This window comes from Moschus berezovskii, chromosome 9 (assembly GCF_049115385.1).
Source record: "Moschus berezovskii isolate FMDL1 chromosome 9, NW_MosBer_1.0, whole genome shotgun sequence".
NCBI classification, from domain to species: Eukaryota; Metazoa; Chordata; class Mammalia; order Artiodactyla; family Moschidae; genus Moschus; species Moschus berezovskii.
The window spans coordinates 80,982,893-81,127,071 of NC_142468.1; the positions used below are offsets into that span (position 1 = coordinate 80,982,893).

The 144,179-nt window shown below is 43.3% G+C and overlaps 1 long non-coding RNA gene across 1 annotated transcript; it reads left to right on the forward strand.

Annotated features, from left to right (window-relative positions):
• The first annotated feature begins 21,877 nt into the window (after positions 1–21,877).
• On the forward strand, positions 21,878–119,739 carry LOC148776599 (uncharacterized). The gene is made up of 2 exons (XR_016038363.1): positions 21,878–22,212; positions 119,547–119,739. It is a non-coding gene; the product is annotated as an uncharacterized LOC148776599 (long non-coding RNA).
• Positions 119,740–144,179: the final 24,440 nt, after the last annotated feature.

The following is a 144,179-nucleotide window of genomic DNA, read 5'->3' on the forward strand; positions in this document are numbered from 1 at the left end:
CTGTGAGCCCAAAGTACTGACATTATCAAGATAAATGCAGGAGATAGAGTTGCTATAACTTGTAGTTGTAACTTATATAACTAGTATGGACTTCATGTTTTCATTTTGGAAAGTAAGAAAAAGATAGGATCTAAGATGTGTCATAGGATTTGACCCCACAATGGTAGTGTCATTTATTGGTATGTGCGATTATTGTTTGGGTAGGGACTTCCAATCTATCATGTACCTCTCACACATAAGATGCTTTTCCATGTATAATAAGGATCTGTGTTTCACTAATAGGCTCAGGAGTTGAGGTTACTTTTCTAAGGTCACAGGGCCTATAAATGGCAATGGAATTTGAACACTGTAAGTTTACCTGACTTCCAAGCCTGCACTCTCTTCTCTATATTTGGAATATCTGAAACACAACTGCCCCAATTAAAGGTTACTAGCCATGGATGGAGGAGCCAGGTAGGCTGCAGTCCGTGGGGTCGCTAAGCACGACTGAGTGACTTCACTTTCACTTTTCACTTTCACACATTAGAGAAGGAAACGGCAACCCACTCCAGTGTTCTTGCCTGGAGAATCCCAGGGACGGGGGAGCCTGGTGGGCTTCCATCTATGGGGTCACACAGAGTCGGACACGACTGAAGTGACTTAGCAGCAGCAGCAGCAGCAGCAGCAACAGCCATAAAGCTAGTGTAATCTATCATCTGATCTGGGTTTATTTTGAGAGGAAAGAGTTTTGGCAGTGCTATTAATGATTAAGTCAGGTCAACAGGTGACAACTAAGACTGTCCTTAATAAGCCCAAATGCACCCTGCATAATGGCGAATCACACAGTATCCCCAGCCTTCTTTATTGGTTCCAATATTGGTAGGCTACATTGAGGAATGAACCACTTGTTTGGTTCCATGAATGCTCCCCAGTGCCTTTGACATTCCTTTTTATAAGGGTGTATCACTTGTACTGCAAGGAGATCCAACCAGTCCATTCTAAAGGAGATCAATCCTGGGTGTTCATTGGAAGGACTGATGCTAAAGGTGAAACTGCAATACTTTGACAACCTCATGCGACGAGTTGACTCACTGGAAAAGAGTCTGATGCTGGGAAAGGTTGGGGGCAGGAGGAGAAGGGGACGACAGAGAATGAGATGGCTGGATGGCATCACCAACTCGATGGACATGAGTTTGAGTGATCTCCGGGAGTTGGTGATGGACATTAAGACCTGGCATGCTGTGATTCATGGGGTCGCGGAGAGTCGGACACGACTGAGTGACTGAACTGAACTGAACTGAATCACACAGAACAAGAGCAATTTTCCCTTTACCTTTCTTCCATCTAGACTTTGGGATCCTTGGGGGAGATGATCACTAGACTGTCTCTGCCTCTCAGTGTAACATGGAGCTCGGAACAGTCTTAGTGTTAACTCAGTGGTGATTGAATGAATGGTCCAGTTTGGATTCTCTTGTTCGAAGTGCTCTGGGACGCATCTCTGTGTCTCATGGTGGGGTAGACAGCAGTTTCTTGAAATGCAAACAAAGGCTGATTGTGTTCTTTACTTGGTGATATGAATTTCTCTACATTCATTGTGAGAAATATACCTGCCTTTCATGCTGGTAATTTTCTATTATTTCATTAATATTTTAAATAACAAGATATTAATAGCACATTAACATAATAGCGATATTTGCTTGACACTTTCACATCCATTGGACTTCCCTGGTGGCTCAGATGGTAAAGCGGCTGTCTACAATGTGGGAGACCTGGATTCAATCCCTGGGTTGGGAAGATTCCCTGGAGAAGGAAATGGCAACCCACTCCAATACTCTTGCCTAGAAAATCCCATGGACGGAGGAGCCTGGTGTCCATGGGGTCGCAAAGAGTCAGACACAACTGAGTGACTTCATTTCACTTTCACATCCATTATCTAATGTGACTCTTATAATAGCCCTATGATTGAAAGAACCTGTAATAGGTGTTTATTCCTTTTATCTGGGCAACACCTTTTACTTCTGGAGCCAACATGACCACTTTTAGTAAATCATATCCTGTATCCTCCTATCAGCCTCTAACAAGTGGTGCAAAGGTGAGTTGTCACCTTCCTCTCCCTTGCCTCCCTAGGGCATGACTAGGAGTGGTGATGCAGAGCTAGGCACATGACTCAAACTAGGCGACTTAGAGTTCTCCCCAGGGCAGAGTGCCCTTTTTTCTCTATTAGTGAAGATGGGGAGAAGTGAACCCCAGAGCTTTAGCAGCTACCATTCCAGCTTCTTGGAGAGTTTCAGTTCTAAGAACAAAAAGGCCAAGAGAAGTGTGTGCAGAGAAGTCATGTTAGAGGAAGAGAGAGAGAGCTCTGATAAGGTCTGAGTCCTTGGATCCACATCCTCTGTGTTTCTAGAAATTTGAAAGGCCTAATAAATTCTCTCTTTTGCCTCAACCACATCAAGCTGGGTTTCTGTCACTTGCAACCCCAAAAGTTCTGACTAACTTAAAGTTATATCCCCATTTCATAGACAAGAAAGTTGAATGTCAGAGGGTCTTGGTTGCTTGCTCAAGATAAAATGCCAGATTAGGAATTAGGAATAGAAATAATTATGTTCTTCAGATGCCAAGTTGAGTCTCTCACTAGGCAATACATCCTTCCTCCAAGGGCCTTTTCTATTTGTGGGCTTTCCTACCATCAAAAAAGAATTCCCTTCCCATTGACTTTCTCAAGGTGAACTCTCAGTTTTTGCCTCCCAAGACAACCTCACACCCTCAGATATTTAATAACATATTTTGTTCCTAATCCATTTTTCCTGTTTAATTAAAATTCAACTCAGTTACTCTTTGGTCACTTAGATGAAGTCAAAATGTTTTGAGGCAGTATGAAGTCAATATGGCCTCCTGCCTGGAGATGTCCTGAGAGCTCAGGAGAAACTCAAATTCTAAACCAACTTTGGACTTTATGCTAGACGAGTGATGCCAAAAGAGCCTAGCCATCTGTATCCAAAGGGAGTCCAGACGTTCCTGCCTTCTGAGGGTGTGAGGCTTAGCCATGTGGAGTTCATGATCAAAGGAGCCAAATAAACTTGCAGCTGCTGAATCCTTATCATCTTTTCTCACTGTCCCTTTTCCATGGAGCTACCTGCTCTGTGCCATGGCTTTGATTTTGTTCAAAAACGGCACTGCGTGCACCAGGAAAACAACATTTTTACCCTTGTTTTTGTAAGCTATTTGTTTGTCTCATCATTTGAGCTCTATTAATTGAGAGACACCCAGAAACCTCGGTCAGAAGAGGAATGTAATATTCTCAAAATTCCTTCAGGAATTTTTTACAAAAGGGGAACACTGAGGCTCAGGGAGGCAAAGTTAATGTGAAAATTCTATACTTTCAGTCCAGAAACATTTTTTGCTCTCTAGGCCCATATATTCTCCGGTTTCTTGGACATGGCCACTATCCATTTATCCAGGGGCACCACAAACCAACATTCCCAAAGTGAACTCATCGCTTTTCTCACCCAATCTCTTCCCAGTCTCAGTTCATGATCCATTCATCCACCCATCTGCCTGTTCACTAATCTCGATTCATTCAGTTGTTCAAGTCAGAAACTTGGGTGAATACCAAAAGTGTTAGTGGAGGATTCAGGCTTGCGTTTGACCTTTGCACTCCAAATTCGTTACTGAAACTTCTCTCACTTCTCCATATATCATCTTGGTTTTAATGTAAAATGACAATTTGAATACCGAGTCAAACGTATGACACATTGCATTGCGTTTTTGGTAGCATGGAAAAAAGCATGTGTGTATATTATATATAACATGGTGTTTGACACTTGACCATTTAGTGAATGATTAGTATTATTATCATTACTATTTGCACTACTATTAATGACACTTATACCTGTGCATCTGTAGGTGTACATGCACCAAATACTTTGTATATGTAGATATTTACACATATATACATGCATTATGTGTTCACAAGTTCACATGTATAAATGTGCATATGTGCACGAATATGTGTGTGTGTGAATAATAGATGGACAGGCAAACTGACTAAATGAGATTTTCAGAAGAATATGTCATTCCTTCCCCAGGGAGAGTCCTTGCAGGCTCACATTTGTGTAGAAGTATTTCAGGTGTTATTTAAATATTAAATTCATATATTATTATATCTAACAAGATACCCAATTCCAGGTATTCAAAACAGATATTTAGGTCATGAACGAAATCAGTGTTAGAGTTGGACATGACTTAGCAGCTGAAGCAACTGGGTATTTGAAATTTATTCTGTGCTGTCATTGTGTTAGTGCTTCAGATCACTCACCCATTTAGTCTGTGCAAGGACGCTGAAGAACGAGACTTGGAGTCTCTGCATCACTGGTGGGGGGCACGGTCCCTAGAGGTTAGCCCTCGCTGCAGCTCACATAGCCTGTCTGTGGCTGAGCTGAGGCCCTGGTTCCAGAGCCTGGCTCTTGCTCCCACCCTGTGTCCTCGTATCACCACAAACCAATTGCTATTTACAGACACATCTGCCTTCAGGGTCCTTTTCAATCAGTTGCTGTTGGTAGTTTTCCAGTTCTGGGTCCCCAAGGTCACAATAGCAGTCTCCTGTCTCTTTTTGATCAAGGTCAACTGTTGCTAAGTGATGGATTTTTTCAGGTCTCTGCAAAATGGCATTTGAATAGCCCTTTCCCTCCCAAAGGATCCCAAAATCCCTTCTCAGGTTGCCCTCTCCAGGGGCCCTGCCTTTAGGGCCCAACCACTGTCTGGCAGCTTGACTGACTCTGTGTTTGGGGTCCCACAGAAAGCTAAGAAGGGCAACAACGCTGCTCTTTGAATCCCAGAAATGTGGTGGGGAGAATTCAAAAATGAACCAAGCCAGGTCCATTTCAAGGTACCCAGTATATGCACATTTTCACCTCTGGCTCTTCATGTGAAATGATGGAGAAAGCTGTATTTTCCAGTGCTCCAGTCAGGAGAGAAACACTTTAAAGAGCATTCTCTCGACATTGTGCCTGCAAAGTTGTCTTCTATGTTGGACAGCATTGAAAGTGTTAGCTGCTCAGTCATGTCCGACTCTGCAACCCCATGGACTGTAACCCCCCATTTCCCTCTGTCCATGGGATTCTCCAGACAAGAATACTGGAGTGGATTGACACTGCCTTCTCTAGGGGATCTTCCCGACTCAGGGATCGAACCCTGGTCTCCTGCATTGTAGGCAGATTCTTTACCATCTGAGCCACCAGGGTGGGTCCATTAACTTATTCATTTACTGAATGCCTCCTACTTGAGAAACACTGTTATCAAAGGCTCATGTTTAATCTTCACTACAGCTCTGAGAGAAGCACCATTATTTGTTTTACAGAAGAAGAAACAGATGCAGAAAGGTGAAGCTTCTGGTTTAAGGCCATGCAGTCTGAGAGTCCTGGAGCTGGGTTTTGAATCCACACACTTGACTCCAAAATTGGAGGTTCAACCACTCTGCAAATGGCCTCTGATACCAGCTGGATGAGGAAAGACGATGGGGACAGGGGTGTCGTGGTGACTTGGAATCAAGAAGGGACTTGGGAAGCTCATGTCCAGCAGGGACTTGTGAACACGCATGTTTTCTATGAAATGCAGTGTGATCCTGCCCTAGGGTGCCAGAAATCTTAAGTTAAAAATGTCCCAATAAAAACACTATATGTTTGGTGCAATAGACAGTGTTTTGGGGGGAAGCTGTTGAAGCAACTGAGTCTGTGCTGGAATTGGTTGGGGGTGAGCCTGCCTGTGAGGATGTGGGAGTCAGCAGCCACCTGGGTTACAGGAATGGTGCCAAGCAGGGGTGAAAAGGGCACCATTCAATCCCATTGTACCATCTAACCCACCATTAAGTCTCTTCATTAACAAGGAGCTTGCACGTGGTTGGCTTTCTTAGAGAAGCTTTTCCTAACTAGTTTAAGCTTAGTAGAAAGCCCATGACATTTGGGATTTGAATTCCATTTAAGTGTTGCCAGGAGGAAGGTAAAAAAAACACACACAGAGCGCTGAGCAGCCCTTCAACTCCTACAGCATCAAAGCACTTTAAAAAGATCTCTAAAGAGACTCTGGGGGTTTTGCAAATTTCTCTTACAAAATAGCATTTTTTGCCAGAAATAAGCGAATCAGCAATGCATGAATTAAAATCCTCTTGAAATCCAGATGGATTTTAAGATTGAGGATGCGAAATTTCTTTCCCAAAAGCCAATAAAGTCAGACCATGGGCGGGGGAGGGAGGGTTGAAGGGGACCATCTCTATAGGAAGTCAAAGTATCCATTAGAAATGTTTTTAAATCTCAGGAAATCATGAAATAACAGGCTTCAGAAAGTTTTGCAAACCAGTTGGCCCTTTTTGTTCAATCACTCTGTTTTTATGAAATCCTAGTAGATGACCTTCTTTGTGTAAGTGTGTGTTAGCTGTTCAGTTGTGTCCAACTCTTTGTGACCCCAGGGACTGTAGCCCACCAGGCTCCTCTGTCCATGGAATTCTCCAGGCAAGAATACTTGAGAGGGTACATTTCCTGCTCCAGGGGATCTTCCCAACCCACAGATTAAACTTGGTTCTCCTGTACTGCAGGCAGATTCTTTACCATCTGAGTCACCAGGAAAGCCCAGATGACCTCCTAGGTCATCCAAAATTTTGCCAAGACAGGCCTTGTAACTGCAAGTACAAATCTGCACTCTGATCATTTTTCACTGTGTGAAAAAAATGGCTGCTGACATTATGTACAGCCACTTCTGGTCTGTTTACCAGGGCACGTCTTCACTCAAAGACCTACGGTCTTTGGGATAGAGATGCTACATAATTGGTGTCCTACATAGGTTTGAATAGCACTGGCAAGGTTATTCCAAAATCAATTTTGTAATGCAGCCTCGTGGCTAAAACGCCAGCAGGGTTCCAGAGGTTCAGGCAGCATCCATCCCTGTGAGGGACTGAAAAGCAGCTGCCCTGAGCACTTTGGGGTGAAGATGCTCCCTCCTCTTGCTACCTCTCTGACAACCACCCCAACCTGCTGGGGGGTCCAGGTCTGTGCAGTGGGAATCCTGTTCCCAGGCATGTGTGCAAGGGGGACAGCGTTAGGGCAGAGCCTAATCTCTCTCTTCCAGGTATGTCAGCGAAGGAGAGGTTCCATTTAGGAAAGAGGCATTCAATGAACATGTATCGAACCCAGTTTCTGTTGCCTTTACTTATGCTGTTTTATTTAATCCTCTTAAAATCCTGGAGCAATTTTCTTATGAATATTATCCCCATTTTTGAGTTGAGAAATTTTGGGTTCAAGAATAACCACTTATTTGAGACCCCTGGGTCTTTGGGCTCCGAGGTTCAATACACAATATTCTGCAACACTGCTTCTTGGGGGAAATGTTGTTGTGGGAAAGGGGGAGTGGGTGTTATATAGTTATACTTCCTTGAAGACATAGGTACAAAATCACCATCTCAGTGTGCTAACTAGCCAAAGAAAGCATTTATTGAGTGCTGTGTTCTAGAAATGGTTCCAAGTGTGTAACTCATTTCATTCCCAGAATAGCCCAATGTTTTTACCCCCATTTTACATACAGGGGAGTTTGGGCCCAGAATAGGGAGACTAAGGGACTTATCTAAGGTCAAGGATAGTGAAGTTGCTTAGTCGTGTCCAACTCTTTGCGACGCCATGGACTGTAGCCTACCAGGCTCCTCGGTCCATGGGATTTTCCAGGCAAGAATACTGGAGTGGGTTGCCATTTCCTTCTCCAGGGGATCTTTCCGACCCAGGGATCGAACCCAGGTCTCCCTCATTGTAGGCAGACGCTTTACCATCTGAGCTACCAGGAAAGAGGGGGTTAAAACTAGGATTCAGAGTCAGACAGTAAAGTTCTGGCTGCTTTTTCTCCCTAATTTTGTTAGGAAAAATTTTAAACACAGAGGAAATTTGAAATAATGCTGCATATCTAACCCCTAGATTCTGCAGTTACTAGCATTTTCTACATTTATTTTACTGCATATCTGTTCATTTACCTGCCCATTAGCCCATCTTGTTTTTGATGCATCTCAGAGTATGCCACAGACATCTGTATGCCTCACTCCTGAACACTTCAGCATGGATATCCTTACCTAGAGTTCAGCATTTATTTATGGGGTTGTTTTAAGATAAAATTTACATAGAAATGCCCAACTCTTAATTGTAACTTCCAGTAAAATCCCACAAATGTGTACACCTGTGTTACAGATATAGAGCAAGATGTAGAACACTCCTGTCACCCCAGAATTTTCCTTCACATCCCTGTAGTCAATATCTACCCCACTTGCTCCCAGGAAGCCACTGTTCTCACTTTTTTCATCATAGATATGTTTTCCTTTTTCAGAGCTTTATATAAATGAGATCACCCAGCGTGGATTTTTTTTTTTTTATGGCTGGCTCCTTTCACTTGGCATAATGCTTCCAGATTTTTCCATATTTTGTGCTAACTATAGCTTGGTTTTATCTTGCTGAGTGGTGTCCCATTGTACAAATACATCACTCAGTTTGTTCATTGCTTACTTACGGATACCTGGACTTTCCCCGCCCCTTTGGTGATACAATGACTAGGGATGCTGTGAATATTCATGCACTAGTCTTTCTGTCGACATAGGCTTTCATTTTGGGGTTACAACTCAGGAGTGAACTTGATGGATCAAAGGTAGATTTATGTTTAGTTTTATACAAGACTGTCAGACTGCTTTCCAAAGTGGCTGCATACTTTGTATCCCCAGCAGCAGGGTGTGAGGGTTCCAGCTTGGATGATAAGCAGCTAGCAATCTGCTCTGCTGCCTCTCCAAGTGCAAAGCCAACAAACATTCTCAGTTGAATGAGTTCCTAAAGGTCAGAAAAAATGAATCTGGCTTTAGTAGAGATGATACCTACTGCTTTCAGCTCTTCAACTTATTTTCCCCCAGAATCTTAGGGGCTGCACCAACAAATGCACAGCCAGTGTGTCTGGCACTCTTGCTGGGTGTCTGACACTCGGTAATCTCTTTTGTATATTTCAATATATGAGTTCCATATGACCCTTCCTTCTTGGAGTCAGGAGCTATATTTGCTCCTATCTCACCAATTCAGTGGACATGAACTTGGGAAACTCTGGGAGACGGTGAGGGATAGGGAGGCCAGGAGAGCTGCAGTCCATGGGCTTGAGAAGAGTCAGGTACAACTTGGCGACTTAAGAAAAACATTTCACAGATTAGGAAAGTGAGGCTCGAGGTGGTGAGTAATTCACTTGTGGCCTTCACCAGAGGCAAAGCTGAGGTTTGACCCTAATTCTACCTGACTTCAGTCTGAACATTTTCTACTTCATTCCAAAATCTTCTGCAGCAACGGGGGACAGATTGGAGGGACCTAGGGGCAGTTTAGAGATGAATCTATACGTATTGGGGCCCCAAAGCTCCTGATTCCTGGGCAATCTGTAACAAACAGAAGATAGTTTGGACCAGAGTGATCGATGCAACTTTCCTTGATAACCTTGCTGTTGAGGACTTTGTTCTTAAAGGAAATTTGGAACAATTGCAGATGTAGAGACAGAAAATATTGTACAAGTAGTGACTGATTCTGCAGTGAGCAGTTGCAACCCTGAAACAAAGAAGTGACCATCTTGGGCTTAGGAAACTCAAACAGGGGCTGTCTATCAACCCTAGAGGGGTGGGATGCGAAGGGAGATGGGAGGGAGTTTCAAAAAGAAGGGGAAATATGTATATCTATGGCTGATTCATGTTGAGGTTTGACAGAAAACAGAAGAATTCTGTAAAGCAATTATCCTTCAATAAAAAATCAATTGATTTAAAAAGAGAGAGAGAGAGAGAGATGACCATCTTGACACAGAGTGGTATAGGAACAAATAAGGGGGAAAAAACCAAATACTCAGCATGGGAACCAAAGAAGGGGAAAGTCACGTCTTTAAAGGTAAAAACTGGAAGGCATGTAAAGATCTACCCACAAGGGGCTGATTAAAAACAAAATAACAGTGCATCCACGCTGTGGCAAGGAGTGAGACCCACCTCTGTGAGGTTTTATGCAACAGTGCCCTGTATAGACTTAAAAGGGCTTCCCAGGTGGCTTGGTGGGTAAAGAATCCACCTGCAACGCAGGAGTTGCAGGAGACACGGGTTCGATCCCTGGGTTGGGAAGCTCCACTGGAGAAAGGCGTGACAACCCACTCCAGTATCCTTGTCTGGAGAACCTCATGGACAGAGGTGCCTGGCAGGCTACAGTACAAGGGATTGCACAGAGTCAGACAGGACTGAAGTGACTGAGTATGCACGCATACACTTAAACACGGCACAGTACAGACAAGGTCAGTTATTTTCTGTAGAGTATGAGCTGATTTGCATTGAGAAGAATTATTTTATTCTTACAAAGCACATTTCTAGGAGAATATTTTCTTAACAGTGGTTCCCTCTGGAAGAGAAAAATAAGAGGTGAAGGGCAAGACAGACCTTTCCATGTTTACACTATTCTAAACTCTACAGTTTTAAAAACACTGGCAACGTGTAGAAACAACTGCAAAAGAAGGGTGAGCTGGAAATCTCTGCAGATGACTTCTTTGTCTCAGAGTCCCAGGGGCTATGCCAGCTTCTTCTGCACAGGGCGATGAGGGACCCTCACTCGGGGGTGCTTTCTCTTTAGTGATCATTTCAGGACTGTCTGTGTGCAGAACGAGGCTTTGCACTCCTGCAGGGAGCACCATGTCAGCTCCAGGCTGCAGGAAAAGCACTACTCCTGGGGGGCTGGAATTGTGGTCCCTGACACCCCTGGCTGCATGATCTGGGTTCACAACGCACAGGGTTCGATCGTGCTGAAGCCTGGCCTTCTGGAACATTCTCGGCCACCTTTCTCTGGGAGGGACTGGAGAGAGATGCCCCCTCTGCCTGAGCAGTGGGCCCCGCCCCTCTTTTGGGACAGAGGACTCATGCAGTGACAGCCTCTTATCTTATCACACTCTGCCCCTCGGGAAGGGATGCATCTAAATCCACAGTCAACCTCATCATCCCACAGCTTCAGACCTTCCATGGCTCCCCTGTGCCTACAGGAGTACACAGTGCTTCTCTGCATGCTTTTAAAATGCTAATTCCTGGGCATCCTCCAAATATTTCATTCTCTGAATGTTTTAATTCTTGGACCTAGGGGCCGGAACCAGAATTTGCATTTTTACAAGTGCCACAAGCCGATTTTGATATGAATCTTCTTCAGACCACAAACTGAGAAATATCGAGGAAATGCCAGAACTTTTCTGAATCACATTTAAGGCCCTGTATAATCTCTGAACAACTGTCTCTTCCACACTTGCATGTTCATCTTATACTCCAGTCGTTAGAAATCCCTTGCCTGTCCTCAAACACTAGGCTTTCTTCCCTTCCTTAGCACGTGGCGGCTCCCCTGCCTGGAATGCCTTTCCCCTTGTTTGTTGCTTGGAAAGGGTGTGTTCAGCCCCCAGGCCCGGCCCTAAGGGAGTCTCCTCTCTGGCAGGGCGGACACTCTCTTCCAGCCTCCCTGAGACCCTTCAGTCCTTCTCCTGTGCCGGGAGCCCCCATATGCAGGCATTTTCCTGGGCTGTGAAGATCTTAAGGCAGGTGTGTCTCTGCATCCTCAGGGCTCGTCTCCCCACAGCCGTGCACCAGACTCAGAGGTCCGAGGCCCCAGGAAATGACAGAGACAGGAACCGGGCTGGCAAGCTTCAGCTTCCAAGTGACTGAGTCCCCGGAGAACAGAGGAAAGGGAGCTGGAGGGAAACAGCCAGAAGACATGTCAGGACCCAGAATTCGAGTCCCAGGGGCCAAAAGGAAACTCCTCTGGCCAGGCTTCCCTCCAGACTTGGCCAGAGCCACTGGGACTGCAGTTGGGTCTCAGAAACCCTCTGTGGTTTCCGAGGTCCAGATATCCATTAGAGGTCTCAGTGAGAAGCTTCCTTGTTGATGGAAAACTATCTTGTTTCTCCCATCCCTAAACAGCTCCTTCTTGCCTCCAAGACCCTTCAAGTGTCTCCCACCCGTTTGGTTGCCCCCCCCACTCCCCAAGCCTGAATGTGCCCTCTCCTCCACCCACAGAGCCCGAGTCCCGCCGCATCACCCCTTACGCTCTCCTGCCTTCTGTCCTTGCTTCCTCATCCTAGCTTTTGTCTGAGCTCAGGCTTTCCCCACCTGGAGAGCTCAGGCACCCAGGTTTGTAAAGAAACATTTCTAAGCGGCAGCTGACAACACGCCCCAGGAAGACGACAGACCTCCCACTTGCAGAGTTTTTACCAAACCTTTAAAGGTTGCCGTCTTCTACCCTGCAATCATCCCACAGAAGCTGTCAGGAGCGTCACAGGAAATGAAAACCTGCAGCGAGCACAGTTCGTTGGAAAGAAAGCTGCCAGTCGTCGGTGTGTCCTGGGGATGCTGGGTCCCAAGATGAGCTTCTCGCAAAGAGCAAACTGCCCTGCAGCCTTCTCACCCTCCGTGTTCTTCTTCCTCTCGACCCCCAAGGGGTGCCTGCAAGACTGGAGACAGTTTTGCTTCAAATTTCAGTTCTGCCGCTGTGGGACTCTTTCAAGTCATCTCAACTCTCTGAGCCCAGTTTCCTTGTGTGTAAATTGGGGATGTCATTAACCCCATAAGCTTGTGTTTTATGTGGTATAACAGGCAGAGAGCTGGGCACAGGGGCTGGGGAGGACCAGATATTCAATAAATGATGGTTCCCTTATCACTTTTTCCTGACAGCCCTCCATTTCTCCATCATCTCCTCAGTTAGGAGCAGGCTCCAGGACAAAGGGATACAGAACATACCCTCCATAGACACGGAGAAGGCAATGGCACCCCACTCCAGTACTCTTGCCTGGAAAATCCCATGGATGGAGGAGCCTGGTGGGCTACAGTCCATGGGGTCACAAAGAGTCAGACATGACTGAGCAACTTCATTTTCACTTTTCACTTTCATGTGTTGGAGGAGGAAATGGCAACCCACTCCAGTGTACTTGCCTGGAGAATCCCAGGGATGGGGGAGCCTGGTGGCTACAGTCCATGGGGTTGCACAGACTCAGACACAACTGAAGCGACTTAGCAGCAGCAGTTCTATAGACAAAGGTGCCACTTCTTAGCTGTGTTGTCTTGGGCAAGTTATTTCACTTCCCCATGCCTATTTCTCCATTTGTAACAAGGTGAGAATAATAGTACCTAACATTATGTGTTATTGTGAGATTTCAATGGATTGAGCATAAAATGTGTATAAAGCAAGCTCTCAATTAATATTAGCAGCTACTCTAATTCTTTATCTATTCTAAATTTAGTGAGTGCTTATAGCTTCCTTGGTGGCTTAGCTGGTGAAGAATCCGCGTGCAATGTGGGAGACCCGGGTTTGATTGCAGGGTTGGGAAGATCCCCTGGAGAATGGAAAGGCTACCCACTCCAGTATTCCGGCCTGGTGAATTCCATGGACCATAAAGTCCATGGGGTCGCAAAGAGTCGGACACAACTGAGCGACTTTCACTTCACTATAGCCTGTTGGGGATTTTAGAGGACTTGTAATTAAGGTGGAGAACTTGTGCTTATACATCAGATACCCTTGTCAGAAAGAACTGTTTCCAATACTGTGTGTTCTTTCCCCTAGAAAAATATGAGCATATTTGAATGTGGCTAGCCTGATGCAGCACTGGTAGAATGCTATGTAAGCAAGGGGGGAATAGGGCTTTGCAGAGAAATAGCCCCAGACTTACATCACAAGCTGTGTGACATTGGACAGGAGGCTTCGCCTCTCTAAACCTTGGTTTTCTCATCTGCAAACAGGAATGCTGATAGCTACCTCTCAGAGCTTGTTGATAAAGATACAGAAAAAAAAAAAAAAAGGATGATCCGATCACATTAGCATCCTTCTCACTTCCCAAGCCACCACCTTCTTAGGCTTTTCAAGAATTGTTAGAAAGCACACTGCCTAACCCCAGAGGGCTGGCCAGCTCAGGGGGATGCTGCTTCAGAAAGTTGACCCAAACTGTTCTGGAGTCCCCCTGCAGAAACTTCTGGCCCGGCCCCCACGGCTTCCTCTGTCCTCGAGCTGCTGTATTGCCTCTCAGTTCTGACTCACCAGCAGCATCTAGGGCTTTCTCTTTCCTCGTGGGTGTGGGTGGTTGTTTTGCCTCTAATTTCAGCATCTCATTATCCTGGGACTCCATCACTCAGTCACATAGTGTCAGACCCAGATCACTCAGACATTTCCCACCCTCACAAGCAGGACCCTATCTTCAATGATTCATAGATACCCCTCACCCCATCCAAAGATCACACATCATATGGGCTGGAAGGAGCAGGGTAGAGATAATGATGATGACTAGTCGTGTTACCATGTGCCAGAAACTGCATGCCTATAGCTCTGATTAACTTTTATAACAAGCCGATGATGGAGGCTTTATCATCATTTGACAAGTTGACACTCAGAGAGATGATACCATTTACCCACTAGTGCATGTAGAACAGAGATATGAACCCAGGTTGTCTAAAAAAAATCATGCTCATAACCATTATACTGTATTGCCCTTTGCTGTGCTGAGCTGGCTCTGAAGTGGTCCTCCAGGTAGCTGGGATTGGCATGTCATTGCCAGCCTGTCACTCTGCAGGTCAGGAGAAAACACAGCACATGTGAACACATACACAGACATGCACACACACTTCCAGTGGCGAGATTTCAAACCCTAGGATACTTCCTGTGTTATTAGTATGGCATCTCCAACTGCTTTTTTAAATTAAAATATATGATTTTTATTTTTTTAGAGACGAAAGTGGCAACCCATTCCAGTATTTTTGCTTGGAAAACCTCATGGACAGAGGAGACTGGTAGGCTAAAGTCCATTGGGTTGCAAAGAGTCGGACATGACGACAACAATTTTTATTTTTTACTTAATATTTTTAAACTTTTTAAAATGTTATACAATTTTTAGAGGTTGTACTCCATTCATAATTATTGTAAAACACTGGCTGTACTCCCCGTGTTGTACAATATACCCTTGCAGCTTCTTTTACACATAAGAGTTTGGACCTTTCACCTGCTGCCCCTATATCACTCCTCCCCTCTCTCCTCTGGTAACCACGAGTTTGCCTCTACATCTGTGAGTCTGTTTCATTTTTTTGCCATATTCTCGAGTTTGTCATATTTTTTAGAGTCCACGCATAAGTGATATCACACAGTATTCATCTTTATTTCACTCTTTCCAACTGATTTTGACTTGAAGAAAATCACTCAAGGAAACTTCAAGAATATGGAAAGAAAGAGAATGTGCTGAGAAACCACTATAAAAGCATCTGGGACCCTCTACTTTGGGAGTCAGATGGCCCCAAAACCCCTGTCCTCTGGGCCCCTGAGTCCACATAAAGAAAGGAGCTGAGACTACACTTGCCAGACGCAGAAGGAAGGAAGGGAGGAGGAAAGATGGAGAGGGGACAAGGGAATTGAGGGTGACTTCAGGCCAAGCCCTGGGGGAGGGATGTCCTTTGGGGGTCTTGATTACAAAAATAGCCTCAGTTTTCTCATCTGTAAAGTGGGCACGGGTCTGCATTACTATGAAACACATGTTCATCACACTGCCACCTGCTGGTTGCTTCCTGAGAAAAGGCAAGCACTGGGCATTTGAGAACAGGTTTATCAATCACACTTTTATCTATGAAGAAATGAGTTTTCATGAAATTAAATAATTAGACCCTAGACCCCAGGCTAGCAAATCCCAAAGCCAGATTCAGGTCGGGTGTGCTGCTTGCAGAGCCTATCTTCCTTCCATCAAGCGATGCTTTCTCTCTGTCAGGAAGAATCCCAACGGTCCCAGAGGACATCCCTCCCCCAGGGCTTGGCCTGAAGTCACCCTCACTTCCCTGGTCCCTCTCCGTCTTTCCTCCTCCCTTTCTGCCTTCTGCCTCTGGCAAGTGTAGTCTCAGCTCCTTTCCTTATGTGGATTCAGGGGCCCAGAGGACAGGGGGCTTTTGACCATCTGACTCCCGACGTAGAGGGTCCACTGTCAAGTCCAGGTAAGATGTACATTCAGTGCCAAGAAACACCCTACATTTGGCATGAAATTTCTCTAGGTTTTTTTTACTTGGGATAACCAGCCTGGTGAGTAAGAAAACAAAGGAACCAATCTGCTTACTAAAATGGAGTCTAAATCGTTCTTTGAACTCTTGAATAATTTGAAAAAGACAGGGAGCTCCAGACTAGTTTTGAAAGCATAGCTGACAGTCGGTTTTTTCTCGGTCTCATTTCCTCATATTTCTCCTATATTTGGGATGAGACGAGAGAAAATGGGACTTTCAAGGCTGCGGTGACAGACAGTCGTTTCCCGTGGCCCACACCCCCGCTCTGTGACGGGCATGAAAGAAAAGAAAAAGACCACGTCGCCCAGCCCTCGTCCATGCCTAACTGCGCATGCAGTAATGCTGTTTGTTCCAAGTGCTTGGAAATACAAAAATCCGACTCCCTGCCAGATTTCTAGGGGAGAAATGATGATACTAACAAGCAGTTTTCTCTCTGTTTTGTAAGATGTGGGGGTGCTATGACGTCCACCCTAAGTAACGAAAGTAGTTGGCTCCAGACTGCACAATATCCGTGCTTTTCTGAGGATGCACAACAGTTTTTACTTTGAATGACTGATGAAAATTTTGCACTGATTTCTCTTAAGTTGTCTTGTCTGCTTGGGATCTGAAGACTGATTCTTCCATCCGAAAGCTAGAAAGCCATTGTTTTGCTTTCACACTGAGGAATGGCCTTTCTTCTAAGCCTCCAAACAAGCCTGCATGTCCTCCTTCTCCAGTGTGGCTGCAGAGTGTAAAGCCTCTGCTTGTCTCCCGGGAAGATGGTCGGGAAAGTCTCCCATGCTCGTAACTGGGTTATGGGGTTGGCTCTGCGTTTCGGGGGGCAGCACCACGCTGAGTATCCACCAGGCAGTGTGGATGAGAGCTGATGCTGCCCGTGGGGACCCCGTCCCCTTGGGGCCATATGCGTAAGCAATGATTTAGGATCAAAAGGTTTCCCACATTTGTTGCCATTGCAGCCAGAGAATTCGGGATTGTAGAGCTCACAGGTTTTGCCTTTTGAGGAAACTTAGTGATCATCTCACCCCACTCTGGTACTCTTGCCTGGAAAATCCCACGGACGGAGGAGCCTGGTGGGCTGCGGTCCACAGGGTCGCTAAGAGTCAGACACGACTGAGAGACTTCACTTTCACTTTTCACTTTCACGCATTGGAGAAGGAAATGGCAACCCACTCCAGTGTTCTTGCCTGGAGAATCCCAGGGACGGGGGAGCCTGGTGGGCTTCCGTCTATGGGGTCGCACAGAGTCGGACACGACTGAAGCAACTTAGCAGCAGCACCAGTGATCATCTGGTCCACATGCTCCATTTTACAGGTGAGTCAAGTGAAGCCAGCAAGATGAAGTAACCTGCATTTGGACAGTCAGTTAGTTAGCAACAGAGTCAAGACTCAAATCATGACCTTTTCCTGACCAACTACCTTCTTCTGCGCAGCTTGGAGCTAACAAGTTAATGTTAAAAGCCCTTTGGTGCAGTCAAAGTAGCTTTTAAAACCTAATATCCCAACAAAAAAGAAAAGATAGAAGGAATAAAGGAAGGAAAGGAAAAGAAGAAAGAAAAAAGAAAGGGAGGGAGGAAGAAAAGAGGAGAAGAGGCAGGAAGGAAACAATGTTCTCAGGCCCCCACTGGCCTCAGGAGAGGGCTCAACTCAGCACACAGAACCCAGCTGAATAGAGTTTCCTCTATTCGCGCACTGCTATTTCCAGCCTCTGCATCTTTGCGTGTGCTATTTCTTCTTCTGGGAAATTCCTTTCCTAGGTCACCGATCAGATCCTCTGGGAAGACTTTCTGACCCCACCCAACTCCCCAGCTTTGACAGGTGTGACCATTCCCTTACCAGAGCTTCTCTGAGTACACACTCTATGAGCACCCTGCGGAGCTTGTAAGTTATGTGCATTGAAATCTGCCCTTCAGGCTGGGAGCTTCTCTGAGGCAAGGAGCAGGTTTTGTCATTGCCATCTTCCTAGGGCCTAGTACAGGGTTGGCCACAGAGCGGCTGCTAATGGATGATGATTGGATATACGCATAGTCTCTTAACATTGAATATTTTGCAACAATGGTCCCTTGTTCTGATGATAAAATATTGAAAATTTAGATCAAGTTAGTGGCACAAAGAATTAAAGCCAAAGAGTACCAACTTCCGTTTTCAGCCTCTTTTTCTCATCTAATCATATTTGTTAAATTTAAAAAACAATATGTACTAATCCAGTACCAAAGAACTTTTTCCTGAGTGCAGACTTACCAGGCATAAGCAAATAAATCAACATTTTTCCTGGCGATGCATAATCATCTATTTACCTACTAACTGCCCATTTTCTAAGGAGGCATCTGATTACTCATCTACTTAATTAAAGTATCTTTTTGTTCTAACAGGAGCTCAGTTAGGTGATAATTATTGCTGGCATTCCCCAGCATCTCCAAGATTGAAGAAATGCTGACACATTGCAGAAATCCTCACTAAGTACTATTTCTAAAAGCGATATTGCTAAAAATCAAATAGAATGTGCTAATTGACTAGTACTTGGGCCTGAAAAGGGACTCTTCAAATTCAGACTAAGCCTACACAGGCTAGGAAACAATTATAATGAGAACAATGAATGTTTACACGTACTTGACGACTAGCATCCCTCTTCAGGGTTGGCAAACTGAGGCACAGAGAAGGAAGCAGCCCCCTCACGGTCTCATCCAGGTAGCAGAGAACTGGAGCCGGGGTCTTGCTGGAGTCCCTGCAAAGAAAGAAGATAATGCTTACTGAATGCCTACCAGGTACCAATTTTTTCCTGTACATCATATAATTAAGTCTCACAATAATCCTGTATTGTCTCTGAAATCAAATAATTTTGGTTTTAAATAAAGCATAAATAAAAATGTCTCCCAGGAGAAAGCCTTTGTCCCATTTCCCCCTCTACGTCCGTTGCTCATGCAAGGACATTATGCCTGGAGTAGCAGCAGCCATCTTGGGACCATGAGGCCACAAATCTACTTGCAGAGGATGGTGAAATAGAAAGAATACAATGTGTCTCAGTCACTAAGTCTTTGACCCAAATTTGGAGCTTCAGACTTTTTATTAGGTGAGGTAATTAAGTGACTTTTTAAAAAGTATATATTGGTCAATAATTCTATTAGCTACAAATGAAAGCATTCTTGTCTGATATAAGAGCTTTGAAAGGCTCCTGAGTCCTTCTTGATAGCTCCAGAGTACTCTTTCTCTAAGGTACTCTACACTACCCTATGTGAGCTGAGACAGAGGAGCTTATCACCATCTTGCAGAGAGCGGAGGAGGCCTGTGTCACTCTAGGGCTGTCACACTAGCCCTAGAACATGCAGAGCACTGATGAAACCTTCCACGGGGTGTCAGATGACACTGATGGCTCCTCAGGTCCCACCCATGAGACCTGGGTGATGTGCAAGTTAAGCTCAACTGCTTTCAAACAACACCTTGGATTATACACACAAAAGAAAAGAACTTTATTTTCATGGTCTCACATTAGTGTATACCCACATAAAAATAGTGACTTTATACACACACATACACATACACATAATTCTGAGAAGAACTGAACTTTGGGATATTTTGGGAAAGTCTAGCTAGTTGAAGAAATGCAGTCTATTTATTTTCTATCTTTGATAGAAACAGATGGACATTTTCTGTCTCCTCAGGGTCTCAACAATTGAAGAACGTCATATTTTACTGGCATCAATAGTAAAATAAAATCTTTGGCTGAATGCAACAACAATAGGAAACTATGGTGTAAAAGTAGGAAGAAAACAAACTTCAAAATCTAAACGTGGTCTCCAGTGATGCCAGACTTTACCAACACCTTCTGTCGAAGAAAATTTAAAAACAAAGTTATTTTTTCAACGAAATCTATAGAGCTCTGTTTTCAAAACTGGGAGGCGTGGTGGATTTAATAACACAAAGAACCATATAACTGTCTCCCTCTACTGTTTTCATCAAATGACCTAGGTTCAGAGAGGTTATACGACTTACCTAAGGCTACCCAGCTAAACAGGACACGGCCTGGAGCTCTAGTCAGATCTGATGCCAACAACTATGCTCTATTCATTATGGAAAGCAACAGACCTCGATGCAATGGGAGAAGCCAAAATTCCATGCTCTTGACCATTAAGCCTCACTCTTCATCCAGCCCTACTTGAAGCAGGGAGGTGTCTGAAACCCAAAGTAGACGTTACTTTGCAGAATCACTCCCTCAGTTTAGACATTGACAGGAGCATCTTGGAGAGACATCAGTTTCCCGACGTTTCCCGGCGTTCCCTGGGCTCTCCACCCAGTCAGCAAGGACAGGCCAGGCAGATCCTTGGGGATCAGTGGAGGTACACGTGTGGCTTTGGGGAGCCAAGATAACTCGCTGGACTTCAGTAGAAATCCGTGAGTTTACAGTGTCCAGCTGCTGCAGGCTGCTTCTGGGAGCGTGCTTTGTGTCATGAAGATTATATACCTACAACCACAAATGTACCTACATAGACACGTTAGTTCATGAATCCTCTTGTCTCCTCAAGAGACATTACCTTCATTTATGAAAGACAAAGAAACCAAGACTCAGAGAGGTGGAGCGCCTGCCTGAGGACACACAAGCAATGAAGGAGAGGATTTCTAGCTGTTGGTCCCCAAACAACTTCCACACATTCCATGAGTGAGCTTCAAGTCCTTCCCAGCCTGTGATTAGAACAGACAGGACATCTGGTTATTTTATTATTATCCTTTTCACTTTAGTTCTTGACATCTTCACTGACTTGGGGGACTGGAGTCTTCAAAGTTGTCTCGCTGGCCTTCATTTTTGTTTGAAAAGTTACCATCTCCCTCCTCCCAGTGCCATCCAAACTTAGCAATGATCTGCTCTTAACACTTTCAGCAAGAGGTGACGAGCGGGGACACATCGCACCTACCCCTCCCACATCAGCAGTCAGCAGGCAAACAGTCCCACCGCAGCTCCGCCAGTCGCAAGGATTTGAGAGCTCTTCCTCTCAGGAGCCAATGCCCCTCGGTCTTTTTGCACGCTGACATGTAACATTCTGTAAGCTAACCTGAGTGTTCCATCTCTTCGTGCTCTTCACCATGACTGACACTGTTTCAAAGCAGAAACAGAAATAGTCCTGGTCCTGACATTTAGGCAGCAAGTGGGTGTTGTTTATTGCTGAGCAATTAGGACACAGATTAACATAACATCACTTCTCAACTTGAACATTTCAGAGAGAGTTCTGCAAACCAGTTCCCAAGAGCTCCCTCAGGCCCACCCCACTTCCTATTGTCTTTTTGCTTTTTCCCTCCTCCACACCCATCCACCCACCTGCCTTGAAATATGCTATTTCAAATTTAGAGTTCAAGAAAGTTTGTGTAATCTATGTCATAGAAAGAGATGTCTTTTTATTCCACTGCAGGAGCAGCCCACGAGTACCTGTGCTCTTAATCAAAAAGGCAATTTCACTTTTTGTCCTTGAAAACTGTTTTTTTAAATCTCCCTGCCCTCTTTGGACTCGGAAAAGCTGAGGTCGGGAAATAGGGCTAGACTGTTTATACAGCTTTTCTTGAGTGACATCCCACAGTTTCGAATTTACTGCCCTCTTCTGTGAAGGGCACTTACATCTTAGAAGTTACACTTGCCTTTTCAAGGGAGGAGAGCCTCCTCAGGTTGATCTCTGCAAATAGGTGCTGGATAAGAGGGAGACATCTTTGACAACTTTTGCACGGTGGGTCAGAGGCCCTGCTGGAGGCTGCAATGGGCATTTGTCACCGGTTTTCTGCACCCTGAGGGATCCACCCAATAGTGTAGCGTTCTCCAGAGAGGACAGTCCTCTGGTTAGCACGCGGTGTCCTATCAGGCACTGCCTTCCTCTGCTTGCCTCTAAGTCCCTGTAAACCCAGGACTCTAACCAGGAAGGGTTCATCTTACATTTACACCAGAGCTGCTGCTGTGGCTTTAACCCTCATCTTGCCACTTTCGTAAGCACACATGATGGCCTGCCTCAGGGAGGTAACCTGAGCTGCGCACACGTGAGGGACTGTGAGGAAGTGAAGCTAACACCATCTACCTGAGGCTTGCCACTCCATGGGACTTTTGCGAGGATTCAGTAGTCTTTTTACTTTGTTTCCTCACGTCCCACCCATCTCTGATCCATATAAGAACCTGGCCAGTGGGCTCGATTTTGGAGGGTAAGTTGCTTTGGGAACATTTTTTTCCTCTCAGTTTGGGTTTTTTCTTTATGGGACAATTTGGCTGGGGTATGCTGTTGGAGAGGGGAAGTGCTGGACTCTACCCTGAACCAGTTCATTGGGAACTAGTTCTCGTGGGGCAAGCCCACCCTAGTTGGAATTAGCTCGTTTGATTTGTAGGGTAAATTTATTTACCTGATTTGGGAATAGGCTCAGTTGGAACCAGTTCATTGGGGAGCTGGTTTTTCTGGGGTGGGTAGCCTATCTGAAATTAGCTCATTTGTTTTGTAGAGTAAACTTATTTACCTGATTGTGGGAATCAGTTCATCTGTGCATCGATGCCAAAATTTGTACCATTTTTGTCTGTGTCTTTTGTGTTTTGGTGTTATATATAAAGCTTATAAAAATGGGAAATATTTCATCTATCCCAAAGGAAAGACTTTGGGGGCATGTATTAGATATGTTAAGATCAGAAGAGCAGTGACCTCTGAATGGCTCACAATAAAACAATCTGACAGTCAGAAGTGCTTTACAAAGGCAAGGAACACTCTGATAATGAACAGGTCTGGAGACTCCCTTGGACTAGAGGCGTTGAATTCTAATTTCTTCTACTGGAGCCCCGGGTAACTTTAACAGTGCGGAACAAGTTGATTGATTCTCTAATAAATACTACTCTCCTTTGTAAATTAAACGTTCAAATAACCTTCTCCCCAGAACAGCTTGACATCAGGATCCCACCAGGGCCTTTGTGACCTTGTCCAATCTGGGGAACTTTGACTTCCATCTGGGGGGCTTTGGCTCCAATTAGGGGTGTTCTGCCTGTGAAGGGAAACCCATTTATAAGGCACTTTGGAGAAAGGTCACTGGTTGATGGGACTGGGAAGTCATGTCACTGTAACTTTCCGGCTGGCTAGGTTTGGTTTCTTCTGCTTACTTGGTAGCGCACAGACATCTGGTTCTCACTGCTGCCTCTCAGGCTTCCTCTCAGGTTTTGTCATTTCTTTCTCCTCAAACCCTCTGCGAACAGGCGAGTGGCCGTGGGAGCCGTTGAGGACTCTGGCCAGGGTTACTGTCTGGTGTGTCCCTAAGGCCCGCAGCCCAGTGTGCCCCAGTAGCTGCCACCCAAGCGGGTAAGGGCTCTTCATTCCTCTCCCTCCCTCAAGCTGAGGATCAGGCCAGAGGGATTGCAGGGTGGATTCCTTAGCCCATCTTCCGTACTTTTCCTGCTGCCTTTGCCTCCTTCCCCCTTCGTCCAGATGGATTTGCGGGAGTCTGGGTATTGCCTCTGGGCATTCCTGAGAGGCCTTCTCCTTTAGGCTCCAGGAAGAGGGGTGAGCTTTCCAACATGGGTGGATAGATGTGTCACTCATTGGGGAGGTCACCCAATTCTTCTGGAAAGGAGGGAAAAACACAACTTGGTTTACAAATGTAGTCTTTACAGGTGGTTCCAAAAGTCCTTTCATCACTCCGAAAACCTTCCCTGCTCATCTTATGAAGCTTGTAAATATTAAAGAAAGGGGAAACAGTCATCCGAAAAAGAACTTAGCTGTATCTTTGAGATGCGAATGTCCTCTCTGGTGTCTTTTTAATGCAAAGTTGAAAAGGGCAAAATAATTTAAAAGTTGGCTTGCCAAGGTAATTGAAAGCTGCTTTTCCTACAAATATTAATATTTAGCCATCTAGCCAAGTAAGCCTGACTTGTTTCACCTGTGAGAACCCCAATTTTAATCCAACCTTTTTGTAAACTGCTGGGTTTTTTGTTACTGTACCTGACTCAGCATTGAAACCAAAATAAGGACTGAAGCCTCACTGTGTGTCTGTTTGTGCCTTTTGTTTTTATTTTGAAAAAATCACACTGCCATGGTTAATTTGAGTTTCAGGTTCACATGAACTGTAAAATATTTAATATTAAATTACCCGGTATTACTGGTACCTGGTAGTAATGTTGAAGTTTGTTGATCTAACAATAATAATAGTATAGATAGGTCTTGAGTCATCAAGGTGCTAAATATAATATTAAGTATAATACTTTCATTGTACCTAGGTTTAACATAAATAAGGTACTATATCTGTAACAAATTTGTCAGCCAAAATGTACCTCAATGTGGGAAAAAACTTTAAGAAAACTAAGATATGTGTCTTCAGTAGAAGAATAAAAAAATCGTGAACCCTGCCTCCGTTCACTGTCTCCAGAAGTACCTCCTGTCCTCAGCTGAGGCTGTCACCTAGATTATTGCAGTGGCTTCCTGTGGGGTCTATCAGCTTCCGTTCTTGCTGCCTTCAGAAAGGCAGCCTGAGTGATCCTTTTTAAAATGCTGGAAAAATGATTCCTGGGCTGAAGGCCCTGAGACCACTGACAGTTTCAGCAATTCACTAGGACTCAGGAGTCCATGTGTTGTCATACTCAGGGCTATGAATTGTCACAGGGAAGGATACAAAACACAATTAACAAAGGGAAAAGGTGTGTGCGGTGGAGTCCAGGGGAAGCCAGGCACAAGCTCCCACAGTGGAGTGGCAGGGGACACCTTTAACCCAGCTAGCAGCAGACTGTGACAGCACGTGTAACACGCTGTCCACCAAGGGTGCTCATTAGACTGTGCCCACAGTCTTTACTGGGGCCTATGGTGCCAGCCCCTCTGTGTGTCACAAAGCTAGACTCTAGTCTTCCAGAAGGAAGCACAAACCACATTGTTAGTGTGAACGCTCCAGGCAGAGTGGGCCACTCCTATCAGAGAGCAGTGAGGCCCTCCCCAAGTCAGGTCCCAAATGCCAGCTAGAGGCCCACCTTGTAAACAGGCTCCTTAGGGGCAGCTGCAGGCCTCCAGTACTCACTTCTGCACAGCTCCTCGACTCAAAACCCTGCAGGACACCGCAGCTCACACAGAGTACAAGTCATGGTCTTTAAAGTCACTAAACTCCCCGCCTGGTGGAGCCACCCGTGCCCTCCCTAATCTCACCTCTGACTGCTCAACCCTCCCCTCTGCCCAGGCCACACTGGCCTCCTTGCTGCTCAGGGAACCCAGCAGGCCAGCGTGTTCAACCCAGAAGTGGGGTACTTACTGTTCCTTCTTCCCCAAGGTGTTCCCTCTGCAGCCCGTTTGGGTTCCTCTCTCCCCTTCGATGGCGCGTATGACCCCTTCCCAAGGCCATTCCAGGCTACGGCCCTGTCTCTGACCCTTTCCTTCTTTGTCCTTTCCATTGTCTTCTAACACACTGGAGAGTTTATTTGGCTTATTGTCTGTATGTTCAGTAAGAATGTAAGCCGCAGAACGCTGGGGACTTGTGTGTCTTATTTATTTCCTGTTCCTGGAAAAGGTCTTGTTGAAGCACCTTAACCTAAGCTCACGCCCTTAACCTGGAGCATAAGATACAGCTGCCGTCCGGGGGTTAAGACTTCACCTTCCAACGCAGGGGTGTGGGTTTGATCCCTGGTCAGGGAGCTAGGATCCCATGTGTCTTGCAGTCAAAAAGCCAAAAAATAAAACAGAATGAATATTGTAACAAATTCAATAAAGATTTTTAAAATGGTCCACATTAAACAAAAAAAAATCTTAAAAAAAGAGCAGGGCTGTGGTGTCAGATGGGTTAGAATTTTCACTCCACCATGAAGTAATCTGTATCAACTTCAGTATGGTTCACACCGATCTGACCACAGTTTCTTCATCTGTTAAAGAAGGATATTAATAATATCTGCATCAAGAGTTGCTGTAGGTGTGATGGTCATTAATATGCATAAGCTCTTCCAGAACATGGGAAGTCTTCCATATGTATTAGCTCTTTTATTATTTCCTTTCTTTTATTAAATCATTATCTTTAACATGTTTTATAAAGGTTTCAAACAAAACAAAAGTAGAGAGAATAATAAAATGGATTTCAGTGTATCCAGCAACCGGCTTCAACAATGACCAATTTAGAGCCAATGTGTTTTATCCATTCAGTTCAGTTCAGTTCAGTTCAGTCTCTCAGTCGTGTCCGACTCTTTGCGACCCCATGAATCACAGCACGCCAGGCCTCCCTGTCCATCACCAACTCCCGGAGTTCACTCAAACTCATGGCCATCGAGCTGGTGATGCCATCCAGCCATCTCATTCTCTGTCGTCCCCTTCTCCTCCTGCCCCCAATCCCTCCCAGTGTCAGAGTCTTTTCCAGTGAGTCAACTGTTCGCATGAGGTGGCCAAAGTATTGGAGTTTCAGCTTCAGCATCAGTCCTTCCAATGAATACCCAGGACTGATCTCTCTCTGCCCAATTCCTGCAACCCCTATACCCAGGTTATTGAAGAAACCCCAGATATTATATGTCATTCATAAATATTCCAGTATGCAGCTTTAAAAGATAAAGATTCACTTTTAAAAATATGCACATGCAATAATACCTAACCTAAAAGTGAAAACTAATCCCTAAATATTAACAAAAAATCCAGCTAGTGTTTACATTTCCCCGGTTCTTCACCACCTCTTTCCTAGACTGTTGGGGCAGCACCAGAATGGTCTCCCTGCTGACAGGTTCTCTCTCCAGGGCTCCTACTGCTCTGCTCCACGGAGCGCTTCGTAGATCGTAAAGCCGAGGCTCTCATCCCCATCCCCACTGCAAAGCCTTTGCTAGCTCCCTAGTGCCTGCATTAGAGGGCTTGACACTTTGCTGGCTCTGGCCACCCCCCTTCCTGTGTCTGCTCTTCCTCCACTCCAAACCCCAGCTCCATCAGTGTCTCTCAGGCCACTCTCTTTCCCCTGCGCCTCTGACTCTGCTGTTCCTCCTGCCTGGAACACACTTTTCTTTTTTCTCTCCTGGTACTCTTGTCTTCCACTGTTCTCCCAGGCCAAGTCAGTCACTCCAGCCTCCAGGCCCCCAAGCTCTTGCACCTTGTGAGATGCCCATGGCATCTCTTGTACCTTTCCTGCCTCCTGATGGGCCCCTGTGCTGAGTTCCTCAAAGACCAGAGCTAGTCTTATATCTCTGGGCCTCTAGAGCCTGAGCAGGGATAGAAAGCAGAAAATGAATGAAGGAATGGGTTAACAAATGGAGAATGAACACAAAACTTAGAAAGATGATTATTTTAGAGTTTGCAACTTATCCCTCTCTCTCTCTGGGTCCACACTGCTCATTTATTTATTTTTAATGGAAGGGTAATTGCTTTACAGCATTGCATGGGTTTCTACCAAACATCAACATGAATCAGTCATAGGTTTACCCAGGTCCCCTCCCACTTGAACCCACACTGCTCATTTTTATGTCTAACTTTTTATCACACTGTTTTTCAACTTGTGCAGCTGGCTTACCCTTCTGTTCCCTGGCAGGTCAGAACTTTTTAATCCTGAATAATTCAGTGCAGAGTCTCAGGGGCCAGCCTCAAGCCCTGGTTGACTGCTGCCTGCTCTCTGGCATAAGTCAGACAGGTCCTGGCTCACAGTGATCAATTCCCTGAGACACTGCTGCTCTCTGAAATGACCCCAGGGCAGAAGGGTGGCCTGAGGAATTCCTGGGGTCTAGGAACCTCCAGCGATGATCTGGATGAGAATAGGCTTCTGTGCTAAAAATGCCGTGTTTCAGCTGGGCTGGCCTTCTGTGGACCCAGGGAATCAAGGCATAGCGGGCATGAGAAGTGGGAATGCCTCTTCTACCTTTCACTTCTCTTGATTTGAAAAGAATCAGGAACTGTTACAATGGGTCAAATGCAGCTTCCGTGGGCTGGTGATGTCGAGGGCCACTTGATGTGTATTGGACATTGTGCTGGGAGCTTTACAGATGGCATGTTACCATGTTACCTGTCTGTCCTCACAAAGACACTGGCAGAGGTGTTGTCACTCCTCCCACCCATTTTACAGACAAGGCAGCTAAGACTCTAATAGATCATGAAGTCACAGAGAGTGAATGGAGAACTGGGATTCAACTCTAGGTCGACCCCGAACCCTTTCCAGCAAAGCAAACCTTTCCATGCTATGGGGTCAAGCTCTTAAAGAAAGGTAAAATCAGTTTAGATGGTTTGGAAATAAAATGATTAAAATTTAAAAATGGAACAGATTATACTAGAATAAAGTACAATGAAAAACTAGAGTGCACCCTGGGTGGTATGAACCAATACTATTTCATGAAACTTTATATGTATTTGTAAATATAAGAGAAGGAAATGGCAACCCACTCTAAGGAAATGGCAACCCACTCCAGTGTTCTTGCCTGGAGAATCCCAGGGACAGAAGAGCCTGGTGGTCTGCTGTCTGTGGGGTCGCACAGAGTCAAACACGACTGAAGTGACTTAGCATGCATGCATTGGAGAAGGGAATGGCAAGCCACTCCAGTGTTCTTGCCTGGAGAACCCCAGGGACAGAGGAGCCTGGTGGGCTGCTATCTGTGGGGTTGCACAGAGTCGGACATGACTGAAGCGACTCAGCAGCAGCAGCAGCAGCTAGTATTCTAGCCTGGAAAATCCCATGGACTGAGGAGCCTGGTGGGCTAACAGTTCATGGGGTCACAAAGAGTCAGACACAACTGAGCGACTACATACACACACGCGTGCGCACATATATTTATATGCACTATTTTGCATTACATGCATATACATGTCTACATGACTATGTGTATTGTTCAGTTCAGTTCAGTCGCTCAGTCGTGTCTGACTCTCCATGACCCCATGAATCACAGCACGCCAGGCCTCCCTGTCCATCACCAACTCCCGGAGTTCACTCAAACTCATGTCCACAGAGTCGGTGATGCCATCCAGCCATCTCATTCTCCGTCGTCCCCTTCTCCTCCCGCCCCCAACCTTTCCCAGCATCAGAGTCTTTTCCAGTGAGTCAACTCGTCGCATGAGGTGGCGAAAGTATTGCAGTTACAGCTTTAGCATCAGTCCTTCCAATGATCACCCAGGATTGATCTCCTTTAGAATGGACTGGTTGGATCTTCTTGCAGTCCAAGGGACTCTCAAGAGTCTTCTCCAACACCACAGTTCAAAAGCATCAATTCTTCGGCGATCAGCTTTCTTCACAGTCCAACTCTCACATCCATATATGACCACGGGAAAAACCATAGCCTTGACTAGACGGACCTTTGTTGGCAAAGTAATGTGTCTGCTTTTTAATATACTATCAAGGTTGGTCATAACTTTCCTTCCAAGGAGTAAGCGTCTTTTAATTTCATGGCTGCAATCTGTATTGTGGTATAAAATGCACTGTGGGTAATAGTCAATTTTTGAAAAACACTGCTACAGCTCCCATAGGGCATATTCAGGAGATGAGTTTTCACCTTCCCTTCAAGATTTTACTCCTATTAGTTGCTGTTCCCACTAGAGTTGTCTGCAAACCCAATGTATTTTCTGTCTTTGTTATCTATCTCCATCACTTTTAGTTTGACTTGATTAGTTTCAACTCAGTTCAATTCATATGCAATGCCTTAAACCATATCCAGCATTAGAGTAGCAAAATTTAAGTGCCTGCTTTGGATCAGCCCCTCATGATGCAAAGAAATAAATGTATATTTACTAGCCACAGTGAAATATCTGAAATTCTGTTGTTTTGTCCCCTTGAGTTTCTCTAAGAAGACAGCACATCTCATTATTCTGGAGTTTGCCTTTCTTGGCCATTTTTGTGACCTAATTCAGTATAAAGTTAGAGCACTAGGTTTGGGGGCGAAGAGGTTCACATTCAGAAGCTGTATGTAAGCAGTGCTTCAGGCAGCGCCACTGCACACAGAAAGTCCCCAGAGCAGCACAGGCAAGCAGCCACATTCCTGTATTGTCTAAAGCTTCCTGATCTAGTAAAGCTAGTGTTCTTAAAAGTCTAGGCTTGGGGAAGAACTATGTTAGGTTGTAGCAGGAAAACTTGCGTAGGGCAAGAGTGGGCAGGTGGAGACTTGGGGGCACATTCATAGCCAGAGAGGTGCTCTCAAATGGTCAGCAGGAGTCCTTTTCCCAAAAAGACCTGCTAGACATCCCAAGAAGAAAAGTGCAAAGAAATTGAAGACTAAGCATTCAGCTCTCATCTATTTTCCTATTAGAAGTAAGATTATGAAAGAAAGAATGGCAACCAAGGACACCCTTAAACTCAGAAAACCATGTTACTAATAAGGTGAGGACCCTCATGGGCGGTAGAATCAGAGCTTCAGGGATCCACGACTGCCAGCTCTTGTGTGTGTGATGAGAAAGCATGTTGTGCCCACGGTGAGAGTTAGCATGCACAGTGGGTGGGACTGCCCTGGTGGTTCAGATGGTAAAGAATTGGCCTGCAGTGCAAGAGACCCAGGTTCCATCCCTGGGTCAGGAAGACTCCCTGGAGAAGGGAATGGCTACCCACTCCAGTATTCTTGCCTGAAGATGGTAAAGCCTGCCTACAATGTGGGAGACCCGGGTTCAATCCCTGGGACAGGAAGATCTCCTGGAGAAGGGTATGGCAACCACTCCAGTACTCTTGCCTGGAAAATCCCATGGATGGAGGAGCATAGTAGGCTACAGTCCATGGGGTTGCAAAGAGTCGGCCACGACAGAGCGACTTCACTTTCACTTTCAGGCTTTAGTGTGTTTTTAACCAAGTAATCACTCATGTTGGAGAAGGAAATGGTAACCCACTCTAGTATTCTTGCCTGGAGAATCCCATGGATGGAAAAGCCTGGTAGGCTACGGTCCACGGGGTCGCAAAGAGTCAGACACAACTGAGCGACTGAACGGAATGGAACGGAACGGAATCACTCATGTACCAGTCACTGTGCTAAGTGTTTTTTTCACGTGTAATTGCATCCTGTCATTTTAACTATTATTCCACTTTACAGATGAGAATACAAAGGCCCAGGAAGGTTAAGGTCAAGGTCACATAGCTGGTACTTGCTACAACCAAAGTTCAGATCCAAGTTTGTAGCTCTTCAGAGCATATTTTGGGCACTTGAGTATTGAATATTTAATATATTGTTTGACATTTGTGGCAACCCCGAGGGCTAGACAAGCTAGATATCACTAACTCCATTAGCCCCATTCAGAGCTCAAAATATGGGGAAACCGGGGATGGAGTGTTAGCTCAGCTGTCTGATGCTGCTGCTGCTGCTAAGTCGCTTTAGTCGTGTCTGACTCTGTGTGACCCCATAGACAGCAGCTAAGTGGGCAATATCGCGAAATTCACCTCCCTTTCCTGGGCCCCAGTTTCCCTCCTCCCAGTGGAGCTGGTTGGACCTGGTAGTGTCTAAAGCTTCTTTCAGCTTTAATTTTCCTGGATCCAGGACCTTGTCCAGAGTCTCAGGGCTGATCAAAACCAGGGATAGACCTCAAAACAGTCTCTTGTTCCCCAGGTCTAAGCACCTCTCCCCCTGTTTTCCCACCATGATGAGCTTCTCTCTATATTAAATTTCTCCCTTGGTTTTTCCCCTCCAGTTTTCTAGCTGCCTATGAATTTAAAATACAAAATGAATGTAGGAATCTGGGTAGAAAAATAAAAGAACTCAACCTTAAATCATTGAGATAGAAAAAAAATCTATATTTATCTATAAATCTATCTTGAGTTAGGGAAAGCCTGGAATTTGGTATCAAACTAACTACTCAAACATAACTGGCTTTGGAAATTCATATTCTAAGCATTGTTATTGAACAAATGACTCCACAAATTCCAGTCAGCTCTTCCTTTTTTATTTGCCTATCCTAAATCTCTTAACACATTTCCATCATCCCAGAAGAAATACACATATTTAAATTCTCATCAATCTTACATGTAGGAATTATTATTAATTCCCATTTTACAGATAAGTAAATTGAGGCCAGAGACTTTCCCAGGGACACAACTGATAAAAGGGAGGATTTGGTCCTGAATCCTGGCAGCTGACCACTTAGCATCAACTTTTATTTTTAATTAATTAATTTATTTTAATTGGAGGCTGATTACTTTACAATATTGTAGTGTTTTTTGCCGTATAGCATCAACTTTTGACCACCACTCTCTGCTGCCTGAGAAGTATTCTGAGTTGTCTGTATTTTCCCTCTCAGGAACAGTGGGACTTTCATTGTACCAAAGATGAAATATGTTTCATGTTCCTCTCGTTGTGGGCACCCAGCACACTCAGGGCTCCTGTGGATCTGACTTGAAGGGGTTAACCACTCCTGTACACACCCCTGACTTGAAAGGGTTAGCCTGGTAAAAGCAGAACTCACAATTTGAAATAGGAAAGGGCCTTGCCCTCTGGCATTTCTCCCTCTCAGTCAGTGCTGAACCAGACATGATGGATGCATTTAAATATGAATTCCCCTCTCCAGACGGGGGAGGGAGGGATAAATTAGGGGTTTGGGATTAACAATGAAGCCGGGCAAAGGCTAATAGTTTTGCCAAGAGAATGCACTGGTCATAGCAAACACCCTCTTCCAACAACACAAGAGAAGACTCTACACATGGACATCATCAGATGGTCAACACCGAAATCAGATTGATTATATTCTTTGCAGCCAAAGATGGAGAAGCTCTATATAGTTAGCCAAAACAAGAGCAGGAGCTGACTGTGGCTCAGATCATGAACTCCTTATTGCCAAATTCAGACTTAAATTGAAGAAAGTAGGGCAAACCACTAGACCATTCAGATATGACCTAAATCAAATCCCTTATGATTATACAGTGGAAGTAAGAAATAGATTTAAGGGACTAGATCTGATAGATAGAGTGCCTGATGAACTATGGACGGAGGTTCATCACATTGTACAGGCGACAGGGACCAAGACCATCCCCAAGGAAAAGAAATGCAAAAGAGCAAAATGGCTGTCTGAGGAGGCCTTACAAATAGCTGTGAAAAGAAGAGAAGCAAAAAGCAAAGGAGAAAAGGAAAGATATAAGCATCTGAATGCACAGTTCCAAAGAACAGCAAGGAGAGATAACAAAGCCTTCCTCAGCGATCAATGCAAAGAAATAGAGGAAAACAACAGAATGGGAAAAACAAGAGATCTTTTCAAGAAATTAGAGATATATAAAATAGATAACCAGCAAGGACCTACTGTATGGTACAAGAAATTATATTTAGGATCTTGTAATAATCTACATTAAAAGACTCTTACTCCTTGGAAGGAAAGTTATGACCAACCTAGATAGCATATTAAAAAGCAGAGACATTACTTTGCCAACCAAGGTCCGTCTAGTCAAGGCTATGGTTTTTCCCGTGGTCATGTATGGATGTGAGAGTTGGACTGTGAAGAAAGCTGATCGCCGAAGAATTGATGCTTTTGAACTGTGGTGCTGGAGAAGACTCTTGAGAGTCCCTTGTACTGTAAGGAGATCCAACCAGTCCATCCTAAAGGAGATCAATCCTGGGTGTTCATTGGAAGGACTGATGCTAAAGCTGAAGCTCCAGTACTTTGGCCACCTCATGCGACGAGTTGACTCACTGGAAAAGAGTCTGATGCTGGGAGGGATTGGGGGCAGGAGGAGAAGGGGACGACAGAGAATGAGATGGCTGGATGGCATCACCGACTCGATGGACATGAGTTTGAGTGAACTCCGGGAGTTGGTGATGGACAGGGAGGCCTGGTGTGCTGTGATTCATGGGGTCGCAAAGAGTCGGACACGACTGAGCGACTGAACTGACTGACTGAATAATCTACAAGGGAAAAGAATCTGAAAAAGAATATAAAAACACGTATACATGTACACTATATATACATCCATGCATATATATATATATATATGCACGCATTTGTTTAGTCTCCAAGTTGTGTATGACCCTTCGTGACCCTATGGACTGCAGCACGTCAGGCTTCCCTACCCTTCACTGTCTCCTGGAGTTTGCTCAAATTCGTGTCCATTGAGTCAGTGATGCCATCTAACCATCTCATCCTCTGCTTCCGTCATAAAAGGCATACACAAATATTCATATGTATATAATTGGAGCACTTTGCTGTACATCTGAAACAAACACAACATTATAAACCAGCTAATTTCAATAAAAAAGAAAAAAATACTGATTTTGTTATTTCAATATACTGCTAAAATAAATTAATTTTCTCCTAAAAAAATGTTCATTCTGCTATCTGGTGATGAGATTGAGCTGCTGACTGCCCATGAAATTCTTGCAGCGTGATGGAAGCAGGAGCTGAGGGAGCCCTGGGTTTCCACTCTGCCCTACCTGCCGATAGGGACCAGTACAGGTTCTTACAGAAGCCGTGAGGGACATTTGTTTTCAGCTCGCATACATTTGCTTCAAAGGTGGCAGCTTCTGTGATGCCACGATCAGCCTCTGTCCCTGCCTGAAGTGTGTCACATGCCCATCACGGTTTTCCTCAGGCAGGACTTGTGCTTCCCTGTGGTCTTCCGCTGATGCACTGTGCCTGGGGAGTGATGTGCTCCCTAAGGTTCGGTCAATATGACCCTGCTGATGCCCCCAGCCACTCTCTCCAGCCAACTGTCTCCTCTGTGGTCTAGCACCTAGAGGGCCCCAGAGCCTCAGGTGCCGTCACCCCGCTCCAGGGCTCCCCTGCTTAGTCAGCGAATGCTCAGCCCTCCATCTGGTCGGCAGAGCCAGGAGCCGGATATAGCGTTCCTTCTCCCCTCCCTGTTGTTCGACACTCTGTCACTCAGTGAGGACTCTCCAGGCCATCTGTGCGTGTCTCCCCGATGCTTCTCCACCTCTCGGTCTCCACCACCAAGGTCCAGTTCTGATCTGATCTCCCTGTCACCAAACTTCACTCAAATCCACTCTGTTGATGGCAACCTGTGTGCTCTTTCCACCTGTTAACATGCCACGTTCTTCTCCTGCTAGTGTTCAGTGGCTCCCCAGATGCTTGGACCTGAGCTCCGTGGTTCTGTGCAGCTTGGCCCAGCCTCTCCCTTCTCTCTGCCCAGCTTGCTCGGGGCACCCACCTAGACCTCACATCCCTGCCCTGTCTCTTCTGCAGTCCACACACACGTGGGATTCTGGCCTCTGTGGAGGCTTTGCTTTCTCAAGCCTCCCAGGACCCGTCAAGCTTTCCTGCTTTTGTATGTGGTGCGCCCTTTGCCTGAAAGCCCTGAACTCTCACTTCCTGGCCTGGCAACTCCAGGGGACTTTGATCCTCTTTGCTTTCCATAGACAGGAGCAGTTCCATCTTCTGGGCTCCTTCAGGCTTCCATTAGCCTTGTGTCACTCCGTAGTCAACTTCTGTTTTCTAGCCTGCTTCCTCCACTAGGCATGCTCCCCAATTAATTAATAAGGCTTTGCCTTAGTCATCTGGAGAATCACAGACTGACTCAGCAATGGAACCTGGCCCAGGGAGGCCTTGGGGTGAGGCTCTGTGGAAAAAGCCAGTCCCTAGGACTACACTCCACAAGACCCTGCTTTTCTAATGCCCCAACTTCCTACCAGATGTTTTGTTTTTTCTCTGCAGCTGTGGAGGGGGAGGACAGTAGTGGGGATATATACACTTTGTGAGAATTGTGTGGCAGTTTTATCTGTAGCATGGAGCTAAATGTGGTATTTATATAAAACAAGAAGGAAAACAAGCTGAAATGGTTAGACTAAATGTATGAAGCTACAAGGTTCTCTTAAATGCACTTGTCAAAATAAAGCATAAAATCCTCATGCTAAATATTTAAGGCAGACAAGTTTGAATTAATTTATAGCAAAGCAACTGTGTATATATGATAACTTGGGGGAAATAAATTAATCTCTGATTTGTTTTCCCTAGTTTCTAGAATCAGTTGTGAAAATATCTTCAAATTTCAGGGCTTATATCAGCCTCTTAAAAACAAGATACTTTAAAATAAGGTGCTGGAAAATGAATACTTTTCATATATTGTTAATGAGTGTATAATTTGGAGTAATCTTTCTAGAAGGTGATTTAGTGATTTGTATCAAATATATTAACTTGTAAATACCTTTGATCCAGAAATTTGGCTTCAAAGATCATACCCTAAGGAGGTAATGAGACAATGAATGAAAGGAGAATATAAGGATTTTAATCACACAGAAAAAAAAAACAACTATGAATAAATTTTGTTATTTCAATTCAGTGGGCAAATATGTGTCCATTAAAAATTCTGGGTAAGACAAGCTACATGGATGGTCACACTATAATCTATGAGAAAAGTGGATCATAAAGTAATATTATAGTTTGTTCCCATTTCTGAGAATATAATCAATGTGGTTATGTAGCTATAGATATAAATTGGAAACATATACACCAAAATGTTAATGATCATAATGATGACGACAGAAAAAATAACAAAAACATCTGTCCCTGTCATGGACTGTCGGCCAGGGGCTAGACTAGCACTTCTGCCCATTCGCCTCCAACAAGAGAACATTCTAAGGTAGAAACAGCACAAAGTTTTGCCCAGATCACTTGATCTGAGATAGGGAATAAGCCAAACATGAGCTGGGTACGGTGCAAGTCTTCACCCGGACCATTGTCAAGGTGAAAGGAGGACGTGGTGAGGATCAGATCTAGGGGACTTTGAGTCACTCACACTTGGATTTCAATCCCAGGTCAGTGTGTCATTCTGGTCACTCTGCACTGCCTCAGTGAGTCTCTTTTCTTACCTGAAAACAAGAGATGATAACACACTCCCTTTGTATAGACATCCCAAGGCCTCTGTGCTTTGTTCAGGAATGGGAAAATGACAAAATAGTACAGTGAGACCCATATTATGACCTGTTGAAACTATGGGAGGAATAAGCTCTTTGATCTGGTCTTAAAGCTGGAGAAATCAAAACAGAGGTAAAAGATGGAGAGAACAGAATCTTGGTGGCATCATTTTAACCCTAGAACTAACTTTGTCTGAACCAGTAAAATCTACTCCTGTTTATTTCTGTGAACCAGTAAATTCTCCTTTACTGTTTAAGCCATTTTGAGTTGGATCTGTTACTTGCAGCTAGAAGACTTCTGACTCATCCATAATTTCTCATGGCTACTGGGGGACAGAATCAGCTATAACGTTAGTGCAAAATGAAAATGCAGGGCACATTGGTGAGAAAGTTAATATTTAAGATTTTCAGACTCTGGGAGAAGAGCATTAAACAAAACATGGGACCCTCCTAAGCACAGGGCCCTTTGTAAATATACAGACCTCATAAAACAAACTAACATCTGCATATTGGTTAGGAAATCCCAAGGCATGTAACAAGCATTTGGTAAATGATATGTTTTATCATTATGTCCAGACCAGGAGAACTTATGAGAATCCCTGGAACCAGATTTATGAGGTTACGAACAAGAACTGAGCGGTCTGGGTTGGATTCAAAGAGCAACAAATGGTCCTTTGTTGAGAGAGGAAGAGAGTCTGATTAATAAACTGAAAAGATCATTTCAGCTGCTGTGGAAAGAATGAATTTTGGGTGGGGAGAAGGGAGGGGGAGCATGGAAGCTGGACCAGTTAGGAGGCTGGCATAGTTGTTCAGCTGCTTTGGGCCAAAGAGGAGTTGAAGAGATGAGAAGCAGTGAACAGATTCAGCAGAAGTTGTGATCTTAGTGGGTTAGGAGTGTGTGAAGGGGGAGACTCGGGGGTGGCATCTAGTTTGGGCTGAGCTCTATTCAGGGATGAGCCACACTGGCGTCATGCAAAGGTGGCTCTAGGGTTAAAATGCGGCCACTGGGGCTTTGTCTTCTCCATCTCTGGGGTTTGGTGGTGCTGTTTGGCGAGCAAGACAGAAGGAGGCCTGTCTGCTGTGTGTTTTCACTATGCATATTTCCCTCAACTTTCACAACAGCCCCACATAACGGGGGGCTTTTACCATTTTTAAAAATCGAGGTACAGTTGATCAGTAAGTTGTTAGTTTCAGGTGTACAGCACAGTGATTCGGTTTTGTATCCATATATGTATATTCAGTTATATAATGTATATATATATATATATATATATATTCTTTTTCAGATTCTTTTCCCTTACAGGTTATTGCAAGATGCTGAGTATAGATCCCTGTGCTATACAGTAGGTCCTTGATGTTTATCTATTTTATATATAGCAGTACGTATATGTTAATCCCAAACTTCTCATTTATCCCTCTCTCTTTCCCCTTTGATAACCATATGTTTCTTTTCTATGTTTGTGGGCTTATTGCCACTTTGTATATAAGTTCATCTGTATCAGTTTTAAAGATTCCATATATAAGTGATATCATACAGTGGAATATTACCCATCATTAAAAAGGGTGAAATAATGCCTTTTGCAGCAACTTGGATGGACCTAGACATTATGATACTAAGTGAAGTAAGTCAGAAAAAGACAAATATCTTTCACCATTTTACAAAAGGAAAATGAATAGAAATTTTGTTAGCACAGGTGACAAACGGGACAGCCTGAGAGAGGTTTTGCTGGGTTCCAGAGCCCCCTGGCAACCGTCCAGTGCTACCCAGGGCACGTTGAGCTCTTCCTCTCTTCAGTCACCACCTGGAAAAACGTGGGGCTTTAAGTCAGCGGAGGTTGGAGCAGGAAGGACTCAGGCTGGCTGTTGGCCCACGGAGGATGGGACCCCGGTTTCTGGGGCTCCGCTCTGTAGATTTGGGCAAGTGGCTTTCCTCTCCTTGTGTCAGTTTTCCTTTCTCTTAGTGGGATGTCGACGGCCCTTCCCTCTTTGCATGGTGACTAGATGATTGCATAGGACTGTGGCTGCCAGTGACTCTGGGACCTGCAGGGTGCTGCTCCGATGGTGGCAGATATCAGCATTCTGAGATCCTGCAGATGCTTCTTCTGCTGTTGCCACTTCATGCATCACTGAAACAATGCAGGGTTGGTTGTCATCAGAGGGAGAGCACAGTGTGGTGCTTAAAACAGGATACATGCAATGACAACTGAGCTCAGGGTACAAATTCAGCCACTTCTCAGAGCAGAGAGACAGTTAAGTGCATAGCCCCTAATGATGGCAGGCTGCCTGGATTCAAATTTTGGCTCTGTTGTTTCCCAGTGATAGTCACATAATCTCTTTGTGTCTCAGTTTGCTCATCTGTAAAATGGGTATAGGAACAGTGCCTAGCATAAACCATTATTTTGAGGGTTAAATGAAAAGATGCATATGGAGTGCTTAGTACAGTGCTGGTCACATGACGATGCTTGCACCCTAGTTGCAATGGAAGCTGGAAAAGCTCTTTGGGGAAATGAAAGCATATCTCCACACAAAGAAATGTAGGCAAATGTTAATAGCAGCACTTTCCATAATAGCCCAAACCTTGAAATGACCATCAGCTGGTGATTGGTAAATTAAATGAGATACACTCATAAACAGAATACTATTTACCAGTAAAAAGGCAGATGAATAAACCTCAAAAAGGTTATGCCAAATGAAAGACTCAGCCAAAAAGAACCACAGAGTGTCTGATTTCATTCATGTGGAATGTCCAGAAAAGGGAAATCTGAGACAGCAAGCAGGTCAGTGATTGCCTGGGGCTGGAACAAGAGTGGGGCTTGAACACACATGCTCATGAAATTTCCATTTCTGGAATGATGGAAATTTTCTAAAAATTGGACTGTGGTGAGGGATGAATATCTATGTAAATTTTCTAAAAATCACTGAGCTGTAATTTAAAATGTGTGAGGTTTATGGTTTGTAAATTATATCTCAAGGAAGCTATTTAAAAGTAAATTGGGTTGGGGGGGGCATTCAAGATTCAGACAAGGGAGTTTTCTAACTAAAAAGAGACTTTGAAGGTTCTAGAAAGGCATTAAGAATGGTAAATGCCCACTACCTATATCACCTTTATGACAGTCTCGTGACATTAGTCTCTTCACGCATGAGCGCTGCTACTTCAGGTGTGTCTGACTCTGTGTGACCTAAGGACTATAGCCCTCCAGGCTCCTCTGTCCATGGGATTCTCTAGGCAAGAGTACTGGCGTGAGTGGCCATGCCCTCCTCCAGGGGATCTTTCCGACCCAGGGATCGAACCCCGTGACTTTTATGTCTCCTGCACTGGCAGTTTCTTTACCACTAGCCCCACCTGGTAAGCCCTAGTCTCTTCATACCTCTGGTAAATGAGGAAACTGAGGCCCCAAAAGTAAGCTTTTAAAAAAATAATCTTTTGAAAGAAGATGTTCAAGCAGCCCCCACCAAGAAGCTCATCAGCACATTAATACTTCTTTTTTTAAAAACTGAAGTATAGTTGATTTACAGTGTTATGCTAATTTTTGCTGTACAGCGAAGTGACTCAGTTATACGCATGTAGATTCCTTTTCTTATATTCTTTTCCATTGTGATTTATCCCAGGAGATTGGATATAGTTCTTTTTGCTATATGGTAGGACCCTGATGCTTATCCATTCTAAATTCTCACATTTCTAAAAAGCCCTTTAACTGTCTAAGTCTCAATGCCCTCATCTGATAATGGGAGTCAAAAATTAAGAGAAATAACTGGTTTAAAAAAGAGGGTTGACACAAAGCAGAGGATTAAAATACAAGGCATCATAATCTAAACTCCCTATTTAAAGCTTCTTCATAAACATTTATCTTTAGAAGCTAATATTAGCTCTAAAATTCATTGAAGTTTTTAAAAGCATGGCTATTTATCTTTGAAAGGTACATGGTATCAATTCCAGTGACAGCTTCTCAATGTGAAGGAAAGTTCTGTTGCACCCAAATGAACACAAATGTGCAGTCAGCACCGTGTCAGAATTGGAAGCGATATTTGCCATGTGGGATAAAACACAACACTGAATGAAGTTCAGTAATTACAATCAAATGCACTCTAATCAGAAAGGAGATGATGAAAGGAAACTATCTGTTACCACGGAAGATGTTTCTCGAGAGGCTTACTTTAAGTAAACATTGTACCAGATTCACCTGGTCTTAGTGATTTGATGATTTTTGACGGAGTTGAACAATCACCCAGCTGTGGCCGTGGGACAGATAGCTGCCCCTGCACCGGAGCTGCCCCAGCTGCGCCCTTTATTCTCTCTTTCCTGGAGCTGGGATCCTGCCTTCTCCCTGGACACCCTCTTCACTTGCTCATTAAAACCCTAGAGTCAACACACTAACATGCACACTTAATTAGCTCTTTCCTTTCAGCAGTTCCAACTGTTTTCAGGGTGAAGTCTCAATCGGTCATCAATATTCATGGCCCTTTCTTTGTGCTTTCTGCTGTCATATTAGACTGGCCCTAAATTCCTGATTCACAGCTTCTTAGTTAGGTCTGTTAATCAGCACTTGCTGTGTAACAAGCTTCCCTCAAATCCCAGTGACTCACAGCAACACGTGTGGTCGTGTGCTCTCAGATCTGTGAATTGACTGTGGTTCTGATGACTTCAGATCAACTTGCAAGCAAGTTCCTAGCAAGTGAGTTGGGTTCCGGTCTTTTCCGTGTGTCCCCTTAACTTGGGACCCAGGCTGAAAGAGCAGTGCTTCCTTGGAGCATGCTTTCTCCTGGCAGAACATATTCCTGAACCCAGGTTGGCTGCTTGCCGGGGTTCAGAAGCCAATAATCTGAGAAACAAGTGTCAGGAGGAAGAAAAGATGCTTTGACCAGGAAAGCCGGCAATCTGGGGAGATGGGGAACTTGTGTCCAGGGACCAACTCTGAAGATTCTGCTCAGTCATGACAGTTTTTTAAGGGAAAAATGGGGAGGAATCTCAGTGAATCACAAAGGCAGGAGGTTGGAATCTGGATCATTGTCCTTTGCGTGTGGACTGGCTGACTCTTTCTTCAGATGTTATCTTGCCTGCTGCTGGGAGTAGAGCTACTTTTTTTTTTTTTTAATGTGAGTTCTTTTTATCTAAGAAAAGAATCAACATGTTAGACAAGGCATGGTATGTATTCAGGAGAGCAATATATTCAGGTATGTATTCAAGATCACACGTGTCACTGTGAGTCACTGAGATTTGGGGGAACCTTGTTACACAGCGAATGCTGATTAACAGACCTAACTAAGAAGCTATGAATCATGAATTTAGAGCCCACTCTAATATGATAGCAGAAAGCACACATTGCCTGGTGATCTCATACAGTTAGGTTCTTTTAAGGTCCCAGATGTTCAAGCAGGTTTTAGAAAAGGCAGAGGCACCAGAGATCAAATTGCCAACATCCGCTGGATCATGGAGAAAGCAAGAGAGTTCCAGAAAACCATCTATTTCTGCTTCATTGACTATGCCAAAGCCTTTGACTGTGTGGATCACAATAAACTGTGGAACATTCTGAAAGAGATGGGAATCCCAGACCACCTGACCTGCCTCTTGAGAAACCTGTATGCAGGTCAGGAAGCAATAGTCAGAACTGTACATGGAACAACAGACTGGTTCCAAATAGGAAAAGGAGTACGTCAAGGTTGTATATTGTCACCCTGCTTATTTAACTTATATGCAGAGTACATCATGAGGAACGCTGGGCTGGAAGAAGCACAAGCTGGAATCAAGATTGCTGGGAGAAATATCAATAATCTCAGATATGCAGATGACACCACCCTGATGGCAGAAAGTGAAGAGGAACTCAAAAGCCTCTTGAGGAAAGTGAAAGAGGAGAGTGAAAAGGTTGGCTTGAAGCTCAACATTCAGAAAGCAAAGATCATGGCATCTGGTCCCATCACTTCATGGGAAATTGATGGAAAAACAGTGGAGACAGTGTCAGACTTTATTTTTGGGGGCTCCAAAATCACTGCAGATGCTGACTGCAGCCATGAAATTAAAAGACGCTTACTCCTTGGAAGGAAATTTATAACCAACCTAGATAGCATATTAAAAAGCAGAGACATTACTTTGCCAACCAAGGTCCATCTAGTCAAGGCTAAGGTTTTTCCCGTGGTCATGTATGGATGTGAGAGTTGAACTATGAAGAAGGCTGATCACCAAAGAATTGATGTTTTTGAACTGTGGTGCTGGAGAAGACTCTTGAGCGTCCCTTGTACTGCAAGGAGATCCAACCAGTCCATTCTAGAGGAGATCAATCCTGGGTGTTCATTGGAGGAACTGATGCTAAAGCTGAAACTGCAATACTTTGGCCACCTCATGCAACGAGTTGACTCACTGGAAAAGACTCTGATGCTGGGAAAGGTTGGGGGCAGGAGGAGAAGGGGACGACAGAGAATGAGATGGCTGGATGGCATCACTGACTCTGTGGACATGAGTTTGGGTGAACTCCGGGAGTTGGTGATGGACAGGGAGGCCTGGCGTGCTATGATTCATGTGGTCGCAGAGAGTCGGACATGACTGAGCGACTGAACTGAACTGAACTGAAGGTTACAGTGGAGTAGAAATGGGCAAACAGGAAAGTTGCAAGAAATCTGCTTTCAAGCACAAAAGGCCAAGTGACACTTGTAAGCATACGTCAAGTCTTGCACGGAATGTTGCATATCACATCTGTTCTCAATCTATTGGCTCAGAATCACTCAGCCTACAAAAAGGCCTGCAAAAGACCTGGGTCCTAAATCCTGTTACAGGAAAGAGTGGGAGACCTCGGCCCAGTATTCCAATCTACCACACCAAGGAAAACGAGACTAGCAAATTTACCTCTTTGAACATCAGTTTTCTCATCTTTAAAGTGGGGCTGTTGCAGAGTTAAGATAAGGCAATGAAGGTGAAAGAACCACTTAAGCTATGAAGAATAGCAGAAGTATTTGTTGCTCTTCATACAACAGATACTAGGTCTCATGGTTTTTTTCTCCCCAGCACAATTTCTTCTTGGCAGTGCATACTCTATAAAAGAGTAAAGGAATATTTCCCAAAGTGCTTTAACACCATTACTTTGGCCAGCAATTGTTTTGCTGCCCCCTAAGCTAGTCCCTCTGGAAAAAGAAATGGCAAACCCATTCTAGTATTCTTGCCTGGAGAATCCCACGGACAGAGAAACCTGGTGGCCTCCAGTCCATGGTGTCACAAAGAGTCGGACACAACTGAAGCAACTTAGCATAGCATAAGTTAGTTCCTGGAGAAGGGAATAGCAACCTACTCCAGTATTCTTGCCTGGAGAGCTCCATGGACAGAGGAGCCTGGTGGGCTACAGTCCATGAGGTTGCAAGAGTCTTGGATACAACTGAGTGATTGGACCTGACATGACTTGCACTCACTTTTAGCCTAGTCCTCAGGCTTCCCAGGTGGCTAGTGGTTGAGAACCTGCCTGCCACTAAAGGAAATATAAGAGATGCAGGTTCGATCCCTGAGTCAGGAAGATCCCCTGGAGGAGGGCAAGGTAAACCACTCTAGTATTCTTGCCTGGAGAATCCTATGGACAGAGAAGCTTGGTGGGCTACAGTCCATGGGTTGAAAAGATTTGGACACGGCTGAAGGGAATAAGCATGCACACATGCAATCTAATCCTCTGCTTTCTGGTAACAATACCTGATACTCCTTTGAGAAACCAGAAAACACCCCTCCCTCACTGTCACTTCATGGGTACACCTATAGCTCCAAAAATGGATTCATAACCCAGATCTGTCTGGTCTGAGACCCTGAGATGTCTTAGTATTATAATTGGGTCTGCAATGAGCACACATCACAAGCCTTGCTAATTGAAGCGGAGCCATGACTATGGCTGGAGCTATTTAGAAAGAGGCTTTTTTTTTAAAACTTGGCATTTTCAAGCTGGTAGACAAACTTGGAGATGCTAAGGGGCTGTCTTGCTACCCTATGGGGGTTGAATAAAGTCAACACAGACGAAAGCAGAATGAAGTGATGACGAGAGCCAATTTTCTGAGTACACTGACTGAGTGTCTGGAAACAGCCATCCCCTAAAATAACCGTATGTCTGGCCTTTCTGTTACATGAGTCAATGCTTTTTTTTTTTTTGGTTCAAGGCAGTTAGAGTTGGATTTCTGTTGAAAGAAAGCTGACTAATACAGAAATAGAATTGCTCCAGAACAAATGCAAAACATGTATCAAGGCTTCCCGCTGACCACTTGGGTAAGCCTGATCAGATTTGAGAGAACTTTCGCGTGCTGTCCTGGTTCTGTTGCTGTTGTGTCCAACTCCTTCTGACGCCATGGACTGCAGCATTCCAGGCTTCAGTCCTGGCATCACTATCTCCTGGAGCTTGCTCAAATTTGTGTCCACTGAGTCAGTGATGCCGTCCAACCATCTCATCCTGCCACCCCCTTCTCCTCTCGCCCTCAATCTTTGCCAGCATCAGGGTCTTTCCCAATGAGTCGTCCCTTCGTATCAAGTGCCTCAAAAGGAGTTCCCTTCCACTATTTGTCATTTGGCATTTACCACCCTTTGACATAGAAAGGGAGGTAAGAAATGGAAGGGACATTTGGGGCCCCACACCCGGCTTATCCTCAGAGATCTGTCCCCAGTGGACAACCTCAGAAGAAGTAACCTCATCTCCTGATTGCTAAGCCCATCTACTTTAGCTAGTGAGGACACCTGTCTCCCTCTGTCCGGCTGTCAAGTGCTTCCACCACTTGACCTAGGGACCTTCTGCCCAGGTTGAAGTCTTTCTTAAAATCCTCAGTTGGCCATGCCTCATATCTATTGCTCCTGGCTAAGCCTTTTAGCATTGGGATTACACAGAGTGATGCCCATAGACTCCATGGGCTCTGGAAACAGAGCATGCACTCATGTGTTAAACCCCAGACCTATCACTTACTACCTGTATGACACTGAGCACATCACTTAAACTCCCTGAGTTTCAAGGCTCCTTTCTTTAAAGCAGATACAGTAACATATTTCTCCAAGGTTGTTGTGAGATTATAATGACATGGTAGGTAAAAGGGTTTTACATAGCATGTAGCAGGCATTCAGTACATGGTAGGTGTTATCATTTTCATTTCTTTTGTTCTTTATTGCATTTTGTGCTGTTTATTTGGTTCGCTGTCTGCCCTACTCAAGTGAACTGCAGGTAGATGAGGGCAGGCATGAGTATGATGCTTCTTTGCATTCCTTATCTTCCTAGTAAGATCTCATCACAGAATGGTTCCTTAATAACCTGACTTGAGGGAGAATAGATGAAGAAAACGTGTGTACGTGATGACCTGAAGGAAAGAAGGTGGAAAAATGAGGCAGTCAGCACTTACTCAGGCATCCTTGACTGAGCTTTCTCTGGATCAAACATTTAGCATAAAGTGACAGTGTTTGAGGAGCTCGGTCAAGTGGAGGAGACCAGGTGAAAGCCAGCAAGTGAAACTAGAGCGTTTCTTTTGGTTACAGACAATAGAAATCTACCCCGACCCTCTTGAACAAGAGGGAGACATGTTAGATAGATGTTGATATTTTCAACAGGCTTTAGGAAGGAGGGAGGGCGGGAACAACCAAGTTGGCTCAGGACACTTTGTCTGGAGTGTTACTATTAACAAAGCCACAGCCACCCTTCCGCTTCCTAGGAGAAGTGTTCCTATTACCAAGAGAGATGCTCTGATTGGCCCTGCTTGGGTTATGCATTCGCTTTCAGGGCAGTCAGAAGGCCCTCCCATGTCAGGGTTTGGAGGCCATTTCTTGGGAAAGTGCATCTTAAACAAGGCAGTCCCCAGAGAAATGGCTTCTATAGCATTCAGCACTAAGTAGAGATTTGTACACTGTCCTTGATCAGATGTGAAGTAGAGGAAAATCTCCAAGAAGATGTGGTCATTGAGTGTGGTGGCCTTGAGAACAGTTCATGAAATAATCCAGATCAACACACTCAACCCTGAAGGAAGAGGGACTTAGTAGGGTTTAAAGAACTGAAACTCACAGAAGGCCCTATTTGGCCAAATTTCCCCTCAGAGGATTGTTATAATCACAGTGGGAAAATACCTCAAACAAACTGGACCTCTTGAGCATCTGAGTTGGTCAGGAAGGCTGGTTTAGGGTGTAGGGACCACTTCCCACATGAACTGGAGGCTTTCTATAATGTCAGGGAGGGACAATTCAGTTCAGTTCAGTTGTTCAGTCATGTCCGACTCTTTGTGACCCCATGAACCGCGGCACGCCAGGCCTCCCTGTCCATCACCAACTCCTGGAGTCCACCCAAACCCATGTCCATCGAGTCGGTGATGCCATCCAACCATCTCATCCTCTGTCATCCCCTTCTCTTCCTGCCCTCAATCTTTCCCAGCATCAGGGTCTTTTCAAATGAGTCAGCTCTTCACATCAGGTGGCCAAAGTATTGGAGTTTCAGCTTCAACATCCGTCCTTTCAATGAACCCCCAGGACTGATTTCCTTTGGGATGGGCTAGCTGGATCTCCTTGTAGCCCAAGGGGCTCCCAAGAGTCTTCTCCAGCACCACAGTTCAAAAGCATCAATTCTTCAGCACTCAGTTTTCCTTATAGTCCAACTCTCACATCCACATATGACCACTGGAAAAACCATAGCCTTGACTAGACTGACCTTTGTTGGCAAAGTAACATCTCTGCTTTTTAATATGCTGTCTACAGGGAGAGACAATGGTAGGGGAAAACAAGATAGAGTAAAAAATGTGGGTTCTAGTTCAACTTAGCCGTTTACCAGCTGTACAATGATAAGGAATTTTTCTCCAGAAGGCTCAATTATCTCATCTGTGAAGTGGAAAAAAATCATATTTATTTCTCAGGCTGGAAGTACAGGTTAGGGCAGAAGATGTGTTTGAAACTATCTAGCAAGAATTGGCAGGACCAGGAGACCCATCCATATCCATGAGTTTCCTTTTACATTGTGCCTTTGCTTGCTGTGCTGTTCCCAGAAATCTGATAATCCTTTTGATGGATGAGTTTTGGGAAGAGTCCATAATAGCAACATTCAGTTGCCAGGAGCTCAGTGACCCTTCATGTTTTAGTGACCCTTTCATAATCCTGGGGACTGGCTGGGAGGGAGGCTCCCATACATGTGCTGAGTGGAGCTTGTTCTGTTTACAGCTTTCACTCTTGATAACCGTACTTTTTTTGTGTTTTGTTTTTTTTTTCATGCATGAGCCCACAGACCCCTCACTCCTGGCTGTGCCCACTTTCTCTGGCCAAGTCTTTTTCAGACGCTTAATCTCTGGAATTCCAGCAAAGACACCGCTGCAAGGCATTACTCCAGTCTCAGGAGGAAGCCCTGGCTCCAATGCCATAATTCGCCTATTTCTATCCAACTCATGGAAGGGCAAGCACATTTCCCAGGCACCTCATTGCACAGCCGAGGCCAGCACAAACTGACGGCCATTATTTTATTTAATCCTTGGTTGTTCCATGGGCCCATCAGTGGGAAGGGAAGCAATTGCCGAGAGGGATCTGGAGAGTGGCAAACAGGTGGCCTTGGAGGTAAAGACCAAGGTTCTAACCCTGCTCTGCTGCTCACGAGCCGCGTGGCCTGGGCTGAGCTCTATAACCTTTCCGACCTTGCTTGTTATCTGTGAAATGGTGATAGTATCACTGGGTCATGGTAAAGCTTGGGTGAGATACTTTCTGAAAGTTCTTCTATGAAATGGCATCTGGCTTGTGGAAGGGCCTCAGTGAGTGTTAGTTTCATTCCGCTGCTTTCAGTTGAGAGTCACAGGCATCCCAAGTCCTTCTTCTCTCCTTCTTCTTATCATCTTGTATAACAAGGCTCTTTTCTGTAGTTCACTGAGGATGCTTGGCTGTTTTTGGTGGTAACAGATATAAAAGGAAGGAATTAGGGATTGGAACCAGAGATGTGTGCATTTCGGCAGGTTTGTATTTTGCATATGGAAACATGACCACCAAGTTTGTGGCCCCATGGACTGTAGCCCCCAGGCTTCTCTGTCCATGGAATTCTCCAGGCAAGATTACTGGAGTGGGTTGCCAGTTCCTACTCCAGGGGATCTTCCCGACCCAGGAATTGAACCCTCATCTCTTGTGTCTCCTGCATTGGCAGGTGGGTTCTTTACTGCTTGTACCACCTGAGAAGTCCCCGTGAAAGTAGTTAGTGGTTAGTTACTGCTCGTCGGTTCTGGCAGTCGTTTTACACCTGGTGGTGATCACCTTCATTTGGACCAGGAGCATGATGGATCACCTCACAGAGTAATATGGGTGCAGAGGGACAGGCTAGGCTGGGGACCTCAGGTGAGCAGACAGGAAAGGCTGTTGGGGAGGAAGTCACTTGGCCTCCGCCATGTCATTGTTTTCTGGGTCACAGGTTGGTCTTTGGAAGGGTGTCTGAGAAATGCCGGTAGAAGGGGAATGGTTCATGAGGAGATCAGAGGGAGACGCCCCTGGGTGCAAACTGCTGCGCAGCCCGCCAGCACCGTTTATCCGGCAGCTGTGCTACAGGTCCGCTTAAGCGAAGGTGGAAGCCACCCACACTGTGCCACCCGTTACAAATGATGGTATTGTCTCAGTAAGAACAGAGGAGGGAGAGGAGGCAGGCATGTATTAAAAGTGTGATAAGTGTGAATGACCCAGACCTCACTCTTCTACTGTAAAATCGATTTTTAAGGAAATGGAAACAAAAAAAAGCTTTAAAATGTTCTGGAAAAGAGTGCAGGCAGGGAGACGAGGAACTGATACTGAGGTGGGCTAAGCAGCCCGCCCGGTGAATAAGAGATCAGAGGTCAGGATCCAAGGCCTAAGCTTTTTCACAAATTATGTGTGACCTTGAGAAAAATCACTCAGTTCCCCAAACTCCCATTTCCCCATCTTTTGAGTGGAGAAAATGATTGTATAAAATGCATTGAAAATGCTTAGCGTAGTGCCTCGGTCTACATCTCTCCTTTCCTTATTAAATGATGTTTTGTTGTTTTGTCTGCCCTGGATCCTTATATCTGGGAATAGCAGCTAGTTTCTCTTGGGAAACCAGCTCCTCTTGTACTATTATTTCTCTGTGGTTAGGAGGAACTACCTTCCTTTTTTGGAGTGGACTTCCTGAACAGTCCAGTCCGAATCAGAGAATTCCACAGTAATTGGTTTAGGGTTAGGTAATGGCCATACCAGAACACCCCAGGTGGCTCAGTGGTAAAAAATCCACTTGCCAGTGCAAGAGATGCAAGAGACGTGGGTTTGACCCTTGGGTTGGGAAGATCTCCCAGAGAAGGGCATGGTAACCCACTCCAGTATTCTTGCCTGGAAAAATCACATGGACAGAGGAGCCTGGTGGGCTGTAGGGTGTTAAAGAGTCATACATGACTGAGTGACTGAACACACACACACATAATGACCATACTGGCTCACTGAGCAATGGCTCTAGGACTACTGCTGGAGTTACTGAGTTAGAAAAGCATGTATTTCACTGTGTATTCTATTGGGTTAGAAAAGGATGTATTCCATTGCATATGCTAGCTAGAAGATAGGAAGCTAGGGATGGCAAAAGTCATTCTGCCATTATTTGACTAAAATATGTCTGATAATACAGCCCAAACAGAGGAAAGTAGAATTGAAAGAGACAGAAGGAAATAGTTTCTTGATGACTTTGAGCTCTGGGTCCAGCTGAGTCTGACACCAGACTACAGCGCTGCATGAGCTGGTTTTCTTTCTGAGACCCACAATAACCGATTAGATAGAGCCTGCAAGCATGGCCATCAAAACCCAGTTCACCAAATATTCCTGCAGAAGGTAAAACAGAGATTCTGCTCAAGTGACCCTAGAACTGTCTTCCCATCTCAGGTCTATCACCATCTGTCTCACGCTTCCTGTCTCTTCTTTGTCACTGACCGATCATGTGGCTTTGGGGATGGGAGTCAGTACCACCCAACTTTGTCTCTCAGGAGGGGCCTGGATATTTCCTTTCTGTCAGTTGGTGTGTGTTCTTTACAGCAATATTTTCTCAGGGTAAATAAGGTATTACTGGGAAGAAAAGTTTAATGATCAAATAAGTTTGTGAAACCCTGGGTTTAAAAAGAGAAAACATGTTTTTAACACTGCAGGACTTCTCAGAGCCTTTAATGCGCTAATGTTCCTAGGTCTAGGTACCTTCCGAAAGAGAGGCTGAATAAACAGCACTTGCCAGACATGGTCGACCATGAAACACTTTCCCTGGAGAAGTTCTCACTGGACTAGTGCTCCCTGGAACACCGTGAGATACAGCTGCAGAAATACCCGCGCACTGTCTTAATGGGCGGGGAGAGGTTTAACGTGGTCGGGGCCCTCACTCGCAGGTCCTGCCTATGCGTCTGTTCATTCCAACACTTGATGAGCACCTACCTTGCAGCAGCTCTGTACTAGGCCCTGGGGCTATAGATATTAACAAGGTGTTGGTTCCTGCTCTCAAGAGGCTCAGAGAAGAGAGGGGATGATGGGAACACACACACACAGAAAATAGTGGTGCCGTGCGCTGAGAACTACAGTCGGAAGAGCTGGAAGGTGAGCCCAGGACCTGAGCAGAGAGCACAGAGCACAGAGCAGAGAGAGGCCTCCAGCCCCGACTGGGAGGTGGAGGGTGGATCCGTTTCACCTGAGTGCAGAAAGACAAGGTGTGCCCTGGTGGCTGGATGCAGAGGAAAGCACACACACGCGTGAATTACAGGCCGGGTATTTGAAAAACAAACAGGGCAGCAGTTTCATGAGACTAAGTCTAGTACGGAGATAAGTGGCTGATTGGTCAGTGCAACCCAGATGGTGAAGACTTATGTGGGAAAATTGGGACTTTCTTTTGTCTGTAGTGGGGAACCATCAAAGGCCATAGCTTTTGACCTGTCCAGATACATCTTCTGACAGTTACGCTGGGGAAAAGGAATGATGAACTGGGAGGGAGGCGACATGCGGGGTGAAAAATGTGCCAGTTTCTCTGTGGTGAGAAGACGCTGGTGAGCTCCTGACATGCCAGGAAATAACTCCTTACATTTCCAGAACGCTTGCATAATAATCTGAAGTCTGTTTAATGCTCATTTCGGGAACCAGACAAAACCCTTCAGCAAATGCTTGCCCAAGTTTTCGAGTCCACAAAGCATAACATGAAAAGGCATTTCTGAAAGGAACACTGATCCGGGGCAATCATGACGGTGATTATTATTCTGCAGTGAGATACTGTCTTTCTGCAAAGGATTAAAATTATTATTGAATTAAGAGGAATTGGAAGCCTTAAGGAAGGGAATTACTTCTTTCAGGAATACCCCAAGAAGGTTTCCTATATTCAAATAAATCAGTAAGTTGTTCCCTCTCCACAAAAATTTGTGGCTGCAAACTGTACCAATTTGGCAGAGTGACTGGTTGAATTAGACAAAGAGGGCAGAAACACTACTTCCAAATGGTGGTAGTTTCCTTGTTTAAAAACGTCTCTAGCCGAAATTTGAGACTCACGTTGGTTCCAGAGTCCTGTGGGCAGTGGCGGCTGTCTAGATTAGAACCGTTCATGTGTCTTCTAAGAGCCCACACACACAAAAGAGGTGAGAGAGAGAGGAGAGTGAGGGAGCGAGAGAGTAGAAGCGCCATCACCAGTGCCCATAGCATCAGGAAAATGCAAGCAGTGCACCACATCAGTTTATCTGTACTTGGGAAAACAAGCGTGTAATGCCAGCAGTCAGGTTCAGAATTTACTTATAGGTGCAGAGTGGTGGGAAGTATTGATAAATAGAAAACGGAAGACGGGTCCCACTAATAATGGAGCATAAATGAGTTCCAGAAAGGTTCACCCTATAGGAGAAGGTTTCACTCTAAATAAGACATGTAGAAAATAGGTAGTAGCCCTGAAAAGACCCCGATGCTGGGAAAGATTGAAGGCAGGAGGGGAAGGGGATGACAGAGGATGAGATGGTTGGATAGCATCACCAACTCGATGGACATGAGTTTGAGCAAGCTCCAGGAGTTGGTGATGGACTGGGTAGCCTGGGGTGCTGTAGTCCATGGGGTCGCAGAGTTAGACATGATTAAGCGACTGAACTGAACTGGTGCACCAAAGCATTGGCTAATGTGTCAGAAAAAGAAAGGGACTTAGAAAAGGGCAAAAGAAAGTTGTGCAGGAAGAGATGAGGCAGTGTTGGGAAAGAGAGGAACACATTGAACCCCGTCTGCCGCATTGCAAGCAGTTTCTTTACCGTCTGAGCCACCAGGGAGGCCCCTTAGAAGGTGTAGGTGGAACCAGTGGAGGCCTGATAGTGAGGGAAAGAAGGTAATGACTAATGATAGCAGCATACCGAAATAACATATGTGTCAGAGATGAAAGAGAGAAAGAGAAGTACCATTATTAAATACATTGCACTGGGTGTGAGCAAAGTAAGGTTGAGAAAAGAAACTTAGCAAGTATATGACCTTGCCTGTGTAATCCCCCTCCTTCTCCCATAAGATCACCATGTATTACAGGCCCAGGAAAATCCAATAAAATAATCATAAATAGGAAAAATCCATAACTGATTAAAAGTTACTCTGGGAAGAAAACAGAAAGTGAAAATTACACTTTCTCAGAAGACAAAAACTCTTCAGAATAAAAAAAAAATCCATGAAATAGAGAAAAATAGACAACACTTCAACTCAATAAGTTAGAATTCAGACTAAAAAGCATAATAAGATAAAGAATACTTAATAAAGCAACATAATGGCAATATATAAGAGTTTAAATGGTTATAAATATTTATGCCCCAAATAATACAGCAGCAAATTTCATAAAGCAGAAAACCTGGGAGATACAAGAAGTAATAGAAGAATTTAATAATTTCAAATGAACTATTCTATCACATATAAAATAACAATGACAACTTTAATGCATTTCTTTAAGTAAAAATTTGTCCCTGTGACTCAGTGGTAAAGAATCTGCTTGCAATGCAGGAGACATGGGTTTGATCCCTGGGTCAGGAAGATCCCCTGGAGAAGGAAGTGGCAACCTGCTCCAGTATTTTAGTCTGGGAAATCCCATTGGCAGAGGATCCTGGTGGGCTATTCCCCTTGGTGTCTCAGAAGAGTCGGACACAGCTTTATATATCAATAATTCTCAGAAACCACTTTATATAATCTTTTTGTTTGATATGAAAATTTACCTGAGTCCAAAAATCACCACTTACATTAAGATCAGTGATTTTGGACAAGAATGTCAAAGCAACTGATGGAAGAATTATCTTTTTGACAAATTATGTTAGGACAACTGAATATCTAGACACAGATGACTGAAGCTGAATTGCCTAACTCACATCATAAACAGATATTAACTTAAAATGAATCATAGACCTAAATTTAAGAGCTGAAACAGTAAAACTCTTAGAAAAAAACATAGGGGTTAGTGTTCACAACTTTGAATGAAGGGAAAGCTTTCTTAGATAGGGCAGCACAATTATCAGTCACAGAAAAAACAGAAAATTGGATTATATAAAAATAAATGCTTCTGGGACTTCCCTGGCAGTTCAGTGGCTAAGACTCTGTGCTCCCATTGCAGTGGGCCCAGGTTTGATCCCTGATCAGGGAACTAGATCCCACGTGCCACAATTAAGAGCCTCATGCCCCGAATAAGAATAAGAGTTCACATGCCACAGCTAAAGATCCCTGTGTCGCAGCTAAGACCCAGCACAGCCGAGTGAATAAGCACTTCTGTGTTACAAATACTGGAGTGGGTGGCCTTCCCCTTCTCCAGGGGATCTTTCCAACCCAGGAATCAAACCCAGTTCTCCCACATTGCTGGCAGATTCTTTACCATCTGAGCCACCAGGGAAGCCCAAAATTACTGGAGTGGGTAGCCTATCCCTTCTCCAGGGGATCTTCCCGACCCAGGAATCAAAGCAGGGTCTCCTGTATTGCAGGATGATTCTTTACCAGCTGAGCTACCAGGGAATAATTAAAAATTATTATAAATGATATAGTCATAAATTGAAAAGACAATCCACAGGATGATGGAAAGTATTCAGGATTGTATATCTAATAGGGGTCCAGAATATATAAAGAACTCATAATTAAGTAATAGAAACAACCTAATTTTAAAAATAGGCAAGATTTGAATAGATATTTCTCCAAAGAAGATATCCTAATGGCTAACAAGCAAATTAAAAGATGCTCAGTGTCATTGCTTATTGAGGAAGTGCAAATCAAAACTTCATGCTCAGTAGAATGACTGTTATCAAAAAGACAGTTACAATTGTTGGCAGAATATGGCAGTCTGCCAAGCTGACTTTAAAAGTCCATATAAATTAAAACCAAGAGCAGCTTTGAGATTCTGTTAGAAGCAATTAAGGGCAAGGTAATTTCATCAGATAGATAGATGGCAGATAGACACACACATACATAGACAGAGGGGAATACAGACTCTGTATATTGCCTAGGCTGGAGCAAGGAACAGATGACACAAGTTAGCGTGATTGGAAAATAACTTAATAAAAGAACTATTTACAAGGGTGTGGGTAGACAGGCTGTATGAAAATCACAAGGCTTTATAAAGTTCTCCCAATAAACACAGGGTTGTTAACCAGCTAAGGGCCCAAATATATGAGAGGAGGGAGCAGGTAGCAGAACCTAGAAGAGAGGTTGTGTAAAATGGCCAGCTTGAGATGACCGGTGACATTCTGTCCTGGGACACAGGTCAGTCAAGGAGACCCTGCAGGAAGGAGTCAGGAGAATGAAGGCCTTGCTCACTTCTCTCCGATCTTCTGCCAGAGCGCCCCCATAGGCACACTCAACCAGAGCCAAAGACAAGAAAGCAGTGGTTGTAGCTCTTTCAAGCCAACCTCCCCTGGCTTATGACAAGAGTGCAGAAGCAAGGGAGAGGGTCTCGGAGGGAAGGGCAGGGGGCTAGTGGAAGACATGACAGTCTACAATTAAAGCAGTGTTTTTGGCACCTGAATAGACAGAATAAATGTGAACAGAATGGCAAATCCAGAAATATGATCAAGAACAAATGGAAATTTTGTCTAGGAAAGTGACATCCCCAGATTCTGGGGTGGAAAAAAACGGCCTTGCAAATAGCAGTGTTGGAATAACTGGATAGACATTTGGAAAATTATAAAAGTATGTCCATGCCTCATACCATTCATCAGGTTAAACTCCAAATGCCTTAGAAATCTAAATGTGAACTATTTTAACCCATATAAGTATTCAAAGAAAATGCAGGCTGATTCTTTTCATCCTGGGAATTATGAGAGCCTGTTTCCCTATGACTCACAATTCAAAAGAAAAGACTATTAGAAAAGACTAATAAACTCAGCTACCTAAATTTTTTAAAATTTTTACATGACAAAAGACATCATAAGCAGTCAAGGTGAAATGAAAAGTCGAGAAAATATTTGCAACTTACATCATAAAAGGCTAATCTTATTAATACATTAAAAAACTCTTCAGAATTGAGGTAAAATGGGCAAAAGACATAGTTCATAGCAGAAAGAAAGGCAACGGCTTTTAAACACATGAAAAGATGCTCAACCTGACTCATAATAAAGGAAATGCAAATTTAAACTGCATTGAAATATCCTTTCTTCTCTCTCAGATTGGCAAAAATCCAAGAGTTTGGTAGTACATTGTTTGCAAGAAATCATCACCCTCATACTTTGCCGGTAAAAGTACAAAATGTCCAAAATCTATGAAGGGGAATTTTATATTTATTAAAATTCCATATGTATTTATCCTTTGACTCAGCAATCTTATTTCTAGGAGTCCACCCTAAAGGTATACTTCCATAAATATCTGTGGCATTGTGGCAAAAATGACACTATGGCATTATTTCCAAGAGCAAAAAGACTGGAAACACATCAAATATGTATCATTCAGAGGATGGTTGCATAAACTAGGGTACTTTTGCACAAAACCCAGGTCTCCTGCATTGGCAGGCGGGTTCTTTACCACTGCGCCACCTGGAAAGCCCAACAATAGACTATATGCAATGCTAAGATTCAATACAAAATATCTCAGTCTACAGACTGGGAGTGAATTTCCGCATATTTTATTAAGTAAAGAAGCAAGTTATTGAAAATCATTTAGAGTTTGCTACCTTTTGTATAAAACCAAGGGGAAGTATCAATATATACTATTTATACAAAAAGTGACACCAGATGAATAGTTTGAAGGCTAATAAAAGTAACATTTAGCTGTATAGGAGGGACAGATATTTCTCTGAGTGCATCTTTGTATATGGTTTTAACTTTTAAACTATGTAAATCTTTACATATTCAAAACCTAAACAGAAAAAAATAAAAAGGCAACCTAAAATTAAAAGTAAATTGAAGCAAACAACACTGATAATATGTTAAATTTTTCACATTACCACACAGAAAAAATATGTTAAATGACTTTCGACTTTTGGCATTCATATTGTCCTTAAGATCAGGAAAGAACCACAAAGAACTCTTAAAATTTCGTTTCACTGCTAGTAGTCATTATAATGTAACTATAACTTTGTAATTATTTAGGAAATATATAAATGTAATATATAAATATATAAATGTAATAATAAAGGAAATATAATCAGCTCTGATGCTGGGAAGGATTCGGGGCGGGAGGAGAAGGGGACGACAGAGAATGAGATGGCTGAATGGCATCACCGACTGGATGGACATGAGTTTGAGTGAACTCCGGGAGTTGGTGATGGACAGGGAGGCCTGGTGTGCTGTGATTCATGGGGTCGCAAAGAGTCGGACACGACTGAGCAACTGAACTGAACTGAACTGATAATGCATAATATATAATACGTATACGTTATTAGGAACTAAGATTTTTGGTTTGAGATAAAAGGAGATTAAAAATGTGAATTGAAGTGTTCTGAATAACCTTATAATATTAATCTGAATATGAATATCAGTATGGACTCATGAGTTTATTAAACAAATACATTTTCTGTTTCTGATGGGAAAGACCTAGAGAGATGATGTTCTAATAGCTATGAGTGCACCTAGTATACAAATCTTGATTTCTAGGTGCCATTCTTTCCTAAGAGAAAACAGGGCTACTTAGAGAGTGGGTGATTCTAGGTCTGGGGCAGCAAAAGTATAAAATGAGTCTTGTTTCTGTGTGAGAAAGGAAGAGTGTTGAAGGTCTGTCAGAAGAACACAGCAGCGACATGAAAGGAGCTCTGATTGACTGGACAAATTTAGGACATTTTGAGCACCAAACAGAAAAATACCTTTGATTGCAAAATGCAGAAGGAATAAAGATTCACCAGTCTATAGTGATTCTAGAAAAATAAAACAGTAACATAGATAGATAGATAGACAGATACAGGTAGAAGCTCCTTACCCTGAATATTGGTAACTGGAGGAAATAATATAGTTTGCCTTTTAAGAATAAGCTGTACCATTTTTCTAGATTCCAAAAGCTCAGTTCAGTCAGTCAGTTATGTCTGACTCTTTGAGACCCCATGGACTGCAGCACGCCAAGCTTCCCTGTACATCAGTGTCTCTGGGAACTTGCTCAAGCTCATGTCCATTGAGTTGGTGATGCCATCCAACCATCTCATCCTCTGTCATCCCATTCTCCTGCCTTCAATTTTTCCCAGCATCAGGGTCTTTTCCAGTGAGTCAGTTCTTCACATCAGGTGGTCAAAGTATTGGAGCTTCAGCTTCAGCATCAGTCCCTCCAATGAATATTCAGGACTGATTTACTTTAGGACTGACTGGTTTGATTTCCTTGCAGTCCAAGGGACTCTCAAGAGTTTTCTCCAACACCACAGTTCAAAAGCATCAATTCTTAGGCCCTCAGCTTTCTTTATGGTCCAAATCTCATATCCACACACACATGACTACAAGAAAAACCATACCTTTGACTATATAGACTTTGTCAACAAAGTAATGCCTCTGCTTTTTAATATGCTCTCTAGGTTGGCCATAGCTTTTCTTTCAAGGAGCAAGTGTCTTTTAATTTCATGGCTGCAGTCACCATCTGCAGGGATTTAGGAGCCCGAGAAAATAAACTCTGTCACTGTTTCCATTGTTTCCCCATCTATTTGCCGTGAAGGGATGGAACCGAATGCCATGACCTTCATTTTTTGAATGTTGAGTTTTAAAACAGCGTTTCCACTCTTCTCTTTCACTTTCATCAAGAGGCTCTTTGGTTCCTCTTCACTTTCTGCCATAAGGGTGGTGTCATCTGCCTGTCTGAGGTTATTGATATTTCTCCCGGCAATCTTGATTCCAGCTTGTGCTTCTTCCAGCCCAGTGTTCCTCATGATGTACTCTGCGTATAAGTTAAATAAGCAGGGTGACAATATACAGCCTTGACGTACTCCTTTTCCTATTTGGAACCAGTCTGTTGTTCCATGTCCAGTTCTAACTGTTGCTTCTGACCTGCATACAGGTTTCTCAGGAGGCAGGTCAGGTGGTCTGGTACTCCCAGTTAGACTCCATGGATATTCATCAACAGTGCTGACGCACAGACGGAGAGGACGGACTTGTGGCCATGGGGTGAGGGAAGGAGGGTTGAGCTGAGAGATACACGCACTATGCTGCACTACGTGGCTCCAGTCGTGTGCGACTCTTTGCGACCCGATAGACTGTGGCCCACCAGGCTTCTCTGTGCATGGGATTCTCCAGACAAAAGTACTGGAGTGGGTTCATATATACACTCTCATGTTTGAAATAGATTGCTAGTTGGAAGCTGTCGTATAGCACAGGGAACTCAGCTTGTTGCTCTGTGATGACCTAGAGGGGTAGGATGGGCAGGGCTGGGAGCGAGATTCAAGAGGAAGAGGATATATGTATACATATGTCTGATTCGGGTTGTTGTCCAGTAGGACTATCACGACATTGTAAAGCAATTATATTCCAATAAAACAAGAATATGCTGTAGTTCATCTAGCTGATAAAGGAAAGTTTGCCAGTTTGTGCCAGTTAGTAACTGCAGAAAAATAATAGCATTAGAAAATCCTAAATTTGCACCCTTAGCGAGATATTTTGCTTATACGTGGACAGAGAATTCTCAAGTGATGTTCTACATATAGTTAACAGACTTTGATCTCTGGAGAGTGGGTTTCTGAAATATGGTAGAGTGTTGAGAGATTGAGAGAGTTTGCTTTATATTTTTGCCCATCTGTTGTCTTTAAAATGTTTATGACAAACACAGTGCTTTTACAATGAAAAAAAAAAGGCTTAAAAATCTAGTTGAAACTCCTGTTTTATAAATTCTTACTTTTCTTAAGACCTTACTCAACTGTTTGCTCCTTAAGGCAAACTTCTCAGGCCACCCTAAGTAAGGAAGTCAATTCATTAGCTGACCCTTATTATTGCATTTACCACATTTTAAACATGCAATTGATTATCCATTTATAGCTTTACATACTCATCCTCCACCATTAGGGTTTGTTTTATTCTTTGCGGCCTTTGGTTTCTGTTATGTGCCAGCAGATATTCAGTAATGCTTGCTGAGTGTTCAAGAACTTGGGAAAAGGCTTTGCAATGCTGATTAACACAATCAGTTCATGTCTGACACCCCCCTCCTCTGGATCAAAATCCTCCAAGGAAAGATATTTCATTTTATACAGTTCAATAAGTAATTATTTGAGTAAATTACATAATTCCTTTGGGCCTTCAGTCTGGTGGCTCACTCAGACAGTAAAGAATCTGTAATGCAGGAGACATTGGTTTAAACCCTGGGTCAGGAAGATTCCCTGGAGAAGGGAATGGCAACCCACTCCAGAATTATTGCCTGGAGAATTCCATGGACCGGGGAGCCTGGTGGGCTATAGTTCACGGGGTCATAAAGAGTCAGACATGAATGAGTGACTAACACTTTCAGCTTTCAAAGAGTATGGGTAGGGATAAGGAACCAAGCTGTGGTTAAGGATACTTGAGGAAATAATGTGCTTAATAACAACTTCTGGATAAATTAATAAGTAAATAAATAATATAATCTTTAAATAAATGAAGATGGGTGAATGAAAGAGCATAGAGATGGGAGGAAGGAGAGAAAAAACTGTGAAGTAGGGTGAATGGGTGGATGAGTGGATGGATAGGTGAATGGATGGTAGTTGAGTGGGTGAAATGACGGTTGGATGTTTGGTTAGCTGGATGAATGATCACATTGCTGGATGGCTGGATGAAATGGATGGATAGATAGTGGATAGATAAATGGATGCTGGATGGGCCTGAGTCCAGTTGCATCTGGAGTGACTTAGTTCATTCAGCCTGGACCTACCCTGGAAAATAAAATCTTTGAGCCCCTGGAGGTGATGTGAAGCTATCATTTTCCCAAGTTGGGGAAGATGGTATAACTCCACTTCCAGGTGATATAGCTGAGTGGGAAGGCAGATGCTTTTAGGGCAGGATTGGATGCTCACCTGTTAGAACTACAAAAAGAAAAGCTAAATTTTCCCAGTTTCCATAAATGAAGAGTTAGCCTTGCCTTGCAGAGTGAAAGAAATAGAGAAGTAGCTCGGGCAACACCACAGACTGTGTTTAGACAGTTTAGTCTGAGGCAGGGGACTTGAGTTCATGTTCTAACCCTGCAGCTAACTACCTGAGTAAACTTCGACTTGCCTGTATCCATCTTTGAGCATCAGTTTCCACATCTGAAGAAAAAGAGAATGATGGTTACCACGTTAACTTCTAGCACCAAAAATTTCAGGACCACAAGCATAGAGATTTTTGTTAAAGGCTGGCTTGCTTTGAGTTCTTCCTGTGTCTGTTTCCCCATCCTTCATGATGATCATAATTATGCCTGTCCTGCCTGTTTTGCATGGATGCTCTGAGTTGAATGAGATCATGGACATGAAAGTGCTTTAAAATGACAGGGTGTATGCTGAGAATGTGAGCGTTTGGTAAAACCCAGAAATGGCTTCTGCACACCTGAAGTAGAGAGATCAGAAAGGAGGTGTCAGAGAGAAAAGCTCATCTTTGGAAACTATTTTCCTGAACAGTTTCCCCGCAGTGCTGTCTTCCCAGGGAAACCGTAGTCTGAGGCAGTAATTCTCACCGTGCAGCTAGCTGTCTTAGAAGAGAAAGGGCAATCTCTGGCCAGCTTCCTATCCAATCTGTGTCCTTGGTTCTCTTGGGGCCAGGGGATAGGTGGACTGACTTGGCATGGACCTCCCAACCCTGTGCCCTCAGACAACTGACATTCCTTCCTGAGGGCTCAGGTCCCTCATCTAACAAATGGGAGAATAAAATCTCCCTGTCTGGGATGCTGAAAAATTCAATTTGCTGATATGGTGAGAATGTTCTGGAAAATTGGAAGTGTGTGGAAGACAAGAGGGCCTTTCCCAAGCTGAGATTGGGTAGTTCTCTTGGAATTAGTCAACACTTTAGAGATATTTAAGGTAATGTATCCTAGACCCTCTCAGCTAGACAAAGCTTCTAGGAATCTTGAGAGTTGCCCAACAGCATTCCGATACTCCAGAGTAGAGAGAAGCCTGTCATGGATAGAATTATACATGTGGCTTTTAGGTGTGTGGTTAATAACCATCAGATTCATAAGAAAAGCAAGTTTTGCATAGCAAAGGAAACCATAAACAATACAAAAAGACAATCCCCAGAATGAGAGAAAATATTTGCAGTGATGCAGCCAATAAGGGGCTAATCTCTAAAATATACAAACCTCTCTTGTAGCTCGATATCAAAAAACAAATAACCAAATCAAAATATCAGTAGAAGTTCTAAAGAGACATTTCTCCAAAGAACACATAGGTGGCCAAAAGTCATATAAAGAGATGATCAACATTGCTAATTATCAGAGAAAGGCAAATCAAAACTACAATGAGATATCACTTCACACCTGTGAGAATGGCCATCATCAAAAAGTCGACACACAATGAATGCTGGAGAGGGTGTGGAGAATGAACCCTCCTACACTGTTAATGGGAATGTAAATTGGTGCAGCCACTGTGGAAAATAGTACGAAGATTCCTTAAAAAACTAAAAATAGAGCTACCATATGGTCTAGGAATCCCATCCCTGGGCATATATCCAGAGAAAACCATAACTTGGAAATACACATGCACCCCCGTGTTCACTGCAGCACTATTGACAATGCCTAAGTCAAGGAAGCACCCTAAGTGTGTATCGACAGGGGACTGGATGGAGAAGACGTGGTACACATACAGTGGAATATTACTCAGCCACAACAATAATGAAACAGTGCCACTGCAGAGACACGGATGGACCTAGAGACTATCATACTAAGAGAAGTAAGCCAGACAGAGCAAGACAAACATCATACGATACCACTTACACGCGGAACCTAAACAATTATACCAACGAACTTATTTGCAAAACAGAAACAGACTCACAGACATAGAAAAGGAACTACGATTCCCAAAGGGTGAGGTCAACAGGGAAGGGATAAATTAGGAGATTGGGATCAACATATTCACACTACTCTCTGTAAAATAGATAATCAGCAAGGACCTACTGTGTAGCAGAGTACTTAGTACTCTAATAACCTATATGGGGAAAAAATCTGAAAAAGAACAGATGTACGTATATGTATAGCTGAATCATTTTGCTGTATACCTGAAACTAATACAATACTGTAAACCAACTATACTTCAATATAAAATTAGAAAAGGAAACATGCAGAGATTTCAAGTGAACTTCAGCAGCTTGAGACAGAGAAAGGTGAAAATGAAAAGAGGATTCAGGGATCCCAGATTTCCATTGGTAGGAAGCAGGCTGAGAAAGTCATTCAGCTGCAAACATGGCCCATGTCTTATTACAAAGACTGACTGACTGAATGAATAAACAAATAGAAAAGAAGGAATGTACATCTCAGATCTTGGAGCACAGAGTCAAGGGCAGAAGAAAATGTGAATGAGAGAAGCCCAGTGAGCAGACCTAAATCTTAAATAGGAAATATTCCTTGCCCCAAGAGCAGTAGAAAAGACAACAGATATACAACAGGGATTTCTATGGACTAGCATCTCTTTCACAGATCTCTGGCTAAATAACAGCTGCATTCAGGAAGCTATGTGAAGCAACCTTGTCTGCACCTGGTCCTGACACAAAGCATGAGAACATGGACTTTGAGAATCCCTAAGATAAAATTCACAGAAGCACACAGCAAGGTAAACATTTATTCTGCCGATTTTTTTCAAGAAGAAACTGAAGCTCAGAGAGGTGAAATCATTTACCTAAAGTAGGAGCTGGCAAATTATTTTGGTAAAGGGCCAGATAGTAAGTATTTTAGGCTTTACAGGCTGTAAAGTCTCTGTGGCAACCTCTCAACTCTGCCTTTGCAGCATGGAGGCAGCCATACACCATGTGTAAATGACTGGATGTGGCTATGTTCCAGTCAACCTACAAAGACAGGCAATAGGCCAGTTTTGGCCAGCAGGCTAGTTTGCTAATGCCTGGACTAGAGCTGCACATCTATCAAGACTCAGAGCCTGAATTTAATCACAGGCAAGTGAGCATCCAGAGTCTGAGATTTAATCTGCTCTACTGACAGTCTCTTTGAAACCATAAGTAGCTAGAGAGTTTTAAGAAGAAAGTTATGGAATGAATGTTTGTATCTTTATAAAATGTATAGGTTGAAATTCCAACCCCTGATGTCATGGTATTTGGAAATGGAGCCTTTGAGAGGTAAGTAAAGTAAAGTCACTCAGTCGTGTCCGACTCTTTGCGACCCCGTGGACGGTAGCCTACCAGGCTTCTCCGTCCATGGGATTCTCCAGGCAAGAATACTGGAGTGGGTTACCATTTCCTTCTCCAGGGGATCTTCCTGACCCAGGGATCAAACCCGGGTCTTCCGCATTGGAGGCAGACGCTTTAACCTCTGAGCCACCAGGGAAGCCAAGGTCCTAAGGGTGGAGTCCTCATAATGGGATTAGTGCCATTATAAGAATAGATATCAGAGAGCTTGATTTCTCTGTGTGCCAAGTGAGAAGGCAGTAAAAAGGCCATTTGCCAGTCAAAGAGAGAGCTCTCTCCAAGAGCTGGTCCCTTAGTTTTAAACTTGCTGGCTGCTTTCAGAAGACTGAGCGACTGAACTGAACTGAACCGAACTGAAAGATACCCAGTCATGATAATTTTTATGGCAGCCAGAGCCAACTAATAGAGAAGGGTTTCTCAACATTTCCCAACCACCTTATTGTTTCTTAAGATTCAGGAAATACATAGTATGGTAGACATTGCATGGAAGATCAATGTGAAAAGTTCATCGGTTTTACAAGATTACTTTGAGGAGTAAATTAAGTAAAGTACCGTGTAGAATGGAGAAGGCAATGGCACCCCACTCCAGTACTCTTGCCTGGAGAATCCCAGGGACGGAGGAGCCTGGTGGGCTGCTGCCTATGGGATCACACAGAGTCGGACATGACTGAAGAGACTTAGCAACAGCAGCAGCAGCTTATAGAAAGCCCCTAGCATAGGGTCAGGTCTTTAGAAGACCCTCAGTCAATGAACTACCTTTGTCTGAAGAACCAGCTCAACATTCCCTCTTCTGGAAGGTCTGCTTTGACTCTCCACAGCAAAATTAGTGGGTGATGGGTGTTCCAAAGCTCACACAGCACCAATTCCTCCATCAGAATCCAGAAAATACCACACTGTGGGGTGACCATTTGCCATGCAACTGACTCCCCATCACACTCATGATTCTTAAAGCTGTGGCCCATGTTTTTGACCTCTTGCATTTTTATGACATAGCTTGCTGGTTGTGGTAATCACAATTGGGGGTAATTCTGATTTGCCACTTAAAATTCTAGGGTCTGCAGTCGGCTATACTTCTAGAACCTCCTTCATTCTGCAACTTCTTTTCTAAGAATTTAGTTCCCAAAGTTCAACTGATTGGGTCCCTATCTGCCTCTATCACTCATCCACTGTGCAGTTTTAGGAAAATCATACAACTTCTCTGTGCCAGATTCCTCAGTTGTAACAGGGAGAAATTAATATAAGAGGGGCTTCCCTGATAGCTTAGATGGTAAAGAATCTGTCTGCAATGCAGAAGTCCTGGGTTCGATCCCTGGGTTGGGAAGATCCCCTGGAGAAGGGAAAGTCTACCCACTCTAGTACTCTTGCCTGGAGAATTCCATGGACAGAGGAACCTGGCAAGCTATAGTCCATGGGGTCGCAAACAGACACAACTGAGCAGCTAACACTTCCATTAATAGTAACTTCTTCATAGTTGTTGAGAGTAAATGAATTAAGGCATGTCAGTTACTTAGGATAGGGTCTGGTACACATTTGTTCAACAATGCCTGTTCCCAGTGTTACCGGCGATGACTTGTGCTTCTTTTGTCTTGGGATGTCTCTCTGCGTCAGAAGCTGGTGAGGCCTCCAGATCCGTTAAATCTTGAAAAAATGTCTGAAAACGCTATAGTGACCCTTGTGGCCCTCACCTAGATTCTGGAAATTTGGGAGAGAGGGTAATTTCATTCTCTTATTCACACCAGTTTCCGGCTTCTGCTCTCACTGAGTTCAGCGTAGAAACCACCTCCCCATCCTGCTCAGGTTGCCTCCATTCCACAACCAGTCCATCCAGAAGGAGAGTCTAGCCCATTTTCATAATTCCCACCAAAGAAAGCTCACACACACACGTTGGCTTGGGGAGACTTCAGAGCTGTGTATGCACGCATGCTGCGCAGTCCAATGCATCACTCGGTGGTTTCCGCAGTTCCGCTTCCAGCTTCTCACCCTTCTTGCTCTTCCCCCGCCCCTTTCCTTTCTTGCCACCCCTGTTCATCTCTAACCCTTGATCACCTCTTTGCTACCTTGGTACTGCTGACCCAGAGCTTCCGAGCCACCTCTTCCTCATAGTACGTTTTCCCGGTGACGCTTCCATCCCTAAGAAAAACTCCTCATGCCAGATATTAAGATAGCCAGATACAAATAGATTTCTGTATTTCTCCGTTAGAGATTCTGGGGTTTTGTCTGACTGTTCCACGGAAGGACAAATGCAAACTGCAGGGATGTGGACCTGCTTGGCCAGGATAGGTCTCCCAGAATTAATGGTAAAGATGGCAAAGAACGATGTTCTTTGAAACAAGCCCAGCTAGTCTCAGGGTTGGGGTTAGAGTTAGGGTTGGAGGAGGAATAGACTGAGCCAAGTTGCCTGGGGAATAGGAGTTTTCTCTTTTTCATATAGTCTTGCTCACAATATCCATCCCCAAGCAACAGCAAGGTACCTAGGGTTTATTCTAGGCATCAATAAGTCCATAGAACCCCCTAATAGTCTGTCAGGCTTACTGTCACCTATATTTTGTTATCCAGTGACTCCCCCCCACCAGAAGGGCCACTGGAAAAGGGGTCTGGAACTGGAATCACATCACATAGGGCCAGTATTCCTGAGGCTGACATTCAGTAATGAGGTTATACGTCTTAGGGCTCTTACAGTCCCAGTGAATTTGAAAAGTTTGATTCATTTTTATATTCAGCCAGTCTTTTCATTCTTTTGAAACAATATCATCCTTGAGAAACAGTTTAGTAAAATGATTAAAAATCTTAGAACTGGGAGCAGACAAATCTGGGTTCAAATCCTAATTCTGCTCCTCGCTGGCTGGATTTGGGAGAAGTGCTTGACCTCTCTGGGTCACACAACTGGAATAATTGATCTCTAAGGGGACTGTTAACAGTTGAGTGAGATGAGATAGCTCAAGGGTTTGGCCTAATGCAAGGCCAGTGACAAGCATTCAACAGATGTTCACCACTGCTGTTACCGCTAAGAAGGAGAGCCTGAGAAATACTGAAAGCAGAAACTATCGGGTTGACCAAAAAGTTCATTCAACTTTGTCCATAAACTGTAATAGAAAAAACCTGAACAAACTTTTGGCCCAACCTGATTGTTTTTCCCCTCCGGGATTCATGAATGACAAACCCAGACCTGCGTGAGATAGGTGTTCTATAATCTCTTCAGAAACTCAATAGCTTCCAACTCAGTTCAAAACTGAGTAAGCATCCAGGTAGGTAAATGGAGGTCTTTTTCCCTGTTTGTTTTGGATCTTGCTAGTTTTCTGTCTGGAGGACCAGTGTACTTAAGCAGTTCCTACCGCAGACACAGAGTCCTGGAGTGTGTCTAACAGCTGGATTTTTTTCAATACTTAGCAGCTTACTGCATCTATTGTTACAAGTTTCTTTTAAAAAATCTCTTTGATTGCTTGACTGCTTCTATAATTTGGTCTGTATTCTTTCTTAACCTGTTCAAGTGTGACACACTCTTTTTGAATTTGTTCAAATTGTACATTCAGTTAACAAAGCCCCATATTAAATTGACACCTCATTGAACACAGAGCATTCTTGGATTCTGTATCTTAGCAATTAATTGATGTCTAATCCATTGGCAGAGTTTTATAAATTAGTAAACTTCCAAGCACTTTTCCTGATCATTGTGGATCCTTTCATTTAAAAAAAGAAAAAAAACTTTTGTTGTGTTGCAGTTTTGAAATCTTTACATATGGGTTTTACAGAGCTTTGAAATATAGATAAGATAATCTCCTGAAAATATTTGTTGGCAATCCCTGTGACAGATTTCCATGAATATTTTACATTTGAATAGGATCCTGGATGTCTGGTGAGCTTCCAGTTGGGTTTCTGGAAGACAAGTGTGAAAAGATGCATAGCAGCATTTACCTCAGGTCAAATGCCACGTGTATGATCAACAGTTTTCTGAGTTTTAGTCTCTTCTCTGTGCGTTGTGTGCAGGGTGTTTGTCACGCATTATGTGCTCGGTGTACATCCTGCATCGTGTTCTTTAAATCCAGTCCCGTGAGGTGGGAGCGCTGAGTCTCCCGTTTTGCCAGCTCTGCTCACAGCACCTGGGCAGCACCCACGCAAACACGCTCCTGCCTCCCCCTTGCTGCCCTTTGCCCACAGCCGACGCACACAAGAGAAGAGGGCAGTGCAGTGTGTAGGACACAGTCCCGGCTCGGCCACTACCGGGCTGTGGGATGGGGGCAATGCACTTCGCCTTCCTGTGCCTCAGTTTCCCCATGTTTAAAGCAGAGATATAATAGGGCAGTCTTCATTATTTGTGAACTTATTTTTGGATTCAACTACTGGCTAACATGTATTTCTAACCCTTAAATCAATACTCCAGAGTCTTCTCCAGACACTGATGTACTTGGAAGTGGGACAGGGTTATGGGTCATGTAATGACATAACCCGCAGATTCCTAGTTCAGCTCTAACAAGGTGATGTCTGCTGCTTGGTTTAGGTCTTCTACAGTAAACCGGTGTCCTTTTGCAGGATATTCAGTGCCATGTTTTTCCCATTTTTGTGCTCTTTGTTGGCGCTGAATCCTGGTCTAGTGGTCCTAAGCCTGGGTAGGCTGTGATGTGCATTGTGGAGTAAATAAACGTGTTAGCTAGCTTCATTTGGGTGTGAGTGCCATTGGCTATGAGTTCAATGTTAATAATCAACTGTGTATGCATATTTTTTGAATTTATCATTCTTTTTTTTTAAAAAAAGTGATGTATAGTTGATTTACAAAATTGTATTATTTTCTGCTGTACCGCAAAGTAATTCAGTTATGCATATATACACACATTCTTTTTATATTTTTCAACTATATATTAAATATGGTGTTTTTAAATAAAAGCATACATCAAACCAGGTAATGTATCGATTGGCAAAAAAAAAAAAATGTGATGTGACCAGAAGATTGCAGGACCCTAATCTTGGGTTCCCCTGGGAGCAGTGGTTCGGTATTCATTAATTCAGTGTTCAGGGAGAATTTATTGGAACAAAACTACCATAAACAGTGAGAATCAACATCCTCAGTTTTGCAGGGTCAGTCAGTTCAGTCGCTCAGTTGGGTCCAACTCTTTCTGATCCCATGGCCTGTAGCACTTCCTGTCCATCAGGCTTGTCCAGGACAGGCTCCCTGTCCATCACCAACTCCTGGAGCTTGCTCACACTCATATCCATCGAGTCAATGATGCCATCCAACCATCTCATCCTCTGTCGTCCCCTTCTCCTCCTGCCTCCAATCTGTACCAGCATCAGGGTCTCTTCAAATGAGTCAGCTCTTCACATCAGGTGGCCAAACTATTGAAGTTTCAGCTTCAACATCAGTCCCTCCAATGAATATTTAGGACTGATCTCCTTTAGAATGGACTGGTTGGATCTCCTTGCAGTCCAAGGGACTCTCAACAGTCTTCTCTAACACCACAGTGCAAAAGCATCAATTCTTCGGCGATCAGCTTTCTTTATAGTCCAACTCTCATATCCATACATGACTACTTGAAAAACCAAAGCCTTGACTAGACAGATCTTTGTTGTCTAAGTAATGTCTCTGGTCATAACTTTTCTTCCAAGGAATGAGCGTCTTTTTATTTCATGGCTTCAGTCACCATCTGCAGTGATTTTGGAGTCCAAAAAAATAAAGTCAGCCACTGTTTCCATTGTTTCCCCATCTATTTGCCATGAAGTGATGGGACCGGATGCCATGATCTTAGTTTTCTGAATGTTGAACTTTAAGCCAACTTTTTCACTCTCCTCTTTCATTTTCATCAAGAGGCTCTTTAGTTCTTCTTCAATTTCTGCCGTAAGGGTGGTATCAACTGCATATCTGAGGTTATTGATATTTCTCCTGGCAATCTTGACTCCAGCTTGTGCTTCATCCATCCCAGCATTTCTCATAATGTACTCTGCATATATGTTAAATAAGCAGGGTGACAATATACAGCCTTGACGTAATCCTTTTCCTATTTGGAAGCAGTCTGTTGTTCCATGTCCAGTTCTAACTGTTGCTTCCTGACCTGCATACAGATTTCTCAGGAGGCAGGTCAGGTGGTCTGGTATTCTCATCTCTTTTAGAATTTTCCACAGTTTATTGTGATCCACACAGTCAAAGGCTTTGGCATAGTCAATAAAGCAGAAATAGATGTTTTTCTGGAACTCTCTTGCTTTTTCAATCATCCAATGGATGTTGACAGTTTGATCTCTGGTTCCTCTGCCTTTTCTAAAACCAGTTTGAACATCTGGAAGTTCACAGTTCACGTATTGCTGAAGCCTGGCTTGGAGAATTTTGAGCATGACTTTACTAGTGTGTGAGATGAGTGCAATTGTGCAGTAGTTTGAGCATTCTTTGGCATTGCCTTTCTTTGGGATTGGAATGAAAACTGGCCTTAACCAGTCCTGTGGCCACTGCTGAGCTTCCAATTTGCTGGCTTATTGAGTGCAGCACTTTGAGGATTTGAAACAGCTCAACTGGAATTCCATCACCCCCACTAGCTTTGTTCATAGTGATGCTTCCTAGGGCCCACTTGTCTTCACATTCCTGGATGTCTGGCTCTAGGTGAGTGATCACACCATCGTGATTATATGGGTCATGAAGATTTTTTTTTGTACAGATTTCTGTGTATTCTTGCCACCTCTTCTTAATATCTTCTGCTTCTCTTAGGTCCACACCATTTCTGTCCTTTATTGTGCCCATCTTTGCATGAAATGTTCCCTTGGCATCTCTAATTTTCTTGAAGAGATCTCTAGTCTTTCCCATTTTATTGTTTTCCTCTATTTCTTTGCACTGATCACTGAGGAAGGCTTTCTTATCTCTCCTTGCTATTCTTTGGAACTCTGCATTCAAATGGGTATATCTTTCCTTTTCTCCTTTGCTTTTCACTTCTCTTGTTTTCACAGCTGTTTGTAGGGCCTCCTCAGACAGCCATTTTGCTTTTTTGCATTTCTTTTTCTTGGGGATGGTCTTGATCCCTGTCTCCTGTACAATGTAACAAACCTCCGTCCATAGTTCATCAGGCACTCTGTCTATCAGATCTAGTCCTTTCAATCTATTTCTCACTTCCACTGTATAATCATAAGGGATTTGATTTAGGTCATACCTAAATGGTCTAGTGGTTTTCCCTACTTTCTTCAATTTCAGTCTGAATTTGGCAATAAAGAGTTCATGATCTAAGCCATAGTCAGCTCCTGGTCCTGTTTTTGCTGACTGTATAGAGCTTTTCCATCTTTGGCTGCAAAGAATATAATCAATCTGATTTTAGTGTTGGCCATTTGGTGATGTCCATGTGTAGAGTCTTGTGTTGTTGGAAGAGGGTTTTCTCTTGGCAAAACTCTGTTGCCCTTGCCCTGTTTAATTCTGTACTCTAAGGCCAAATTTGCCTGTTACTCCAGGTATTTCTTGACTTCCTACTTTTGCATTCCAGTCCCCTATAATGAAAAGGACATCTTTTTGGGGTGTTAGTTCTAAAAGATCTTGTAGGTCTTCAGGGAACTTTATTTAACTTCAGCTTCTTCAGCATTACTGGTCAGGGCATAGACTAGGATTACCATGACATTGAATGGTTTGTCTTGGAAATGAACAGAGATCATTCTGTCATTTTTGAGATTGCACCTAAGTACTGCATTTTGGACTCTTGTTCACTATGATGGCTACTCCATTTCTTCTAAGGGATTCTTGCCCACAGTAGTAGATATAATGGTCATCTGAGCTAAATTCACCCATTCCAGTCTATTTTAATTCACTGATTCCTAGAATGTCGATGTTCACTCTTGCCATCTTATGTTTGGCCAGTTCCAATTTACCTTGATTTGAACAAAGAATGTTCAAACTACCATACGATTTCACTCATCTCACACACTTAGCAAAGTAATGTTCAAAATTCTTCAAGCCAGGCTTCAACAGTATGTGAATCATGAACTTCCAGATGTTCAAGTTGGATTTACAAAAGGCAGAGGAACCAGAGATCAAATTGCCAACATCCACTGGATCATTGAAAAAGCAAGAGAGTTTGAAAAAAACTTCTGCTCTCTTTGACTGTGTAGATCACAACAAACTATGAAAAATTCTGAAAGATGTGGGAACACCAGACCACCTTACCTGCCTCCTGAGAAATCAGTATGCAGTTCAAGAAGCAATAGTTAGAACTGTACATGGAATAACAGACTTGTTCCATATTGGGAAAGGAGTACGTCAAGGCTGTGTATTGTCACCCTGCTTGTTTAACTTATATGCAGAGTACATTATGTGAAATGCCCGGCTGGATGAAGCACAAGCTAGAATCAAGATTACCAGGAGAAATGTAAATAACCTCTGAGACGCAGATGACACCACCCTTATGGTAGAAAGAGAAGAAGAACTAAATAGCCTCTTGATGAAAGTGAAAGAGGAGAGTGAAAATGATGGCTTAAAACTCAACATTCAGAAAACTAAGATCATGGCATCTGGTCCCATCACTTCATGACAAATAAATAGGGAAACAATGGAAACAGTGACAGACTTTATTTTTTGTGGCTCCAAAATCACTGAAGATGGTGACTGAAGCCATGAAATTAAAAGACACTTGCTTCCTGGAAGAAAAGTTATGACCAAAGTAGACAGCATATTAAAAAGCAGAGACGTTACTTTGCCAACAAAGGTCCGTCTAGTCAAGGCTTTGGTTTTTCCCATGGTCATGTATGGATGTGAGAGTTGGACTATAAAGAAAGCTGAGTGCCGAAGAATTGATACTTTTGAACCGTGGTGTTGGAGAAGACTCTTGAGAGTTCCTTGGACTGCAAGGAGATCCAACCAGTCCATCCTAAAGGAAATCAGTTCTGAATATTCTTTGGAAGGGCTGATGCTGAAGCTGAAACTCCAATGCTTTGGCCACCTGATGCGAAGAACTGACTCACTGGAAAAGACCCTGATGCAGGTACAGATTGGAGGCAGGAGGACAGGGGACAACAGAGGATGAGATGGTTGGATGACATCACCGACTCGATGGACATGAGTTTGAGTGAGCTCTTGGAGTTGGTGATGGACAGGGAGGCCTGGCGTGCTGCAGTCCATGGGGTCGCCTAGAGTCAGACACAACTGAGTGACTGAACTGACTGACTAAACTTAGAATATGAGTGTTTAGACTCTAAATTCTATGTTTTTCCTACCATCTTTCAATGTCAGCTCTAATGTGCCTTCAGAATATTTAGAATAAACTTCAGGTGGGTGTGTTTTACTGTTTAAGGGCATGAAGTGATTTCCATTCTCTTCCACCAGTTGGTGCCCAGGAAATCAGAGTAATCTAGCCTCTTCCCTGGAACCACACCCTCTACCATGGTGCCTATCAAAACCTTTCCCTTATTCCAGGCTTGCCAAAATCCCACTTCTAGAACACCTGATCACCAAAGCCTGCGGGAAGCCCTCTGGTGTTCTCATAACGTTGGCGGCCTGAGTGCTGTCTCATGACGTCAGATTTCTCCTCTGCAGTGTCCTTGGGCTGCATGTATGCACCCTCTGAGCCCTGTTCTGCTTTGGTTGGGGAGACACAATCCTGGCTTCTTGAATTCTTACCCCATGTTCCCCCATAACAGAGTTTGGCCCTCACCACTCTCACCACAGCCTGTGTCTGCCTGCACTTACCAGGCGCCCGGTAAATGTTCCCTGACTGAATCAATTTACTTGTCGCTGTCTTTTTCTTGCAAGAGCAGCTAGTAGTTATTGGCTTGCAACCGTGGGGATTACCTGGGTGCCTACTATGTGTGCAACCTATGAAAGGGCACTGAGGATCTGGAAATAGAGAAGCTATCTATAAGGAACCTATTCCTTGCCAGGTGACATACCCCACACTTTACATCCATGAGCTCATTTAATTTTTCCCAAAACCAGGTATTTGAGCTCATTTACAGTCCATTCTAAAGGAGATCAATCCTGGGTGTTCATTGGAAGGACTAAAGCTGAAACTCCAATACTTTGGCCACCTCATGCGATGAGTTGACTCACTGGAAAAGACTCTGATGCTGGGAGGGATTGAGGGTGGGAGGAGACAGGGACGACGGAGAATGAGATGGCTGGATGGAATCACCGACTTGATGCACATGAGTTTGAGTGAACTCCGGGAGTTGGTGATGGACAGGGAGGCCTGGCGTGCTGTGATTCACGGGGTGGTAAAGAGTCGGACATGACTGAGCAACTGAACTGAACTGAACTGAACAGATGGGAAATCTGAAACTCAGGAGTTAAATAGCTTTCCTTAGCTTATTTACAGTTTGAGCTTGTGATAGAGCTTCAGTTCAAACCCAGTTTGCGTGAAGATGCTCATTGCCTGGCAACATAGTAGGGACTCAATGAATAGTGGATGTCATTGAGTTGTCATTATTATTAAAAGAAGAACAAGCTTGATATCAGGCAATCCTGTGTATAAATGCTGGTTCTACCACTTAGTAGCTATGTAACCTTGAGTACATCGCTGACCTCTGTGAACCTCTGTTTCTACATTATTATGAATTAGCATTTGATTTGGCTATGAGTACAAGAAGATCAAATCCTTTATGATTATACAGTGGAAGTGAGGAATAGATTTAAGGGACTAGATCTGATAGAGTGCCTGATGAACTCTGGACAGAGGTTCGTGACATTGTGCAGGAGACAGGGACCAAGATCATCCCCATGGAAAAGAAATGCAAAAGAGCAAAATGGCTGTCTGAGGAGGCCTTACAAATAGCTGTGAAAAGAAGAGAAGCAAAAAGCAAAGGAGAAAAGGAAAGATATAAGCATCTGAATGCAGAGTTCCAAAGAATAGCAAGGAGAGATAAGAAAGACTTCCTCAGTGATCAATGCAAAGAAATAGAGGAAAACAACAGAATAGGAAAAACAAGAGATCTCCTCAAGAAAATTAGAGATGCCAAGGGAACATTTCATGCAAAGATGGGCTCGATAAAGGACAGAAATGGTATGAACCTAACAGAAGCAGAAGATATTAAGAAGAGGTGGCAAGAATACACAGAAGAACTGTACAAAAAAGATCTTCACAACCAAGATAATCATGATGGTGTTATCACTGACCTAGAGCCAGACATCTTGGAATGTGAAGTCAAGTGGGCCTTAGAAAGCCAAAGTAACAGTGGCTTAAACAAGATAAAAGTTTATTTCTCTCTCATGTAGGCAGTTCAGGACTGGTAAGATAGTTTCACAATCTTCAGGGATATTGACCCTTCCCTCCTGCTACTCTGAGGCTATCAGCAGGTAGTGTTCACCTCATGGCCCAAAATGGCTGCCAAGCACCAACCATCATGTCCTGTTTTCAGCTAGCATGAAAGAATAAGGACTATAGTGGAATTCTCTCCTTCTCTTTAAAGGGTGCTTCCTGGAAGTCATACATAACTCTTGGGCTTGCAGATCTTTGGGCAGAATTTGTCACATGGTCCCACTTGGCACCAAGGGATTCTAAGGAATGCAGTCTTTATTTAGACAGCTATGCACCCAGGTGAAATTGAACTCCTACTGCTAAGAAAGAAGAGGGGAGAATACTGAGGGAATATAGGCCATTGCTTCTCCATTGCTCTATTTGATAGGTTGACATAGGTTAGCAGAATAGCCTACAGAAAATTCCTAACAGAGTGCATACAGGCTCAGTCCAACTCACTCCCATTTTTATACTCTATAAAATAAAGTTGTCTTCTAGAAGGATCTCTCTCATATCAGGCAGAAGTGCTTCCAAATCCTTGTGTCTGACTTGTGTGACCTATGTCAGACTCTGAGACCAGCCAATTGAGGGGCAGAAATTGTGGAATACAGGAACAATGCAGCTTTACAACAGAAGTCAAGAGTTCCAAGAAGGAAGAAAGAACCTGGGCAGAAATTACCTTAATCATCCCTGACCTGGCCTTCTCACCAACATTTCTCAAACTCCCATTAGTAGGGTGGGTCTCTGCCTTTCCCCCCAGCTCCTTGGCCTCAGAGTGGTCTCAGGTCCCTGTCTTAAGCGGTGAGATCCTTACCACTTGGAGTAGGGTTGGGCTGTCCGATTATTACCACCCTCCTCTGATTCTGACCACCCCACCTCCTCTCCCAATCCCCCATCTGGACCTGTCAGGCCCCAAGCTTGCCACCCACCACCCACCACCTACTTTACTAAACTCTTGCAAAAGCATCCTTCCTTCTTCACTTAATTTAGGTCCTTCTAATAGTCAGAGCCATTTGTTTTCTTGAAGAGGGTAAAAAAAGGCTGATGAATCTCAGGAAAAATTCAACTGAAGGAGGAAATTGCCACTCGCCTCTTTGTGAGTGGCCCAGCTCGCACGTCCTGACTGAAGTACCTACTGTTATGTGACCTGTCATAAGTTACTTGCCCCCTTGAAGCATCCGCTTCCTAGTGGTAAATGAGGTCTGCACACCTCCGCCATACGGAGTCATAAAGACTGAGTTATCCAGGTAAAGTTCTGACTCTAGCTCCATCACAGCGGTCAACAAGCTGCTACTATAAAAGATCAGCTAAGGAGTCTTTTAAACTTTTGGACACTAAAGTAGCCATTGGCAATGGGCAGAGAATGGGTGTGGCTGTATTCCAATAAAGCTCATTAATGAACACTGAAAATTAAATTTCATATAATTTTATTGTGCATAAAATATTATGCTTCTTTTGACTTTTTAAAACTACGTAAAATGTAAACACCATTCTTAATTCACCAGCCCTACAAAAACAGGTTTGACTCAGAAACTGTAGTATACTGACCTCTGATCCAGTACATAGTAATTGCTCAATAAATGCCAACCATGGCAATAAACAGGCTTACAGGAATTCATAAGTCCTTGGCACCTGGTTGAAGCAAAACAAATCTGGTGGCAGTTTTCTATAAAGACTTGTAATCCTTTTACTGATCTCTAGAAACACTCTGGAAATCACACTTCTGAAGATTCTAGGTAGAAAGGTAAAGACGTTTCATCCATAGTGATTTGGAGCTGAAGGAGGGGTTTCAGCTGTGGGAGTTTAATGAACTGAGTCCTGCCTAAGTTTTCCTCAGAATTGAAATTAAGATACTACTACTAATAAAAATATAGGCTGAGATTATTAACCCAAGTTGATTTGATTTATTTATATGAGTGCATTTAATTTTATTAATAACCCTGTGAATGGCATATTAATTCCCATTTTATAGATAAGGAAACTGAGGCACAGACATTAAATGATTTGCTCAAAGTTACAGTTAGGCAGGGACAGTTTTGGAAGTCAAACTTGTACACCTTTAAACTCCCTCCTAGGGCTTCCCAAATTGTGCTAGTGGTAAAGAACCAGCCTGCCAGGACACAGGTTCAATCCCTGAGTCAGGAAGATCCCCTGGAGGAGGGCACGGCAACCCACTTCAGTGTTCTTGCCTGGAAAATCCCATGGACAGAGGAGCCTGGCGGGCTGCGTAGGTGCCATAGGGTCACAGAGTCGGACACGACTGAAGCGACTTAGAACAGACTCCCTCCTAATGTTTAGCCCATCCTTTGACACACTAAGCTATATTTTAGAGGTTGCCTAATCCATCCCCTTCACTTGTTCGTATTTTCATGTATTGATTAATTCATTCATTCATCAGCTATCCTACCTACTGGGCAGCTGGGCTGGGATGCTGGTGATACAGAAGTGGTCAGGATCTCGTTCTGGCTTTCCAGGAACTCCAGTTGTAAAGAGGGAGGTGGATGAATCAACAAGCAGAGCAGTGCCACTCAACTGAAATCTAGGTTGTGTCAGAAAGAGCCCGAGACAAGGATTTATTGGTCCTAGAGGCTGGCAAATGGGGTTGGGGTGGGGAAAGGTGACAGAAAAAACTTCGTAGAAAATGTCACTTTTGAGCTGGGTCGCAATCTCTTGGCTTGGCTTCAAGACTTTTCACAGCCTTGACCCAGTTTGCCTTTCCAGCATCTCTCTCTGCTGCTTCCTCCACCCAAAGCTTTGCTCCCATGTTACCAGACCACTAACAATCCAACACTCACGGACAAGGGCAAAACTTTCACCCCACGGAGCAAAGAGTGGAAGGGGGTCTGTAAGTGACTCTTCCATAAGCCCCGTTCTGTGGGAAGAACGTGCCTTTATTTTTTTATTGTGCTCTTCCTAGTTTGTTCCTGTAAAAATACTCTTTCGTTTTATAGAAATTATGTAAGAATAGAATAGATAGTAGGTTTTTCTTTTCCGTTTCTGTTAATTATTTCCCTTGGCACAAGTTACCAACACTTAGGTTTCTTTTTTGTTTGTTTTTAAGACGTGAGTCTTTGAAACTATGAAGCCCGTGACCATCATTTTTCTGCTCTACCACACATGACTATTATCCCAGTTTTTCCCCTGGAAAACACGGACTGTGATGCCCCCTTCCACTGACCTTCCAGAACCTGCTTCCCAAGGCTCTCAGCACTTCACCAGCACACCGTCTTGATGTGGGGCATCCCTCTTGGTTGCCTACCCGAATCCAGTGTTTCCCTCTTTCATCTTCTTGGAGAGCCGTTTGCCCCATGGTCCAACTTTCAGATCCTTGATTCCCCAGCCTCCTTGGAAGGAGATGTGATCATGTGATCGAGTTGCAGCCAAGGAGAGGTCTGCTGAAGGATTCCGGGAAAGATTTTGCTGCCCAGTGTAAAGAGCATGTGGCTGGAGACTGTCCTTCCTACGTGTGGCTGGGCCCTTGGTGTGGGAGACTGTGTGCCAAGGTGCCACAGCCACTCCTGTAAACCAAGAGAATGGCTGCAAGGTCAGCCCAGAGTCTGAAATCCTGAGCTGCTGGAGCTGCAGGGACTATCCAGGCTTCCTCCTGAGTCAGGCCAATAAGCCCTTCTGAGCCTAATTCATACACAAGGCCTAACCTCTGATCCTTAGCAGGAAAAAGAGACCCAGCCGCTTCTTTATAAAAACAACTTTTATGAAATATTGCTTACATTAACAGAAGTACAGACACCAATGTAATAAATGTTTGTGGACTCATCACTTGGCATGGTAAATCTGAACATCTCCCTCTTCGTTTCAAATCTCTCAATAATTTTTTAAAAAATAAAACATCACAAATAGCGTTGAAGTTCCTTAATGCCCCCCCCGACCCCATTTACTTTCCTCTTCAGAGATAACTTCTAAACTGAAGTCAACATACATACTTCCCCTTGCATGAGTTTGCATTTTTATTCCATTGGTAGGAACTCATTAATAACACAGAGTATTAAATAGACAGCAGCAAACTCCAGGATTCGTTATTGTGATTAACTCTAATTCAGCATTCTGGTTTTTGATATTTGACTCTCTTTCTTTCTAAAATATTTATTATTTTTATGTATTTATTTGGCTACACCAGGTCTTGGCTATAGCACATGGGATCTTTGATCTTCATTGCAGCATGAGAGTCTTTCATTGCAGCATATGGGGTCTAGTTCCCTGGCCAGAGTTGGACCTGAACCCTCCTGCATTGGGCGTGCAGCATCTTAGCCACTGGACCACCCAGGGAAGTCTCCATCACTCCTCTTTTTAACATGTGTGTAACATTCTATCCTTGTGTGTTTTCTTCTGTTGATGGACATTTAAATTGCTTCCAGTTTTGGAATATCACAGCCAGGGCTGTGGTGAACCCCTACATTTATCTCCTGGTGTGAGATGAGTTCCTTGTTAATAGTTTCTCAGGTGTGCCTGATGATGCTGAGCAGAAAGTAAAGGCAGGCCAGTGAGGGGGGAAGAAAAGGTCAGCATCCCTACAAAGAGGCAAAGCTGGATCTTGATAGGAGGAGAGCGCATCACCCGCTGGAAGAACACAGAGACGGCCTCTTCTTCAGGAGTCAATTTCCTGCTTATTTCCTTCGGCCACCTTGCCTCGAGGCCTCTGCTCCTGGCCACAGCTGCTCAGCCCTGGGGCCTCAGGCCAGCAGGATCTGCCCAAGATGCCGCAGCCCGTGGAAATGTGCAGACTCTTTCCCATGGATTCTCATAAATTTGCACAACTTTTTCCTCTGTGAGTTTCATAAGTTGGTTTAGAAGCCAAATAATTGAAGCAGTTTAATTTTAGCTCATTTCTCCTTACAAAAGTGAGCTGTTTATGAGAAATCTAAAAATTTCCCTTTCCCCAGAAGAATGATCTTTCAGGCCTATCTCATGCAGCAAGCGCACTCATGGGATAAGACATGTGAGGTCGATCAAAGGGCTGGTCTCAAGTTTGAGGTCCCTAAAATTAGTCCTGTGACTTCAACGCAGGCTGAGTCTGGCTCCTCTCAGCTTTCTGTACTTACACCCTAGGTGACTGAAGAATTCCGACCTCCCCTCAGCTAGGCATTCTGCCGGCAGCCATGTACAAAACTGGGGCAGATTTACAGGGCTGGGAATTGGAGGAGTCTTCTCAGGGACCTCCTTCTATTTGTCTGAGACTTAAAAATTTCTGTTCAAAATCTCTAGGGCTTTTGATCTTAGCATTGTCTTGAACATGGCCTTCCCAATATAAGGACTTTTATAAGGTATTCTTTGATGTCTCCCCAGGGAGCAGGGCAGGAATTCTGGGAAATCTGGGTGTAAATTAAAGCAGTGTGTGTAAACTCCAGTGCTAACCATGTCTCACTCCTGTCTTGAAACTTACTAATATCTCTCTATGACTAAGTGTACAAAGTTGGAGTTTTTTAGTTTGACATGAACAGGTCCTGCTGACTTTTCTAGAACCACTCTTTTTACCTATATCTGTCTTATACAATTTTCTTTTCCATAGAACTGCATTTCTCCCCAGAGCATATACCCTTTCACACTTCTGTCTTTGCTCTGCAGTGCCCTCTACTCAGGTCCCCTTCCGTCTTTCCTCCATCCCGCAAAGTCCACTCATCTTTCAAAACCCAGGTCAAATGCCCCATCTCTTCACAACCTTTTGCACCCATCCTCAGCCACTTCACTCACTTGCACATTATAATCTTTCTTGTGTTTCTGTGTGTGACTCTCCAACTAGACTGCCACTTCTGTGCAATAGGAGCTGTGTGTGCACATGCTGTCCTCCAGCTTCATAGAGCTTCATGGCTCAGAGCCCTTGGAGTCCAACAGGTGCTGGCTCATATGCCAGCCCCAGCACATATAGCTGTGCAACTCGAACTGGCTTTACTTTCAAATTTCTCATCCATGGTGCTGCTGATACTAAGTCACATCAGTCATGTCGGATTCTGTGCGACCCCATAGACGGCAGCCAACCAGGCTCCCCCGTCCCTGGAATTCTCCAGGCAAGAACACTGGAGTGGGTTGCCATTTCCTTCTCCAATGAATGAAAGTGAAAAGTGAAAGTGGAGTTGCTCTGCTGCTGCTAAGTCACTTCAGTCATGTCCGACTCTGTGCGACCCCATAGACAGAAGCCCACCAGGCTCTCCCACCCCTGGGATTCTCCAGGCAAGAAAACTGAAGTGGGTTGCCTTTTCCTTCTCCAATGCATGAAAGTGAAAAGTGAAAGTGAAGTCGCTCAGTCATGACTGACTCTTAGTGACCCCATGGACTTCAGCCCACCAGGCTCCTCCATCCATGGGATTTTCTAGGCAAGAGTACTGGAGTGGCTTGCCATTGCTCAGTCATGTCCAACTCTTCGCAACCCCACGGACTGCAACCCACCAGGCTCCCCCATCCGTGAGATAAAGATTATTGTCATATCAATGACAAAATGCATTTCAGAAGGAGTCTGGAGCATGATAAATGTTTATCAGCCTTGTTGATGCCATTGTCACTTAGAGCATTCAGTATGCTTCCTGGTACATGGTAGGTGGTCAATTAACATTAGTTATATAAACATTCATTGCATGGTATAGTCAGAATTCAAATGAGTATTTAAACTACCCAAGCCCTGATAACTCAGTTGGTAAAGAATCCTCCTGCAATGTGGGAGACCTAGGTTTGATCCCTGGGTTGAGAAGATCCCCTGGAGAAGGGAAAGGCTACCCACTTCAGTATACTGGCCTGGAGAATTCCATGGACTGTATAGTCGATGGGGTCTCAAAGAGTCGGACACGACTGAGCGACCTTCACTCACAAGCATTTTGTACACTATGATTAATGCCTAATTGCTGAGCTAACTAAGTGACAGTCATCCAGGCACTGAGTTTTCTGTCAGTCAGGAACCATGGACTTCGCTTACTGCACACTCCCTCCTGTATGAACCCCTTACGGGGGTCCTCCTAGAACTTTGACAGTCAAGACTCGTGGGGCTCTGAAATTGCTTGCTTCCTTTTCTTCATCTGACTTTAGATGTTCGTGACTTTTTCACTGGATCCTGGGGAATTTTAAACACAAATTATCAAATCACTGAAATATCCTGATATGACAGCTGCTGCTTTGTGCATAATATTTCAGAGTTTTCGGAGAATAAGCATAAATGCACTTAGAGGTATTTTCAATATGCTGGGGGATTATGAACGAAAAGGTGCTTCTCAAAAATTTAAATACACTTCAAAAAATAATAAGACTAATTCTTTTTAGAATTTGATCTGTGCCATTGGGATCTGGTACTTTACATTTTATGTGTTAAAATGCACATGTGAAGAATTTTTTGTTTATAGTATGTTGATAGCACAGATTCAGACTATGTTATTTCTGAGCAGTAGTGATTGATTTGGGAGTTAAGCCCTGATATACTTAGATTCCCTGCAATTCAGGTGATTACCAACAAATATAACCACCGTATGCATGGTTGGTGAGACGAATGATCAGTGCAACCACCCGGGAGAGCCCTGTGGTAGCATCTAATAAAGTCACAGGTGGAGTTGCTTGTATATTTTTGAGATTAATCCTTTGTCAGTTGCTTCATTTGCTATTATTTTCTCCCATTCTGAAGGCTGTCTTTTCACCTTGCTTATAGTTTCCTTTGCTGTGCAGATGCTTTTAATTTTAATTAGGTCCCATTTGTTTATTTTTGCTTTAATTTCGAATATTCTGGGAGGTGGGTCATGGAGGATCCTGCTGTGATTTATTCGGAGTGTTTTGCCTATGTTCTTCTCTAGGAGTTTTATACTTTCTGGTCTTACATTTAGATCTTTAATCCATTTTGAGTTTATTTTTGTGTATGGTGTTAGGGAGTGTTCTAGTCTCATTCTTTTACAAGTGGTTGACAAGTTTTCCCAGGACTACTTGTTAAAGAGATTGTATTTTCTCCATTGAATATTCTTGCCTCCCTTGTCAAAGATAAGGGGTCCCTAGGTGCATGAATTTATCTCTGGGCTTTCTGTTTTGTTCCATTGATCTATACTTCTGTCTTTATGCCAGTACCATACTGTCTTGATGACTGTGGCTTTGTAGTAGAGCTTGAAGTCTGGCAGGAAAGGATTAATCTCAAAAATATACAAGCAACTCCTGCAGCTCAATTCCAGAAAAATAAACGACCCAATCAAAAAATGGGCCAAAGAACTAAACAGACATTTCTCCAAAGAAGACATACAGATGGCTAACAAACACATGAAAAGATGCTCAACATCACTCATAATTGGAGAAATGCAAATCAAAACCACAATGAGATACCATTTCACACCAGTCAGAATGGCTGCTATCCAAAAGTCTACATGCAATAAATGCTGGAGAGGGTGTGGAGAGAAAGGAACCCTCTTACACTGTTGGTGGGAATGCAAACTAGTACAACCACTATGGAGAACAGTGTGGAGATTCCTTAAAAAACTGGAAATAGAACTGCCATATGACCCAGAAATCGCACTACTGGGCATACACACCGAGGAAACCAGAATTGAAAGAAACACATGTACTCCAATATTCATCGCAGCACTGTTTATAATAGCGAAGATATGGAAGCAACCTAGATGTCCATCTGCAGATGAATGGATAAGAAAGCTGTGGTACATATACACAATGGAGTACTACTCAGCAATTAAAAAGAATACATTTGAATCAGTTCTAATGAGGTGGATGAAACTGGAGCCTATTATACAGACTGAAGTAAGCCATAAAGAAAAACACCAATACAGTATACTAACACATATATATGGAATTTAGAAATATGGTAACATAACCCTGTATATGAGACAGCAAAAGAGACACAGATGTATAAAACAGTCTTTTGGACTATGTGGGAGAGGGTGAGGGTGGGATGATTTGGGAGAATTGCATTGAAACATGTATATTATCATATGTGAAACGAATCGCCAGTCCAAGTTCGATGCATGATACAGGATGCTCGGGGCTGGTGTACTGGGATGAACCAGAGAGATGGGATGGGGAGGGAGGTGGGAGGAGGGTTCAAGATGGGGAACATATGTACACCCGGGGTAGATTCATGTCAATGTATGGCAAAAACAATACAATAATGTAAAGTAACCGCCTCCAATTTAAAAAAATAAAAAAATAAAGTAACTTTAAAACAGAAAAAAAAAAAAAATAAAGTCACAGGTGGATGCACTCGAAATTCCACCTTTGGTCATATTCTTGGAGAAGGAAATGGCAGCCCACTCCAGTGTTCTTGCCTGGAGAATCCCATGGACAGAGGAGCCTGTCAGGCTACAGTCAATGGGGTCGCAGAGTCGGACATGACTTAGCGATTAAAGAGAGAGTCATATTCTAAAGAGCAGAGGTTTCCAGATTTTTTAATCATGATCCTCAGAAATTTTTTAATTAAAAAATTTTTAAAAAGCATACACTCATAGTGTGTATTTTTATTTATAAATCATGTATACATATTACTTTTTCTCATACGAATATTACTAAATGAATATAAAAGTAGAAAATTTTAAAGGATGTCTTTAAAAAGTGCAAATAAATTTTCTACCATTTTCTTCCTCTATCCACAAGGATTGTCCTTTCACTCTCATTAGAATGTATGTGCCCTGCTTTGGGGACTGCTGCATCAGATAAGTTCTATGTATATACACAAGAATGCAGGGAACATCAAATGTGGAATAGCGAAATATTAGAAACAACCTAATGTCCTTCAGTAGTAGAATGGATTAATGTACCATTTATACAATAGGATAATTTTTATAGTGAAAATATAAATAGTTATAATGGTTAACATTAAGTAGAAAGGAAAATTTCAGAATATCTATACAGATGTATGGGCTTCCCTGGTGGCTCAGATGGTAAAGCATCTGCCTGCAATGCAGGAGACCTGGGTTCAATCCCTGGGTTGGGAAGATCCCCTGGAGAAGGAAATGGCAGCCCACTCTAGTATTCTTGCCTGGAAAATCCCATGCAAAGCACTATTCATTTTATACTGTTCACATTTATTTTGCTTAGGATTCAGAGAGCTTCTTGAACCTATAGCTTTCATTAATTTTGAAAATTCTTGTCTATTATCTTTTTAATATTGCCTTTGCACCCTGCTCTCTCTTTTCTTTCTGGTCTTCCAGTGTATTTATGCATTTATCTTTCACCGTATGTCATATAACTTCTATACCCTTTCCTGTTTTCCCATGCTTTTTTCTCTCCATGCTTCAATCCAGATATGTTCTATTGACTTGTCTTCATAATCACTAATCCTTTCCTCAGCTATATCTAATCTGCTGGTAATAAATCTACTAACTTATTAATTTTAGTGTGATATTTTGCACTTCAGGAATTTCCATTTTGTATAGATTTCAGGCTTCTGGTGAAAATCAGAAGTTTGTCTTTTGTTTCCTTGACAATAATAATCATTGTTATTTTAATATTCATATCTGTTAATATGTGAATCTGCTGTGGGTTTCTTACTATTATTTATTTGCTTTCTGGATTTCTGGTCACCTGTTTTTGATAGCTTACAGTGAACCATGTTGGATTCGTGATCTCTGAAGAAGAAGATTTAGCTTCAGGACCAGGGATTAGGCTTGATCACTGAAGAGCTTTTGTGTAGCAGAGTTTTACTAAAGTATAAAAAGGGGCAGAGGAAGCTTCCGACACAGACATCAGAAGGGGGCGGAGAGTGTCCCCTCCCTAGTGTTAGCATGGGAGTTATATGCTTCTTAAATTGGTTATTGCAATGAGTCAAAAAAAATCTCAAGGCTGTGAAGATCGTACTAGACCCACTCCCACAATGTACATCTTAAGACGACAGGATGAGAACCAACAATAGAAAGATCTTACCAGCCCCACTCCCATAATATGCATTCTAAGATAGCAAGATTAGTCAGAAGGTTTTCAGGAAGGAGAAACTGTCCTCAAGCAGGATACACTGTTGTTATATAATCCTTCAGTTTAGTTTAGTTCAATCCCTCAGTTGTGTCTGACTCCTTGCGACCCCATGAATCACAGCATGCCAGGCCTCCCTGTCCATCACCAACTCCCGGAGTTCACTCAAACTCATGTCTATTGAGTCACTGGTGCCATCCAGCCATCTCATTCTCTGTCGTCCCCTTCTCCTCCTCCCCCAATCCATCCCAGCATCAGAGTCTTTTCCAGTGAGTCAACTCGTCGCATGAGGTGACCAAAGTATTGGAGTTTCAGCCCTAGCATCAGTCCTTCCAATGAACATCCAGGACTGATCTCTTTTAGAATGGACTAGTTGGATCTCCTTGCAGTCCAAGGGACTCTCAAGAGTCTTCTCCAGCACCACAGGTCAAAAGCATCAGTTCTTCGGCGATCAGCTTTCTTCACAGTCCAACTCTCACATCCATACATGACTACGGGAAAAACCATAGCCTTGACTAGACGGACCTTGGTTGGCAAAGTAATGTCTCTGCTTTTCAATATGCTATCTAGGTTAGTCATAACTTTCCTTCCAAGGAGTAAGCGTCTTTTAATTTCCTGGCTGCAATCAGCATCCGCAGTGATTTTGGAGCCCCCCAAAATAAAGTCTGATGCTGTTTCCACTGTTTCTCCATCTATTTTCCATGCAGTGATGGGACCGGATGCCATGATCTTAGTTTCCTGAATGTTGAGCTTTAAGCCAACTTTTTCACTCTCCTCTTTCACTTTCATCAAGAGGCTTTTGAGTTCCTCTTCACTTTCTGCCATAAGGGTGGTGTCATCTGCATATCTGAGGTTATTGATATTTCTCCCGGCAATCTTGATTCCAGCTTGTGCTTCTTCCAGCCCAGCGTTCCTCATGATGTACTCTGCATAGAAGTTAAATAAGCAGGGTGACAATATACAACCTTGACCTACTCCTTTTCCTATTTGGAACCAATCTGTTGTTCCATGTCCAGTTCTAACTGTTGCTTCCTGACATGCATATATGTTTCTCAAGAGGCAGGTCAGGTGGTCTGGTGTTCCCATCTCTTTCAGAATGTTCCACAGTTCATTGTGATCCACACAGTCAAAGGCTTTGACATATTCAATAAAGGAGAAATACAGAAAAACTGGAACACTTGTTTTTCTGGAACTCTCTTATTTTTTCCATGATCCAGCGGATGTTGGCCTTAGTACAGAGTTTAAACTGAGTTGTTTGTTGTGTAAACATCAGTTCCAGGCTTAAAGAAGAAAAAAAAAAGTTTTAAGTGACTAAGACTAAGGGATGTAGAAGAAAAAATCTTTGTCCTTTCCTCCTCTTTGAGAATTCCAGACCCTTATCTCCTCTTCAAGAGCCCCAGACCCTTCTCTTCCTTTGGGACCCCGAACTTCTTATCAACCTGCCTAGGAGTTAACTCTTTCATTTTTTTCTGGAATGCTTGAAGGATTTTGATAAAATGTCAGACGTTTTGTATGAAAAGCATCAGATACTTCGAGGCTTTAGATAATATTCTCTTCCTTCTGCTTAGCCATGTGAGTAAGTTGAGGAAGAACTCCCTCCAATCAGGGATTGAGTTGATTAGAAGCTGGGGTTCAGTCCTTGTGAGGGCCGTACTCCTTCTGTTTTGCACTAATTCCTAGAGTGTATTTCTCCAGGAGTTTCTCCTTAGCACCAAGGCATTTGCTGGGGTCTAAATAGCAGCAGTCTGAGAGACAAGATGCTCAGTAGAGCTTTTGGTTCTTTTTCTGATCTTGGTATGCACATCCTGACCATCTGGGCCTAGCAAGGAGAATGAGTCTTAGCAAACATACCTGGCTTGTAGTTGGATCTTCTGGGAGCTATAAAGTTTGATGTGAATACAGAATGATCTAACTCCAAAAAGCATAGTGTTTTGGGTTCTTCTGGAAGCTTAGTAGGAAATATCCTTGGCTTAGGAGTCAAGCAAACCTGGCTTTAAATCACAGCTTTGCCATTTACAAACTGGGTGTATGCCCTCAGCCTCCCTAAGATTTTACTTCGTCAACTTTGAAAGAGGGCTAATGTTCTTGTCTCATGGGATGATGTGAAGAATTAATAAGATGTCATCTGAAAAGTTCCCAGTCTAGTGCCTAACATAGAGTGATGACTCAGCAGATAGTATAATTTTGAGAACCTGATCTGTAATAATTTGAAGGAGTCTATAAAATATGTAGATTTAACAACATTTTGCATGGTTGACACTCTCCCTGGATAGATTTATGGAAATGTTTCCCAAAGTGTGTTCTTTGGAACCCTTGGTAGAAGTGTTTTAGACACATCTACACACATGTGAAGAAGCTTGCTTAAAACTCAACATTCAAAAAACTAAGACCTTGGCATCTGGTCCCATCCCTTCATGGCAAATAGATGGGGAAACAATGGAAACAGTAAGAGACTTTATTTTTTTGGGCTCCAAAATCACTGCAGATGGTGACTGCAGCCACTAAGTTAAAAGACACTTGCTCCTTGGAAGAAAAGCTATGACCAACATAGACAGCATATTAAAAAGCAGAGACATTACTTTGCCGACAAAGATCTATCTGGTCAAAGTTATGGTTTTTCCAGTAGTCATGTATGGATGTGAGAGTTGGACTATACAGAAAGCTGAGAGCCGAAGAATTGATGCTTTAGAACTGTGGTGTTGGAGAAGACGCTTGAGAGTCCCTTGGACTGCAAGGAGATCCAACCAGTCCATCCTAAAGGAAATGAGTCCTGAATATTCATTGGAAAGACTGATGCTGAAGCTGAAACTCCAACACTTCGGCCACCTGATGCAAAGAGCTGACTCATTGGAAAAGACCCTGATGCTGGGAAAGATTGAAGGCAGGAGGAGAAGGGGACGACAGAGGATGAGACGGTTGGATGGCATCACCAACTCAATGGACATGAGTTTGAGCAAGCTCCGGGAGTTGGTGGTGGACAGGGAAGCCTGGTGTGCTGCAGTCCATGGAATCACAAAGAGTTGGCCACGACTGAGCAATTGAACTGAACTGGGAAGAAGAAAAGGAGGAGAGAAACTTTTTACTCCCACTTTAGAGCTTAGAAAAGATTTTTCAAGAGTCACTCAGCTAGTAAGTAAGAAGGCCAGTCTGTTTTCTGACTCATAGTTAAGTGCTCTTCCCATGGCCCTACCACCTCACGATGGTAGCAAAGCCTCATGCTGGCAAGTGGCAAGGCCAGAGTCCCAACTCCGTCCTTCTGAACCCAGCTCCAGTACCCTGTCAGCTAATCAGGTTTCCTGTGAATGTGTGCACATGCAGGTCATCAATTAAGTGACCTGGTTTCCTTGTCAACTAGTCATTCTTCTGTTACTTTTTGCAAGAAATTAAAAAAAAAAAATCACCCTCTATTAAGACATGGAGCCATGACAATTCAGCAGGCAGTACTTGAGCAATGAAAGCAATCATGGGGTAACTCAACCAAGGCAGGGGAAATAATAGAAAATATAATTGTGTGCTGTTCAGGAAATTGTTACTATATTGATAGATCTTAAAATTCATAATGCCATTGATTTTCCAACTCTTTTTAAAAATCCTGGTCATTTAACAGCCTAATTCTCAGTATTTGTTTTCATCTCTCAGATTTAGATGTCATTTTCCATTCATCCATCCAAAAAATAGTTCTGAGCTGTTCTCTATGTGTTTGAAACTGTGTAACTATGTCCAGAATACATTGAAGAATGATAAATATCTCTGTCTTAAACAATTTCATACCCTGGTAGAGACAGATAAAGAGACATTTACCATGAAGTATGTTGAATGCTGAGCTAGCAGGAACACAAGAGGTTAGGAAGCACCTAACCAGCCTGGGGAAGTTGAGGAAAGCTTCTTAGAAGAACTGAAGCTCAAATAGAGAACTGAAGGGAAATAGGATTTTAGCTAAGTAAAGCTGGGATGGAAGGAAGGATATCATAAGTAGGAAGAACATAATTTTCAAAGCCTTAAAAGAGACTAGACAGGTGTGGCTTAAACAATAGAGATTCATTCTCACAACTATGAAGGCTAGAAGTTCAAAACCAAAGTCAGCAGGGTTGGTTTCTCCTTGGACTTGGAGGGAGAATCAATTGTATGGCTCTCTCCAGGCTCCTGATGGTTTGCCAGCAATCTCTATCGTCTCTGAGCTTGACACCAGTCTCTACCTTCATGTTCACACGACTTCCTGTGTGTGCATGTGTTGTTTCTGCGTCTGTCTCTGTTTCCACACTTCCCCTTCCCATCAATACTGGATTAGGGGTCACCCTAAAGACCTCGTTTTAACATGATTATCTCTGTAAAGACCCTATTTCCAAATAAGGTCACATTCTGAGACTCTAGGGGTTAACATTTCTTTTCTTAGGGAGACACAATTTAACCTATAATAATCTTCCCTCTGGACCCCCCAAAATCTTCACATGGAAAATGGATCCACCCACTCCAATATTCCTAAAGTGTTCATCATTCCTGCATCAGTTCTAAGCCTCAAATCCCACCAAACCGTCCTCTCCTTAAAGTCCCAAATTCTTATCATCTAAATCAAGCAAAATCAGTTATAGGCAAGAGTTGGAGTAGAAGTCATCCGGGATCCAAAGTCCTCTCCATTTGCTTACTTGTGAAAGCAGACGACAGCTGTCTATTTCCAAAATACAAGTTGAAATAGTCACAGGAATTCCCATTCCAAAAGAGAAAAATCAGAGAGACAAAATACGTCACAGATCAAAAGGAAGATGGAAATCTATTAGGGAAAATTCCATTTTATAACTGTAGAATAGTCCTTTTTTGGCCCACAGAGGTGAAAGCCTCACTTCTTTGCTAAGTGAAATTCGAAGTGTTACTCAGTCGTGTCCAACTCTGCAACACCATGAACCATAGCCTCTGCCCGTGGAATTTTCCAGGCAAGAATACTGGAGTGGGTAGCCACTCCCTTCTCCAGGGGATCTTCCCAACCCAGGGATCAAACCTGGGTCTCCCGCATTGCAGGCAGATTCCATACCATCTGAGCCAGTGAAACCCAGCGGTCGGAGAGCCTTCCTTCATTTCCTCTCATCTCTGTCCCCTCCTGTAGAAGCTGGCAGTGCTTCTCCCTAGGTAGTTGATTGGGTGTGTAAGTCACACGCATCATTGCTTTAGCAAATGGTTGTCTGGTCACACCCGTGGTGCTCTCTCTAGAATATACTTTTTCATTTTTTGCAATATGCATAGGCTAAGAATTTCCCAATTTCTGGTTGCATTTTGCTTAACTGTAGCTTGTTTCATGGATCTCTTTCCTCTTACATTTCACTGTAAGTAGCAAGGAGAAACTAAGCTGTGCCTTCACCAGTTTGCTTAGAAGTCTCAGCTAAGCATCCATGTTCATTACTTACAAGTTCTACCTTCCATCCAACAGACCACAATCAGCCAGGTTCTCTGCATTTTATCACAAGGGTCACCTTTCTTCCAGCTTCCAACAATGTGTTCCTCAGTCCCATCTAAGACTTCACCAGAAGTACCTTTAACGTTCACATTTCTGCCAACTGTCCACTCAAGGCAATCTAGGACTTTTCTCTCAAATAGCTCAAACTTGTCTGCTTCTGCCACTTGCTCCATTCCAGTATCACTTGCATGTTTTAGGGTATTTGTTACCACAGTACCCCACTTTCTAGGAATCTAGATTCTTTTCCTGAGGGCTGGCCTAACCAAGAGCCATAAACTGAGCAGCTTCTGCAACAGGAATGTATTGTCTCAAAGTTCTGAGGCTGGAAGTCAGAGACCAGGGTGTTGGCAGGGCTGGTTCCTCCTGAGGGTTTTCGGGGAGAATCTGTTCAAGCCTCTCCTGGCATGCGGTGGCCTCAGGCATTCTTGACTTGTAGATGGTGATCCTGCACATCTTTGCATTGTCTTCTTTCCCTGAGTGTCTGTGTCCAAGTTTTCCCTTTTTACAGGACACCTATTGGATTAGAGCCCACTGTAAGGACCTCGTTTTAACTTGATTACCCCTGTACTCTGGGTGGCTTCTGATTTTTTGTTCAAAGTCAGCCGTGTTGCGCTGGGTAACAGAAACTGTAAACAGATCTTTACTGTGTACGTTTATGTTAATAAATGTAAGGAGCTGTCTCCTGTGGACAGTTCACTACTCCTGCAGGCAGCAGACACTTCAAATTCCTCTCGTGTCCCCCTCCTCTTTTGTCTCCCTTGGGATCTTTATTCTTTCCTATATACTCTTACAGAGAGAGCCTGTGCTTTGCAAATCCTTCAGATGTAACCCATTGTTACTGTAGCAGAGCATTGTTGGTGTGATGGTAAGATGTGGAAGGAGAAACATTCTGCAACCTTATGACTAAACCTCAGTCTTTTAGGGGATCGTTTCACAGGTGTTGATCCAGTCGTATAACTCCTAAGCTCCTCCCCCTTATGTGAAATAAGAAGGCTAGAAGCCTTTAAAGCGCTTAAGCCACCCTTTAAGTGCCCTTCCAGTCTGCCCCTGCAATGGGTGAGTCGACCGTGGCTGTGTCACTCTCTCCCTGGATTCATCTCTCTCCAGACTTCAGGGCTCCAGCTTTCTTTGCAGCATGAGTTCTCTGATGAGTCAACTAAAATCTTTGAACATCAGTTTGTTCAACCTTTTCATGTAGGGATGAGAGAGATAGCTTCCAAACTTTTTATATGAAGGAGTTGAAACCAGAAGTCTGGCCAAGTTGTTTTCTATTTTTTTAAATCACAGGTTGTTTCCCCTTTGGCGATACATTACAGAAATGACACTCTTCTCTGTACTTATCACAGCCTGACATTTTGTTATGTAATAATTTGCTTGCTATTGGTTATTTGTGTCTCCTCTCACCACACTGGAGACTTCTGAGAGCAAAAACAATGTCTCTTTGGTTTCTGCTGAAAAACTGTTGCACAGTGGAGACTGGATAATCAATATTTGTTAAACGGATGAATGAAATAGTTAGTTATTAATTATTATATTAGAACAATAAAATTTATATATAACATACACTTCATTTTAGTTTTTTTTTCAGTAGAAACAGAGAAAATGGTTTTCTATCTAATTATCATAAATTTTCATTCTGCAATTTTCCCCTTGTGCTGTTGACCCATTAAAATTATTTTCTTGGGTCTTTAAGGAAACCATTGGCTCACCTCTGATGAGGTCTGAGCTTTGGAACCCAGAACAATACACAGTTATCCACTTAAAGCTCAAAAAAGGATGCAGAACAGTATGTGCAGCATCAAGCCATGGTCCTTAGCCCTTTAAGGTGGGTACCTTTCTCTTACTTCCATATCCTGCCACTTCCTTCCGCATTATCTTAGTCAGTTCAAGATGTAATAACAAACTACCACAGACTGGGTGGCTTAAACATTTCTCACAATTCTGGAGGCTGGTAAGTCCAAGATCAAGGTGCTGGCAAATCAGACGTCTGGTGAAGGCCTGCTTGCTCGCTTTTGGGCAGTTGCCTTCTTCTGGTATCCTCAGGGAGTCGAGCTAGAGAGCTCTGGTAGCTTCATCTCCTTTAGTCAGTTCACTTCAGAAGCCCAGTCATGTCTTTCATTCCTTATAAGGCCACAATCTCATATTATAGACTGAATGTTTCAGTTCAGTCGCTCAGTCATGTCCGACTCTTTGCAACCCCATGGGCTGCAGCATGATAGGCTTCCCTGTCCATCACCAACTCCCCGAGCTTACTCAAACTCATGTCCATCAAGCTGGTGATGCCATGCAATCATCTCATCCTCTGTCATCCCCTTCTCCTCCCACCCTCAATCTTTCCCAGCATCAGGGTCTTTTCCAGTGAGTCAGTTCTTCCCATCAGATGGCCAAAGTTTTGAAGCTTCAACTTCAGCATCAGTCCTTCCAGTGAATATTCAGGACTGATTTCCTTTAGGATGGACTGGTTGGATCTCCTTGCAGTCCAAGGGACTCTCAAGAGTTCTCCAACACCACATTTCAAAAGCATCAATTCTTAGGCGCTCAGCTTTCTTTCTAGTCCAACTCTCACATCCATACATGACTACTAGAAAAACCATAGCTTTGGCTAGACAGACTTTTGTTGGCAAAGTAATGTCTCTGCTTTTTAATATGCTGTCTATGTTGGTCATAGCTTTTCTTCATCTATTTGCCATGAAGTGATGGGACCAGATGCCATGATCTTAGTTTTCTGAATGTTGAGTTTTAAGCCAACTTTTTCACTCTCCTATTTCACTTTCATCAAGAGGCTCTAGTTCTTCACTTTCTGCCATAAGGGTGGTGTCATCTGCGTATCTGAGCTTACTGATATTTCTCCCAGCAATCTTAATTCCAGTTTGGGCTTCATCCAGATGGGCATTTCACATGATGTACCCTGAATATAAGTTAAATGAGCATGTTAACAATATACAGCCTTGACATACTCCTTTTCCGATTTGGAACCAGTCTGTTGTTCCATGTCCAGTTCTAAGTGTTGCTTCTTGACCTGCATACAGATTTCTCAGGAGGCAGGTCAGGCGGTCTGGTATTCCCATCTCTTTAAGAATTTTCCATAGTTTGTTGTGATCCACACAGTCAAATGTTTGCATCTCCCCAAATTCATATGTTGAAATCTAATCCCCAAGGTGATGGTACTTGGAGGTGGGGCCTTTGGGAGGTGATTGGATCATGAGTGTGGAGCCCTCATGAATGGAATTATTACCCTTATAAAAAAGGCTCCAGAAAACTCTCTCACTCCTTCTACCAAGTGCGATTGCAAACAACAATTCTGTATGATAAAGGATCTCATCAGACACTGAATCTGCCAGCACCTTGATCTTGGACTTCCCATAAACTAGCCCAGTCTATAGTATTCTGATAGCAGCCCACGTGGATTAATACATCCATTACTGAGACTCCACCCCCTGGGTGAAGTCACAGGAGTGGAGCCTCCGTGATGGATGAACTCAGGAGGGACACACACGTTTAGTTCATCACACCCATAATCTATGTCCACATTACCCCGGAGATCTCTCCTTCCCTTGAGCTCACCATTCTCTTTTGTGTCTCCAACTATTGTTCCTTCTATGTAGAACTCCTTCTCAAACAGGCAGATCACTGTTCAGTCATCTAAATCCAGCTCAAATACCACTTTAACAGTGCAGCCTCCCTGAGCCTCTGGGGGAAAACTAGTCACCCCCTGATCTGTACCCTTCAACCCTGTGAGCACACATCTCACAGTGCACAACTGGAATTCCCCTTCACTTCTACCCCATCAGGACCTCTGAGAGCAGAAACTGACTAACTCCTCTTTGCATCCCTAGGGTGTCTCAATCAGATCAAAGTTGAATTCAGACCTCAAGGATCTCTTCACCATTTTCCTGGATTATTTTCTTCTGCTGATCATTTCTTTGAGGCAGAAATATTGAACTATAAATGATCCCCCTCTTCTTTCCTATTATCAGGGCATCCTATGGCTATTTTTTCCCCTCTGTAATTCAATGTGAAAACTCCCCACCCTCAAAATTCTGTCCTTCTGAGTTTCTGCTTTGTTGCCTTGACATGTATTATTCAAACATTTCTGAAAACATGTTCTTATGCTTGTTTTTGCTCCCATCAACCAGACAAGCGCATTTCGGCTGAGAAACTAAATTTAGTTTCTTCTGTAGAAGTTTAAGTGCCATTTAGAACAACTGCACAACTAATGTGAGGTGGCAGTTGCAGCCTCATGTAGAATTTGCCAGCACAGCAATGTGGAAGATGAATGTGTCAGCCAATTACTCCCTAAACCCCATTCAAATTGCACTCATCACTTGGTCCTTGGTCTTCTGCAAAATACTTGGGATTATTTTCTCTGTAAGAGTGGATTCCCAAAGAGAGAATGAGCATGAGGTAGAAATCTCAGTCAGTCGTTTAGTTCCCAGATGTGTAAGAGATGTGTATATTTTCTATAATGTGATTTAATTTCTGACTCTTAAGACTCCACTCTGATTGACTGGGAGAAAACTTCACTTTGGCCTTTGTTGTGGCTCCCGAGCATGTACATGGGGTTGAGCCACAGTTCTGGGATTTTATACAAGAGTGTTTTTCAAGAAGTCTTCTGGTGGTAAGGTTGGGGGTGGGGTGGGAGACAAGGCAACTTGCCCTTGGTCAGAGGTCTATGCAGCTTAATGTTAGGTGATCCCTAATTCTTGTTCACATAGTCTATTAGGTCTGGTGGCTTCTAGCTCTTTGGTTTCATTCTTATGCTGGGGATCTTTTGCAAGGTTCTCTGTTTTTTCCTGTGGTCATTTGTCCACGGTCTTGACACCTTCCCACAGTGATAGTTCAAGTGATGCTCAAATCCTTTGACCATGATGCACAGATTTCTCCCTCCCTTCTCAAGCCCAGGGGTATATTTCTCTACTCCTGAGATGAAGGAAGCCTTGATGTCATGCCTTCTCTGATCAAGGAAGTATCCTCCCCTTCAGGTCTTCTACAAAACTCTCCTAGATCTTTTAAAAGTACTACCATTGATCATGGTAAGAAGGCAACCTTATAGGCTAGTTTTCGTTTTCAACCCACAAACATACCATCCCTGAGGCAATGAGTCAGTATAGACTGACCCTTTGACTAGATAAGAAAAAAGAAAAGAGTACATGCAGGGAGAAAATAATGTAAGTTCATATTTTGAAACAGTGTCCACCCAGAGTCAGGTCAAGGGGTACAGAGACGCTTTCTCATCTTAACCTCAATAATACACTGGATCAAACACTTCTGCCAGTGGGTATGCTTTCTTTATGTTTATATGTCCAGGGATGATGCAAATAATTTTGGTTAATGCTCAATAATTCCTTATGTGAAACAGAGACATCTGTGATGCATGTGATGTAGTTACCATCATAGCACAGAAATGAAGAAGAGGGACTGCCAAGTCCTAGGCTGTATACTTAATGTTACCATAAACTTGCTGGTTTACCCTCCAAAGACTTACTTCAACAGATGCTTTGTTGAATTGTGCATGAGTGGTTCATGTCTCCTGCTCTGTCACCACAATAGGGTATCATGTTTGCAAGTGGGTTGGGACAGGAAAACTTTGAGATGATGATTCTCAACATAAGAAATATAAATGACTCACAGTCATTGGCTTTGAAGAAGTAAGACAGGCTTCCATTTGAGAGCTAGACAGGATGTTTGGAGTTGAAGGAAATTTGTCAATTTCACAGAAAAAAAAAAAATAGAGAAGTGTAGCAGACTGTTAAATGGAGTTTTAAAAATTTGACTCAGAATTTCAGCTAAACCTCAGAGTTTAGAGAAAGGCCGGGTAAGTACTTCGCTTTCTATGGAGAGGTGACCACAACTCAACTTTTCAGTGACCAGAAATAAAAGGAGTTAGAGAGTCAATGGAGAGGATTCTTTGAATTTAAGTGAAGAGGACAGCAAAGTAAGATAAGGGAGATAATTGCCAGAAGGAAACCTAACACCTCATTTCCAACTGGACCTTTGCTCAAATTGCAGAATATCCCAGGACCAGATGATTGCCTAGGAGAGTGCTGAAGGGAAACTGACCTGTGTCCTCTGAAACTGGTAGCTCCAGGGACTAGTGTCAAACACTCACCTAGGTGAGTCTCAAGGCAGGAGGCTGCAGGATTTTCCCCTCTCAGAGAACTGGGAGAGAAGGTAGCGATGAAGGAAGATACAAAGCCAGTCTCTGTTGGAACAAAGGGTTGTACATTTCCATGAGCCAGGAGGAAAACTCAGTTATCAGTTCTTGAAAAAACTATCACCTTTCAAACTGAGTATCAGTGGAGAGGTCCCTAGCAGAAAGACTAGGGGAATCTCCAAGGCAAAAGACTACAGATGCTTTCAAAGAGCCAGGAGTCATTGTGTGTGCATGTTAGAGAGAGCATGGCAGAAGGCATGGGTCCACCTTGAGAACTCCAGGGAGCACCAGTTAACCAAACAGAACTTCACCCCATTCCTTCTGTTCCTTTCTCCCAGTCATCTCCCAGAGGGCTCCCAAAACACTGCTACTGAGCAACAGAGTCCTGGATTAGGCTGCAAACTGGATGGAAGATTGAATCTTGATTTTGATGGCATGAAATGTTAGAATACCTGAAAATTAGACACATATATCTAAAACGAGTTAGAAAAACTGAGACTACTTGAGGTCTGGATGGGAGAAAAAAAAAAAAAAGGTATTTCCTGATTGCAGATTTTCCAATTCAGCCTATGTGAATGTCCAGTTTTGTAAGATGACAGGGAAGAAGCACGGTTAGAGATATGGTTATATAGAATGGACACACACTCTGCTGAGGGGTGCCATTACTTGGCTGGGAGCCATATCACTGAGCTAGTTACTTCTGCAGCCATTGTGACATAATAAGAAATACATATTTGGTCTTTGTCCCTGGTTCCTGACGCAGAGTTTTCAAAACCCTTGAGATCCCTTGGGTGATGGGAGCATCTTATATTCTAATGAGGTGACTCTTGGTGACCTGGAAACTTCAGAATGGGTTCCGGTCACTAGAGAAGACCAGTCCCTGACTGGAAATGTAGAACTTTCAGTCCCACTCCCCATCTTTCCAGGAGGAGAAGTTGGAGGGATTGAGCTAATGATCGATCATGCCTTTGTGACGAAGTCTCCAGAAAAAGCCCTAAATTAAGAGGTTCAGAAAGCTTCCAGATTGGTGACCACATTCACGTGGCAGGAGTGGCACACCCCAACTCCACCCCAACTCTGCACTCAGGACTGTTCTGGGTTTTCTTTACCTGGCTGTTCACCTGTTCCTTTATAAACTCCTTTATAAGAAACTAGTAAATGTAGGTAAATGTTCCCCTGAGCCTTGTGAGCGATTCCAGCAAACTATTGAATCTGAATCCCTAACTTTGTAGCCAAGTTGGAAAGAAGTGTGGGTAACGTGGGGACAAATTGCTTGTGACTTGCATCTGAAATGGGGCAGTCCTGTGGGGCTGAACTGTGCAGCCTGACAGTGGAGAACTAAATTAAATTACTGGACACCTAGTTGGTGTCCAAAAAGTTAGAAAACTGGTTGGTGTGGGGAAAAACCTTTCACCCATTTGGTGTTGTAAGAGCTGTGAGTAGAGAAGCAGATTCCCTTTAGTTATCTTCCATCTTCACTATGTTCCCACTCCACTCCACCAGCAAAATTCAGTCACCAAGTCCTATCAATACTTTCAAAAGCTGGGTTTCCATCTTCCCCTCTAATTTCCACTACTATTACTAGGAAGGCAAACTCCTGTTCATACTTCAATACCCACTCCTTAAGAGTCATATTTGAAGCCTTCATTGAGTCCTCTAAGGTCATTTTCTGCATTTGCATAGTATCTTGTATAAAGTTCTTTTCAGTGTAAAACATGTTTTGCAGTAATTTACCTGTGTTTCTGGTGACCCTACTATACTGTGAGTTCCTTGAGTCAAGGAGTATGGTCAATCTGTTTCTCTAGCATTTGGTGCAGATCCTGGCAGAGACAGGTGCTTAGAAAATTCATATCTGAATGAATAAATCAGTGAATGACATGGCATTTTTTGGAACAGTGAGCATCACCATCTACTATTTCAGCTTTCTCAAGATCATTTCCCCAGCTAATTCCTGAATAGTGAAGCTTTATCACTGAAGCAGTAGCCTCAATCCTAAGTCACATGTGGAAGTTACTGTGGTATTGAGGAAAGCCAAGACCAAGCATTTGACTTAATTATAATTCAGGAAATAGCTTGTTTATCTGCATTATTAGAGAACAGAGATTGCAGGTGAGAACTCCAAATATGTTTGTTTCTCTGAGGGCTCTGGGAGATTTTCATATGCCAAGAACAAGTCTCTTGAATGTTCGCTGGCTCTTGATAAATGATGAGACTAGCTCAGACTTGCAGCTTAGATAGCAGCTAGGACAAAGGGCTGAGAGGGAGCAGCCACTCACAACCCTCCCTGGGAAGAATGAGCTGCCATCAAGTGTAATATCCACAGCATTATTTGCATTGGGGAAACTTGAATGATGTAATCCAAAAATAAGTGGGTTGTGGTGTTCTTTATTCTCAAACATAGATTATTTCCATTCCTTGAGTCCCAGATGGGTCACAATCACTACTTCCACATCTAAATATCTGCCATGTCAATAAATAAATGCATATGTAAATAAGTAAGATAAAGATTAAACTATGATGTGGTTTTAGGTAGCTGGCTGTCAGAGAAATTAGACAAGAGGTCTGCACCCTTCTCGCTAGACGCATCTTTGAAAGTGAAAGTCACTCAGTCTTGTCCAACTCTTTGCGACCCCGTGGACTATACAGTCCATGGAATTCTCCAGGCCAGAATACTGGAGTAGGTAGCCTTTCCCTTCTCCAGGGGATCTTCCCAACCCAGGGATCCAACCCAGGTCTCCCACGTTGCAGGCAGATTCTTTACCAGCTGAGCCACAAGGGAAGCCCCAAGATACATCTTGAGATACCTATATAAAGAGTTTGGGGTTGCCCCAGGACCTGTGAGGAAGATATCTCAGGGCACAACACCCTCCCTTTGCATCAGAGAGACCTCAGTTTGAATAGAAATCCTCTAGGCTTTGCCGTGTGGGGCAAGTCACTAAACCTCTCTGAATCCACTTTTTCATATATAGCCCAGGGATGATAATACCCTCCTTGCTGAATTGTTAACAATATTAAAGGCAATGTGTGTAAAGTGCCTTGTGCCACACCCAGTGCATGGAGAGATATTGTCTGCACTCTACCACCGGCTGAGTACGTGCCGGGCACCACACTCGCTGCATTCCGTGTTTTATCTCATCTAAAAAGAATCAGAACCACCCGAGAATGTACATAGACACACATAAGTGAGAGAAGTAATACATCTAGGAATCTGTCCAAAGGAAATAAGAAGTGTGCACAGACTTTAGTTGAAAGAGAGAAAGAGTGAATGAGAGAGAGATCACTTCAAAATTATTTAGTTAAAAAACAGAAATAATCAATGTATTACAATAAAGAGAATGATTAAACAGATTATTGTATAATGCTTCACAAAAATTAGGCACAGATAAACACATAATAATGTTGTTTTTAAAATTGAATTAAAATTTTGTACAAAATCAATGACTTTGTTTAAATGCACAGGTGTATGAATGTAATAACACATGGGCAGTGCTAATGATAAAGCCTTTGACTGTGTGGATCACGACAAACTGTGGAATATTCTTAATGAGATGAGAATACCAGACCACCTGACCTGCCTCCTGAGAAACCTGCATGCAGGTCAAGAAGAAACAGTTAGAACTGGACATGGAACAACAGACTGGTTCCAAATAGGAAAAGGAGGACATCAAGGCTGTATATTATCACCTTGTTTATTTAACTTATATGCAGAGTACATCATGAGAAATGCTGGCTGGAAGAAGCACAACCTGGAATCAAGATTGCTGGAAGAAATATCAGTGAACTCACATATGTAGATGATACTACTTTAATGGCAGAAAATGAAGAGGAACTAAAGAGCCTCTTGATAAAGTTGAAAGAGGAGAGTGGAAAAGCTGGCTTAAAACTCAACATTCAAAAAGCAAAGATCATGGCATCTGATCCTATCACTTCATGACAAACAGATGGGGGAAATGTGGAAACAGTGCCAGATTTCGTTTTCTTGACTCCAATATCAATGTGGACGCTGATTGTAGCCACAAAATTAGAAGACATTAGCTCCTTGGAAAAATAGCTATGACAAACCTAGACAGTGTATTAAAAAAGCAGAGATATCACTTTGCTGACAAAGGTGTGTATAGTCAAAGCTATGGTTTTTTTCCAGTAGTCATGTATGGATGTGAGAGTTGGACCATAAAGAAGGCTGAGCACTGAAGAGTTGATGCTTTCAAACTGTGGTGTTGGAGAAGACTCTTGAGAGTCCCTCGGACTGCAAGGAGATCAAACCAGTCCATCCTAAAGGAAATCAACCCTGAATATTCTTTGGAAGAACTGATGTTGAAGCTGAAGCTCCAATACTTTGGTCACCTGACTGGAAGAGCTGACTCATTGGAAAAGACCCTGATGCTGGGAATGATTGAAGGCAGGAGAAGAAGGGGACGACAGAGGATGAGATGGTTGGATGGCATCACTGACTCAACGGACATGAGTTTGGTCAAACTCAGGGAGATAGTGAAGGACAGAGAGACCTGGCGTGCTGCAGTTCAGGGGGTCGCAGAGAGTCAGACACGACTTGGTGACTGAACAGCAGCAGCAACAAAGTGCACATGGTGATTACATAAGGATTTAAGTAAAATTGGTCATTTCTCTCTCTCTTTGTCAATTTCCACATTTTAAGCTTATTTCCAATGACAATCTGCTGTTAGGTGATTTAAAAAAAAACATAACAAAAACATTAGTGAAATTTTAAAATGAAAGTGGGCACATTCACATCTTTCTGTGGTTTTATCTGGTATGAGGTGAAATAATTTCATAGGCAAAGCCTTCCTCTGAGTTTTATATTTATTAAGCCTCACTCCGGTGAGGCCAGGAAGCTGCCGTTAACCTCATTTTAGGACCAAGTGTCCTGAGAGAGGCAGGGAGTCTGCATTTAGCCCATGTTTAACCAGCAGGATGCCAGACCTACTTCACTGCCAGCCTACCTGCCAGGCATTGTGAGGAAAATTACAACGAAGACAAGATACAGGTTTCAGGTTAATCAGTTCCCAGGGAATTTGGGTGTTAGAGGTCTATACCCAACTATCCGCCTTCTTCCTCCTCCCAGTGGAAGACCCAGGTGTCACACTGTCCCATCTCACCTGTGATAGGACCTTAAGGGATGAGGAGAGGTGAGCAAAGGATATTATGGACAGCATCAAATATTTCCAGAGATACTGACTGCCTGGCTGAGAGAAGGAGGGATCATCTTACTCTGCCTGGGAATACTAGTTCTCTCTTAATGAAAATATATATCTTTCATATTTTAAAAAGCTATGAAATATATCACACTTGTATATGAATGGAATCCTAGTGTATGTATTCCATGACTTGCTTTACTGATCATCCATGCAAATGCCAGTAGCTATAATTCATTCTTTTTCACAGCTACATACTATTCCAGTGTGTGTCTAAACCATAATGTATCTCTTTTATTTTTGAGGATTTTTTTTACAAATTATTTACTATTACATGAAATTCTGTTATGAACTGGTACACAGGTAAGAATATATTGAAAATGCATAAATAAAATTAAAAGATTTATAAGATAATGACTCTTCAAAATGACCGCTGCTGCTAAGTCACTTCAGTCATGTCCAACTCTGTGCGACCCCATAGACGGCAGCCCACCAGGCTCCCCCGTCCCTGGGGTTCTCCAGGCAAGAACACTGGAGTGGGTTGCCATTTCCTTCTCCAATGTGTGAAAGTGAAAAGTGAAAGTGAAGTCGCTCAGTCGTGTTCGACTCGTAGCGACCCCATGGACTGCGGCCTACCAGGCTCCTGCATCCATGGGATTTTCTAGGCAAGAGTACTGGAGTGGCTTGCCAGCCTTCTCCAGAATGGTCTTATTAATTTACACTCTTTTTAGCCTTTTAACACAGTTCTGACTTCCCGTTGTTATTTACTTCTTAACTTTGGTATTCCCAGACTTTGTACTTTTTTAAAGTTTTGCCAATGAGGCAGTGCTTGTAATTGGCACTTTATTTCTGCTGGCTAAGCATCTTTTCACATGTTTATGGATCATTTGTATTTAGTGTTCTGTGAAATACTTTTCAAATCCTTTGCCTCTATTTTTCTATTGGGTTCTTTGTCATTTTCTTATTGGTTCATGAACAGCAGTTCTCAATTTTGATAAAGATGATAATGATCTATATATATATATATATCCTAATGACACTATAAGCTACCTTAAAGCTTAAGTTTTATAGTAAGTCTTGAGATAGTGAAAATTCTCTATATTCTTCTTGAAGATTATCTTGCTAATCTAGTTTCTTTGATTTCCATGAAAAAATATAGAATTAGCCTGTCACTTTTTAAAAGAAAGGAAATAAAAATGACTACTAGCATTCATGAGCATTTATCTCAGAGAAAGAAAGACACACACAAAAACTTATACATGAGTGTTCTTACAACTTTATTTGTAACAGTTGAAAGCTGAAAATAATAAGTTCAGTTCAGTCATTCAGTTGTGTCCAACTCTTTGCGACCCCATGAACTGCAGCACGCCAGGCCTCCCTGTCCATCACCAACTGCCGGAGTCCACCCAAACCCATGTCCTTTGAGTCAATGATGCCATCCAACCATCTCATCCTCTTTTGTCCCCTGCTCCTCCTGCCTTCAATCTTTCCCAGCATCAGGGACTTTTCAAATGAGTCAGATCTTCACATCAGGTGGCCAAAGTATTGGAGTTTCAGCTTCAGCATCAATCCTTCCAATGAACACCCAGGACGGATCTCCTTTAGGATGGACTGGTTGGATCTCCTTACAGTCCAAGGGACCCTCAAGAGTCTTCTCCAACACCACAGTTCAAAAGCATCAATTCTACAGTGCTCAGCTTTCTTTAGAGTCCAACTCTCACATCCATACATGACCACTAGAAAAACCATAGCCTTGACTAGACAGACCATTGTTAACAAAGCAATATCTCTGCTTTTTATTATGCTGTCTAGCTTGGTCATAACTTTCCTTCCAAGGAGTAAGTGTATTTTAATTTCATGGCTGCAGTCACCATCTGAAGTGATTTTGGAGCCCAAAAAAATAAAGTCAGCCACTGTTTCCAGTTTCCCCATCTATTTGCCATGAAATGATAGGACCAGATGCCAAGATCTTAGTTTTCTGAATGTTGAGCTTTAAGCCAACTTTTTCACTCTCCTGTTTCACTTTCATCAAGAGACTTTTTAGTTCCTCTTCACTTTCTTCCATAAGGGTGGTGTCAACTGCATATCTGAGGTTATTGATATTTCTCGCAGCAATCTTGATTCTAGCTTGTGCTTCATCCAGCCAAGCGTTCCTCATGATATACTCTGCATATGAGTTAAATAAGCAGGGTGACAATATACAACCTTGACGTACTCCTTTTCCTATTTGGAACCAGTTTTTTGTTCCATGTCCAGTTCTAACTGTTGCTTCCTGACCTGCATACAGGTTTCTCAAGAGGCAGGTCAGGTGGTCTGGTATTCCCATCTCCTTTAGAATTTTCCACAGTTTATTGTGAGCCACAGTTGCTCTTCCATCACTAAACACTTAAGTAAACTGGTAATCCATACATGGAATACTGCACACAGTCAAAGGAAATAAATTACTGATACACTCAGGTTCAGTGAATCTCAAGGGAATTGTGCTGAGTGAAAAAGCCAATATCAGAAGACTGCATACTGTATGACCTCGTTTCTATAACACCCTTGAAATGACCAAATGATAGAGGTCTAAAATAACTAGTAGTAGCCGTGGCTTAGAGATCACAGCCTTGTCATGGTGAAGGTGCTTGCACAATTCGACGAAGCTATGAGTGATGCCCCGCATAACATACCATGCAAAATAAACAGATCTTAATAAAGCATTCTAAATTAGACATGGTCAAGAAGGAGATGGCCTGAGTATATGTAGAAATCATAGGAATCAGTGACCTAAAGTGGATGGAGTGGGGAAATTTAATTGAGATGACCATTATATCAACTACAATGGGCAAGAATCCCTTAGAAGAAATGGAGTAGCCCTCAGAGTCAACAAAACAGTCCAAAATGCAGTACTTGGGTGCAATCTCAAAAACGACAGAATGATCTTGGTTCTTTTCAAGGCAAACCGTTCAGTATCACAGTAATCCAGATCTATGCCCCAACCGCTAATGCCAAAGAAGCTGAAGTTGATCAGTTCTATAGAGACCTACAAGACCTTCTAGAAGTAACACCAAAAAGAGATGTCCTTCTCATCATAGGGGACTGGAAAGCAAAAATAAGAAGTCAAGCGATTCCTGGAGTAGCAGGCAACAACAACACAAGAGACAACTCCGCACACGGAATCACCAACGGTCAGTAGCAAAATCAGGCTGAGTATATTCTATGCAGCTGAAGATGGAGATGCTCACAGGGAATCACCAAATGGTCAGTAGCAACATCAGGCTGATTGTATCCTGTGCAGCTGAAGATGGAGACGCTCTCTACAGTAGCAAAAACTGGGGCTGACTGTGGCTCAGACCATCAGTTCCTTATTGCAAAATTCAGGCTCAAATTGAAAAAAGTAGATCCCTTATGATTATTCAGTGGAGAGGACAAATAGACTCAAGGGATTAGACCTGATAGAGTGCCTGAAGAACTATGAATGGACGTTTGTAACTTTGTACAGTAGGCTGTGATCAAAATCATCCCTAACAAAAAGAAATGCAAAAGGGCAAAATGGTTGTCTGAGGAGTCCTTACATATAGCTGTGAAAAGAAGAGAAGCTAAACGCAAAGGAGAAAAGGAAAGATATACCCATTTGAATGCAGAGTTTCAAAGAATAGCAAGGAGAGATAAGAAAGCCTTCCTCCTTCCTCGGTGATCAATGCAAAGAAATAGAGGAAAACAATAGAATGAGAAAGACTAGAGATCTCTTCAAGAAAATGAGAGATACCAAGGGAATATTTCATGCAAAGATGGGCTCAATAAAGGACAGAAATGGTATGGACCTAACAGAAGCAGAAGATATTAAGAAGAGGTGACAAGAATACACAGAAGAACTGTACAAAAAAGGTCTTAATGACCCGGATAACCATGATGGTGTGATCATTCACCTAGAGCCAGACATCCTGGAATGTGAAGTCAAGTGGGCCTTAGGAAGCGTTACTAAGAACAAAGGTGATGGAATTCCAGCTGAGCTATTTCAGATCCTCAAAGATGATGCTGTGAAAGTGCTGCACTTTTATGCCAGCAAATTTGGAAGCCTCAGCAATGGCCACAGGAATTGGAAAAGGTCAGTTTTCATTCCAATTCCAAAGAAGGGCAATGTCAAAGAGTGTTCAAACTACCTCACAATTATACTCATTTCACATGCTAGCAAGGTAATGCTCAAAATCCTTCAAGCTAAGCTTCAATAGAATGTGAACTGAGAAATTCCAGCTGTACAAGCTGGTTTAGAAAAGATAGAGGAACCAGAGATCAAATTGCCAATATCTGATAGGTCATAGAAAAAACAATGGAATTCCAGAAAAACATCTACTTTTGCTTTACTGACCACACTAAAGCTTTTGACTGTGCAGATCATAAAAAACTTTGGAAAATTCTTAAAGAGACAGGAATCCCAGACCACCTTACCTGCCTCCTGAGCAACCTGTATGCACGTCAAGAAGCAACAGTTAGGACCAGACATGAAACAACAAACTGGTTCAAAACTTGGAAAGGAGTACGTCAAGGCTGTATACTGTCACCCTGTTTATTCACCTTATATGCAGAGTACATCATGAGAAATGCCGGGCTGGATGAAGCACTAGCTGGAATCAAGATTGCTGGGAGAAATATCAATTACCTCAGATATGCTGATGACACCACCCTTATGGAAGAAAGTGAAGAAGAACTAAAGAGCCTCTTGATGAAAGTGAAAGAGGAGAGTGAAAATGTTGGCTTAAAACTCAACATTCAGGAGAGACCAGAACAAGATGGCAGAGGAATAGGACGGCGAGATCACTCTCTCCCCCACAAATTCATCAAAAGAACATTTGAACGTGGAGTAAAGTCCACAAAACAACTTCTGAATGCTGGCAGAGGACATCAGGCACCCAGAAAAGCAGCCCATTGTCTTTGAAAGGAGGTAGGAAAAAACATAAAAGATAAAAAGAGAGACAAAAGAGGTAAGGACAGAGCTCCGTCCCGGGAAGGGAGGCTTTAAAAAGAGAGAAGTTTCCAAACACCAGGAAACACTCTCATTGGCGAATCTGTGGCGAGCCTTGGAATCTCAGAGGGCCACATAACCGGGAGGACAAAGAAAGAAATAATTAAAACCCACAGATTACCCGCCAAACGGTAACTCCCAGCAGAGAAGCAGCGCAGACGCCTGCATACGCCATTAGCAAGCAGGGGCTGGGAAGGGAGGAGCCAGCTGAACTGCTTAGAGAGAGGACTGGGCTTGAATGCCGCAAGAACAATCTGAGAAATCTAACAGAGGATAGCAAAGCAGACTGGGATAGCTTCCCCATGAAAAGGCGGAAAGCTCTAACCTAAGACTCCACCAGCCCCGCTCACAGAACAAAAGACTGAGCAGAGCGAGCCGGCTGTGGTCGGCCCATCCCCCATCCCTGCCGAGACAGGCAGGGAGGGCAGCCAGAGCCGGAGGGGGCAACCGCGGCCTCAGAAAGGCATCCGATACAAACTGCAGGCAGGCTTCGTTGCTAATCAAGACTTCTTGGGCTCGGGCCAGCCGATATCCACCTGAGAAGGTGTGCCGGTTGCACACCCAGAAAACCGAGTGGCAGGGACTGGGGAGGCAAAAAGTCACAGCGACCGCACTCGCCAAACACCTGGTCACCTGATTTGCTCGGACCAGGGAAGGCACAAAACGCAGGCCCAGCCAAGTCTGCGCCTTTGTGGAGTACCTGAGGACCTGAACCTGAGCCGCTCAGACCTGGGAAGTGCATACAAACCAGCGCTGGCCTCAGACAGTTCCCAGCAGAGCAACCTAGAGCCTGTGCAGTGTAGACTGGGATAGCACACGCGCTGTGAGCGGGGGCAAACCCAGTGTAGCCGAGACACTGCGAACACTCCCCACAGATGCCAGAGATATTTGTCTGCAGCGTTCCTCCCTTCCCAGAACAGGACTGAAAAACTGAGTCTGAAAAAGTGTCCACCCGCACCCTAGTGTCAGGGCGGAAATCAGACACTGAAGAGACCAGCAAATAGAAGTTAAAACAGAGGGAACCACCTTGGAAATGACAGATAGAGAAGTCTAGAGGCTACTCCAAGAATAAGACCAAAAACCAGAGGCAAGAGGCTTAAGCCCGAATCCTGAGAACACCAGAGAACTCCTGACTCCAGGGAACATTAATCAATAGGAGCTCATCAAACGCCTCCATACCTACACTGAAACCAAGCACCACCCAAGGGTCAACAAGTTCCAGAGCAAGACATACCATGCAAATTCTCCAGCAACACAGGAAAATAGCCCTGAGCTTCAGTATACAGGCTGCCCAAAGTCACTCCAAACCCACTGACATCTCATAACTCATTACTGGACACTTCATTACACTCCAGAGAGAAGAAATCCAGCTCCACCCACCAGAACACCAACACAAGCTTCCCTAACCAGGGAACCTTGACAAGTCACCCATCCAACCCCACACACAGCGAGGAAACTACATAATAAAGAGAACTCCACAAACTGCCAGAAGACGGAAAGGCCACCCCAAGCAAAGCAATATAAGTAAGATGAAGAGGCAGAGAAATACCCAGCAAGTAAAGGAACAAGATAAATGCCCACCAACACAAACAAAAGAGAAGGATATAGGGAATCGACCTGATGAAGAATTCGAATTTTGATGGTGAAAATGATTCAAAATCTTGAAAGCAAAATGGAGTTACAGATAAATAACCTGGAGAAAAGGATTGAGAAGATGGAAGAAAGGTTTAATAAGGACTTAGAGGAAACAAAAGAGTCAATATACAATGAATAATGCAATAGATGAGATCAGAAACACTCTGGAGGGAACAAACAGTAGAACAACAGAGACAGAAGACAGGATAAGTGAACTAGAAGATAGAATTGTAGAAATAAATGAAACAGAGAGGAAAAAAGAAAAACAAATTAAAAGAAATGAGGACAATATTAGAGACCTCCGGGACAATGTTAAACGCTCCAACATTCGAATCATAGGAGTCCCAGAAGAAGAAGACAAAAAGAAAGACCATGAGAGAATACTTGAGGAGATAATAGTTGAAAACTTCCCTAAAATGGGGAAAGAAATAATCACCCAAGTCCAAGAAACCCAGAGAGTCCCCAACAAGATAAACCCAAGGCGAAATACTCCAAGACACATATTAATCAAATTAACAAAGATCAAACACAAAGAACAAATATTAAAAGCAGCAAGGGAAAAACAACAAATAACACACAAGGGGATCCCCATAAGGATAACAGCTGATCTTTCAACAGACACTCTTCAGGCCAGGAGGGAATGGCAAGACATACTTAAAGTGATGAAAGAAAATAACCTACAGCCCAGATTACTGTACCCAGCAAGGATCTCATTCAAATATGAAGGAGAAATCAAAAGCTTTACAGACAAGCAAAAACTGAGAGAATTCAGCATCACCAAACCAGCTCTCCAACAAATGCTAAAGGACTTTCTCTAGACAGGAAACACAAAAAGGGTGTATAAACTCGAACCCAAAGCAATAAAGAAAATGGCAACGGGATCATATTTATCAATAATTACCTTAAACATAAATGGGTTGAATGCCCCAACCAAAAGACAAAGGCTGGCTGAATGGATACAAAAACAAGACCCCCATATATGTTGTCTAAAGAGACCCACCTCAAAACGAGGGACACATACACACTGAAAGTGAAGGACTGGAAAAAGATATTCTATGCAAATAGAGACCAAAAGAAAGCAGGAGTAGCAATACTCATATCAGATAAAATAGACTTTAAAACAAAGGCTGTGAAAAGAGACAAAGAAGGAAACTACATAATGATCAAAGGATCAATCCAAGAAGAAGATATAACAATTATAAATATTTATGCACCCAACATAGGAGCACCACAACATGTAAGACAAACAAGTATGAAAGGGGAAATTAACAACAATGCAATAATAGTGGGAGATTTTAATACCCCACTTACATCTATGGATAGATCAACTAAACAGAAAATTAACAAGGAAACACAAACTTTAAATGATACAATAGACCAGTTAGACCTAATAGATATCTATAGGACATTTCACCACAAAACAATGAATTTCACCTTTTTCTCAAGTGCACACAGAAACTTTTCCAGGATAGATCACATCCTGGGCCATAAATCTAGCCTTGGTAAATTCAAAAAAATTAAAATCATTCCAAGCATCTTTTCTGACCACAATACAGTAAGACTAGATCTCAATTACGGGAGAAAAACCATTAAAAATGCCAACATATGGAGGCTGAATAACACGCTGCTAAATAATGAACAAATCATAGAAGAAATCAAAATATGCATAGAAATGAATGAAAATGAAAACACAACAACCCAAAACCTCTGGGACACTGTAAAAGCAGTGCTAAGGGGGAAGTTCATGGCAATACAGGCACACCTCAAGAAACAAGAAAAAAGTCAACTAAATAACCTAACTCTACATCTAAAGAAACTAGAAAAGGAAGAAATGAAGAACCCCAGTGTTAGTAGAAGGAAAGAAATCATAAAAATTAGGGCAGAAATAAATGCAAAAGAAACAAAAGAGACCATAGCAAAAATCAACAAAGCAAAAAGCTGGTTCTTTGAGAAGATAAATAAAATTGACAAACCACTAGCCAAACTTATCAATAAATAATGGGAGAAGAACCAAATCAATAAAAATAGAAATGAAAATGGAGAGATCACAACCGACAACACAGAAATACAAAGGATTATTAGGGAATACTATCAGGAATTATATGGCAATAAAATGAATAACCTGGAAGAAATGGACAAATTCCTAGAAAAGTACAACTTTCCAAAACTGAACAAAGAAGAAATAGAAAATCTTAATAGACCCATCACAAGCACAGAACTAGAGGCTGTAATCAGAAATCTTCCAGCAAACAAAAGCCCAGGTCCAGACGGCTTCACAGCTGAATTCTACCAAAAATTTAGAAAAGAGCTAACACCTATTCTACTCAAACTCTTCCAGAAAATTGCTGAGGAAGGGAAACTTCCAAACTCATTCTATGAGGCCATCATCACCCTAATCCCAAAACCTGGTAAAGATCCCACAAAAAAAGAAAACTACAGGCCAATATCACTGAGGAACATAGATGCAAAAATCCTTAACAAAATTCTAGCAATCAGAATCCAACAACACATTAAGAAGATCATACATCATGACCAAGTGGGCTTTATCCCAGGAATGCAAGGATTCTTCAATATCCACAAATCAATCAATGTAATATACCACATTAACAAACTGAAAAATAAAAATCATATGATTATCTCAATAGATGCAGATAAAGCCTTCGACAAAATTCAACATCCATTTATGATAAAAACCCTCCAGAAAGTGGGAATAGAAGGGACATATCTCAATATAATAAAAGCTGTATATGACAAACCCACAGCAAACATTTTCCTCAACGGTGAAAAACTGAAAGCATTTCCCCTAAAGTCAGGAATAAGACAAGGGTGCCCACTCTCACCACTACTCTTCAACATAGTTCTGGAAGTTTTGGCCACAGCAATCAGAGCAGAAATACATAAAAGGAATCCAAATTGGAAAAGAAGAAGTAAAACTTTCACTGTTCGCTGATGACATGATCCTCTACACAGAAAACCCTAAAGACTCTACCAGAAAACTACTAGAACTAATCAATGAATACAGTAAAGTTGCAGGATATAAAATCAACACACAGAAATCACTTGCATTCCTATACACTAATAATGAGAAAATAGAAAGAGAAATTAAGGAAACTATTCCATTCACTGTTGCAATGAAAAGAATTAAATACTTAGGAATATATCTACCTAAGGAAACAAAAGACTTGTACATAGAAAAATATAAAACTCTAGTGAAAGTAATCAAAGAGGACACTAATAGATGGAGAAATATACCGTGTTCATGGATTGGAAGAATAAATATTGTGAAAATTAGTATACTACCCAAAGTAATTTATATATTCAATGCAATCCCTATCAAGCTACCAACAATATTTTTCACAGAACTAGAACAAATAATCTCACAATTTGTATGGAAATACAAAAAACCTCGAATAGCCAAAGCAATCTTGAGGAAGAAAAATGGAACTGGCGGAATTAACCTGCCGGACTTCAGGCTCTACTACAAAGCCACAGTCATCAAGACAGTATGGTACTGGCATAAAGAAAGAAATATAGATCAATGGAACAAAATAGAAAGCTCAGAGATAAATCCACGCACCTATGGACACCTTATCTTTGACAAAGGAGGCAAGAATGTAAAATGGAGAAAAGACAGTCTCTTTAACAAGTGGTGCTGGGAAAACTGGTCAGCCACTTGTAAAAGAATGAAACCAGAACACTTCCTTACACCATACACCAAAATAAACTCAAAATGGATTAGAGAGCTAAATGTAAGACCAGAAACTATAAAACTCCTAGAGGAGAACGTAGGCAAAACACTCTCTGACATAAATCACAGCAGGATCCTCCAAGACCCACCTCCCAGAATACTGGAAATAAAAGCAAAAATAAACAAATGGGACCTAATTAAAATCAAAAGCTTCTGCACAGCAAAGGAAACTATAAGCAAGGTGAAAAGACAGCCTTCAGAATGGGAAAAAATAATAGCAAATGAAGCAACTGATAAAGGATTAATCTCCAAAATATACAAGCAGCTCCTGCAGCTCAATTCCAGAAAAATAAATGACCCAATCAAAAAATGGGCCAAAGAACTAAACAGACATTTCTCCAAAGAAGACATAAAGATGGCTAACAAACACATGAAAAAATGCTCAACATCTCTCATAATCAGAGAAATGCATTCAAAACCACAATGAGATACCATTTCACACCAGTCAGAATGGCTGCTATCCAAAAGTCTACATGCAATAAATGCTGGAGAGGGTGTGGAGAGAAAGGAACCCTCTTACACTGTTGGTGGGAATGCAAACTAGTACAGCCACTATGGAGAATAGTGTGGAGATTCCTCAAAAAACTGGAAATAGAGCTGGGCTGGAAGAAGCACAAGCTGGAATCAAGATTGCTGGGAGAAATATCAATAACCTCAGATATGCAGATGACACTACCCTTATGGCAGAAAGTGAAGAGGAACTCAAAAGCCTCTTGATGAAAGTGAAAGAGGAGAGTGAAAAGGTTGGCTTGAAGCTCAACATTCAGAAAACAAAGATCATGGCATCTGGTCCCATCACTTCATGGGAAATAGATGGAAAAACAGTGGAAACAGTGTCAGACTTTGTTTTTTTGGGCTTCAAAATCACTGCAGATGCTGATTGCAGCCATGAAATTAAAAGACGCTTGCTCCTTGGAAGGAAAGTTATGACCAACCTTGATAGTATATTAAAAAGCAGAGACATTACTTTGCCGACCAAGGTCCGTCTAGTCAAGGCAATGGTTTTTCCCGTGGTCATGTATGGATGTGAGAGTTGGACTGTGAAGAAAGCTGATCGCCGAAGAATCGATGCTTTTGAACTGTGGTGTTGGAGAAGACTCTTGAGAGTCCCTTATACTGCAAGGAGATCCAACCAGTCCATTCTAAAGGAGATCAATCCTGGATGTTCATTGGAGGGACTGATGCTAAAGCTGAAACTCCAATACTTTGGCCACCTCATGAGACGAGTTGACTCACTGGAAAAGACTCTGATGCTGGGAAAGGTTGGGGGCGGGAGGAGAAGGGGACGACGGAGAATGAGATGGCTGGATGGCATCACCGACTCTGTGGACATGAGTTTGAGTGTACTCCGGGAGTTGGTGATGGACAGGGAGGCCTGGCGTGCTGTGATTCATGGGGTCGCGGAGAGTCGGACACGACTGAGCGACTGAACTGAACTGAACTGAACTGAATGATCCAGCAATCGCACTCCTGGGCATACACACCGAGGAAACCAGAATTGAAAGAGACACGTGTACTCCAATGTTCATTGCAGCACTGTTTATAATAGCCAGGACATGGAATCAACCTAGATGTTCATCTGCAGATGAATGGATTAGAAAGCTTTGGTACATATACACAATGGAGTATTACTCAGCCATTAAAAAGAATGCATTTGAACCAGTTCTAACGAGGTGGATGAAACTGGAGCCTATTATACAGAGTGAAGTAAGCCAGAAAGAAAAACACCAATACAATATACTAATGCATATATATGGAATTTAGAAAGATGGAAATGACAACCTTATATACGAGACAGCAAAAGAGACACAGATGTATAAAACAGTCTTTGGGACTCTGTGGGAGAGGGTGAGAGTGGGATGGTTTGGGAGAATGGCATTGAAACATGTATATTATCATATGTGAAACGAATCGCCACTTCAGGGTCAATACATGTTACAGGATGCTCGGGGCTGGTATGCGGGGATGACCCAGATGGAGGATAAGGGGAGAAGGGAGGTGGGAGGAGAGTTTGGGAGGTGGATTCATGTCAATGTATGGCAAAACCAACCAATATAATATTGTAAAATAATTAGCCTCCAATAAAAAAAAAAAAACTCAACATTCAGAAAACTAAGATCATGGCATCTAGTCCCATCACTTCGTGGCAAATAGATGGAGAGGCAATGGAAACAGTGACAGACTTTATTTTGGGGGGCTCCAGAATCACTGCAGATGGTGACTGCAGCCATGCACTTGCTTCTTGGAAGAAAAGTTATGGCCAACCCGGACAGCATGTTAAAAAGCAGAGATATTACTTTGCCAACGAAAGTCCATCTAGTCAAAGTTATGGTTTTCCCACTAGTCATGTATGGATGTAAGAGTTGGAATATAAAGAAAACTGAGTGCCTAAAAATTGATGCTTTTGAACTGCGGTGCTGGGGAAGACTCTTGAGAGTCCCTTGGAGATCCAACCAGTCAATTCTAAAGAAAATCAGTCCTGAATATTCATTGGAAGGACCGATGCTGAAGCTGAAGCTCCAACACTTTGGCCACCTGATAGGAAGAACTGACTCACTGGAAAAGACCCTGATGCTGAGAAAGATTGAAGGCAGGAGGAGAAGGGGACAACAGAGGATGAGATGGTTGGATGGCCTCACTGACTCAATGGGCATGAGTTTGAGTAAGCTCCAGGAGCTGATGACGGACAGGGAAGCCTGGCATGCTACAGTCCATGGGGTCACAAGGAGTCAGACACAACTGAGCGACTGAACTGAACTGAGTTAAATGAGACCACACAGCTCCTGGGAGTGTTCTAGAGTAGGGGCTCCTCTACACGTCCACGTGAGTACCTCTGCCTCTTGAGCTGCATTGGCAGCCTTTCACCTGCTCTCTGGGAAAAGATCTTTTCCATGAGTCACTCACTCCAGATGCAAAGTGGCTTCTTCCTCCAAAAGGCATTGCAATTTAGTCACAAATAATTGCTGCTCAGAAAGATCAGCATTTGACATCCCTCAGATTCTCTGTCTCTCAAATCAAACAGCTTGGTGAATCATTAAGCAAGTCAGTATAATAGAAATTCTGTTTAAAAACCCACCTCTCTCCTCCGTGCTTGCTGAAGTTACTGCTCATGGTATTGATTGATCATGATGAAAATACTTCTCTCCCCCTATCATTATGCCATGGAATATGTTGATAAAGACTCAGGGAGCTCAGTTCCTCTCCTGGTTAGAATGAAGGAACTAGCATTTTTCAAACATCTGCTTTATGCCCCAAGTTAAGTGCCTTCAACACAGTATTTCATTCATAACAAGGATGGGAAAGAGGTGTGAACATTACCATTGTGCATGCAGGCAGGGAGGTGGGGGTGGAAGGAGAGGTTCAGAGGTGAGCAGGCGGTCCGGAAGAGGGGCTTCTGGCATCAGTCCTGACATCAACTACACAGGAGCTTGACGGTGACCTCAGGCAGGTCACTCACCTTCCTATAGCCTCAACTGTAAGGGAGGGAAGAGTAATAAAAGTACCCTCATCATTACGCTGTGGCAAGAGTTAATTCATGATGTTGCTTACTCAATGCCATTAGTACAATGATATTTAAAGTGTTCCTTTTATAGAGCTTGTACTTTTCCCACTAGATTTATTTCCAAAGATGTTAGGTTTCTTTTTGGTATTGTGGACTTAAAAAAATCACAACCTACAAGTTGAGAGTTATATTTTATTGGGTGGAAATTTTTAGACCTTCAAGCCCCGGAGACAGCATCTCAAGTAACCCTGAGAGAACTCCTCTGAGGAGGCAAGGGGAGGAGCCAGGTTATATATAGAAGTTTTGCAACAAAGAGCAGGTAGTCTGAACATCAAAAGATTATTGTTAAAGACAACCAGATATCCCAAGTTATGGAATTTAGCACTTTTCTAAGTATGGGAAGATGCAAGCGTTGAAATCGAAATCATTCCTTTGATATGCACATCACTTATTTGGGGACAGTATCCTATTTTCACATCCTGTGCTTCCCCAGGGTTCACCATCTTACCATCTGTGGTGGTTGCAATTACAAGTGACTGAGTTGGACCATAAAGAAAGCTGAGCACTGAAGAATCGATGCTTTTGAACTGTGGTGTTGGAGAAGACTCTTCAGAGTCCCTTGGACTGCAAGGAGATCCAACCGGTCCATCCTAAAGGAGATCAGTCCTGAATATTCATTGGAAGGACTGATACTGAAGTTGAAACTCCAATATTTTGGCCACCTCACTGGAAGAACTGACTCACTGAAAAATACCCTGATGCTGGGAAAGATTGAAGGCAGGAGGAGAAGGGGACAACAGAGGATGAGATGGTTGGATGGCATCACCGACTCAATGGACATGAGTTTAAGTAAGCTCCAGGAGTTGGTGATGGACAGGGAGGCCTGGTGTGCTGTAGTCCATGGGGTTGCAAAGAGCTGGACAAGACTGAGCGACTGAACTGACTATGACATCCTTGTTTACTGACATGCCAGGAAAGATTCCATCTTTCTGTATTATGAACTGGATGCATTTTTACCATTTATGTTTTTAATTTTTTAAAAACATCTTTTTTTAATGGTAAATTTGTGCAGTGAGAATGTAAGTACCTCAGAAGGAGAAACTTTATTATATTCACTGCTATGTCCTGAATTCTAAGCAAAGTGCCTGGCATATAGCAGGTAGTCATTAAATATTTCTTTAATGGCTGACCATGACAAAATTACTGAATTCTCTTACTGAGCTCTTAGTTTCTCCAGTTGATTCTCTTGAATTTTTAATAGACAGGAAATAGTCTGAAACTTATAATGGTGTTTTCCTTTCCAATATTTATGCTTTTTATATGAAACATTATTGATCTGGGTAGACAACTCTGTAGTTGTCCTGTATTAACTAAGACTGTTCCTAATGTTTGAATATTAAGGATGATTTTTGGCATGGTGGGGATTCCTGACAGCAGCCTGTTATCAGATGACAAACGTTTCATTCTCTACCAACTTCCTTAAGGCTTGTTTTATATTTTATTTTCCTTAAGTCAGGAATGAGTATTGGACTTCATCATCTATGTTCCTGGTATCTGTTGAGATGATCATGTTTTTTCTCCTTTTATTAATTGATAGCCATCTCCTTAGCGGTTAAAAGTATAACATATATAGACTAGATTCATGGGAATGTGCACATGGAATACTGTTTTTAATGCTCTTGGAATAATACACACATGCATGGTGGCCGCATAAGCTCATCACTGCTTCTCATCTACCTATCCACCTGCCTGTGTTGCCACACCTTCCCAGGGCCATCCATACCCTGAGCAGGAGAAGAAGCTCATCTATGTAATTATAATGTGAGGCATTTCCTGGGTCTTACTAGGGGGCAGAAAGGGTAAGTGTCCATGAAGCGTCCTTCTGGGTCCTACTCCCTCTCTTGGTAATCCTCAGTTGCCTCTGCTCCATGGAACGGGGTGAGCAAGGACCATCGCTTGGTCTCTGGCATCTTCGTCTTCCATTCCTCTCTTCCAGGAGATTGAGGGTAGGTGGAATTAGAACTGGGGGCAGAGCAGTCATCTTCTGTCCTCCTTGCAACTTCCTTCTTACGGCAACTTCCTTCTTCAGGGGATGGCAAGAGTCTAGCCTTAGAAGCCTCACCGCAGCCCAGCTTTCTCACAGTGCCCTTCTCAGCAAGTAGGAAGCCTGCATTTTATGATCCACTTGCTTTCTGCCCCTTGTGCCTTTCTCTTGGGAAGAATGATGGCTGAACTCTTGGGTTCCTACCTACAATACCAGGGACCTCAAAATACTTTGGAGTACAATACTGAAGCGACTTTGTAGCAGGGAAGAACAGACTCTGTCTTCATTCTGGATCTCTTCTTTCACATTTGCTTCCCATTCCTGTTGTTACTATAATCACTAGAAAGACGCTGTCTATGGCTATGAGTGTGTGTCGTTACCTGCTTGCGGGGTGGGGGGGACCCTGTATCTCTGTCTGAATGTTGAACTAAAGTGCCTTTGTTCTGCCCACAGGGAAACACCGTGCCCCTGCCCACCGTGATTGGCCACAGGAAAGAAGACATTAACAGGTTCCCTTCTCAAGGCGGGCCAGACCAGGGCATGTTTTGTAAAACTGACAGCTTTTTTGCTTTCTTTCCTCAGCTCCTCCTCTCTCTTTTCTGTAAAAGAAAGAGGTATCCAGACCCCAATAAATCCTAAGACTCTAGGACTGTAGTCTGTCGTCTTCTTGGACATCCAGTTTTCTGAATAAAGTTGCTCTTCTTTGCCTCAATGCCTTAGGTTCAGTTCAGTTCAGTTCAGTTGCTTAGTCGTGTCCGACTCTCTGTGACCCACACCAGGTCTCCCTGTCCATCACCAATTCCCGGAATTCACTCAAACTCATGTCCACAGAGTCGGTGATGCCATCCAGCCATCTCATTCTCTGTCGTCCCCTTCTCCTCCCGCCTCCAACCTTTCCCAGCATCAGAGTCTTTTCCAGTGAGTCAACTCGTCTCATGAGGTGGCCAAAGTATTGGAATTTCAGATTTAGCATCAGTCCTTCCAATGAACACACAGGATTGATCTCCTCTAGAATCGACTGGTTGGATCTCCTTTCAGTCCAAGGGACTCTCAAGAGTCTTCTCCAGCACCACAATTCAAAAGCATCAATTCTTTGGTGATCAACTTTCTTCACAGTCCAACTCTCACATCCATACATGACCACAGGAAAAACCATAGCCTTGACTAGACGGACCTTGGTTGGCAAAGTAATGTCTCTGCTTTTTAATATACTATCAAGGTTGGTCATAACTTTCCTTCCAAGGAGCAAGCGTCTTTTAATTTCATGGCTGCAATCAGCATCTGCAGTGATTTTGGAGCCCAAAAAGTAAAGTCTGACACTGTTTCCACTGTTTTTCCATCTATTTCCCATGAAGTGATGGGACCAGATGCCATGATCTTTGTTTTCTGAATGTTGAGCTTCAAGCCAACCTTTTCACTCTCCTCTTTCACTTTCATCAAGAGGCTTTTGAGTTCCTCTTCACTTTCTGCCATAAGGGTGGTGTCATCTGCATATCTGAGGTTATTGATATTTCTCCCAGCAATCTTGATTTCAGCTTGTGCTTCTTCCAGCCCAGCGTTCCTCATGATGTACTCTGCATATAAGTTAAATAAGTAAGGTGACAATATACAGCCTTGACGTACTCCTTTTCCTATTTGGAACCAGTCTGTTTTTCCATGTACAGTTCTGACTGTTGCTTCCTGACCTGCATACAGGTTTCTCAAGAGGCAGGTCAGGTGGTCTGGTATTCCCACCTCAACGCCTTACCTCATGGTTATTGGCCTGTTGTGCTGTAAGCAGCCTGAACTTGGACTTGGTAACAACTTTAACAGTATCCTCCAAAAACATATGTTCAAACCTTAACTTCTGGTACCTGGGAAGGGGAACTTATTTGTAAGTAAGATCTTTGTGTGTGTGTGTGTGTGTGTGTGCTCAGTCATATCCCATTCTTTGTGACCCCATGGACTTTAGCCTGCCAAGCTCCTTTGTCCATGGAATTTTCCAGGCAAGAATACTGTAGTGGATTGCCATTTCCTACACCAGAGGATCTTTCCGACCCAGGGATTGAACCCGGGTCTCTTGTGTCTCCTGCATTGTCATGCAGATTCTTCACCACTGCACCACCTGGGAAGCCCCAGGATCTTTGTAAATGTGATTAATTAAGGGTTGTGAGATGAAGTCATCCTAGGTGGTGGGCCCCAAATCCAGTAACTGGTGTCACACAGAGACACAGAGGAGAAGGTCATGTGAAAATGAAGACAGAAGTTAGATTGATGCAGCTACATGCCAAGGAACACCAGGAAGTGCTGCGAGCCACCAAAAGCTGGAAGAGGCAAGAGGAGATTCTTCCCTAGAGTCTTTAGTGGGAACATGGCCCTGTTGACACCTTGATCTCAGACTTCTAGTCTCTAGAAATGTGAGAGAATAAAATTCTGTCATTTCAGTTCAGTTCAGTTCAGTCGCTCAGTCATATCCGACTCTTTGCAAACCCATGAATCACAGCACGCCAGGCCTCCCTGTCCATTACCAACTCCCAGAGTTCACTCAAACTCACATCCTTCGAGTCGGTGATGCCATCCAGCCATCTCATTCTCTGTCGTCCCCTTCTCCTCCTGCCCTCAATCCCTCCCAGCATCAGACTCTTTTCCAGTGAGTCAAGTCTTCGCATGAGGTGGCCAAAGTATTGGAATTTCCAATGAACACCCAGGACTGACCTCCTTTAGAATGGACTGGTTGTATCTCCTTGCAGTCCAAGGGACTCTCAAGAGTCTTCTCCAACACCACAGTTCAAAAGCATCAATTCTTTGGCAATCAGCTTTCTTCACAGTCCAACTCTCACATCCATACATGACCATGGGAAAAACCATAGCCTTGACTAGACGGACCTTTGTTGGTAAAGTAATGTCTCTGCTTTTTAATATGCTGTCTAGGTTGGTCATACGGAGAAGGCACTGGTACCCCACTCCAGTAATCTTGCCTGGAAAATCCCATGGACGGAGGAGCCTGGTAGGCTGCAGTCCATGGGGTCGCTAAGAGTCAGACTTGACTGAGCGACTTCACTTTCACTTTTCACTTTCATGCATTGAAGAAGGAAATGGCATCCCACTCCAGTGTTCTTGCCTGGAGAATCCCAGGGACAGGGGAGCCTGGTGGGCTGCCATCTATAGAGTCACACAGAGTTGGACACGACTGAAGCGACTTAGCAGCAGGTTGGTCATAACTTTCCTTCCAAGGAGTAAGCGTCTTTTAATTTCATGGCTGTAATCAGCATCTGCAGTGGTTCTGTCATTTATGCCACCCAATTTACAATACTTTGTTATAATAGTCCTAGGAAATGAATATTACCAATGTTCATTGGAAGAACTGATGCTGAAGCTGAAACTCCAATACTTTGGCCACCTGATGGGAAGAACTGACTCACTAGAAAATACCCTGATGCTGGGAAAGATTGAAGGCAGGAGGAAAAGGGGACGACAGAGGATGAGATGGTTGGATGGCATCACCGACTCAATGGATATGAGTTTAAGTAAGCTCTGGGAGTTGGTGATGGACAGGGAAGCCTGGCGTGCTGCAGTCTATGGGGTCACAATGAGTTGGACCCGACTGAGTGACTGAACTGAACTGAACTGAGGAAATGAATACAAGTATGTTAGCTTGAATGTTTAATTTGGAGAACATTTTTTGCTACCATAATGAACGAGTCAATTCCTAGGCAGATTGATAAGAAGTCTGGGGTCCCAGAGGAGATCGGGGTCCAGAATTCTCAAGGAGGAAAGGACAACCATTTCTTTTTTTTTTTTCCTCTACATACCTTAGTCTTAGTCACATAACACAACTTAGTTTAAACTCTGTACTAAGGATTATATAACAACAATGTATCCTGCTTGAGGACAGTTTCTCCTTCCTGAAAACCTTCTGACTAATCCTGATATCTTAGAATGTATATTATGGGAGTGGGTCTGGTATAATCTTTCTATTGTTGAATTCTAATCCTGTTATTTTAAAATATAAATTGTGGGAGTGGGTCTGGTAAAAGTTTTACACCCTTGAGACACTCTTTTGATTTATTGTATTAACTAATTAAAAAAACATATAATTTCCTTGCTAAAGACTAGCAAGTGGGGCACTCTCCGCCCCCTTCTGATGTCTATGTCAGAAACTTTCTCTGTCCCTTTCATAGTTTAATAAAACTCTGCTACACAAAAGCTCTTGAGTGATCAAGCTTGGTTCCTGGTCCCAAAGTTAAATCTTCTTTGGAGATCACGAATTTGACATCGTTCACCATAAGCTACCAATAAAATAAATAACCACAGCTTAAAACTTTCAATGCAGAAAAAAAGTTATTATTTAATAATAGGAAAATTTCTGAAGCTTTTATTTTTAAATGTCTAGCTATAGAATATAGGTTATCCTATATCAATAAAATGATATATATCAATCAAATATATTCTATGGGATAATTATTAAAACTATCAAATAATAAAATAAAATATGTATGTAACAATGTTGAGGACTACTGCATCATAGAAATTTCTAGTGGGATATGCACAATTATGTCTACATCTGTACAAAGATTGAGCTTCCCTGGTGGCTCAGTGGTGAAGAATCCGTCTGCCAATGCACATGACACGGGTTTGATCCCTGGGTCAGGAAAATCCCCTGGAGAAGGAAATGGCAGTCCACTCCAGTATTCTTGCCTGGATAATCTCATGGACAGAGGAGATTGGTAGGCAGCTGCAGTCCATGGGTCTGCACAAGAGTCAGACTCAACTAGGCACCTAAACAACAACAATGTACAAAGACTAAAAGAAACTAGAGAAATGAAAACAACTTCTATGACAGAGCAAGAGATGGTGTGTAATTTAAATTTTTTTCCTATGATTGCTATAAAGATTTTTTCATAATGATTTTAATTAGAATTCTATGGATCTTTTCTTAGGAGTATTAAATAATCCTAGGACAATCATATAATAAAAGTCATCCAGACTCCTGCAGTTACATGTCACTAACTAATCAACAAATTAAACAGGGAAAAAAAAGATTTTGTCACATAAAATTTTACTCTAAGATTAATATTCCCCAGGCTAGTCACATTGAAAAACATACACAAGAACATTTTCTGTACTCCCTTCCACATGGTGCTAGGGTTGCAACACCCAACCTCACCCTCAACACAAATACCCAGGCCTGAAAACATCTCCCCTCCTGGTATACCCCAGTTTTGGAAATCCCCATGATTTTAGAGCCCTTCTGTTGAGTGAAAGCATCACATCTCTGATGGTTAAATCAAGGCGGGTACCATATTTGTACTTGTATATATTCTCATGTTTTTATGAATTCACTCAGTTAACAAAGCACTGCTGGGCAGGGAATGGATGAAAAATGGTCCTTTCCTCCTGGATCTTGTAAGGATTATTGGATAAGAAGTTGCCTTTTGGGAAAGCAGAGACCAGGTTCTAAAGGTATGTTGGAGAGGGCATTTACCTGAACCATGGATGATGAGTAGACTTGGCTCCTTGTTGTGGCAAGAGGCACATGGAGGACAAATTGAGGAGGCTTAAGAAATAAAGCCCACTTAATTTTACCACAAAGCTGAAATACAAGGTATGTTCACATAAAGAGAAACATACCAACATGCTTTCAACATCTAAAACTAAAGGGTAATTTGTTCTCTTAAAACAGTTTCAAACTTTAGTCTTTCACACACACACACATGCACAATTAATATCCACTCCTCCACACTCTTTAACTATTTTAAATCAAAAAGGTTTTACCGTACTTCTAATTCTATGATCTCTCTCTAATGCAAGTTTTCTACAAAAAGACATACAAATTGGGAATCTGAACTTTTTTCTCTCTTCTAGGAAAAAATTACTTTGAGAATTCTTCATTGTTTCTGAATTGGTCTCATTAAAAACTTTATTGAGCACCTGTTATGAGTGAGGAATGAGTCTTGAATATGTGTGAACATTGAGTAGGGGAAGCAAATGGATGTGACATACACCCGAATCTTGGCATATTTAGAACAGAATAAAACACAAGGTGGGGTTTAGCATGATCACAAGGCCATGGAGAAGGCCCTGGCTCCTGGGATTGATCCCGACAGGAGGGTGCCAGGAAAGCTTCATTCGGGAAAGCTGCTTTACCTGATGGACAGAGGACTTTCACAGGGCCAGGCTGAAGCCCACAGGGCCAGGCCTTGCTTTCCCATCTCAGTGCCCCAGGACCTCACATGCCAGCCAGCACAGGGCAGGAGTGCATCCAGGTATCCCCAGGCTTCATCAGAGTTTGGTGCCAGATTGCCAATCAATAATACTTTGCTGAAATTAGTAGAGAGCTGGGGGTCTCAAAATTCATTGTCGACAGGGTCAAAAAGGTTATGGCGATACGTGAGGCTGAATTCATTAGAGAGTGGTCGGGACTGGAGCCAACTGAAGAGTGCTGCCATGGTGGGATGTGGGCTCAGAGTTGCTGAGTCTTCCAATTTTTCAAGGAAAGTAACAACAACAAAACCTAACAAGATTTGCATGTGATGTTTTTAGCTTTTTGAAACGTTCAAGTATCAAGTAGAACATACCCGGGGACCATATTCACCTCCTGGCTCACCAGTGTATGACTTGGGAGCAGAGTGTGTAGTAGGAACTGAAGGGGGATAAGACTGGACTGATAATTTGAGACTACATTCAAAACAGTCTGGAATGCCTGGAGTTTTGGTTCTGTGGGTGGTTGGGAGACTCTCAGCATGGTTTTCTTAGCAGGGAAGTGGCAGAGCAGTTCTGTCAGTTCAGTAGAGGAAACGGAAGAAGGAAAGGGAGAAATCAGAGGGTGGGAGACCCGGAGGCCCTTGATGTATCCAGGCGAAAGAGGATGAGTGGGGTGGCCAGCGTGAGTAGGAGAGGCATTTAGGAGGCAGGATGGAAAGGACTCAGGGAGCAGTGGAGAGAGGGAGCAGCAGGCAGTAAGGTTGGCTTTGGCCTCATAGCTTGGGTAATACGGTGATAGGAACCCAAAACAATCCATTTTCCCTCCTGCATTCATTCCAAACAGATCACCCCTTGAAAGGGCCACCTGCCTCCTCCTGCCGGCTTTCTTACTCACTTCCTCTAAGAGCGTTGCTATTTTTAGCACCTCTTCCCCACCGCTGTGAAGCTCACCCCTTTGCTTTTTTCTCTCTTCTCTCCCCTCCTTTCAAGGCTCCATCTCCTTCACGGAGTCGTCATTTCAACCAGCTTCTCTTCCCCGGGTGCCTTCCGCCTACCGGTAGCCCTCCCATCACACCTCCTCCCACAAATGAGGCTTTTAACGCTAATTACCGAGGTTTTTGGATCCAGCACAGAAGCCATGCACTTAAAGAAGTGAGACCAGGTGACTGGAGCTTATTTTTAGTGGTTGCAAATTGTCAGTTGTGCCATCTATTGTCACAGTGGCACCCAGAAACCAGAGCTCAACTCCAGAGCCCAATGCCTGAGGATTTGTAAACTCTGCAGTTAGTTAGCTAAGTAGCTAACAGAAGGGTTAGCCTAGTGATAAAGTCATATCCTGTGCTGTGCTGGAACCCTGCCCCTTCCAGAAATTATCAGGGACAGGAATGCAAACAGAGAAGAAGAAAAGGAGAGAAATACGATGGAACATGAGTTAGTCTTCACACACAGCTCACTGTGTCCATCCCTTCTCATGCACACCCCATGCTCCATCCTCTACTCTCCAGATGAACACCTGGGCTCTCAGTGTCCACTCTGCTCTCAGAGGATGAAAGAAGACAGGGAGAAAGTGATTTCTTGTCCCTAAGATAGATTGTCCTCTCAAACCAGCTTCATGCTCAGATCTAAGAGACCCACTCCGTGAAACCAGGGGGGAACTGTGACAGTGTTACTCGTGCAGTCGTGTCTGACTCTTTGCCCCTCTATGAATTATAGCCCACCAGGCTACTCTGCCTATGGATTTCTCCAGGCAAGAACACTGGAGTAGGTTGCCATTTCCTACTGCAGGGGATCTTCCCCATCCAAGGTTCAAACCCAGGTCTGCTGCATTGCAGATAGATTCTTTATCATCTGATCCACAGCATTTATCCCCATAGGCTACTGGAAAATGGAGGTTTTCAGTACTCCTTAGGGGAGCTAGAGATTCATCCATACTTGGAAACGTTACTCAGCAGTAAGTGGAAAATCTTGGTACATGGAATACCATGAGGGATTCTCAAATGGCGTCTGTTGGAGTGACAGAAGCCAGTCTCAAAGGGATCTGTAGTTGTATTCCATTTATATAATAGTCTGGAAAATTCAAACTCATGCAGAAAAAATCAGGTCAGTGGTTATAAGGGAATGTTATTGAGAAGAGGAGGGTGATATCCAAGGAGCACAAAGAAAATTTCTGGGGTGATGCAGATAGGTCTGATGATGGTGATGGTGACAGGACTATACACATTTTGTCAAGACGCATAGAACTGTGCACCTATAAACAGCAGATTTTACTCTGCTCAAGAGCACAAACCCAAAACTCAAGAGCACAAACCCAAAACGAAAAAAACAAACAAACAAAAAAGGCAGAAGACCTATAGTATGATGATCTTAATTTAGATCCAACCCCTAAGCCAAATAATCAGTTTCCATGTGAGCAGCGTTTCGTGGCTCAACTGATGATGAACAAAGTCTTTGGGATCCCTTCCAGCTCTGCTTCTTGCCGTTCTTGTGATTTGGGGTAAGTTAATCCACCTGTCAAAGCTATGGCTTTTCCCGTGGTCATGTATGGATGTGAGAGTTGGACTGTGAAGAAAGCTGAGCACTGAAGAATTGATGCTTTTGAACTGTGCTGCTGGAGAAGACTCTTGAGAGTCCCTTGGACTGCAAGGAGATCCAACCAGTCCACTCTAGAGGAGATCAATCCTGGGTGTTCATTGGAAGGACTGATGATAAAGCTGAAACTCCAATACTTTGGCCACCTCATGAGAAGAGTTGACTCACTGGAAAAGACCCTAATGCTGGGAGGGATTGGAGGCAGGAGGAGAAGGGGACGACAGAGAATGAGATGGCTGGATGGCATCACCGACTCTGTGGACATGAGTTTGAGTGAACTCCGGGAGTTGGTGATGGACAGGGAGGCCTGGCGTGCTGTGATTCATTGGGTCGCAGAGAGTCCGACACGACTGAGGGACTGAACTGAACTGAACTGAACCTACCTGTAACTTACAGCACCAGATTTAATTTATTCATCCATAAAGGTAGGATAATAATAGCATCTGCCTTATATAATTGGTGACCTAACTAAATGAGAAAATGCAAGGCATGCGAAGGGGTTAACCCAGTGCCTGGGATATTATTTTGTAAGTTTAAAATAAATGTTCTCTAACCTTGTGGCTCAGCTGATAAAGAATCCGCCTGCAATGTGGGAGACCTAGGTTTGATCCCTCGGTTGGGAAGATCCCCTGGAGAAGGGAAAGGCTACCCATTCCAGTATTCTGGCCTGGAGAATTCCATGGACTGTATAGTCCATGTGGTCACAAAGAGTTGGACATGATTGAGAAACTTTCACTTTCAGTATTAATCTTGGCTAACAGCCTCATATCCACTAATTTTATTCTTAGAGAACCTTGGAAGATTGGGAACATGATTTTCCCCCCAGTTAAAATGTTTGGGAGAATCTTCATTGAGATTTAGGGAGATGAAGTTATTTGCTAGAGGGTACATGCCTCATCAGGGAAAGTTTAGGGTCTTGAGGCTTTTGGAGGTCAGGCTCATGGGTTTTCCATTGCGTCACAGCCCTTTGCTTCAGAGGAGCTTGGTTGTGTGTTCTTAGGGTCCAATATCCCACTGCTATTCACACCAATATATGAGCAGAGACCTATGGGTAGACTATGTGTTAAACATGAAGAAGTCTGCAGTCCTTATCTGGGTCCCAGAAAATTTGAACTTGAGACTTGGCTTTGGTAATACTCACTCTGAAATTCTATCTTGGGGCCTCAGTCCTCTTTTCCACTTACAAGGCAGCATCATTCCCACTCTCCACTCAAAGATTTACTGCTACTGCTAAGTCACTTCAGTCGTGTCCAACTCTGTGTGACCCCATAGATGGAAGCCCACCAGGCTCCCCCGGCCCTGGGATTCTCCAGGCAAGAACACTGGAGTGGGTTGCCATTTCCTTCTCCAATGTGTGAAAGTGAAAAGTGAAAGTGAAGTCGCTCAGTCGTGTCCAACCCTTAGCGACCCCATGGACTGCAGCCTACCAGGCTCCTCCATCCATGGGATTTTCTAGGCAATAGTACTGGAGTGGCTTGCCATTGCCTTCTCCGCAAAGATTTACAGTAGGAGCCAAATGCTCAGCCATGAGAAGGGCTATAGTAAATTGTTACTACAAACCCTGTTAGAGATTTCTAAAGCTCTATCAGAAATCCAGCTAAGAGGGAAACAAGCACATCAAGTGTTTCTTCTCTTGATCGCATCATCCATTCTGCTACGTATTCATAGATTTCCTGCCACGTATCCCAGTCTGAGACAGTGGGTACACTCACAACATTCCAGAGGGGAAGAGACTTTCATTCTGCTCTTGTTAGCAGATCTCCCAAGATCTTAGCTGTGGAACTATCCCCTGGGCCACTTCATACTGTGCCATCACCTCTACTCCATCCCCACCCCCCAGGCCAGAAAGAAATTGTATTGTCTTTATCTTTGCCTCTGAAGAGCCTGGCACAGATGATTGAGTTGAACAGAGAAGGCATTTACTCTATTTGAAACTCAACACCTGATTTTTCACATCTGGTCTACCCTCATTTCCTGGCATTCAAATGCCACCATTGATGTCCCCCTGACCTGTGCCCTCGGCTCCTCTCCTCCCAGCCTCTGCACCTACCTGTCCCAGCATAGCCCTTCCCACCCTGCCTCGGGGTTGTCTCTTTATGGGTTCATTTTCCTTGGAGGAATAGAAGCTCTTCCAGATTTGTGAGCATGTCTTCAGTTCATGTCTGTTTCCCAAATAATTCAAAACAATCTGGCACATGGATGTTCAGAAGAGCTCTGTTGATTGACTGGCTGGCTGAATTAGTATATAAATAAAGGTCTTATAGATGGCACCCCACTCCAGTGTTCTTGTCTGGAGGATTCCAGGGACAGGGGAGCCTGGTGGGCTGCTGTCTATGGGGTCGCACAGAGTCGGACACAACTGAAGCGACTTAGCAGCAGCAGATAAGGATCCTCAGGGTCCTTTCTGTGCTGTTACCTCCTTGATAAATTCCTTACTAATTTTCCCATTCCTATTGTATTCATTGTTGATAGTAATCTCATTGTTGCAGCTGAGGAAGGTGACTGATAGTTTAGTCGCTAAGTCTTGTCTGACTCTGCAATCCCATGGACTGTAGCCTACCAGGCTCCTCAGTCCATGGGATTTCCCAGGCAAGAATACTGGAGTGGGTTGCCATTTCCTCCTCCAAGGCATGAAAGTAAAAAGTGAAAGTGAAATTGCTCAGTCGAGTCCAACTCTTCCTGACCCAGGAATTGAACCCAGCTTTCCTGCATTTCAGGCAGATTATTTACCAACTGAGCTACAAGGGAATCTTGAGAGTTCCTGGCTATAGGAGGTGTATTTTGGATATCCATATTCTCAGAGTGGAGGGGGTGGTGGGGAGAGCAGTAGAGTAGAAAGTCAAGCCTGTGGATGCCTCTAGCCTCCATTGATGTAAACAGGCTTTGAGATTCTCCACTTTCATCCTTTCCCCCTTCTATCCACTCTCCTGCTGCAGTCTGAGAGAACTTTCCAAAATTTGATAACTTTCCAAGGTATCACCAGACATCCTGTGGCAAAGAAAGCCTAGGACTAGCTGCAGTAATGAAGAGCACCGTCTCAAAAAAAATCTTTATAGCTTCTCAGAAGAGGGATGCAAGAATTCATTCACAGGGTTTGAGGGTCTGGGTTTAAGTGTATGAGGCAGTCTTTTCAAGGTGAGGAACTCACTGGGTAGGCAAAATTAGTGGTATGACAGAGTGGGGTTGGTAGATATAATGAGACAGGGTCTTGAAACAGGTCTTAGTAAGTCAACTGTTACTGGATAAGCAAGGTGTTTGCCCAAGTTAAATACTGTGTTGGAACAACTGATTTACAGGAATTTCCTGAAGTAGACAGTGGACTTGTTTGTTGATTTTAAAAAAAAAAACTTATTTATTTATTCAGGCCACCCCAGGTCTTAATTGTGGCACCGGGGATCTTAGGTCTTCATTGCAGTGTGTGGGGTCTGCAGCATGTGTGTGGGATCTGCTTCCCTGACCAGGGATCAAACCTGGGCCAACTGCATTGGGAGCGCAGAGTCTTAGCCATTAGACCACCAGGGAAGACCCTGTTTATTGATCTTCTTCAAGCAACATAAATCATGTTAACACAAGTGGTCTCCATTCTTAATCCAAATAGCTTATGTTGTAGTTAATACAAGAGGTCATCAAGCCTCTACCCTGACTTTCTTCCAAAAAACAAAAGTCCCCAAATTTCTCATTACTTTTATAATAAACACCAAAATTCTTAAGCATGTGATAAAGTTTGGACTCTTTTACGTTGTTCCTCCTGCTCTCAGAGCTACATTGACGTTGTTTTAGTTCCTTGAATGTGCCATGTTTCCTTGAATTTTTGCAGGCCTCTCTGCTTGAAAATACACAATATTGCATTTAATTCTTATACACACACATACACTCTGAAGTGAAAACTAATTATCTTCACTTTAATGATGACAAAGCGGAGGTATAGAGAAGTAAAATAAGTTTCCCACAGTCTCATAGCTGACAAGTGGATGCACTGGAAATCAACCCAAGTACTCTGGCTGCAGAACATACACGCTTAACCATTCCACTCTCCTAAAGCCTGTATGCTCCCCAGAGATGAACTCCTATCTTCTTGGCTAATTTTGTTGTCTCCTCTCTTTCTCTTGGACTCAAGGCTGCCATTATAGAGGATGGACTGGCAGGTGGGAAATGCTGGGTGGGGTCCGGGGGTGGGCAACAGAAGTAACTTTGCAAAGAAGTTAATGAAGTTTTAACAGTGACATTAAGGGTGGGGTGGTGGGAGTCCTCTGCTTTGGGTACAGGCAACAAAGGGGCGCACTGTGTGCAGAGAATTTAAACAGTGAAACCAGCTAACCGTGAATCTGCTTTTCTCTATAACCATGCTCTGGCAAAGCTAAATGAGGGCTAGCTAAAAAAGCAGTCCTTCCTGCCGGGCAAACTGGGTACTGTCCCGAACCCCTTGGTAGACCACTAAGGATAAGCTTAAGCACTCCCTTCCTTGCACAGGTTCCTTCTAAGGCCTGGGACTAAGATCTCTTGGGGACACTTTGAGAAAATAATATATTTAACCCACCGTCAGTTAAGACCACCATTTTTCCCCCACTCAGTTTCACCTCTATTTTCCTTCCCTTCATGCCGCATAGCTAGAGTGGTCCAGGGATCCGATGAAGATAAATTAAGATGGGGACACACTTAGATGATCTTGTGTTCAGTCGTGTCTGACTCTTTGTGACCCCGTGGACTGTAGCCCACCAGGCTCCTCTGTCCATGGAGTTTTCCAGGCAAGAATACTGGAGCAGGTTGCCATTTTCTACTCCAGTGAATCTTCCCAGCCCAGGGATCCAGTCCACATCTCTTGTGTCTCCTACATTGGCAGGCGGTGTCTTTACCACTAGGTGATCTTAGTAAGATAGATTCATATTCCACAGTCACGTCCACATATTGTTATTGGTTATTTTTTTAAAAAATACCAATCCATGGTATTAGAATGGCCTCCAGAATACTGACTCACCTAATGTGACTTGTTTACATTATGGTAGGTTTCACGGAAATACAAGTGTCCTTTGGTACCCAGCACGGGACATCTGTGATTAATTGGGATTGAAGTGTACAGAGCCAGATGCTAGTGTGTGGAAATTTTTTCCAAATATTTAAACTTACTTTTGAAAAAACTAAAAGCAAAATACTGACAACCAAACATGATTTTTCCCAAATTTGTTAAAAACTTTTCAGAATTACATGAAGTGACTAATAGAATTGTGAAGCTAAAAAAACAAAGTCATAACTCACAATAATAAAAATCTAATTTCTTCAAGAATGATAGTGGAAACGCTGGATTCTCTTCTGGGTGTTTTGATAAAAAAAAATTACAAAGTTCTGTAATTTAAAATAGTAGTTGTAAGAGGATTATAGAAATGTGTTAGGCAATTCATTACTACAAATATTATGTTATTGTCTGGATTTGTGCTGCTAATGTATCTGTCAGTGTAGCATAATAAAAAGAAAGTATCTGGTCTTTATCCCCAGTTCCTGTCACAGAGCTTCAAAAACCCGGAGTGCTGTGAGTGTCTGCAGTAGTGAGGTGACTTGTGGTGAGTCCCCAGGGAGCTTTAGGATCGGGGCTGGTCATCAGAAAAGCCAACTATGTGGTTAGAGGATTGGGACTCTCGGCAGCCCAGCCTCTAGGGAAGGCTGGATACTGAGTCAATCTGGTGTCAGTTATTTAATCAGCCATGCTTGTAATGAGACCGCAGTATCCACTGTGGACACCAAGGCTCAGCGGGGCTTCCCGGTTGGTGAGTACATCCACACGAAAAGAGGACGACGCATCCTAAGTCCGTGGGGAGACGGTTCAGGGGCTCTGTGTGCCTCTGAGACCCTCCCTAAGTACATCCTTTATCACAAACTTGTAAGTGTAGTGCTTTCCATGAGTTGTTCTAGAAAACTAAACATGAGGACATGTGAGAAGCCCCGATTTGTAGCCAGTGGGTCAGTAGTATGGTTGGTCTAGGGACCCAATTTGTAGCTGTCATCTGATGAAACTTTGGATGAAAACTGGTCTGTGAAAGGGGCTTTATGTGACGTGGTTGTAACTCTTTTACTTTAATGTATTACGGGAATAGGTAGTGTCTACCTGGAGAATCTAGCTTCCCCTACCTAGTATTGTGAAACAGAAAGCATATAAAATCTACCTTTCAAGAAATATTAATTAGACGTGCTAAATGGCAACCAGTAAGTTTCCCCAAGTCTACATAGTATAGAAGAGAAGCTGGAATGCTAGTATAACAAATTCTTTATATGGTAGCTTGTATGGAGTGTAGACTGAGGCTTATGGCAAAAATCTAGGATTGTCTACATCCCAGTGACACCTGCTGGGACTCTGGACCAGAGAATTTCCATTTGAGAACAAATTCTGGCTTGCTACTGAGCGTTAGTTGAAATCTCCTAGGACTGAAGGACATAAAAACATCTTGAAACCTGAAATGACTTGATGAGGACGGAGAAACGCTGTAATGGGGAGGGCAGTGCCCAGGAGTGCTCTGCTTTAAGATGGAAATGACTTTACAGGAACATGCTGCCAGGGAATGTGAGGTGACAGTTCTCACGGCAGGGAAGGGAGGCTTTCTTCCCTAAGCTGACTCTGGAACCATCTGAGGAGCTGCTGATCCCTGGCCACTGAGTCCTTGGGCAGTGCCGTATGAACAGCCTTCCCTGACCAACAAAGAACTGCCTGCTGTGTGCACAGCAGTTCCTGTCTGGAAGGTGGGCAGCTTCCTGTTTGGAAGACCCCCACTGATAGAAAGACAAAACAAATCAGCCAAGTGGACTGATTTGCATGTCCTTTACCCCTATATTGGAGCTTTTACCAACTCACATGCAGGGGCCAATGGCCTGGCCATATGTGTAGGCAGAGAGCAATGGAAAACTGGCCTGTTTACAGGATGCCCGTATGGGTGCAGTCCTGTGGAAACCACTATAGAAATTGGAGGGGTGCATTAAAGTAGAACACGTGATGCCCATCAGAAGAAGCCCTTCCAGGATAGGAAGATGATCTGAATAATGAGTAGTAGGTTTCTTCGTGTTCTCACTTCAGGCTTTCCCCTGGATCCGTGAAGTGCGTGGTCACTGGTGGTCTGCGTTTACCCGGTGGGGCCCAAAAGACGAACAAGAACTCCCAGCCGCCAGCAAGACAAGCACAGGCTCCCAGGGGAAGGCCTCCCACGTCGGTAGGTGGCAAGTCAGGCCAATGCCGGTGAGCCCAGGATGGGGGATGAACAAGTCCAAACAGGGGCAGAGAGTGACTCTGGGCTGGGTCCTGCTCATCCCGGACTTCAGACGCTCAGAGTGCCAGTGAAGAAAAGGGACAGAAGGTAACTGTACCAACTTGCACTCCCAAGTCACCTTTCTTTAGACTAAGGAACGTACTTTCAGCCTCAGAGTAATGGTTTTTTAGAGCATACGGCCAGGCAATGAGAACACTGTCTGAAACAGGGGAGACAGAGGCGTGAAGGGCTGGCTTACTCTCCTGCATGAGTGTGTGCGCACACTCAGCTTGAGGGGGGCCTCGGGAGTGTGATCCCTAAGTAAATATTTGCTTTCGTACTTAATTTTGTATTTACAACTGCATTTATTTTTATAGAATCCCCGCAACTTAGAGTAAGGCCTCCCCAGCCTAGTTTTACTTCTATCGTGTGAGTCTGATCTATATTCACATTACCTTCAGTTTTTGATGGTGATCTGGAACCTTTTCAGTATTTCCTTTGAACAAAGACAGCTCACTACTCACTTCACAACTAATGACCTGTTTTGTTGACCTGTATTGTATTATATAGTTTCAAGATAAGTCCAGAAATAAGGAAGGGTGATTGTCACCCCCATTTTACAGCTAGAAAGACTGAAGCTTGGAGCTGGTAAGTGCACTGCCTATGGCCTGACAGGCTGTGGTAGAGACAGAGTTTGAGTTGACAGTCTAGCCCTGCAGTTAGCCTCTTTAACTACATTTTCCTGCCCAAGGGAAGAGAAGTTCTGTGGAACACCTACACTGCAGCTGGCACTTCACACACATTGATTCATTTAATCCCAGCCACCTGGGAGGTTGGTTCTTCTTTGTACAAAGAAGGCTGTTGAGGCCCAGAGCAGTGAGGCGACCTGCCCCAGGCCCACAGCATAGGAGTGGAAGTGACATTTGGATGGTGCTTGATCCAGTCAATGTCCATTCCGGCAGCAGCATCCAATGGCTGCCAGGAGACATCCTGAGCTCTGATGCCCTGTCCTACACTCTTCTGACGATGCCCTGTCATTTTGTCCTCAGCGCCCGTCCAAAGCCCACATCTCCCTTTTCATCAGAGCGAAGCACCGGATCCGGGCCCCAGCAGACTTCCCACACAGCCCAACTGCCCGTCATCAGACGCCACAAATCTGTTAGGAATCCTAGGACACCTGGCCTGTAGAGAAATGGAGACCATTTCCTGTGTTAAAGCAGGAGTTGTTTGCTTGTTTGTTTGTTTGTTTTTCCCTATAGGCCAACACAACAGGCCTCCTGATTGAGCCCAGTTCTCCTGGATGGGAGGATGGTGATGGGGTTGATTTTGGCTGTTGCTCCTTTCCCAGTTTGGCCCGACTCCTCAGAGCTGGATTTCAGAATTCAGAGGTAAGAAAGCAAACATTGCTTCATTAAAACTTGGGTGCCTGTTTGATTCATTAATTATTTTGCCCTAATACTCCCTGATAAGTCTGTGCATTGCTATTAATCACCAGGCTCGTGGGAGGGAGGGAGCTGCCGGCTGTCACTGCTTTTCTCTTAACCCCTTGTCTGCTGTCTCTGGAGCTTGTAGAAAGTGGGCTCAGGGAGTGGTCAGGGTTGGAGAGGGCGGTGGCTGCTTTGTCCTGGGGGCTTTGGATGCTGAGCTGTTCTGTTAAGGTCGTGATTCTTCTCACCCCTGCAGCAATGTGACGGTGACCCGTCCCCGGGGGTTTGACAGGTGACAGAGGGCAGGACTCATTTATTAGAGCTCCCCATTATCCAGACGAGGAAACTGAGGCTCAGGAGTGGCTTGCTCAAATTCATATCCCTGGTCGGGGCTGAGCGACGATGGGAAGTGAAGGATATTGGGTCCAACTACTCTGAGCTGCAGAGGGAGCCCCTGTCCCCACTGTGTCCCTCTTTTTGTCCATCAGTAGGCTGCTGGGTAGACTGGGGAGAGTGTGTGCTTTAGAGACAGACCCAAAGGAAAAGCCCAGCTCTGACACTTTTTAGGTGACCTCCAGGCCCTTGGCTGGGTCATTTATACGATGGGGAAAATAATATGTTTCTCACAGGGTGGTAAGGGTTAAATGAGAAGCTGGGGGAAGAGCTTTGCATAGTGCAAGTCCCAGAAAATGGCAATTTTCTTCAAATATCCCCTCCCCTTTAGGGGAGCTGTGACCACTTTTCTCCCAAGAGAAGGGTCTGACAACTTCCTTCGGATTAAGTGAGTGGACTGTAATGTCTAATCACTCTTCTTCAAGTCCCTTCCCAGCACAAAGTTCCAATGCAGTGTTCACAGAATACATACATCAAGCCCCAGTGCCTTTGCACAGGATGTGCCCTCTTCCTGGCATACTCAACCCTGACTTGCAGTCCACCATTACATGTCAGATTCCTACTTATTCTTCAGACCCAAGTCAGGTCTCTCCTCTGCTTTCTGATCCCACCATCCAGAATTAGCTGTTTTCTCAGTCTGGGAAGAAAGGAGCTGATGGATACAAAGCTTGCCATCAACCAAGCCAGTGCTTCTCCCGCTCACTCTCTCAGAGACTTCTCTAATTAATCGTCCTGCCAGAATGTGTCTGAATTTTCCTGGATCAATGAGAACTAATGAGGTGTCAGGGAGTGGAGCTGCAGAAACGAAGCACTTGGAAGTTTGTTCTTTTTTTTTCCCCAAGATCAAACTTTCCCCAGACTTTGAAAACACTCAACTCGTTCCTTTTAGTGACTTAGATTCATGGACTTTTCAGCACAGATTTGCTCTGGGATTTGAATTTGAAAATATCCACATCCCCAAAGGTTAAAAACTTCCATTTAATAATTAATTTGCTTACTGGTTCGTTTGTTTGATGAATACTAGTCACCCAGTCTGTGCTGGCGCTGGAGATCCCCGCTGTGAGCTGGCCCAGTGACAGCACACAGCCGAATTACCCAGACCTGACCTGTGCCTTTAAAGGCAGCCCTGGGAGGGGGCCACTAGCTGCGCTATTTGTCTGGTGTTTTCTCCTGACTGTGCTCAGGATCTCATGGTGTTCTGATGGCTGGAGGGAAATATCCCCGAAGTGGCATTAGTCTTCCGAAGTCACCTGCCATGTTTCCCTCTGTGTGGCTATGCCATCAACTGGACACGCTGTCCAGGCCCTTTTGTTTCATTTAACTCTGCGTTTGAGGGATTTATTTTATATTTAATTTTGTCATATGTTTATGTAAAATATGTATGTGTTTGCTAAGTCAAATCTGCGAAAAATGGTATAGTCAGAGAAGTCTAGTTCCTATCCCTGGCCATCCACGTGGATCACTCTTCCTCTGTAAGGAAGCTTTTTAAAATTATGGTTGATCTTTCCATTATTTTTCTAAATATTAGTATGTGTATATCGGTATATATACACACACGTCTAATTATATGCATGTTGCTTTATTTTTATTTGCATTTGTTGTGTATTTTTACTTTTACCTTTCAATAGGTATGTGTGTTTGCATGTACATGTGTTCACGCCCTTTCGTAAATGACTGGTAGCATATCACAAGCATTCTGTCTGCCTTATACTTTTCACCTAACAGTGCCTCCTGGAGGGCCACAGGGTGTAAGTAGAGGTCTCAAATCTCTTCACAGCTGTGCTGGACTCCACTGCTAGTTGTGCCCTAGTTTCTCCAGCCAGCTCCCTCAAACGGGCGTTTGCAGGGTTTCCAGTCCTTCCCTCTATTCTAAGGCCACCTGATTTATTTTTATTTGCATTTGTAACTTTTTTCTATACTTTTCAAAATGATTATTTTTTTTCGATTCATCTCTTGTAAGTGGTATACATTTAGCTTTGACTTGATTAATCCGTCTCTGGAAAATCTTTTTTTAACAGGTGAGTTAAAGCTATTTGTATGTATTTATTGATGTGACTGATACATTTGACTTCAGTTCTGTGATATTCTTTTACATTTCTATAAAGTCATGAGTTGTGTGTGTTTTTATACAGTATATGTGTTTCCTTCCTTCTATTTGCCTCTGTTTCTTTCTTTCTGTCTATACATTTTTAAAAAATTGTTAACTGGCAGATAGTTGCTTTTAGTTTTTCACATAACAGCGTGACTCACTAAGAAGTATAAATGTGTCCCCTCCCTCTTGACTTCCCCCCACCCCACACCCCATCCCGCCCCTCTAGGTTGTCACAGAGCAGCGGGTTGAGCTCTCTGTGCTATGCAGCAGCTTCCCATTCATCATTTATTTTACACACGGTAATGAGCGTATTTCAGTGCTACTCCCTCAATTCGTCCCACCCTCTCCTTGCCCTGCTGTGTCCACAAGTTTGTTCTCTAAGTATGTGTCTCTATTCCTGGCCTTCAAATAGGTTCATGACTACCATTTTATTAGATTCCATATATATATAAATGCATTAATATACGATGTTTTTTCTTTCTGACTTACTTCTCTCTGTATAACTGGCTTCCTTTTTATGGTTGACTAAAATCCCATTGCAGAGTTCCAAAGAATAGCAAGGAGAGATAAGAAAGACTTCCTCAGTGATCAATGCAAAGAAATAGAGGAAAACAACAGAATAGGAAAAACAAGAGACCTCTTCAAGAAAATTAGAGATTCCAAGGGAACATTTCGTGCCAAGATGGGCTCGATAAAGGACAGAAATGGTATGGACCTAACAGAAGCAGAAGATATTAAGAAGAGGTGGCAAGAATACACAGAAGAACTGTACAAAAAAGATCTTCCCGACCAAGATAGTCATGATAACGTGATCACTGACCTAGAGCCAGACATCTTGGAATGTGAAGTCAAGTGGGCCTTAGAAAGCATCACTACTAACAAAGCTAGTGGAGGTGATGGAATTCCAGTTGAGCTATTACAAGTCTTGAAAGATGATGCTGTGAAAGTGCTGCACTCAATATGCCAGCAGATTTGGAAAACTCAGCAGTGGCCACAGGACTGGAAGAGGTCAGTCTTCATTCCAATCCCAAAGAAAGGCAATGCCAAAGAATGCTCAAACTACCGGACAATTGCCCTCATCTCACACGCTAGCAAAGTCATGCTCAAAATTCTCCAAGCCAGGCTTCAGCAATATGTAAACCGTGAACTCCCAGATGTTCAAGCAGGTTTTAGAAAAGGCAGAGGCACCAGAGATCAAATTGCCAACATCCGCTGGATCATGGAGAAAGCAAGAGTGTTCCAGAAAAACATCTATTTCTGCTTCATTGACTATGCCAAAGCCTTTGACTGTGTGGATCACAATAAACTGTGGAACATTCTGAAAGAGATGGGAATCCCAGACCACCTGACCTGCCTCTTGAGAAACCTGTATGCAGGTCAGGAAGCAACAGTTAGAACTGGACATGGAACAACAGACTGGTTCCAAATAGGAAAAGGTGTACGTCAAGGTTGTATATTGTCACCTTGCTTATTTAACTTATATGCAGAGTACATCATGAGGAACGCTGGGCTGGAAGAAGCAGAAGCTGGAGTCAAGATTGCTGGGAGAAATATCAATAACCTCAGATATGCAGATGACACTACCCTTATGGCAGAAAGTGAAGAGGAACTCAAAAGCCTCTTGATGAAAGTGAAAGAGGAGAGTGAAAAGGTTGGTTTGAAGCTCAACATTCAGAAAACAAAGATCATGGCATCTGGTCCCATCACTTCATGGGAAATAGATGGAAAAACAGTGGAAACAGTGTCAGACTTTGTTTTTTTGGGCTCCAAAATCACTGCAGATGCTGATTGCAGCCATGAAATTAAAAGACGCTTGCTCCTTGGAAGGAAAGTTATGACCAACCTTGATAGTATATTAAAAAGCAGAGACATTACTTTGCCAACCAAGGTCCGTCTAGTCAAGGCAATGGTTTTTCCTGTGGTCATGTATGGTTGTGAGAGTTGGACTGTGAAGAAGGCTGATCGCCGAAGAATCGATGCTTTTGAACTGTGGTGTTGGAGAAGACTCTTGAGAGTCCCTTATACTGCAAGGAGATCCAACCAGTCCATTCTAAAGGAGATCAATCCTGGATGTTCGTTGGAGGGACTGATGCTAAAGCTGAAACTGCAATACTTTGGCCACCTCATGCGACGAGTTGACTCACTGGAAAAGACTCTGATGCTGGGAAAGGTTGGGGGCGGGAGGAGAAGGGGACGACGGAGAATGAGATGGCTGGATGGCATCACCGACTCTGTGGACATGAGTTTGAGTGTACTCCGGGAGTTGGTGATGGACAGGGAGGCCTGGCGTGCTGTGATTCATGGGGTCGCGGAGAGTCGGACACGACTGAGCGACTGAACTGAACTGAACTGAAAATCCCATTGTATATATGGACCACATGTTTATCCATTCCTCCGCTGATGGCCATTTAAGTTGCATCCACGTTCTGGCTATTGTAAATAGTGTTTCAGTGAAGAAAGGGGTGCCTGGCTTTCCTCCAAAGACATCCCCACCGCAGAGTTCCTCCCTCCCGGGAGTGCTCTCCAGCTCCCAGCCTCCGTGCACTCCGGCAGACTTGCCTCTCTGTCCCACGTATGTCGGGCCGTGGCACAGGTTGTGCGGGTCTCTCTCCATTCAGACTGTCATGGATCAACGGGGCTTCACTCTCTGACAGTCTCAAAGTCTTCCCTTCTGTCCCAACCAATTGTCCCCAAGGTGGGAACCTCGCCTGCTTCAGCCTCCCACCCTCTGGGTACAGGGTCCAGTCTCACTCCCTCTCCTCTTCTTTTCCCCTTTGTTTATCCTACCAAGTTTTTCATGGGTCTATATACTCCTTTCCAGTGGTCAGGGACTCCTGCCAGTACTCAGCTGATGTTCTGCGAGATCTCCTGTATCCAAAGATGTGTTCCTGATGCATCCAGGAACAAGAAGGACTGCACAGCCACCTACTCCTCCACCATCTTGTTTCCTTCTGCCTGTATGTTTTGACATTTAGCAAACTTTGAATTTTTGTTGTAATAGTTGCTTTTATGCCTTTTTGTATGAATGTCCTTTGTTCCCTGGTTCTCTTTCTCTCTCTCCCTCCCTTCTCTCCTTTCCTCCTTCCCTTTCTCTTTCTTCCTTGCTTCTTTCTCTCTCTTTCTTCGTTTTTGTTACTGTCTGTTGGGTCTCTACCGTGAACTGTATTGACATTTGCTGGTAACCTCTTCTTCCCCTTCATTCTCTCTCCCCAACACGTCCTTTTGTTCTCTGTGTGAGTGCTAAGCCACTTCAGTCGTGTCTGACTCTTTGTGACCCCATGGACTGTAGTCCAGAAGTTTCCTCTGTCCATGAGATTCTCCAGACAACAATGCTGAAGTGGGTTGCTATTCAGTATCTACATAGCAAGAAGTAAGCGTCTCCCTTCTCCCTCCATTTCTTCATAATTTTCTCCCTTCCATCTTTAATTTAGTCCTAAGGGATTGTAGGACTGCAGAGCTAAGTTTTGTCCCTAGTAACGTATAGATACAGATATGCGTATACACTTACATATACTTATAAGTTGTAGTATGTGAGTGTACATATGTACTTTTCTAAAAACTGGTAGTTGCCTATTTGATGTTCATCAAAACCTGCGGCTATGGTTCTCTAGTTCTTTAGCTTCTGAAGCTGATGCCTTGGTAGGCACTCCTGGGTTTGGAGCCCCAAGTCCTGGCATGCTTGTGACAGTCTGCCTGCAGCCTTAAGTCCATATTGCTGCCTATGACATTCATGATTACCCCTCTTTTCTCTTGAGCACCTCGAACATGTTTATTCATATCTTCTGGAATGAAACAATACTTTGAAAGTCAGCAGTTTTTAATAACATAACCTCAGATGTGCTACTCTGTTGTTTCTGCTCTATTCTATTAATGAGAAGTGAGTGAAGAGATCCAGCTCAGACTCAAGGAAAAGGGGCTACACAAAAGCCTGAACACCAGGAGATGGGGATCCTTTAGGGTCAGCTAAGAAGCTGCCTACCTACCACAGCATCCTGTTAACTTAGACCCCCAAATGAAGCGACTCTAAACAAGTTGGAGAATTCAGCTATTTCGATAATGCTGCCTCCATGTGTGTACCTAAATCTGCTTCAGTTCAGTTCAGTTCAGTCAGTTGCTCAGACGTGTCCGACTCTTTGTGACCCCATGAATCACAATGCTTTTTCTCACCTGGTGGTACTGTTTTCCCACTGTTTGGCTTCTTATTTATTTTAGTCTTTGCATTTTTTTAACATAATTTTCATTCACACTGGATGGATGAAACTTGCTTGCCAACAGTAGAGGAGCCATTTCGTCCTGAAACAGAAGGCTTCCCCTGGGTCTGCAAACATGGCAGCCGACCACCTGACATCAGTGCTTGTTATTTATTCTCTTATTTTGTGGGTGTTTCATCCAGGGAAGTTTCAGACCCAGAGTTCCTTAACCCTTGCGCTTTCACATCCATCTTATCCTCTTAACCCCCTACGAGGTCAGCAATGTGTCCTGTTTTATAGATCAGAGGTTTGACCAAGGCCACACAGCGGGTAAAGTGGCAAATAGAACTCAAAAAGCAGATTTGGGATGAGGGAGACTAAATCTGTCCTGATTTCCACTTAATTGTTTTTTTACTTAGTGCCGTTGCTTGAACCGTTGCCTCTGATAGAGTTTTTCCTAATTTGGATTTCAAAAAATATTTCCCATCCAAAAATATTAAAATTGTAGTTTTTTTTTATTCACAGTAGAGCTGGCATTCATATCCTCCTTAATTATGGCTTCGTGTTTCTTCAAAAGGTTGTTGAGCAAGGGAGGACACATTGAGTGAGCCTTACCATAAAGATTGGCTGATGAAATGGATATCATTCCTCTAGGGTGGGCCAACAGAGGGATTTAGCAGGCTGAGAGCCTCCAAATATTTTAGTAAAAGGCAAGATCCAAACCACATTTATAAGAATTTTCTTTCAAAATCTCTTTTAAGTGTGTGAGCCTCTTAAAGGAAGTTTTATCTGATAATATATAATACTATATATAATAAATGTCTGATTACTTAAAATTACCAAATGTTTTCTGATTATATATGCATATGTACTATCAGATAGGGCTTCCCTGGTGGCTCAGTGGTAAAAAAAAATCTGCCTACCAATGCTGGAGACAGAGGCTGGTTCAATCCCTGGGTCAGGAAGAGCCCCTGGAGGAGGGCGTG